The sequence below is a fragment of the Eublepharis macularius genome, chromosome 1, assembly GCF_028583425.1.
Source record: "Eublepharis macularius isolate TG4126 chromosome 1, MPM_Emac_v1.0, whole genome shotgun sequence".
NCBI classification, from domain to species: Eukaryota; Metazoa; Chordata; class Lepidosauria; order Squamata; family Eublepharidae; genus Eublepharis; species Eublepharis macularius.
This window is the reverse complement of record NC_072790.1, coordinates 62,047,810-62,191,988: the sequence shown is the minus strand read 5'-3', so window position 1 is coordinate 62,191,988 and position 144,179 is coordinate 62,047,810. Positions and strand designations below refer to the sequence as shown.

Here is a 144,179-nt window from a genome sequence, read left to right as displayed (position 1 = left end):
ATGTTGAAGCTGAGTCAGTGGAAATTGTCTTCAAATGGGACTTCCACTGAGCTCAGCTTCAGCGTGCCCAGTGGCTCTTCTGTTGCCAATGTGATGGGGCAGCACAGGAGTGCATGCAAACACTTCCTCCTTGGTCCCCCCCCCCCACTGGCCAAGTGAGTGGCCCCAGAAGAGTGCCAGGCGGGGCAGGGTTTCTTCACCTTAGAAAGAGGGATGGTAAACCAACATTAGATTTTTTTTTTTGTTTAGCAACGATTATTTGCTGTATTTCTGTATTTGAATTGTATGTTCCTTTCCAACTTGTGCCATGCAAACTTTATATTGTTTATTGATTGTCCCAGCAGTTGATTGCATAGATTTGCATTGTGTGATCTGCCTTAGGTCTCAGTGAGAAAGGTGGATTATAAATATCAATCAATGAAAATAAAAATAAACTAAAATTCCCTGTTCACCTGAGGACACCTGCCTTTGGCTGCTGACTGCTGGTGGATAGCTAGAAGGGGGCTTTGGCAAAGGAAAAGGCTTATACTCTCAGAATTTATATTGGGGGCCCATGTGAGGATTCCCCTTAGAAACATCTTTGCACCATGGAATCAGCTGCAATGGGAGATATAAATGTTTAGGACCTGTTTCAGTGCCAAAGTTCCTTCCACTTGGAATACAATGACTCTACTCTGAGAAGTAGACAGGTCACCAAGTAGCAGGCAATTTTGAAGCACTTACAAATAAATATTTAATAAAAACTATTGTAGTGTTTTATATGAGTTGTTACTTTTCTGTAGAATTCACAGCTGCAGTTGTGGAATAAAATGTCACAGTTGGATATTAAAAGCTTTTGGATTTATGCCTGAAATTTATATTTGCTGCTATGAGATAAACATATTCTGCAAACGAACATCTGTGTGAATATTTTTTTTCAAAAAAAAGGATCAGGTTAGCCAGATGCTATATGTTGAATATTTCCACCTAAATTTTTAATAAGGCATTAGGCACTTGATTACTAGAGATTGGGTTTGATAAAGTATAGATCTGATTAACCATGTAAGTTAATGTTTTATAGAATTAAAAAGTATTTTTCATTACAAAACAAAAATTAATGCACTGCCTAATCAATTCACTGCTCTTAACCAAGGATAATTAAATTATCATTTTTTTTGCTAGTTCTTAATGATATTCTTGAGTTCAACTCTTCTCTGCCTTCACTGTTGAAAAGATAATTACCTTTAAGAAAATTAGATGTATTCTGCTGAACCAGAACAAATGTCCATTTAATTAAATATCTTATAAAGGGTTGTAACTTATAACATCTAGAATTGGGAGGCTGGTATGGGGATGAGGGCAAAGGACATAGGGGAAGAAGCAGCGTTTGAGGAGAATCCGATTTTCTCATCTTATGTGTGTTTGTATCTATAACTATATTTCAGGACAATTATAAATCTCATTAGTTTAACTAATCATTGGCCTTTGAAAGCTTGTTCAAACATCTCAATAATTTATCAAACCCATTTTCATGAGGGGGACATAGATTAGGATTCATATTTACATCCAGAGTAGTGAAACATTGCACATATGTTGTAGGGAATAATTCAGTTTCCAACTTCCTGGTCATGGTCTGCCACATGGGAGTGAAATTTGAAGGGCTGTGTCCATGGTAACTGAAAATCTCATACTATAACACTTGTGTGGTATATGATAGTCATTTTTATCATTGTATGAGTTTTTACTTGGTTTTTTATTGGTAAAAATTGTGAACCATCTTGAGTTGAAAAGCAGGCAAGATACATATATGTTAAATTAATAAACCGTATACAATGTTTACAGTCTAATTTGATAATTGAGCACATATCAAACAGAATGATCCAGTATAGATAAACAGTGGATGGAGGGGGTAGCTGAAAGATTAGATAGGATCTCTTGACCATATTTGACCTTTAAAGGGAGTTAAAGTCTACATGGCAGGGCTTTGAAACAAATTCAGGATTTATCTCAGGTTAGCTCAGCTGTGTTAGCCAGTTGTGAAACAGCAAGATGCGAGTTCAACAGCCTCTTAAAGACCAACAAGATTTTCAGGGTATAATCTTTTGAAAGTCAGTGCTCTATCATATACAACTCATATCTGATAAAGGGTGCTTTGGCTCTTGATAGCTTTTACCCTGAAAATCTTGTTGGTCTTTAAGGTGCTATTGGCTTAGGGTTTACCTCCTTTCTCATTCCCCTCACTCTTTGTCCCACCTGAAACAAAAATTATCTACAGCAGCATTTCTCAAACTGAAGTCTGAAGACCCTATGAAGTCTTCCTGAGTCCTTCCTGTGGATATCAGTCAGTATTCTGGCTGATATGAAAATGGAATCCTCTCAAAATGGGATCACCTCCAGGAAAGGGTATAGAATTGGCTCCCCCTATTTCAAAGAGCAAGAGCTCACAGATCTGTTGCTGTCTGTAGTCACCCAGCTTCCACATACTCTAAAAATACTAGCCAGAAAATATGTTTATTGGTTTGCTAGAAGTCAGTAACTCAGCTTTTGGTTGAGTGGCACCAAGTCCTAATATAGCCATCATAGGTAGTTCTTGTATACAACTGAACTGGTTTTCACTCTATTTTCCAATGAAAAATATTTGGCTGAGAAACAAAGAGATATCACTCAGTCATAGACACTAATAGCCAATGATGGATTTTAGCTAAACTTCTTTTCAGGTTTTGTGTAGCTATGGCTTTTGAAAGTTTTTCCAGCCTCTTCCCACTCTTATTATCTGATCTCTATCTACCAGTAAGTAGTCAATTATTTCCTTGCTGTCCCTAGGGGAAAAAGCACTCCCAGTGTAGGGATGGCATTGCTTAGAACAAGGTTTTCAGTTGGGATCCTATAGAATCTGCTGTTGTCTGAGATCTGACCTTGTAGGTCAGCTACAGACTATACAAACAAATAATTTCCTTAAATTTTCTTTTAAAGTGCAACTTTCAGTATATTGTTTTGGGGATGGGCTTCTCCATAAGACGTACGTTTTCTGCCATGTACACTCTGAAATGGGCTGTTCAGCATGTGGCAGATGCTAGTGAGACAAGAAGGGCAGGCTTTGGGGAAGATCTGTGAAAGCAATTAAATCAATGACGTCATCAGATTTCCAAAGCTTGAGCACTGCTGCTCTAGAGAATCAGTGAAGCCGGAAGTCTTTTGATGGTTATGAAGCATGTTGAGGTTGCACAAATCGGTCAATTGTCCATTCTTTTTGAGAACATAAAACCATGACAGCAGCTATGTTCTGTCAATCCAATGATCCATTTGGACCAATATTCTGCTTCACATGTCCCTGGAATGTAGGACATAGATGCCAAAGTGTCTCCCTGTTGCTGTTCCTCAGTGTTGTTTATTTAGTGGGTTATTTATTTATATGTTTATGCCCCACTTTTTTCCCCAGTAGGGACCAAAGCAACATCCTCTTCCATTTTAACCTCACAACTATCCTGTGAAATCGGTTAGAATAATAGATAGTGACTGGGCCAAGATCATCCAGTAAGCTTCTCTGACAATGGGGATTTGAGAGTAGGTCCTTCAGATCTTAGTCCAACGTACTAAATACTACACAATGGCTCTGAACATGGAGGGTTGGGGAATCTTTAATTTTCAAGTAGTCCAAAACTTTCCCTCATCATTTCTTCCCCCCAAATCAGAGCACATCTGTTTCATTGAAATTAAGTTGCCTCATTGTTATGCCTTCTGATGTTTAAATGGCTTCAACCATTGCATAATGATTGTTTAAGTTTGTTGAAGGGAAATGCATGAGGAATCCCAAGTGGCATACTGTGCACTTTCCTCTTAAACCCAACATTTCCTGCAGCCTGGAGCTCTTACTTTCTAATTTTTTTTTAAGTGCAGAAGTGCAGAGTTAGGAAAAAAGCTACTTAATCCCTAAATCAGAAATAGTCACCAATAATGACATTTTTTTTCTCTTGAAGTTCGTCTGTAAAAATCGAACCTGTTCAGCAGCCACAATTCTGTCCTCAGATTGAGAGGATATACCTGAACTATTAAAGTTCAAGTTGGTGCTTTAAAGCTCAGGAATGAAGTTGTGGTATGTTCGCCTTACAGATGAACTTGAACAGAAAAACTAATTGAGTCCAGTAGCACCTTAGAAGAAGGGAGGTCTGACTCTTGAAAGCTTGCACTTGGAAAATCTTGTTGGTCTCTAAGATGCCGCTGGACTCAAATCCTGCTGTTCTACTGCAGACCAACATGGCTACCCAACTGGAAAAACTATTGAAGTTTAACTCACACCAACAAATGTCAAAAATTCTGTATTGCCATCCTCACTGCAGATACAAATAGTGCTGGTGCACAGAAGGAGCCTCATGTGAGCAAAATGAAGGATCAATAATACATTTGGTGTAGTTTCACAAATGTTTTAAAAAACTTTTTATTTTGCTGCTGTAGCACACTGGTTAAGTAGTTCGGCTGCAAATCAGCACTCTACTGGTTTGAATCCCACTACTGCCATGAGCGCCATAAGCGCAGTAGCTCTCAGTCCCAGCTCCCCAGCTGTATTGTGGGGATAATAATAACACTAACTTGTTCATCGCTCTAGGTGAGGCACTAATCTGTCTAGAAGAGCGGTATATAAGCACAGTTCTTATTTCGTACAATGGAGCCACTGGTGCAGCAATTGACACAGAAGACCAATGTGGGAGAAATGTTCTGGGGAAATGTGCTTCATTTTGCTACTGAACTTCACCAGCACAAGCTCATTAAACCCCTGTAGAGGAAGGCTTATGTGGATCCATTGGTAAGAAGCTTGTTGCTCTGCTCATCTCTCTTTTATTGCATATTCTTCCTCCTTTTGTTTATATACATTCCATCCAACTTGCAGCCTGATCTTGTACTTCTTTAGAGACCTTTTAGGACTTCATTATTAATCATGGTATATGACAGCATCGTGATACTATGTATCCAAAGGAAATCATGTCACTGAAAAAAGTTTTTGTATTATCCGCAGTGATACAGAAGGAAAGGAAACCTATCCCAACTCTCATTTTGTAGGAAGGCAGGCTAAAAATAATCTAAATAAATAAATACTGCAGGAGTTTTGTTACCTTCTAATACGGTGCAGTGTGGCAAAATAGGGAGAATCCCAACACAATCCTACGTAGGCAGAGTAAATCCAGTCACTAACATGAGACGAGAGTAACTTTGCATAGAATTGTATTGTCAGTCTGTAATAGGGGAATATCTTCACCATTTTGCCATGTTGAACCAGAAAAGCAATAGTGCAGGAAGCATTAGCCCATTTACCTTAGGAATGGGTAGTGGTCCTTTTGAATCAGTACATAGTTACCAGTGGGGCACTTTTTGAGGGATCTGAAAATATTTATGAAAGGTGGCATATATGTTTGGGTCACCTCTAGCAGTTGTTTTAACTGGAGATGCCAGGAATTTTTGCCTGGGACCTTCTGAGTAGATATGGGTATGAATTGAAATACAAAGCAAATTTCATCACAAAACAGGCCATTTTGTGTGTTGCGAAACAGCGTTTTGTGGGGCCATAGTTATCACGAAATTATCATGAAATTCATGACTTTTTGGCCTTTGTTAACTTCGTGAATGATTTGTAATTGCAGACAGGTTGGCGCTGATCCATTGATTCCCTAGGCAACAATGGACCCAGACCTTTCATTGCCATTGGAAACCCCAGTCATAGCCCACTTACCCTTGATTGGCAGCTCTCCTAGCCATCTGAAGAGCTTCCATTCTGCCATATACAGCCAGGAGCTGGGGGTCAATCCCCTAGGCATCCAAGGAAGTGGGCCTTCTGTAGCCATGGGCACACTAATCTCACCCCTCCAAACCCTGTTAGGCAGGTCTGTCAGCCAACCACAGACTTTCTGTTCTGATCTATGTCAGCGTTTTGCTGGGATTGAAGTGGGAGAGTGTATGGAAGGATTTTGGATTGTGCTTTTGGCTGCTGCTGCTTTAAAGAGAGTGAAAGAAGCCTCTTATTTCCAGCTCTTGGCCTTGCTGTGGGAAGGTCTTTGGGTGAGGGTGCCTTTTTTCCTCCACCCCACCCCTCACTCTGTCTTCCCGGCCCAGCTCCACCATGGCTGGTCCTTCGTCCTCCTCTGATCCAGCAACTCCCGGTCCCTGTTTCAGTCATGCACTCTGGCAGCACTTCCCTTCCCACCCTTCCCAATCAACGTATTGCAAACTGGGAGGGTGGGTGGAGGAGAGCCTGCTGAAGTCTCCCTGCAAGTTTGGCATCTCTGGATATGAAAGGGGCCGTTGAAATGCCGTTGAAATCAAGAAACGAATGAATCGTTTTGGCAAATATGTCAATTTCATGAAGTTTCGTGATTCGTGGATCATGACAAAACATGAAACTCTTGATTTGAGCTTTTTCTGTTTTGTGCCCATGTCTACTTCTGAGTACCAAGCAGATGCTCTACCACTGAACCATAGCCTCTCCTCAAGTAAAACTTGCTAAAAATAGATTACAAGAATTAGAAGGCAATGTAGTAAAAATAAAACAAAAATCATACGTACAATAACCAGTGCGATAAACAACAACCTTATTCCATGTATAAAAGCACCCTCCTGAACAATTCTGTTTTATTACAACGCTATTCCTATTTACCAGATAGTTTTGCAATTTTGTTTCAGCATGGAGAGACTTATGTATATGCCCAGGTAAGCTTCATATTTTTTGTGACTGGGTTTAGATGAATAGTTTTTAGTCTATTCTTTCATGGTTCCAATTTTGTGGACATACAAAAAACAAGTCCCACTGATATCACAGGACTAGACAACAGGTTGACTCTTTAAACTAGATAGAAACATAGGGAATTACAATGGATGGCAAAATCTGCTTTCAGAGGAAATATTTTACACTGGGCCTTTGTGAATAAGCATTTCACTTCTCTACTTTTATATGTTGTTAACTTTATGAAAAGCTAACATGCAAGATTGGAATGAGTTTGCTTCAGGAGAGACATACCCCTTCTAAAAAAGGTTATTTAATTGCGTCCAGGAGATTTATTTTAGGAATTAAAATATCCAGAGAGTTTGAACATTAATTTATTTTAGATTGTTATAATAAAAAGAGTATCTTTTCAAATGTATTGGCCAATTTATAAGGAACCATTTCAAGTAGTAGGAAACCGTAAATTCTCTCTATGGAGCTGTAGAGTTCTATCAAAAGTGCTATCCATACAATTTAGAGAGAGTCAAAAGTGATAGCAAGAAAGAATAAACAAGTTGTCATTGTATCTGCTTGCTATGAAAAATACATCTACAAGGAAAAACATTGCTTTAGTCATGAAGAAATCATACTAATTTATATCTCAAATTACTGCAGGTGCTATCGCTTTTGTAATACATTTCTTGTGAACATTTGTGAGAAGTGCTTAATAATTAATGGTCAGATTTTCAATGAAAAAACAAAATATATGACTCAGACTGGCTCAATCAATTCATGTTTTCCACATAAACAATTTTTCATAAATTTAGAACATTTTCAGAATAACAAACTTTGTACTTACAAGGGATTAGTGTCAGTGTTTACAGTCTAATACAAAGACATCTGTTTGAGACTATGGCATAATAATAGTTGGGTTTTTTCCCACTAATATATATTTACATCAGACATGCTATTCAAACGGCCATAAAGAAAACCCAAAAAGGTTAACTTCAGTTAATTTTTATACAATATCTAAAAATTATCTAATAAACGTCTAATAAAATGACCAATAAAGATTCCAAAATACTTGGCTGATAATCCAGGAAGTGCTTTAGCCAGTGGAATTTTTGACCACTTCCTTTTGAATGACATATAGGGTTCTCAGGTGCCTACCAGTGGTGGGCAAATTTACGGGGGTTTGCCCCAGTGGCCGCTGATTGCTGGTGATCAGTGGGAGATTGCAAGCCATTTAGCAATCACCTGCCATGAAGAGGCAACTCAGGCAAGTGCGCAGCAGGCTCATTCCCAGCGAGGTGTGTCAACATCACTTCTTGAAGTCATTGCATTTAAGGCCAATTTTAACCCCAGATGGGCCAATTCTAAAAGACTCTAAAAGAATCATAAGCTCAAAGATCATCTCACTACTGAGTACCAGGTCCCCCCCTGCCAGGAGGGTACAGTTACCTGGCAACCCAAATCACATATCTTCAGGCACATATAATCTGCTTTTGAAAGTCCTCTCAGTTTCATGAGGGATTCCCCTTTGTGCATGATGTGAAATGGGGCAAGGAAGTTCCACTTGGGATACAGAAGTTCAAAGTCCCCCCCGGTTAGCCGTTCTTTGGGTCTTAGATAAAAACTATAAAATTCCAAATTCTGTGATTATAGAAGTTAAATTTCTGATTTCAAGGAAACAATTGGATTTGGAGGTTCCTTTCCTCTAAGTAAAGAATTTTATACAAAAAAATTGCTGGTTTGAGTTGCTGAAATGATTTTCCAGAATGGTAACGTAGACCCAAGATTCTTGGGAATTACAAAAATCTCACCCTGAAAAATCTGGGTTTTTGTGTGTGTGTGTGTTCAGGTGCTTACCAGCAATGAAGTATGTGCTCATATTTTTGTTTGATCCAACCTATTTCCCAGGCAGTGTCTGTGAAAGGTGGCTCCCAGTCCTCACAAGCGAAGTGCAATGCCCAACGGAGCTGCTGTTCTAGCTTGTTCCTTCTCCTTTCCTCTCTCCACTGTGGTGTAGAGCCATTTTTTCCTCTGCAAATAGAATGAGTTGGGGGCACCTTGTTCAGGGGCCTGTAAAATTAGACTCCTTTTTCCAGTTTCCTTGAAAATGGGGAGGGGGCAGAGTAGTGAATAGGCAACACTAGCTCCCCTGAAATTTTGGTGTAATTCGGTTGAAAACCAGCCACTCTAGCCCCCTGGAAAATGTCCCCTATAGGGAATAATGAAAGAGCTACAGTTATTTGCAAGAAAGACAGCATGTTAACCAAAGGGGCAGGGTCTCCTTGTGAGCTGAGGGAATTAGCATACAATGAGAAGCAGCAAGAAGGGTTAACTAGCAGGATCTACACCAATGTATACCAGGATCATTTCCTTAGAGAATTCTCTAAATGAACTAGGCAAATGTTCAACAGGAATGGTTTTTATTAAAAGGGCAGCAAAAACAAATATGAGAAAACACACACAAGATATGCACAGAGCTAATTAGAAAACAGGGAGGAAGAGGGAGAGGAGTACAGAGCCAGGTGATATTTACCTATCTAGGAGATAGAGAATGTCCATAGAGAGTAGTGGCTCAGCAACCAGTGCTTCACAACAAGGGGAAGGCTCAGACACATGTCTGATGGTGTGCCCATCCCAGGAAACCCAGGAACCCAGGATGGTGTGCCCATCCTAGGAAACCCAGGAAACATAGAATCCCAGGAAACATACACAGATCAAATGGCAGAGTAGTTCAATTATATTGTGGAATGTATCCTGGGGTATGATTGCATCTTCTGCTCCAAAACAATAGCCTAATGACTGTCTCTGGAGGTGAGATAATAAAATGGAAAAGGCTTGATTAAACCTTCCTGGGTGTTACTAAAGGTGAGGAAATTGATTGATGACCTGCAACTGTTGGTTAGGAAGGAGCTATCAGATCCCTGAGAAGCCTTGATTAGGAAGGTGGGTGAGGGAAGATTGGAAGGGTGTGAAGGAGATTGACTCAGAAACTCCTGGAAGACCTCTTTTGTTCTTACATCTTTGTACATCTCCAGGTGCTAGCCAGTCCTGCCTTATGATTTTCTCTTCCAGCCAGATCGGGAACTGTTAAGTCTAGCCAGGCAACGTGCCATGTGCTTGAAGCCACAACCGTAAATTTCTCTATTAGCAAGGTGCCTCTATTAACAGGCAGGCACCTTGTTCAGGGGCCTGTAGAATTGAGCCTTTTGGTCCAGTTTGCTTGAAACCTGGGCTGAGGGCCTCTAATAGATAGGCAGCATTAGCTCCCCTACAATTTTTATGTCATTTGGTTGAAAAACAGCCACTCCATCACCTCTCCTCAAGTCTCCCATAGGGAATAATGGCAGACCTATGGGATGGGTAATGCAAAAAAAGCCTTCCATACCTTGTGAAAAGAAACAAACAACAGACTACAAGGAAGGATGGCAAATTCAGAATTTTCAACAGAAATGTTTTATTGTCCATCTCTGTAAGATTAGGAAAATTTAATGAATGACAACAATAATGGTGGCTGGTGCCATTTCCCCTGAAATAGTGGCAGGATGTGAGTCTGTGTAGAGGGGCATCTGATTTGAATATCAAATTATCAAACGCCTTTGTTGAATCTGCTTGAAACTTGAGGGTTCGTTAGTGGATAGTCAGCACTTGCTCAGCTGTAGTTTTGGCGACATTTTGCTGAAAAACAGCCACTTCAATCCCACCAAGTCCCTCCTTCCTCAATTTGTGAAAGGAAACAAATAAATTACAACAAGGAAGGATAGCCAAGGAAGGATAGCAAACAGCATTTTGAATAGTAAGGTAAAACAGAAAAATGACAGTCACTGTAAGAATAGAAAAATAAAATGAATGTAGACAGGTTTTTTTTTAAAAAAAATGCTGATGGCTAGCACCATTTCTCCTTGATAGGAATCAGTGGAGAGAAGTGTATCTGTGCAGAGAGGCACCTACCGCAGGGGGTCTGTAAAACAGAATTTGGGGAGTGTCTTTAGATTAGAGAGAGGTCTATGTTCTGTACAATTTTGGTGCTGTTATCTTTATTGTCTGGCAGAAAGGAGGGGGCCAGAGGATGAACTATCAAGCTCCAGACAAAGACTACTTTAGTGCTTATAGATGTTGATAGGTCCAGCCAATGTAGGACAACGGGTTTTACCATCTCACACCTTTTAGAATGCCATACATCAAGGGACAGAGATTAGGACAGCCATATGGCTAGATAGTTTTGTCTTCCTCCTGAGGAAGGAAAAGCAGAACAACCACAAGGGGAAACAGACTCCCACAAGCAATTATAAATTCCCATGACATGAGAAAAAAGCCCCCTTCCATCGTGCTCTTCCTGGATGGGCCCAAGCCAAGAATGACTAAGCGTTCACCTAGGGACTCTATCTTACCCACTTGGTGAGAGACAGTGGGGAGAAGTCCCAACTCTGGAAGTTAAAGTAATGAGGGACTTTTAAATGCTGCAACTGCAAGAATTACTAGCCTACCCTAGTTAAACATTGTTTAGGATAAGTACCAAATACGTGAGAGGAATGCATATTATCACTTTTTCTTTGTACTCTTACTCAGCCTGATGCTTGAACCAGACCATGTGTGTTCTTTTTATTTCTGTTTATTAAACTTTCTTATATTCTGAAACTGTAAATCTGATCTCTGTAACTATATGATGGCTATTTAATATTGCTATCTGAAGTGTGGTAAAGGGGAGGGCCATGGGTAAGTTCTCCATCTCTTTAAACAGCAATGCAGATTCAGGGTGCAAAATATGCAATTCTGTCTAGGAGGAGAAACTCTCAAAGTTGCTGATGGGAGTGGTTACTATACATTTTGTTTTTGATACTCCTTTGGGGTAAGTAGAAAGGAGTGGTGTTACCAAGCAGAGACTTGGGATGGCTGCCAGTTTTTCCAGTTTCCTGGGACCCTGAGGAAATGGGGCTTGCAAGTCCATTCCTTCACAGAGCATTATCTAAATGTCACGAGAGAGGCTCACTTAATCCTTGGGAGTGCTTTTTGGAAGTTCCTGAATTCCACAGCTATGTACCTAGAAAAATAAAGACCTATATGGTATATACAAGAAAAAGATTTGGAAGCACATTACCTCATTGTTCTCAATGAATTCTTTCAATCTATGTCGGTTCTGGGTTAATAGATACGTCATGGCATCTGCACTGTACTCTAACAAGTTGAAATGTTTGTTTCTGAAAGTTAAAGTTTTCTGTAGGGTTCTGTACTCTGATCATATATTTTAGAAAGGAAATAATGTACAACAAACTCAAAAACATTCATTTCACATGTTTTCACTTTTGGTTTCAACATTCAAGTGAATATATTCTCCACTCAGTTTCATTTACTGTTAACATTGACAAATGAAATCACAGGTTTTTTTTTCTTTATTTAGTATTCATTATCTCTTTATATATACAAAAGACACAAGACTGTTGTTAATATCCAGTTCAGACCTCCAATTCCTAATAAAGGCAGACAGAAAATATTACATGCAGAATACGCAGGTACATCTGCTGTCCCTTTTGAGACATTTAAATGACAAACATCTTACACTGAGAGGCTTGTAGCTGTTGAAACTCTGCATCCCCTGTGCATGTAATACAACAGGTGCAGCAGTTATCCTTTAAAAAATAACACACCAAACTTTCAATGTACATTCTTATGGGATAGCTGTAATCTAAGACCACTAAGCAGCACGCTTTGAATGTTGGCTTTTTGCAGATTCTAATATTTCATCTTGCAAAAAGTCTCCTGATTATATGCACCTGTTCCAAGAATATTGTACTTTTTTCGTGTGTGGAAATTGGAATGCAGAAGCTCAGGAGCCGTGGTAAGAAGTGATAAAACACAGATCAGATTTATTGCAGACAATGCATTTTATTTTAGAAAAAAAAATCAAAGATGAAACACTCAAACAATAAGTTCAATTAAAATTTATTTTAAAATTAACTGGTAAATTGTGCATCATATTTATCTAACAATCTGTAAACTTTACTAAGCATGAATTTCCAACTTTCCCTTCCTGCTACGGCCAACTGAATCCTGTCAAGTCTGTTCCTCAGGAACATTATGGGGTGACAACGCATGGGAGTCTGAAGGGGTGGACTGAATTTGTGGAAACTGAAGCTCCATCTTCTGCAAATGGAAATGCCTTTCCATCAGAGGATCTACATTGTTGGAGCTTCCAGCTCCTCTGAGGCAGCCAGTCACCTTTCCTTCACCAGAGAACACTGTATCTTTAAGTAGCAATGGAAGGAAGGCAAAATGGCTCCTACTCCAAGTAGGGCAGATACCAAGTATATCTCTGGAGCTGTCCTAAAACTGCATTTCAGATCATAGATGCCTGCTTCCTGATGAAAAATAGGCCCTAAGCCTATTTTAGATCATACCATACGTCTCCTAGTGGATTTTATATTGTTGTACTGAACATGATATGGCTATAAAGAAGAGTCTGGATATTAAGTTGTTTTTTTAATGTAAAAATATTACTAGGATTTGCATGGATATTAAAACCATTCTTTGGATATCCAAATTAATCTCAGGCCTGAATGAAAGGAAGAAAAAATATCTGTTGAAATAAAGGGATTTTTGTGTAACAGTCAGACAACAATTCATGCCCGAGTTTTGAATCATTACCTTGATTTTCCAGAATGTTAACACAAATCCAAGATGCTTGGGAAGTATGAAACTCTCTTCTCCCAAAAAATCTGTGGTGTTTATTTTTTTAAGTTCTGGTGCTTATCTGCTGTGCACATGAACACATTTTTTAAAAAATTCTATTTCTCCCTTCCAATTGGATCCTTGCAAGGGAAGAGCACAAAGCACTAGCAGCCAATCACAAGCTGCGGAGAGCTGCCTTCCTTTTATTCCCTCTTTGTAGAGATTTCCCTCTGAAAGCAGAAAACCTGGAGGAACTGGTGGCTGTAGAATTGGAACACTTGGCCCAATTCACTTGAAACATGAGTGGTCTTTAATGGACAGATGGTAGACACTGACATTTGTTTGAAAAACAGCCTCCCCAGGTCCCCCAAGTTCCCCATAGAGAATAATAGAAAAGCTGCCAATCTTTCCTTCCTTTGTTAAACAAACAGACCACAAAAGGAAGCATGGCAAACAAAGAGTTTTCAGTGGAAAGGTAATTTTTGTTCATATTCAGTTGGTCATCGTAAGAGTAGGAAAATGAAATGAATGCAGACAGCATTTTTTTTAAACGTTTTTTATTCTTTTTATTAACTACATTAACTAACAATACAAAGGAAAAGAAGGGAAACAAGGGAAGGAAAGAGAAAAAAAACCCCAAACAACAACATATAACATCTACACTACACAGAATGATTTCCCTTCATACTGCCATTATTAAAAACTAAAGCTTTATATAATATTGATGGAGTGGTCGACCTTACATAATGCAAATTACAATTCAAATTCAAATTAAGTTTTCCTCCCCCTCCTGGGTCCCGGACGCAGTTCTCTCTGAGCAACTGCAGCCGCAGTGCTCATTTCCTCCCCCCACCCCTCAGACTTCTCGTTTTCTTCTTGCTTGGTGTCTCGCTGGAATTCCGGATTTTTATCCTCAAAATCCCTTAGTTGATCTTCTGATAATATCTTGTAAGCTTGATCTTTGTAACTAAACCAGATGCCTTCAGGAAATAACCATTTTACTTTATTCCACGTTCCCTCAGAAGAGCTGCAAGCTTTTTATACTTAAAACGTCTTTTCCGAACTAAAAATGGGACATCTTTCAGTATCTTGACCTTGTTACCCAAAAAGTCCAGATCCGCATTGTATGAGTTGTATAGGATGATGTCTCGGATCCTTTTAGATGAGAAATCGATGATGATCTCACGAGGCAGCTGATGCTTCGTTGCATATTTTGAAGAAGCCCTACGGACCTCCAAAATGGCGCTTTTAACCTCTTCTTTAGTTGCCTTCGCGGGTGTCGCCAATAGTTCCGAGACCAAACCCCATAAATCCTCATTTTCCTCCTCTTTCACATTCTGGAGACGCAAAATTGTTTGTGTTCGTTCCACTTGTAGCCCGATCAGCTGGTTCTCCACCAGCTTTAACTCTTTATTCATAGCCTTCACGAGTGACGCACTTTCCTGAGCAGACTTCTCTGCCCCCCCCCCCCGCTGCATCCTTAATGGTTTTCACTTCGCTCTCAATTAAGCCCACCCTTTGATCTGTTTCGTTCAGCTTGTCAACAAAGGGTTTTATGGCTTCGGTAACCGACCTCCGCACCAGTTCTTCGAGCGACTCTCCCTTCCCCTGCAGGGTAGCCGAGATTGACTTGCCCAGGGCGGGACTCTGTTTTTTCGCTGCCATTTTAGGGGGGGGGACCGCCAGCCAAATTCTGAAACTCAGCGAGGGGGAAGAGCGAGCCTTCTTAGCTTCAGATCCCACCACTCCTTCGCGTGCGCTTGTAATAACAGAAGGGATTCGCTTACTTGCAGGCTTCCGCCTAGTTCTGCTCTTTGCCGTTTTCCATGGCCCGGCAGCACACGAGGCGCCGCGCACATCTGCCGGCCTCCATAGGGACAAACGGGCAATTTACCCCCCCGCATAGGTTTTTGGAGGGCTCTTCCCGCAGCGTCCCGGACCCTGCCTCCCTCACTGGGAGTCCTGGGGGCTAATCTTCGCAGATCGGCCGCCCGGTCAGAGTGCTCGGGCGCTTCCTCCCGGACCTGCGGAGAGGAGCGTCCGACATGGCCGAGAAAACGAAACCGAATCTCAGACAGCATTTTTTCTGATGCCAATGCCTGTCTACAGCTCTCCTGCTAGGGTTCTACTACCATTTGAGGAATCAGTAGATAGAGAAGTGCAGCTGCATATAAAGGGACCTACTTTGTGGGTTTGTAAAACTGACCCCCTTTGTTCAATCTGCTTGGAATGTAGGAGGGGGGGTTCTTTAGATTAAAAGGAGGGCTGCGTTTTGTTTGTTTGTTTGTTTGTTTGTTTGTTTGTTTGTTTATGTCCAGCTCTTCCTGCAGAGCAGGCTCAGAGCAGATTACATCACAAAATAAAACAGGTAGCATAATAAAACCAGGTTTAGTTTATAAAATTCAGTGGCGCTCACATTGTCCTTCCCTTGCGAAAACCTCACAAAAAACCTGTGGGGCAGGTGGCAAACTGACAGATGTTATACAGGATAGAAGCAATGTCCCCTCCCCCCGACAGGAAACTGGTCAAAGAAGGGGGATCCTCCCACCTCAACCACCATATGCCTGGCAGAACATCGCCATCTTACAGGCTCGGTGAAAAAGATAGTAAGTCTTGCTAGGTCCATGTTTCCACAGACAGAGAGTTCCACCAGATCAGTGCCCAGGCTGAGAAGGTCCTAGCCCTGGTCAAGGCAAGACAGACCTCCCTGGGGCCAGGAACCACCAACAGATGTTGATTTGCTGAACAAAGGGCCCTCTGGGGAACATATGGTGAGAGGCGGTCCCATAGGTATGTAAATTTGGTTCTATTATCTTTATAAAGAGCTACCCAGACCCTTGGATAGATTCCCCATTGAAAATAATGGTCCTGAAGAAAAACTACATGAATTTGACTCCTGAACCAGTAATATTCTATTCCCTGGAAATAAGGAACCACATTATCCACCACCACCCCACCAAAATCCAGACGTGAAATAACAAAAATTTTCTAAATTTTAATAGATTTTCTAGAATTTAATATATTTTCAAATGTAGTTTTACTGTAGAATTAATAGATTTTAAAATATAGCTTTACTGAAATTCATGAGGGGGTGTTTCAGCAATGGAGTCCAATGGAGTCCAGCAGATGTATACTGATGGACAGGGAAGTTAGTTATAATGAATTGCACATGATAAATGTGCAACCTAATGATGAAGAATATTCTGGAATATAATATACCTATACTAAATCTGCACAATGTTAGCTTAACAAGAAATTCTGTATACTTAATTAAAATACTACATCTTTGCACTAATACAAATGAAGCCAGTCAGCATGTAACTTGTAGACATAAACAAAAATGATTTACCTTAGCCTGAAAACATATTTGCCTTAATTACAAAGGGGGGAAAACTTACACCCTGTAAATTTGCTTCCTGTGAGAATGAGAAGGCTTGGTACAAAGAAAAGAAGGTTAGCACATTATTTATGAGATTCATTAAAAATTATAGTTCACATACAATGGTTGTATATGTCTTTTAATGCTTCTCTAGGAAGTTTATTAGTATTTTATTGTGCTTAAGCTTTAACTTTGTTCTAATTTCCTTGCACAGCTATTTTTAGTGAGACTCAAGGGACAAGAGAGATGGCCCTGTAATTTATACTAATGAAGCTGATTACAGAATGATCAGTTGCCCTGAAGCCGAACACAAGTCCAAATATAGATTTTCACAGTCGGTAAGCATGCAGGAAACGCACTGACGTGTTGCCAGGTAGACAGCAGATGCTCAATGCCCTGGGCAAAAATGTCATCTTTAGGTCAAGGTAATAATGAGTAGCTTGACACTAGCATATTATGGGTGGTTTCTTCCTTTTTTGCAGCCATATTTCCCAAGATGTTTTGCACAAGGAGATACTGTTCCTGAAAAGAAGATCAACCTTTATTACAAATATGACACATTTATCATTCTGAAAAAAACCCAGCACTCCCAATGATCCAATATCCTTATTCAGGACTTGGTCCATATAGTCAGTTTTTGGCGTCTAGATTCCTTTTATTCCCAGGCAGCTGCTCTCATAGCTTTAGTAATTGGTATGTGGCTTGCTTGATGTAATGCAAAAAATGTTGTCCTTTTCTCCCTTCCCCAACCCAAAATTCTCTTTTCTGGTGTTGTCTCCTCATGCATCTAACTTGGCCCTTGAGTTCATTGAATAGAACGGTTTCTTGACTCTTCCCCTGCCAGTCTAAACACTAACATCACAACCCGTCTGCGTATTCAGCCAACATACATCAAAGGGAAGTGGGTATAAGCACACTGGCTTTGTTCCTGCCTCTGGGGTTGCAGAATCTCTGCAGGAAAAAAGATCCAAAGGGGTTGGTGGAATGAAAAGAGAAGGGATAAGGAGGTGATGTCTAGCTGCACTTGTTGAAAAGGGAGAAATAATTTCAGTTCTTTATCCATTTCACTTCCCTTCTCCAACCCACTTTGTTGTCCCTCTTTGCAGTCCCTGTGACCATGGAAGTGATCCTTCTAGGGAATGGAAGGGGCTGCAGAAAATAGAGCCAAATGGGTATAAATGAGACATTCCAGGCATGGAGTGGGAGGATACTGCCCACTGGCCAATTGAGGCAGCTCTGTACACACTGTTGAATCAGACTGGGAAACTGGAAACAAAGCTCTGGCTGTTCTGTGATTGTTTCTCCAACTATGGAGATATGTGCAGACACTTATATATCTTGAAGTAAGCAAGCAAAGTCACGTGGAACAAATATTATTCTGTTGTCACATCTCATTTCTTCAAACATGGACTGATGCACTATTTTATGCAGACAATAAATGGTAATAAAATGGTAATTATTTTAAAAGATCATTAAAGAAAATTATGTAGATATACTACTCTCCTTAGCTTGATACCGTTACCATTATTTATGTCAAATCGTTAAAAAAAACCCTCACAACTCTTGCTGATTTCATTTCCATTTCATGCCATACGTTCTTCTTGTCTTATCCAATTTTGTTTATGAAGTGTCACTCATCAAGCCAATAACAAACCACGCACCAGAGAGAACTAAGCAAGAGAAAACACAAATTAAATATATTATCCTGCATAAGCACATTGTGCAAGGTACATTTCCCTTGCATCTGCTGTGAAGCAAGCCATTTTCTGATTTGTGCAGCTTGCCCAGTTCACAGTTTTAGGTGTTTATCAGTTGCAGCACTCACTCTAAGCCAATAGGCTGTCCCTTTGATCATTTGCTGGAAGTTTCAAAGTATAGCTGCAGACAGCCCACAGGGGTATTCTAGCTGGTTCATGTTGCCAGTTTCTAAACATCTCTGGCTCTTTTCTCATTGGTGGCCTTTGCTTCAGTAATAAGCAAGAAGTATGACAAATACTTGTGTTGGCAGACAGACAGCTAAGTAATCTGCTTGCCTCCATAAAGTTTCAAGGCTGCTATCTACCGTCTGTTACCTATAATTTTAGAGGTATCAGTGAGGCGCTCAGCATGGAAAATAACAGGAAGCAACAGAGAAGTCAACAGCTTTTGAAAAGTAATGGCATTGTTACCCGTCAATGTGATGTTCACACAGGAATCATATGATGACAATAAGTGTAATAATCTAGAGGACTAATAAAGGACTGATTTTGTCCATTGCCTCAACTGCATGAAGTTGATGCAAGGTCTAGTTTTGTCACAACATTTGGCTGCAGCAGGAGAGATGACAGGACTTTGTTGATTTGCCATTAATGCTTGTATTTAGGAAGCAATATGTAGTGCTATATCTCCTTCCCTATGCCAATAAAAATAGTTTTTAAAAACCTATAATCTGCCTTTCAAAACAGTTTTCATGGCAGCTATCCAGAAGTGGTTCTGTTAATATCCTTCTATCATCATCATCATCCCAATTATTTCCCATCAGCAAAAGTCCTGTAATAATTGGCAGGCAGGAAAGGGAATGAATGGATAGCCTTTCCCCAGTATTAACCACTATTCTTCAGCCTTCCATTCATTACTATAGTCATGAAGGGATGGGCAAGTCATGCTTTCCCAAATGATACTCCCTTCATCCAGAACCAAAAAATGGTCTTGAAGCCTGGAAGAAAAGAGGAGGAGTGTTTTGCACTTCCCAGACCAGCAGCTATGTTATTGTCCAGGGTCTGAGGCTCAGCCCCCAGACTTACCAGAAGAAGGGGATGGGAGGCAGTTGGGGGACAGCCACCCAGCCACCCCAATGGGCACCCAGGATCAGAGTAGACCAACAACAGATGGAGGGAAGGAGGCATCCCTGCCACTGGAGGGCAAAGAAGCACCCAAGCCTCAGAGAGTCAGGTGGAAACCAGCTATCCCCACCCTCTGGTGGGAAGGCAGGGGGCCAGGCAGGGAGAGTGAGAACCCCAGGAGGGGAGTAGACCCAGTGGAGGAGGCACAGGAAGCAAAGGCAGTCAGCCAGTAGCCTTACCAGACAGGGAGAAGAGGCAGCACAGAGCCATGCCCCAGCCTGCAGGCCAGCTAGACGGTGGAAGCCTGGTACAGGAGAAGCCAGAAGCAAAACAATCCCAGGTGAAGCTGCCTGAGGCAATTGGCAGGAAAAGATTGGTAGCTAGCCAAGGAGACACAGGTGTACCTGCCCCAATCAGCCAGCAGAGCAAGCCCAGGTGCAACTGCCTGAGTTGGCCAGGGCCATGGATAGCGTGCAGGAGGGGGGTGTGGCTGCCAGGTGGCACAGGGAAGAGATGAAGGGATAAAAGAAAAGTCCACCCACAGGGTGGGGTGGGTTGTGTAGGAGTGTGGTGGAGTTTGGAGAGTGTGTGAGAGAGAGAAGCTGGAAGAAATAGGAGTGAGAGAGATGAAGAACAGGAGGAAGAGCAAGCCCAGAGGAGGCGAGGATGGAAGAGGCTTTGAAAGGCAAGGAGAAAGGGGAGGCAGCCAGGAGAGGACTCTGTCAGGTTGAGCAGGCCTGCAAGTGAGTTGAGAGGGAGCGAGGGTGATGTATACCCTCCTTCCACAGAGCAAGAACCTGCACTGTCCCTGACAGCTTCCCAGAATCAAGGTCAGGCGTGCCGATGTCCAGCATAGTAGTGCTCATGACAGAAGCTGACAGTTATTATGCTAGGTATTGGTGCGAAACTTTGCTTTCCTTAGTGATTGCAGGGTGCAAGTTGTACCTCTTCTCACTTGTGCAGCTCATTTATTGTCTGTCTAGACTGTTTTTATCCCACTCACATTCAAAGGAGCTCAGGGAGGCAGACATGATTCACTCTTCTCAATTTTATTCTTACAGCCTTGTGCGGTATGCTAGGCTGAGGACGAGTGCCTAGTCCAAGGTCATTCAAAAAGTATTCTGACAGTGCAAGATTTGAATCCAGTGGCATCTTAGAGACCAAAAAGATTTTCAGGGCATAAACTTTTGACAGTCGTCAGAAATGGGCTCTGATGAACTGCTGGTTCGCGCCTGGTTCATGACGAACTTTGTTTCATATTTCAGTTCGTGCCCATATCTAGTTGCTTGTGGTGTATCAAAACAGCAAGATTTACTAAATCAGAAAAATTCTACATATGCGTAAAGAACTTTCTTCTCTTTGTTGTTATAAATGGACTATCATTTTTTAAGTAGGGTTGCCAGGTCTGCTCACCTTTGTGACAGGAGAAAGTGGGGAAAGGGATGATTGCATCTGAACCCAGATATGATGTCACTTCCAAGTGAGAGCCTAGAAATCCTCCAAATCTATGGTAAGGACCACAGAGATTTGGAGGACTACTAGAGTGTTGCCCATTACTTCTGGGTTTGGATACAATCACCCACCCTTATCTTCCCACCCTGCAATGATCAGCATTGGCAGGCAAGTAAGTGGATTAGTGAGCAAACACCTGCTAGGAATGGACAGATGGCAACTCTATTTTTAAATGTTAACTTCCTGATTGTTCTAATGAGTTCTGATGTAATCTGTGTAATGAGAAGAGTATGAGCTAAGTTCTGCCGGCCTGTTGTAGTGTGTATGTTCATCTTTTCCCCCCTTACTCTTAAGCTTTCTTTCTTTCTTAAGCATTTGTATCCCACTTTCCTTCTCAAAGGGACTCACAGCAGCTTGCAATGGAAGAAACCTTCTATATACATAAACCAATAAACAACAAACATCTTGGACCAATCCTGGAGTCATTTGCTTCCTCATCTAAAACCACACCCCAGCTTTATAGGTATCAGAATAGAGGGAGGTGGGAATCCTTAACAAGATAGTATAGTTGGTAAAGGTGTCCTTCCCATTCTTCCTTCCTTGCCCATATATCTCTCATTCCACATAAAGTTTTGTTAGAGTTCATGATGCCTTCAGAGACAAGTCTGAATGTAACTCTCTTGCATCATGACTGTTAAATGTCTAGTTCTTTCTCCCACTTTATATAGACCTCTATCAGTGAAACAGATGCAGAATTACACCTTTCTAAAGCCATTAACATCTGAGATGGTTATCTTAATAGGAATTTTGAGATCCAGGGAAAAGGCCCTGCCATAGTTTCCCTTCTCAGAGCTCAATTTTTCCTTCAGCCTAAGGAAATCCTCCTCAGACTAGCTTTGCCTGATTGATATTACACAGTTCTCACCAACAGTAAATGAGACGGTAAACTTATGTGACCTATTCACCTTTAAACTTCCAACACGCTCATATGCTAGAATAATTCTCTATACACACATTTTCTATACTTAAAAAAATTGAGTGTCAAGAGACATCCTAGCCTAGCCTTTTTCCTAACTTTCAAGGGTTTTTGTGTTGTTGTTATTGTTGTTTTTTGGATATGTAGGAAATAATCCCTAATGATTACTAACCCCTCAACTTGAATGGTTCATTGACCTTAAAGACACATGATTACATGGTATACACATAGATTTTGATGGGATTTAAGCTATCTAAGAACGGTATTGTTACTCAAGGAATTGACAGAGATACTCATTCTTCAAGTAATCTTGGATAGCCTGATTTTACAAAAGGTGAACATTGAATTGCCCCATATATGGGTATTTCATATACGGATTCTCCAAATCCCTACATAAAGGGGATACTCAGGCTCCATGGTACAGGAACATAGATCATAGCTCTCCCCTCTGCTTTTCTTCCTTTTGTCTGAGTGCCTGCAGTTTCTATCCTTTATTTTTTTTCATTTCTTACTTTTCTTTGGGCAGGTTCTTTGCTTTACAAACCTAGATGATCATCTGTAAAACACTGTACTGTGTGGGTTTGTTCATTCCGGTCCAGTGCCCTGGGAACTTACCTGTGGTGTTAATCAAGGTCTGGTGCTTTCTCCCATAATCTTCTGTATCTAATCATTATCCAGAATTTTGGAGTTCAGAATCATCAATATATAAACAATGTATATTTTAATGAAAATCTCCAGGTGCAGCTGTATGTCCCGAATCACTCCACAGTAGAATTTCTCCCACACAATGAAAGTTAACTATTTTTATCCCATTTTATAAATAATTATTCAGTGTTCAAAGCACAATGTGCTTACTGTGTAATAAATAATACAAAACCACAATAAATACAATAAATAGCTTAAATACAATACCCATAAATAACATACATACACTTCCTATTGCTCATATACAGCTTAATAGCATAATAACAGTCACTAGTACAATCCATATTGCTTGAAATGATTACTCCTTCCCGGTATCCTCTAATTTCCTTTTCTTATGTTGTTAATAGATTCACCGTCTGTGTTTCTCCCGAGGCTCCCACTTGATGTCCAAGTAACTATAGTATTCCAAATGTTCAATACAAAATTTAAATTCAGATCTCTTATGTTTTTCAGATGCCTGTTATCGTCCATGGGATGCCACTGGAGGAGACTCCACCCAACAAACTGCTAGCCCCATTTGTTTAACTCTCAGAGTATTTTCAAGGCCTATTGTCTACAAAATAAAGACAGACCTAATAACATCTATCTCCTAATACTCAATCTGTTATAATAAAGAAATATTTACAAAGCTTCAATTATTGCTCATACTTACACAATCATCACAATGGGCACCAGAGGTACCCATTACACACAAAGATGGGTGATGTTTCCATGGGACATGGAGGCAAATCCCATCATTATATTCCCTTTCCCCTTAGTGATCTCTTGCAACTCAAAGAATCACTGTCTGGAGGCCATGATCAAATGGATGAAGATGTGAATTGAAATTACATCCAAACAATATAACAACAACAACAACCTTCAATTTATATACTGCCCTTCAGGACAACTTAACACCCACTCAGAGTGGTTTACAAAGTGTGTTATTATTATCCTCATGACAATCACCCTGTGAGGTGAGTGAGGCTGAGAGAACTCCAAGATGCTGTGACAGACCCAAGGTCACCCAGTTGGCTTCAAGTGAAGGAGAGGGGAATCAAACCCGGTTCTCCAGATTAGAGTCCTACCACTCATAACCACTACACCAAACTGGCATTATTCTGTACTAAAAGAGATCTTGGAGCTGTTATATAAAACTCAATGAAAATGTTGGCCCAGTATGCAGCAGCCATGAAAAAGGCAAACTCCATACTATAAATTATTAGGGAAAGGATTAAAAGTAAAATGGCCAGTATTATAATGTCCATATATAAAACTATGGTGTGGTCTGATGTGGAATACTACATGCAGTTCTGGTGTCCCTACTTCAACAAAGACATTGTAGAAATGGAAAAAGTATGAAGGAGAGTAACCAAGATGATTATGGGGTTGGAGGGCCTTTCCTATGAGAAAAGGCTGGAGAGTGGGACTTTCAGTCTAAAACAAAGACAGCTAAGAGCAAATATGATAGAGGTTTATAAAATTTTGCATGTGATGGAGAAAGTAGATAGAGGGTACTTTTTATCCCTCTCTCATAATACTAGAACTTGGGGGCTCCAAATTGTTGAGATTGTTGGGAAACAGATTCAGAACAGAGAAAAGGAAATACCTCTTTACTCAATGAGCGATTAAACTTTGGAATTGATTGCTAGGGAGGTGGCGGCGGCCCCAAGCATAGATAGCTATAAAGGGGGAAGGGACAAGAATCCAGTAGCACCTATAAGACTAACGAAAGAAGAAGTGATCTGTGAATCTCATGCCCTACTACAAATTTTGTCAGTCTTATAGGTACTATTGGACTCTTGCTCTTTTCTACTGCTACCAACAGACTAACACAGCTACTGATCTTCTTGATCTATAAAGGGGGGTTAGACAGATTCATGGAGGAGAGGTCCATCGATGGCTACAAGCCGTGGTGCAACTGAAAGGAGCCTCCATATCACAGGCAGCAAACCTTTGAATACCGGTGCTGGGATGTAGCAGAAGGGCAGGACCTTAGCCTCTACACCCTATTAGGGCTGGGCTTCATTATTTTAGAGTTATATTGATTGTTCTGTGCCTGTTCACATGTTACTTTTCTATTTTCTTGTAAGTCCCTCAGAAGATGTGGGATTTAAAGTTTTCAATTAAACACACTGATTTTCCATTACAAAGGCTGGAAACATACTGATTTAAAATTTACTCTCGTCCATCATGAATTTGATCCATTCTTTATGAGTCTGCTTTAATGACTGCATAATAAAGCATACATTAAAATGTTCCTTGTTGAACATCTGTTAGGAACTATATAGAGAATCCGTGCACTATAATGTATGAAAACTATCAAGTGGTTCACAACAGAAAGGGAATAGAGTTCTTTTCAGTTAGAAATTTTCTGGGCCTTTAAGGTCTTTTTGCCTCCATCAATCTCGTACTGCACACATAAGCAGCCTTTTGAAACCTCCGCATTGTTGGCTGCAGACACAACTTTTATCTATTTTCATTTTTCCACAAGCCATTCCACAGAAGAGAACTCGTCTCATGTACTGCAGGAAGCTGACACTTCAAAGATCAATTTTTTTAAAAAAAAAATGCCATTCAGAATGCTAGCCAGACTTTGTTTAGACAAAGTTTTCCCACCACAGTGAATGTGAATGTTTCTTGGAAATAATTGTTTCTTTATGGATGACCACAGTGGTTATACTATTCCAGTAGGTAGATATGATTACTGTTACAGATTCCCTGGTCCCTTTTTCATGCAGCTTCACAAAAGAATCAAGTTCAGACAGTCTCAACTTTCTTTACATTGTATAAGTACTTAGGTTTCCTCAGCACAGAGCCAGTTCTGTGATGGGTGTATTCATTAAAAAGTGCCCTCTATCAAGGGCTGGCAATTCTGCAGCTTAACATAACAACATGGGGAGAAGCTTGGCCTTTCCATCAACTTATCCTGCTCAACTACTCCCAGCTCTCACTGGTGGGCAGCTAATCTGCCGGTAAGGAGAATATATATATTTGTTTAGAGACTCTTTTAAAAATAGGATGTGGGACATTCCGTTTCCCTCTTCCGTTGAAAAAAATCTGCTACAATAGTCCTGAACTAGCTGTGGCCCACTGATGAATGCAACCTACAAGCCTTGTATTTATGACCTGACTCATGAAAACCACCTCTTGCTAACCACCAGGCCTCGGTGGGTCACCATATACAGTAGTTGAGTTCAGATATATGGATCAGAAGTGGTGCGTATCTGGGTTGTATTACTGGATTGTACTCAGCCAACCTTTTTGCTCAATCTTATCCAGTTCTCCTTCTTAATACAGTCCCCATTCCACATGTCTTGTGTTTGTGAAGGACCAATGTCCTGAATATAGCCCATCCATCCAACCATCCATCCATCAATATCCTGCCTTTCACACTTCAAAAAAGTGTGAAACTTCACCCCACATAGATCATGCCATACTCTTAAGGTAAACTGTGCCATTGAATTGCAACTGACTCATGGCAACCTCATGAAGTTCCATTGCCTTCCTCTGCATAGCAGCCCCAGTCTTCTTTAGTGGTCTCCCATCCAAGTAATGACCCTGCTTCCAAACCCTGACAAGCTCAGTGGTATCTTCCAAGGCAAAGGCTACAAGTGAAAAAATTCAGCTGCCCTTGATCCAGTTGATTTCCCTGAACAAAGTCAGAATGTACCTCCAAAATCAGGGTGAGCCCTCAACCGAGGTGTCCACTGAGCTTGGCCCCAGGGTCTGGTAGCAGCTCTGGAACCAGAGGGAGGGGGTAGAGCCCTAGCTCAACTCTCCCAGAGACCTGACCAGATCAGGCACTAATAATCAGGGTGAGCCCTCAGCAGAAGTGCCCACTGAGTTTGGCCCCAGGGCCTAGCAGCAGCCCTGGAACCAGAGGGGATAGCTCCCTATCCCACCCACCACACACAGAAAAAAGCCCAGCTCCAATGCACTCTCCCTCTTTCTCTCCCAAAATGCTATTAACAGCTCTGTCCCACTCCACTGCTTGCTGAAAGTGAAACCAAAACTGGGAGCGCAGTGCCCTTTTATAAGCTGAGGACTCACTGAGAAATGCAGGAGGCCTGTGGTTAGCAATCAGAACTGCCTAACAAGGTTTGCAGGGATGAGATTGGAGTTCCCATGGCCACAGAACACCCCCTTCCTCCCTCCCTCCCCCCTGGTGTCTGCTCCCACATTACCAATTGTAACCGATTTTCAGCTCCATGCTTGGAAGGAAGACCTGCCTATCAAGCTAAGGTAGGCATTGATTGGGGTGTCTGGGGCAACAGAGGGAGTGCAGACAGAGTTCAGGCACTCCCCCCCTCCATTGCCAAGGCAATTGATTGAAGGCACCTGAATGTCTAGCTTCCCGAACGGCGGCTGAATGCAATAAATAAGGCTTGCGCCGACCGCCTGTTCGGCTGGAATGGTGCATCACAAACAGCCTGTCCGCGAGTAGCCGAGTGGCCTGTTTGGTGGTTTTTTTTCATTCATAATGCTGTTTGTGCCCATGTCTAAATCTGACCAGATGAGATTCTTTCTTTCCATTATATGGAATGCCCTACTCAGTCTATGCACTGTCATTTCATAAATACATTATGTAAAACTTGTCTTATTTCTGCAATATCCTGTTGGGGTTGTAGACCAATCACAACAGACATGCCCAGAGGACGTTTTACTCCATCTTTGTTTCATAACCTGCTATTTAGTCAACAAGCTTAGGCTCAAGCTCGGAGTCAGACAGAGAAGAATAGAGAGTATAACCTTATAATCTTTATAAGGCAAATCTTATAATCTTTTAATACCTTATAGTCTTTTAATACTAGGGTAATTATTCTGTCTAGATTTGTTGACTTGGTAAATGTGGAGGTTTTCTTGTGAATCTTTGTCATTCCAGAGATCATCCCAGGCAGAAATATGGATTCATCTTTAAACCGCATAGGTTTCTGTGCTCCGAGATACATATAACTCCCTGACTAGCAGAGCCTTTGAGTCTTTATTATAGTCAAATAGATCAGCCCATTTAGAACAGATGACTTGCAAATGCCTGCATCTCTGTTGGTAGTTTCTGATTCAGTCTAGTTCAGCTAAGGTTTATTTATTATTTCCTAAGTGTTTATCACTTCTACCAGTTTGCTGCACGAAGCTGCCCTATATTGAGTCAGACCATTAGTCTATCAAGGTCAGGATTGTCTACTCTGACTGACAGTAGACCCCCAAGGTCTCAGACTGAGGTCTTTTACATCACTTACTATCTTATATTTTTAAATGGAGATACTATGGGTTGAACTGGAACCTTCTGCCTACCAAGCAGATGCACTAGCAATAAGCCAAAGCCACACCTCAGTTGTGTTTTTTGCCAACCACTCCCCCAGCGGGATGCATAGGAATTGGATGTCTTCTGTCATGGGAAGCATTCTGATGGCCCTCAAGTAGCATGGCTATTGTTATCATGCCACCTCTATTGAAGCAAGTGTCATGATCACATACCAATATTAGCTAACAATAATAGACATCTGCTATAGACCTCCAAATGGTTATCCCAAACATAAAATGTCGAGTAAACCGGAAGATTGTTTTAGTTAGACCTGGCAATGCAGCAAGTAGTGCACTTTATAAATTGCACTTTATAGATTGATTCTTCCCAAGTAATGCCCCTTTCATTGAACACGTAGATGGTTAGATCTGGATAATAACTTAATAGATCCCAAAGACCTATTTTTGACCCCCCCCCTTCCCTTCAAGCTCTTCCTGGGCTCAAATGGTATGCCTGTCTATAGGAAAATATAAACACCACAGAGAGTTCGGCCCTCCCAGCCGGCAGCCTGTGGCTGCTTAGGATGGGGGCCGCGTTTGCAGCCCCGGAGGGAGAAAGAGGCTATCCCGCTCCTTCCTGTTCGCGGGCTTTTGAAGGGGTGGAGCCAAGCCTTGGTGAGGCGGCTCTTCCCCTCCAGCCCCGCAGTTGAGGCTTGTGCGCTCGGCCCACCCACCCTCCCTTTACCAGTGCAGGAGAGCCGGTCGCTGGTTGCCAGGGCCAGGTAGGAATTTTTTCTCCATTCCCCTTATTGGCTGATGGGGAGAGGAGTTTTTTTTTGCCTACCTTGCACTGCGTGCTGGGTTGGGGGTTAGTTTATAGGTGGAGCCGTAAATAGGTAATCATTTGGAAGGATAGAGTTGAAAAAAGGGAGCGGGCCGGCGAGCACCCTTGGCATATCCCCACTAGGGGGATTGCAGTCTGTCAGGATTGGCTGGTGGGCTTCTCGGCGACCAGCTGAGAGGGCAGACTGCTACTGGGACCCCCTAGGTTGAGTCCTTCACTCGGGCTGTATGGTGGAGTGGTTGGAACTGCAAAGGGGAACCATTTGCCTGGCCGGCCGGGTTGCAACCATGCGCTGTATGGCTTGCACCCGGGGCAACGGGGCTCGCCCAGACAGGTCAGGGCAGCAGTCCTGGCGCGGACACCGGGCCTGACCTGTACCGCAGTTAGATCCCTTGCCGTATTTGCAGTTTGTTAAATTGTTTAATAAAGTGGCCCTTTTAAATACCCAGATACTTTGTCTGCCTCTTTATTCCTGACTGGGGGGGCAATGCTGTTTACATACATAAATGGATCCAACGATTTCCATGGTAGAATAATTCACACCCAGTTATTGACTGGATTGTTTTCATTTGTTTTCTAGTAGTAGCATATGTACCATTCTGTGAAAAAAACTAAAAACAGCTTGCAAAATAGTCACTATCATGGCAAGAATTCATTTGATCTCTCCTTAAACCCCCCTTTCCCAGCTCTTCCTGCTAATGTGCTTTCTACATCTCAGGGTATGGCTGATGGTTCAAATCATATGTCACAGCTCGACTCCTTGAAAAGAGAGGAAATAAAATTATTGTAAGTAATGGAAGAGAGTGAATGTTTGTGTACGGGGTTCTGCACTGCTGTTTAGGAGCAAAGCTTTCTTTATTGATAACATTTTAAAGTAAATGTAGTGCTTGAAAAACCAGTAGATAGATTTCTTAAAGCCTTAGGAAGGGAAAGATCTTGCAACTGTGTAGAGGGTCTTTCCTTACCACACTAACAGTGCAATCCTAAGAAGAGTTACTCCAGTCTAAGCCCATTGAAATCCATGGGCTTAGACTGGAGTAATTCTTTTTAGGATTGCACTGTAAGAATTTCACTTCTGCTCTACTCCTGCAGTCCTTGACCCTTCCAATCTAATAGCCCCCCAAACTTTCCATTTATTATTGATGAGATTGTTTAATTCCTTCACCATAGGTTTGTTAGCAGGTTGGAGCACTGAACTGGCTTCAGAAGGCTACGAGGATAAGACATACAATGAAATAGCAGATGGCCTTGCAACAAAACTGATTCATTTGGAGAAGGACATATAAGACATATAACTAGTCTTATAAAATGTGACTCTTCTTGTGGTTGGCCTTGGGGTTGTTTCTCAGATTAGAGGAACTGGGACAGAACATCCTGGCCAAGCCCCACACCTGTATGTGATTACTAAATTATACTCCTAATTTATATTTACACCACCTTTAATCCTAGAAGTGATGATAGTTATTGTCTAATGGATTGCAGTGCAGACAGAGCAGATCTAGAGCATGTAGCTTCCTAGCTCCACAGTTTTAAAATTCTGAAGAATCAGCCCTGTAGCATTACTACTTGTTTGCCCCATATACATTTATATCTGGAACATGAACCACTTTATAGTTAAGATCCAATTTTGTTTTCTTTTGTCAGATGTGTGTTTGCAGGACAGAAATTGAAGTCCATAAAGTCAACATTTCACCCAATGGGAAATGTTGGTCTGTTCAAACTGCACTGCAGCCTGAACATAGAACTACAACTGGATAAGAAATATTATTCCTACAGCTGCCCTTCAGCAATAATATGGTCAGGGCTTCTGCATTATCAGTGATTTACCCTGCTTTAAGGACAGTGAGAGTTGATTTACATTCCACCTGTGATAATATTTCTTCTTTTTCAAGTGTCATTTTCTATATTCTCCATACGAAAGATTTTCAGGCAGTTCTGTCTGGATAGTTTCCATTTCCTCGTTCTGTGTCATATTTGGCAAATAGAAGAAATGCAGAAATTCCATTTGGCCTGGCACTGATTTTCATTTCCTAACAAACTGTTTTAAACATAGATGACATTTATGTATGTTGAGAGGTACTAGTGGAGTGTAAGGTGATGATTCTTCATTTAATTTTTCTTTTTGTTAGTTGAAAAGTTTTCATACGCAGTCAGTACCATCATAAGAGCTTGACCTACTTTGTTGTTGATTTTGTATTATGGAGAAACTACACGTTAAGGCCAGGCAACTTCCTAACTAAGGTTGCAATGCTATCCACCTGGAAGTAAGCTCCATTGCACGTAATGGGGCTTAATTCTAAGTAGACTAGCACAGAATTTCACAGAAAATGTTAATGCAGTGGGTCCTAGAGCTCCAAACTCCCAGAAGAATTGAGCTTCATGTTGCTTGTGTTACTGTGTGTATTAGGAACATATATGTATGAATGACTTGACTTTTTGATTTGAGAAACCCTGAGTATAAGAAATAAACCTCTTTCTCCTGCCTCTTACACTTAGTCTAAAGGAGCAGCAGGCTTTGATTTTACACCCAAGTTGAAGGGATGAAACACTTGACAAAGTACAAGGATGTTAAATAAGTCCAGAAGAGTCACTTAAACTTAGTAGCTTTATTAAGGGAACAGCTAATACACACAAGCAGTCATGATAATGTCAGGCATTCAAAAGCAACATGAAGTATTAGGATGCTTGCAGTGAAGTTCAGAGAAGGTCAGACAGAGGTAAAAGTGTTCAGCATGAGAGATTCAGAACTGCTTATAGATACCCATCTATGCAGTGTTCAGGCACAAAGGTCTGAGTCTCAGGCAGGAGCACCACATGTGTGGCCAGCCAATAATTCAAAATAGCACCTTTGCAACTATACTAACTGCAAGGGTTTGGAGCCAGCCAGAAGGGTGTTTGCAAGAGTGTATGGACTGAGCTATGCAAAATCACATGTAAAGATCCAGGGAACATAGAAGTTTAGCAGAGAGAGACTTTACATTTTCCAGGAACGGGAAGTTTCTTAGCAATATGTGAAAGAAATACCAACAAATACAACAGCCTTTTACACATGACCCCCTCCATGCAGTGACTGAATGCAAAGAGAGGGCGACAGACATAAACACACTGGCTCCATCCCCACCTCAGTATAATGCATTCACCTATGTGTGTAGGGAAGTTTTAGGTGGGTTGACATGTTGGCATGCAGCAGAACAGCAGGACTTGAGTCCAGTGGCACCTTAGAGACCAACAAGTTTTTCAGTGTAAGCTTTCAAGAATCAGAGCTCCCTTCTTTAGACATGCTGTACAAGTTTCTTCAGGAGGCTGATAGATTTCCACTCCATGCAGCTGAATGTGGTGCCTTTCACAAAAATAGTTTTAGGTGGGTAGCCATGTCGGTCTGCAGTAGAACAGCAGGATTTAAGTCCACTGGCACCTTAGAGACCAACAAGATTTTCAGAGTGAGCCAAGCTACAAGTGACTTTTTTCATGTGAAGAACACTTGATCGTTTTTGCAAGTTTTTCTGGGAACTGAAGTCCTAGTGTCCTTCCCCTCACTGTTAGAATCGCTGCCTAAAGAGCCAGAGAAAGCTGGCGGCAGCAGCAGCTTTTGCAAATCATTCCTCCAGTCACAAGCCTGCTCTCAATGATCTTTGGGGGTGGGCAGCTGCAACTTTCTCCCTGGGCATCTTGCTCCCGGGGAGCTGCTCTGGAGAAAGCCAAAATGTTGGTGAAGCCAAGCAGGATGCCCAGGGAGAAAGTTGCAGCTGCCCACCCCCAAAGATCATTGGGAGCAGGCTTGTTACTGGAGGAACGATTTGCAAAAGCTGCTGCCGCCGCTGGCTTTCTCTGGCTCTTCAGGCAGCGATTCTAACAGTGAGGGGAAGGACACTAGGACTTCAGTTCCCAGAAAAAGTTGCAAAAATGATCAAGTGTTCTTCACGTGAAAAAAGTCACTTGTAGCTTGGCGCAGAGTATAAGCTTTCAAGAGTCATAGCTCCTTTTGGGATGTGTGGAGGAAGTATCTGTTAGAATACTCCCTCCCCATGATAAGAAATGTTAGGAAAATAACATCCCCAATCACAAGGATGAAGTGTGTATGTAGACACTTCCTCCACACTTTTGCACCATGCAAACAAGCTGATAATTGCGCACAGGTGGCCAGCATGCACATGTCTGAGCACCCTCCCTGCACACCTGGTCAGCATTCAGAGAGGTTGTGAGTAGAGAGTTATACAGGACTTTCAATGTGAGGGAAGATTCTGGCTTCAGTTAAAGCTTGACAAGAACACTCGCAAGCCTTTTTTTCTGGGCTTGGTAAAAGGGAAGAGAATCCAGGGTAGCTTGAAGATATTCTTGTTGGCTCAGTGGGGGGTGAGATAGAGGGAGTCCTCCTCGTGTCCTGGAGGCATTTCCAAATAAGGATAAGAAGGGACATCTTGAGGTAGGGAGAAGATGTGTTGAAGACTGTTTTCAGTTCTTTATTGAGTTTAAAAATAGCACCCCACTGTTAAGAACATAAGAACATAAGAGAAGCCGTGTTGGATCAGGCCAATGGCCCATCCAGTCCAACACTCTGTGTCACACAGTGGCCAAAATACCAGGTGTCATCAGGAGGTCTGCCAGTGGGGAAGGGACAGTAGAGGTCCTCCCACTGATTGTCCCCCCCCCCCCAAACACCAAGAATACAGAGCATCACTGCCCTAGACACAGAGTTCCATCTATACCTTGTAGCTAATAGCCACTGATGGACCTCTGCTCCATATGTTTATGCAATCCCCTCTTGAAGCTGTCTATGCTTGAAGCTGCCATAAAGTGAAGACAGCTCTTTTGGTCAAAAATGCTAACATGTGGCTAGGGTCTTTGTAGACAAAACTTGATGCAATAAGGGCATTATATCAAAATTGTGTCAAAAAGCACTTTAATTAACTGAGGAGATGGCTGGATAAAACCAATGTCTTGTGAGTCTTTATCTATCTGAGGCTGTTATTGTAAGCACAGGTCAGGGTGATATCTGATCCTGCCACTTCTCTATGGGACTTCATTCTTTGTTGTGGAAATGTTCAGAAACACATTGTTTCTGGCCCTCATGTAACCAATGGAAAAATCTGATCTCACAGCTAAGATGAAGGGGGAAAGGCCAACAAAGATAGAGGCTGACAGCAACACTTTGCCACTTTGCATGAAAAGACTTTATTTCTATTTAATACTGATTCAGTTTTTGCAAATAAGATGTTTGGAAAATTAAATGTGATATTTACAATTACCTTTTTTTCTTGAGTTTTGAACATCCCACATGATTGCATTGATGATTTCTACATAAGCAGTACGAGCAGTATTTTTTAAAAGGAAAGATTTCACTTTAAAAGAAAAGATATAACAATAGAAAGTGCATAGAAACTTATACAAGCACTACCTTTGAATTTACATTAAGGTAATCAAAAGGTATATTTAGAATATATAACAGCACAACTAAATTATATAATAGCTCTCATCCCCTCTCCTTGGTTGCTTATATTCAAACTTTAATGTCAATAATTTTAAACAGTAATTTCTCCTGTGTTTTATCTTTATAACATAATTACCTTATTGTCGAAGGCTTTCACGGCCGGAGAACGATGGTTGTTGTGGGTTTTCCGGGCTGTATTGCCGTGGTCTTGGCATTGTAGTTCCTGACGTTTCACCAGCAACTGTGGCTGGCATCTTCAGAGGTGTAGCACCAAAAGACAGAGATCTCTCAGTGTCACAGTGTGGAAAAGATGTTGGCAGGTCATTTATATCTACTCAGGAGGGGTGGGGTTGAGCTGAGTCATCCTGTAAGAGTTTCCCAGGGTGTGGAATGCTAATGGCGGGAGGCTTCACTGTATCCTGAGGAGGTTCTTTTGCATATGGATTGGTGCTTGATGTGCTAATCTTCTCTGCAGGGCTATTGTCGAGTATAGAGTGTTTTGTTAGCCTGGTGTTTTTCAGAACTGGAAACCATGCTCTGTTCATTCTTAAGGTTTCTTCTTTCCTGTTGAAGTTTTGCTTATGCTTGTGAATTTCAATGGCTTCCCTGTGCAGTCTGACAAAGTAGTTGGAAGTGTTGTCCAGTATTTTGGTGTCCTGGAATAAGATACTGTGCCCTGTTTGCATTAGGCTATGTTCAGCCACTGCTGATTTTTCAGGTTGTTCAAGTCTGCAGTGTCTTTCATGTTCTTTTATTCTTGTCTGGATGCTACGCTTTGTGGTCCCGATGTAAACTTGTCCACAGCTGCAGGGTATACGGTATACTCCTGCAGAGGTGAGGGGGTCTCTATTGTCTTTTGCTGATCGTAGCATCTGTTGTATTTCTTGGGTGGGTCTGAATACTGCTTGAAGGTTATGCTTTTTCATAAGCTTTCCCATCTGATCAGTAATTCCTTTGATATATGGCAAAAACACTTTTCCTTTAGGAGACTGTTTTTCCTTGGTTGTTTGATTCATCCTGGGTGAATTTATCTTAGTTTTAACCTAAGTAATCAAAAAAATCTTTCCATTTTTTCCAGAACTTCACTATTGGTCTATTGTGAACATAAGAAGTTAATTTGGCCATTGATTCATATTCGTACATCCTGTCTTTCCACTCTGACATGTCAGGGCACAAATCTGTTTTCCATTTTGCTGCATATAGTACTCTTTCAGGTGTCATCATGTATCGGAAAAAATCTCCCTGTTCTTTTGCAAATGTATTTGGTAAAATGTTTAGTAGTATATTTTTCAGGTTTAGCTCAAACCTGAGCTTGAGAATCTTTGCATCTCCTCATGTATCTTTATCCAATATCTTTGTGCTTTCTTACATGTTCACCACATATGATAAAATGTTGCATCCGTGCATTGACATTTCCAGCATTCTCCACTATAGTCCTTACTAATTCTCATAATGTCTTTGGGGGCAGTATACCATCTAAAGAACATTTTATACCAGATCTCTCCTAACAACTGACAATCTATAAATTTAATATCTTTAGTCCATAGCTCTTCCCATTGATTCACGAGGATAGTTTCTCCGAAGTTTTTCATGCATCTTAACATACAGATTTTGACTTGCTCCATGTCTGTGTGGTATTGCAGAATTTTTTTTGGTAAATTTTCCCTAATAAATGCTTCAGGTCACCACTTATTAATTATTCGAATTCTGTTTTTTCTCTTAATCTGCCACCTTCTTTGAGAGTTTGTTCTTTAAATGTAGATACTGTTTGGGGATACATCAATCATGGAATATTTTCCCCTTGAGCTTGAATTTCTTACCAAGTTTTCACATTTCCTTGCTTGTCTATCATAGATTCATAGCTGAGCTGATCATTTGTGTTTCTGGTAGTGGCATCACAGTAAGTGTTTACTGGCAACATCAATGGTGAGATTGGTGGGCTCAATCTATTTCTGCATTGAAACCATATTTTAAATAGTCCATTGCTTTGTATATGGATCCCGTCCTGCCTTTGAATGGATTTTAGTGATTTCTTAAGCTATAAATAATTATGAATGCCCTCTTTAGTGTCCGTTGTCTCCAATCTGATGTGTCTTCTACTCAGATTTATAATCCAATCAGTTATCCAAACCAATGCTGCTGCCTGGCGATACAATTGAATATTTGGAACTGCCAATACTCCTCGTTTTTTGTCATTCTGTAATACTTTAAATCTTATCCTTGGTTTCTTCCCTTTCCATATGAAGTCATTTATTACTTTCTGCCACTTATTTAAAATCTTTTGATCTATATAAATTGGGACCATTTGAAACAGGAAATTCAATTTTGGTAGTATAATCATTTTAACAGCAGATATTCTTTCTAGCCATGAAATATTCAATTTTCCCCCTCTTTGCAAGTCTTCATTAGTGCTTGTCCACACTTTTTGATAATTATCCTTATATAGGTTCTCATTTTGTGCTGATACATTTATTCCATATAAGCAGTATTTTGAATGTATTTAAACCTGTATTGTTGGCCGCATTCTGCAAGGGAGCTGGCACAGGTAGCCACTTTTAGCACATGGATTCACAATTTCCTGGCTTTCTTAGATTATGAATGTCCAAGGGTCATCGTAGGAAAGATGTGCATAATTTTACATCAACTACATTTCAAATGAATGCGCTGCTTTTGGTGGTATTTATCAGTCATGCTCAGAACTTACTGGATGGGAATGCAAAGTTTTCTGTCCAATTTAGAATATACAATTAACACAAAAAAACTTCGGCAGTCAATGCAACATAATTGGCAAGGTTGGAATACTAAAAAGACCTCTTTGCAACTTACTCCTCCCCCATCATCCTGACAACAACAACAACAACAGCAACATTCAATTTATATACTGTCTTTCAGGACAACTTAATGCCGACTCAGAGCGGTTTACAAAGTATGTTATTATTATCTCTATAACAATCACCCTATGAAATAGGTGGGGCTGAGAGAGCTCCGGAGAGCTGTGACTGATCCAAGGTCACCCAGCTGGCTTCAAGTAGAAGAGTGGGGAATTAAACCCAGTTCTACAGATCAGAGTCTTAACTACTGCACCAAACAGGATGACATGATATGTTTTTGCTGATTCCATTTGGAGCTGCATGTGCACAAAATATTCCACATGCAGCTCCAAAGCTATGCAAGTGATTCCCACCCCCAGGCCTCTTTTGGCTCAGGAAAATGGCATAGGAGGAAGTCCCTCCTCTCTCCCATGCTGCAGTCCTGAGCCAAATTCAACACAAAGGCTTTAAAAACAATGTTCCTTGCAGCTGCTCCATGGCTGTAGTGAAAGCAAGTCAGGTTCAGGAAACTGTAGGGGGAAATGTTATTACCTCTATTGCCAATTTTGACATCTCCCTTCTCTCCTTATCTGAATAATAAATCAAGGCTTCAAACCTGATGATATTAGAAGCAGAGAAGATTTATTCTGAGAACTTCTCACATAATCCTGATGCACACTCTATAGTAGGGTGCACAACAATGTTGTCAGCATCTGCATTTATACCTTTCCAGCAATACAATACAATATTGTTTACAGTACAGAGGATCTCATATAGTTCTTTAAACAAACAGTAATGTCTTCAAATAATCAAACCAAAGTTACATGATTTCCTCAATGAGATGGATTGACAGGTCATGACTACCATTTAGGAAGGTCACTGTAATAAAAACATTCTGCATGGCACCATTATGTTTTATAACATAACATAGAAAGGAACATGCCCAAGGCCGAGACTAAAAATTGTGGATATAAACAATTATAGTTTTTGATGTGTAATGAAAATTACTTGCAGTGCTTGGTGTGCTTTTTTGAGGCCTTTTCATTGTTGTTGTTAATCGCAGGAACAAGAATATTAAACAAAAAGGGTGCAGAAAGAATTCATTCACAAGCATTAAGTAATCCAGATCAATGGATTTTAACTGGTATACAGGAGGCTCCCCCAAATTCCCTAACAAAAACCCAGAACCAACTGACTAACAAATGTAGCCAATTTCTCATGAGTTAATGTCTTTTTTTTCATATGAGTTTGGTGGACAGTGGACTGGGAAGTGGGACAGGTTAGCCAAGGGAAAACAAACAGTGTAGCCTCCAAAAATACAGTATGTGTCCTATGCAGGTGACACTATAGCACTATAGCACTTATATCAATGAAAATTCTAGACAATTCCAAAATGCCTTTGGAGTCTCTGTGTTGTGGGCCCAGCATGAATTCCTGTATCAGGTTGTGTAGAGCCTATAAACTATTCTGGGAAATCATTGTCTTCAATCCAGTGCAAAATTTCCATTTGTGCTAGGGCTGCTGCATGAGCAAAAACACACAAAAAGACCATGGTAGCTTGCTTGCACTCTTGTGCAGCTGATTTCTGGCACTATAAGAAATAGGAAAGCTGTTGTAGCTACACTTCTGTTCCTTTCATGTTATGTTCATTATCCATTTAAAATTTGGCAAGATTACTTTTAATTAACTGTGCCCCATTCTTTAATGAATAGGACTGGGCTCCTTCCAAGGGCATTACTAATCTTTCAATGCTTGCCTGCCATTGCTTTGTTGTGTTGTCAGAGAATCATTTTACATTTATTTCAGGCAAGTGTAAGAACTTGATTAAGACCAAACCTATTCAGGAATATAACTAAACAGGTACCCTTATTGGTTTGGTAAGTGCAACTGCTTTGTTGAATTGGGACAGGATTCAACATTTAATTTAATTTTTTAAAGCTGAGAATTATAGATTTGGAATTACTTAAGTTCACCTGGTGGTATGCTCCTACAAATAATGCCACATTCAAATTTAATTTCAAGAGGAAAAGACATTTTAACATTATAGGACACAGAATGAGAGCTTATTTATTTATGTAATTTATAGTCCACCTTTCTCATTGGATTACAATATTCGCTTGCCATGAGTTGCCATTCTTGGTGGTCCTAGGGTGGGGAAGTCTTTCCCACCTTATTATTGAAAAGGTTTTAAAAATTTTCTGAATGTGCTTTAAAACCATTAGTATAACTTCTCTGTTATAGCCTGACTACTCTATTTAGGGTTTAGTCAGTTCAAGTCCTGGGGATATCCCTGTTTTTCTGTGTTAGAGTCTTATTTCTATGTCTAGTCATGTTATGGCTATTTGAAGTTCGCATGCAAAGTTAATATTTATAGTTAACATCTTACATAGGAATATATGGCTTCAGTACTGGATTGAATTTCAAGTTAAGACTGTCCTGCCCTAGGACCACTTGTTACCCAAACTGACAAATGGAGGCCTTGTAAGAAGCAAAGGGATCCCCTTGTTGGCTCAGAACAAACTCATGTATTGCAGGGTATTTAAAACAATATTTTGGGGATCTATCACATGTGTATGCTAAGGTCCAGATTCAGCAAAAGCTCTCCGAATAAACAAGGGGAATAAGCACCCTTAAAATAAAAAGGCCAAATAGACCAAATTAAACAACTGTTACAAGGAGAGAGAGAGAGAGAGAGAGAGAGAGAGAGAGAGAGAGAGAGAGAGAGAGAGAGAGAGATTGCAAAGCAGCAAACCAAAAACCTTTCCCTATAGCTACTGTTTATAAGGAAATATAGAAAAAAAGGGGGGGGGGGAGAATATATGACCTCTCCTGTAGACAGTCGAAATTTTGTAGCGTCCTGATGTGGAAAGCAGAAGGGTGAAGCATAGAGAAAGAGACCAGCTCGTGTCTTCAAGGAACCTGTGCCACACAGGGGCAGTAACTGGAAAAACTGCTGCAAAGTATTGGGGATTTGGAGGCAATATTTATGGCCCAGATATTCCTGATCTGCAATGTGCTGGTCACAAGATGAGGCAATGATAAGTGAAAAAAAAGACTGGAAGTGACAGATGACTGTGTCTGGTAGGGATGTGTGCTTCGGGTTTCAGAAACCCGAAGCACACCTGATTCAACCCCGATTTGAGTTGATCTGTGATTCCCAAATTGGCCCCAGAAGAGCTGGGCCAATTCAGTAAATCTGAAGCAGAGCTTCCCAAAGTGCTTTGGGTTGCTTCGGGAAGCTCTGTGAAGCCTTTTCCCCTTGCCGTGGCAAGAGGGAAAAAGCTTCAAAGAGCTCTTCCCTGCCCATGGCTTTCGCATGATGGGAGGGGGAAGAGGGGAGTGAGAGAGGCAGGAGAGAGAGGGGGAGAGGGGGGTGATCAGGAAGGGAGATTTGCTGAGAGAAAGAGCCAGTCTCTGCAGCAGCAAGCAGCTCTTCCCTTCCCAAATGGGGGATTCTCTGGGAGGACAGTATTTTTTAAAAAAAATTGTTTCAAGGTGGGAATGTGATTTGAATGTGCTATTAATGCTGTTCCCAGAAATGAAATTTTTTAAAAATATATTTTTGGTGTGTGATTCTCTGGTGTGATGTTAGAATTTGTTTCAAGGGGGGAGTGTGATTTGTATGTGCTATTTTTGATTCTCTGGTGTGATGGTGGGGATTGATTTAATCTAGGAGTGAACTTTGTGATTCAACAGTGATGTGATGTTTTTATTGCTGTTACTAAGAAATAATTTTTAATTGATTTTTGTGTCTGTGTGAATCTCTGTTGCGATGGTTGGCCCCATAGGGATGCATGGCGAGTGGCTGGCCAGTCAGCTCTGGGGGTGCTGGGGAATTTTGGGGAGTTTGTCTTTGGTTTTTTGGGCTGTTGTGGGGTTTATTGAGGGGTTTCTGCCTGTGGCCATGGATTCCACATTCCATATGTTTCTATTGTGGGAGTCTTGATTTTCCCACAGTAGAAAGTGGCTGGGGTGGTGGTCAATCTTCTTTGGGGAACCATTACATGGTCCCTTGAAGTCCAGTCTCCATGATGCTTGGGTGATCTCCAGAGGGCAGGTAGGAGTAGGTCCCCTGCAAGTTTGGTGCATTATGCTTGCAAAATGCCACCCCCAGCCTCCTAGAACAGCCCACTAGTTTTCAACACATGGTTCAGTTTGGTTTGGGTTGAATTCAATGGAAGATCCTCTGGGGTGAAGTCTATCCCCTTTCATCAGTTTGGCTGCACTGAGAGAGGTTGTTCATTATTTCACTTCTAGTTGCTCACTCACTTGCTTCATATGGTTTTGTGTATTTTTAATCAAATTTGTCTTATTATGATTCTCTGGTGTGAAGTTAGTCCTCATAGGGAATAATGCGGCTGGGGCAACCTTCTTTGGGGGGGCCGTAATATGGCCCCAAAGTCCAATCTCCCTGAAACTTGGGTGGCCATAGGAGGAGGGTTGGGAGAGAGTCCCCTGCAGGTTTATTGCATTTTTCTAGCAAAATGCCACCCCCCAGCCTCCTAGGAACCTCCCCCCCTGATTTTCCCCATAGGAAACAATGGAGATTGGCGGTGGCTCGGGGGACCTTCTTTGGGGGGCCATAACATGGCCCCCCGAAGTCCAATCTCCCTGAAACTTGGGTGTCCATGAGAGGAGAGTTGGGAGAAGGTCTCCTGCAAAGTTGGTGTAATTAGGGAAGAAACCGCCCCCCAGGCCTCCGGATAGCCGGGAGCAGCGTTTCCTATTGGAAACAATGACCAAATCTTCCCTAATAATCCCGAATCGGCTTAAATACCCAAACCCCAAGTGGCTTGCCACTTTGGGTTTCAGGTTTACCCGATTCCCCCCACCCTGCTCTGGGTAAACCAGAAGCAGGAAACCCGGATCTTTTGGAGGTGCACACCTCTAGTCTCTGGGAGAATGATGGGTCTATGATAAAGCTGAGCACCTGCTAGATCCTGCCTACATTAATAAAAATAATAACAACATTCAATTTATATACCATCCTTCACAACAACTTAATGCCCACTCAGAGTGGTTTACAAAGTATGTCATTATTACCCCCACAACAAAACACCCTGTGAAGAGGGTGGGGCTGAGAGAGCTCCAGAGAGCCATGACTAGCCCAAGGTCAGCCAGCTGGCTTCAGGTGGAGGAGTGGGGAATCAAATCCAGATCTCCAGATTAGAGTCCCGTGCTCTTAACCACTACACCAAACTGGCTCTCAGAAGGCTCTCAGAAAACCTAATTCTAGAGAATCACCCGAGTTTAAAGTGGGGAGGAAGCTGATTTTGAAAAGGAGAATTTTCCTGCTTTTCATAAAAGTTAAAAATGCTTCCTGGAGGAGTTTTGGAGAAATACAGCCTTAAGGCTGGGTGAATAGCAACATTAAGGAGAGGGCAGAAATCTTCCTGTACAGTCACTTAGAGAAGGGGAGGTACTAGCTGGGGTCAGTCCATTGTTCATTGTCTTGGAGATCTGAGTCATTCATTAAGTCCAAATTATTCAGAGAGGAGGCTCCAAAGTCCTTGGGGAAGAATGGCCTTCCAATTTAATCAGACTGAGGTGGACTTAAGGGAGGAGCGGGTCTGCATTCCATTGCTGCATAACGACTCACTGTCCTCAGTAAGCTGTTAGCTTACTTTAACAGGATGCAGACTCTATTTTCTAGTCCTAAGCCTCTGTTACAACTGTAGCGGGAGACCCCCATAAGGCTATGGTTCTGGGGTCTACCCACTGAGAACAGAAATTCATGGTAAGTGAACAAATTTTCCCATATACACATTTGTACATATTTTCAAGCCTTTAATTCTTTCCAGTGAATAAATAAAAGCTATTAATTGTGTATTTTAACTCAAGCTTTCTGTGTAGCTGTAAGGTGGACAGTCCTGATTATTAACCAAAATGTGAGAAAGGAATAAGAGTTTTATTACACCTTCACACCACATGTTACATCATCAATGGTAGCATATTTGCCATAAAGTCCAACTCCCCTCCCTCCACAAAACCCTTTATTAAACATTTTGGTCCTGGTTTAAAGAACACCAGTTAAGGGGCAGGGTGGCAGCTGTGAATAAAACCCATAACATACCTCCTGAGATTCTATTAATTTTTATATAGATCTCAGGTAGTTCTTCCTTGATATGTGACTTCTGTGAAGTCCTTTCCAGGTTATTGATTAGGTCCCCAACTGTTTAGCTTCGGTAATGATACAGCATCTTGTGCTCCCAAACCACCCAACGGGATCATACGATGCATATAAGTAAAAACACTCTTAATTAGCAACTGACATGCCATAATTTACCACAATGGATACATTCCTAGTACAGTTAAGTAAAACCTAAAAAGTCTAATATAGTGCTAAGGACCAAATCTCCCTATAGAAGCCTGTGCACCAATTGCATTCATCAGGCCAACTTCTCTTCACCATCTCCCCCTATAGGAAAGTGAGGCCTGTGGAGGCCCATTTGAGGGCTTTTCCAATAATAACTCTGGAGTTTTCGAATGGATTGGCCGTGGAGGTCCAGGCCACACCCAGTCTCCTTGTTCTGCAAGGTTAGGTAAAATGGTTTTGCTTAAGAGAACCTTTAATCTAAATTAATCAGTCTGTTGAGGGGAGTTAAAGCTTGGTGGCTTGCTGGTTTTTGACTGTTGGCTTTTGTACTATTGCTTTTTAATCTCTGACTTGGGTTTGCTGTGAACTGATGCAGGATAGAAGTGTTTAAATAATTAAATAAAAATAAATAAAACACTAAAGCCCTGTCAGTTTGGCACTGAATAATTGAAGTAGAATAGAAGATTGTAGCAAGGGTAAAATTAGAGATTACTCATACAATATTCCATGCATCTTCAGCCTCAATCAAGCACGCCAGGATGCATTTCTGTATGACATAACATGGTAAATCGTTGAACTAGAAGAGGGAACACGGGAAAGTGGATTAGTCATAGGGCTTAATTGGAGAGACCCCTAGGCTTTTGCTTTGCTGTGTTTTTTGTGTGAACGAAAAAAAAGATACCCTGAAAAAGCAGCTACTTTTTCTTATAGAAATGGGTGTATTTATTCCATGTTGTTGTGCAGTTCATAACTATTTATGATTCAAACATGCAGTCTTCTACTTCCAGTCTGAAGTGTTACAGTCCAAGAGCAGTTTTATACATGATAAACTGCTTGCTTAGACCAGATTTCACTTCTTCATATTCATAATACACTACTACTCTACACTACTAGTAGGGTTGCCAGATCCCTCCTGGCAACCGGTGGGAGTTTTTTGGGGTATGGGGGGATACGAAGTGTGTAGGTACTTACCCCCTTCTCTCTTTGCACACCATGTGCCAGCATGCACGTGTGCTCCTGCATGATGATGTCTCTTCTAGTTACACCCAAACAGCATTTTCAGGGTGGAGGAGCTCCTGCATGGCCATTTTCTTGGACTTCCTGTCGATGGCACACAATCTTTGGGTGGCCCGTCTCCTCTCTCTGATCGCCAGTGATTGCTGGGCAAAACCAAAATTCACCAGAAGTTTGCCTGCAACTGATGGGTACTGTCAAGGTTACACTACGCTAATTTTTATACGGCAAAAAGAGAATAGCATTTTTCTTATATGAACTAGAAGCCCAACTTCACAACTGATCTAAATGAGCATATTGAATTGGTTCCTATCCTTAACCCCCATCCCCAGTTTTCACACAAATGATGCTACCTTTGGCTTGGGGAAATTAACAAAATATATTGCAGCTGGGTGCCTGAAAGGAAGGTGAAACAACATTCTCTGCTTTGTTAACTTTCCTCAGCTGAAATACTGATTTTGCCCACTTAAATCACCACTAGGTGCAATTATACATTATCTATATTTCAATCAGTTCAGGAGATCAGATTTTTTAAAATTATAGAGAACCTCTTCACTTTGAAGAGATAATGATCTCTTTCAAGAGAATTTCATTTTCCTCCCATATGATAACATTACCTCCAGATAAGATATCAAATTGTAATTCGGTTAGAATTCTTACGATTGAGATTACAAAGACAAATTAAGAAGCTGATATTTTCAACTGAAATAATATTTGAGAAATGTTGTGATTGGGAACCCTACCAACCAGGTGGTTTATAACATTTATAAAACACTATTACATTTTGAATTTGAAGGACAAGTCAAAAGATATATCGTCAAATGGCTTCAAGATTTAAAAGAACGAGTTGTCTTTGACAAATGAAAATATGTAAAAGCATATTTTTATAACAGATAGATTAGTTTTTAAATGTATTGATTGGCAGGGCTTTTTTTTCTGGGAAAAGAGGTAGTGGAACTCAGTGGGTTGCCCTCAGAGAAAATGGTCACCACTGAAAATGCTCCCCTACCGGAATCTGCCACCGATTGTCCCCTCCGCCCTGTCACCACTCGGGCACAAGCCCGCAACCAAGCTCAGGGAACCGCAGGAACACTAGACCTAGCACAACTGCAGCGATCTGACCCAGAAATAACTGACCTCCTAGCCGCAGGAAGGGATCAGACAGGGAGACTCATGATCAGAGAAGAGGAAGGCATAGTTTGGGCAGTAGATGCAGCCGGCGAACGCCATTGGGTAGTGCCATTAGAAGTTAGGGCTGACTTAATTCAGTTTGTCCACGAGCAGGGACACCGAGGCAAGGATCTGACTCTGGAAAGGGTAAAAGAGGTTGGTTGGTGGCCTGGCATGCGCACCGAAGTAGCGCAATGGGTAGACAACTGTCTGTCCTGCGCTATGGTCAATGCAGACCCCACCGGACCTAGAGCTCCCCTCCAGCATCAGAGAATCGATGGACCCTGGGCTCGCATACAGATTGACTTTATCGGCCCCCTTCCCCCCACTGCTCGCGGCAATCGCTACTGCCTCACTGTCATAGACCCCTTTAGCAAATGGGTCGAAGCATTTCCGTGCAAGCGCAACAATGCAGCCACCACAGCCAAACTACTGTTCAACAATGTCTTTTCAAGATGGGGCATTGTGCGAGTCATGGACTCCGATTTAGGCTCACACTTTATCGGAGAAGTTACACAGGAGCTTTGTAAAGCACTAGGCATCCAGCAACGGTTCCACATAGCCGGCCACCCTCAGGCTTCAGGCGCCATAGAAAGAACCAACCGGACCCTCAAGGAGGCTCTCCGCAAGATGGTTCGCTCCTCCGGGAGAGACTGGGATGAAAAACTCCCCATAATCCTAATGGCCATTAGAGGCACTACCGCAGTTCACGGGCTCACACCCCATATGGTAATGACAGGGCGAAGAATGCAGCTCCCGGAAGCCTTCTGGCTAGATACGCAGCTCCCTTCCGATATGCAGCCTGTAGTGATTAATGATGCTTGGGTCCAAGACCTGCTCTCATCCATACACGCCGTCCACATGCAAGTGGCCCAGAAGTTGGGCACAGCTCAGAAGGATATGGACCGCAAATTGGGATGGGTCAGGAACCCCAGGCAGTGGGAGGAAGGACAGCTCGTTCTGTACAGGAAGTTTTCGCAAAAGGCGCACTCACTAGCAGCCAAGTGGCAAGGCCCAGTCCCTATCACAAAAAAAGTCTCCCCAGCTGTCTATCAGGTAGCCATCCAGAGAAGGACAGGAGGAACGTGGCTAAAATACTTTCACGCCTCTCAATTAAAAGAATGGAAAGGGAAGCCGCTGCAAACCGCCCCTCCTGTGTATGACCCTGGGGGAACCTCCACCAGTCCAGCCCCCCTCTGCCCAGTGATTCGCCAGATATCCCTCCACCCTGGGCCAGAGATACCGTGTGTCCCCTTAGACCAGACCTTTGTAGCTTTAGAATAAAAGAAATAGTAGAATATGTAGATATCGGTGTAAATGTTAAAAGTTTTTCCAGTTCTATTCTTTGACCTCATTAGGCGGGCCCCACAGTTGGGACCCTTAGGAGAAGACACGGCAATCAAAGCCAAATAGGACCACCACCGAAAGTGATTCTTAATTGGATTGTAAGCCGCATGTTCGGAAAAAAATTGCACAGGCAAAAGAGATTTGCTGTGTGTGAAAGTGTTTGGAGAGGCTTTAGCCCAGAGGTGACTGTATTCTTTCGAACATGGTGGAATCACCAAATAAGGTGATCCCTGTATTCGAAAATATATCACCCGCCGTGCTGGTGAAGATCCCGCATCTACGTAGATTCGGGGTCTCACCTGCCAGACCCACGCTTTCGCATGATGGTCGGCTTTGGCTTTGAGGGCCGTGCCTCCCCTGGAAAAGGTCCCCCAGATAGCCCAACACCTCTCTTTTACTAATATTCATATTCGTCATGGTGAGTTGCTGTACGGCGCCACCAGTTAGTACGCTTTAGTGCAAAGGTAAAAGACCCGCCAGTATTTTGTAAATATGTTACCTCTGGAATATGTTATTGGGGTGCGTTCGCCACGCACAAGGGGCAGCGTACCTCATTTACATAGCCAGAATCCCCTGCGCCAAGATGACCCCCGAATATCCCAGACCCAGTGGCGCCGACAGATCTCGGCCGCCTCCGCCGCTTTTCGATAAACGCCGCCGAGCGCCTTCGGCTCCACTTCGGCCCTTTCCGCCAGCAGCCGCCCGCCCCACGTAATCTTTTCCCTTGCCCGTACCGTACAAGGGAAAAGAAGGGGGGGAGACATATTGAAGTTTTAATGAAGCCCTGCCAGGCCTTCCATGTGAGGGCAACCCAAAAGTACCCCACACCCGTATGCCTCTTGCTCCATGTGTTTTTCTTTTTGGCTCAGTGCATTTTTCTTTTGCTCAGTGTATTTTTCCTTTTTGCCCGGTGTATCGTTTTTCTCTTAACTAGAAGATGGGGCCTCCCGAGGGAGTCCCCCCCCAAAAATTGGTTGTCCTGCAAACATATGACGAAGGCCTATTTTTGAAAAATTAAAGCGAGGGCCCCCGTCTGCAGCAACCCTTATAGTTAATGGAAGCCGCTCTTTAGTTTTTTTCCATTTTAAAGCGGCAAGGCCAGGCCGAGCCGGACCGACAGCTCTCAGCCCGCAAAATAAAAATAGCCCGCCGCCAAGCAAGGGGCACCTGAAGGCCACATAGTCCAGGCACCCAGGGACCCCTGGGGCGAGTTTGCATAATCCCGCCTAACGCACAGCCGACCCTCGCTCGATGTAAAGACGTTTCCCCTCTGAAATATACACGCTTTAGAAAGAAACCTTCGCACAGGAGTTCCCCAGAGCAACAAGCTGGAAGGCTCGCTTAGTGCTCTGGGACTTCTCGTTCGAGCCCCAATCAGTAAGAGTGCTGGCAGAAAAACACCCTTCTTTTTCCCTGCTTTACTTCATTCATTTTGCTGCAAGAAACTCAGGGAACCTGTACTTATATCCGCAGGTCTCCCCAGGATATTTTCACCACAAAAGGAAAAAGAAGGCCAGGAGATGAGGCACCTGGCTACCCTGTGTTTGCTCATGCTGGCAGGCACCCTAATAGAGGGACGCCCGTCCAAATTAATGCCCTACCCCCACTGGAGATGTATCAATACCCTAGCAAGGAATGAAATGATGGTCTGCAAGGTTGTACAGCAGAGCAATATGACCACCCCTACGGATCGCACTAACTTCCGCAGTTGTGAAGAGCAGTGGATCCGGCCCCCAGAGCTTGTTATTTTATGTGTGGGAGTAAAAACTCTGTCCCAAGAGCTAGTGTGCTACTCGCCTACTGATACAGTCTCACCACTTGCTCCAATTCCATGTATGTTTCTTCCCCGTATCAGGCCAGCCCCCACCGCAGTCCCGGTGGTAGACAAATATACCACCCCTGCCAACTTCGAAACCTCGCCATTTGTCACTGAGGCTTTCGGACCATACTGTGAAGTTATTTTAGTGTCGGCCGCAGTATGGAAGGCGGGAGACCCCTTTAGAATGACCATCCTACTAGGCACCACTGCCACTGAGTCTGCATCTGTCACTATCACGCCCCCTTCAGGTGCAGTTCTCTCCTTCACTATAGAGCACTGGGAGAACCTGACCTGGATTGTAAAAGAGGAAGACCTAGCCAAACATGGCCCACCCGATTGGATACTGGTTCAACAGACGCCCGAATGCCAAACCAAGCCCCTAGTAGAGAAATTTCACCGGCTTGGGCTGCTCTTTGTAAATTTGACTCATGAACCAGGCAATTATTCCCTGCTGATCCGGACCCAGGAGACCCACACCATCCAAATTGACCCTTTGATTGTTAGCAATAAGCAATTAAGCCAAGGCGGCACGCATATAGTGGGCTCCCATGTTTTGAAAACTGACATTCGAGAGAGAGTTCTAGTCCGCCCGCAAATGTCTTTAAAAGAGATCCGCATAGACTTAGCTGAGCTAAATATAACCCAGAGGCTGCCGCAGTGCGCTCCCTATCTGGAGGCCGGTAGCAAGGGTTGGAATGCATGGCTACAACTGTGGATCAATCCCTCCCCCTCTCTCTCGCGTGCCAGACGAAGCATTGCCGACTGGACTGCTCCTGCAGCCGGAGGCTTAGCAATCATGGATTCGGTCAATATTGAGACTCTCGCTAATAAGTTTGCCCATGTCACGACTAGCATCTCTGACTTAGGTAAACCGGTGGTGCAGTCCCTAAATTCCATTTCGAATGGGCAACACGAGATCAGCTCCATTTTAGTTAACTGGGAGAGTCAAATTGAAAGAGATTTTTCTCTGCTGCTCAAAGGAACACAGTCTGTGGAACGCAACATGTCAATAGCCATGGCATGTATGCAAGCCCAACAATTAAATCAGGCTGTGGCCATGGGGCTAATTCGGCAAGCCACGGACGGGCACTTGCCCCTGGAAATTAAAAGATTGATTACGCCCAAATTGTCACCCCTTGAACTGGAGCTTGAATCCTGGTGGTCTCTTGTAAATTCCTCATTCTCACCGACCACCCAGGAGCTTAAATTATTTTTATTAACGGCCAGTGCGCACGAGTCATTCCATGTGTATCCAGTCGTGCCTCTGGGACTCCAAGTCAGCGATACCGAGGTCCTCTACGCCCGCCACCCCGACCATTGGGCCCGCTTCACCCCGACCGGATGGCAGCTCGTCAGCCTCCAAGGGTGCCAGCATCGAGACCAGACCGGCTTCATTTGCCAGGACCAAGCCTTTGCACCTCATCATCCCTGTGTAGCCCCGCAAGTCGACGCCCTCAATGAGTGCCCTTTCGAGGTCGTCCGGGAGAACAGCTCCGCTGTGGTCTACATTGGGAAAGGATGTGCCTGCGTGCGAACGGCCTGCGACTTCGTGGTCCTGAATTCGTTCCAGCTGAAGCCCGTGATCCCGGGAGTCAACCGCTGCTTCTGTAACCTGTCTTCGGTAGCAGCCTGCGACTTCACCTACACGGTACCGGTCTGGACCCAAGAAGAGATCCTGGTGGCACCCTCCATCTATCGACATGTGAAGCCCATCTCCCTCGGCATCGGTCTGGAGCTAATCCACGAGCTCCTGACCCACCCCCAGCTCCACCGCACCCTCCAGAGCATCCAGAGGGACGGGGATACCACTGCTTTGGTTGTGTCCCACAACGGCAAGGAAATTTTGGACCTTGCCCAGCGGATTAAGACCACCGGCGAGCACTCGTGGTGGGAAACCCTCTTTGGCTGGAGCCCCACTGCCACTGGAATTTACAATTTGGCTCTGCACCCGATCGTTGTTATTTTGGCCTTCCAAGTTTTGTTGTGTGCCTCACTGCTTTATTTGGGCTGTTGGAGCCGCCGACAGCTCCAGCAACTCCAGCTGTCTTACCGCTTGGATCACTATAACCCCGACCTTCTTCTGCCCTAATGGTTATTCTTGGCGCCCTCCTTTAGCCCTTGTTTATTTTGTTGCTTGTGTGATTGTGAACTATACTTGTGCCTCTATGTGTACGGATCCTGAACCGGCCCCATGGACGCTCTGCTGCCGGACACCGCTCCGAGGCCCTCTTGTGGACTAGGGGGGGACGTATTTTCCTGCCTCCCAGCCCACGGCCCGCCTACGAACGACTGCCAGCGGCACTACCTCCATGAGGACTAGAACTGTGTACCCGAAGCCCTTTTCGCCGCCCACCGACCCTGCTCTGCGGATTGACGCAGACAGCAAGGGGGGGTGGAAGTGTGTTTTGGAACACGTGGACTAAGTTTGCTTGTTCTTGTAAATATGCAACCCAGTCCAGCAGCTGTACTGCGGACTGAGCCGTCTGTGATCTTTGTAGCTCTATTGTTTTATGAATTTCTTTGCATTGCTTTCATGAATTTCACTCCCATGAATTTAGCCCCGAACTAGCCCCCCCTCTATCTATTGCAAGTGCGCCCATGAACTTTATCCCGATGAATTTGATTTTAACCTTTTGAATTGCCTTCTTAACCCAACTCCCTCCGCCGAGGCAGTTCTAGTCTATGAATTTGATTTTAATCCAGCCATATTGATTTGGTTTTTAATTGCAGAGTGTATTTTTCTGCCCCCATGAACCCTTCCGCCGCCTACCCCTCATGAATTGTTTCCACGCACTTGCTTTTATTCTTGCTGCTTTTTACTTCATGAACTATTGCTTTTAATCACATATATGTATTTATGATTTTAGCCATTTATGAATTACTCTACCCTCAATGAATTATGCCATGCTTGCACACTTCACTTTACCCTGTATGAATTGCTTTTAATTGTCCCTGCTTTTAATCCTATGTATCTATTTATGATTTTAACTATCCATGAATTAATCCATGTATATGAATTGCTCCTGGTTTTTAATGCTTTTAACCCACCATGAATTCCGTATGAATTACCTCCCGCCATGAATTGATCAATGTACCCAAATATGAATTGTTGTTGTTTATGTGCATGAATTGATCGTTGCTGCCTATTACTATGAATTGCTATCACTTATGAATTATTGCTATTTATTCTGACGATTGCACTTAGCACACCCCCTGGTGTGAACCCAGAGACCTGCAGCCCATTGGCTGATCTAAATTGCACTTATTCGGTTAGGTGGTTCTCCAAACTAAATTTTTGAGTGACGCCTCCTCCCCCTTCCCTTCCCACTCCTTCTTCGCTCGAAGCTCAACCACTGGACATTGCCAACCACCTCGCCTTTGGAGTCAAGTTCGGAGACCCGCGCGCCTGACGTCCCGGGGTCTCCGAGGGGGGGAATTGTTGCCAAGTAGGCCCCCTCCCCTGCTTTAAGGCCTGCCATGAACTGTGCTAAAGTTTCCTGCGTTACTGTTTCACTGCTACACCAAAGACTGCTTTGCACGTGTGTGTTCTGGTACACGTGCCAGTTTCCTGCCTGCGTGTCAATTACCCTGCTGCAATAGACTGTGTAGTTTACTGACTCCATGTTTGGTTAACTGCACAAAGGACTCTCTTTCTGGGCAGCCCTGCCCTGACCTATATCTGGAATTCCCAGTGTGTGTTTGGACTCTGTTACAAGTGTGCCCCGTGCCTGCATTGCCATCTGCCACGGACCGTGCCTGTTCCCTGCCTTGGACTGTGTTTTAGAGTGTTGTTCCCGCTGCCTCCATGGAAGCCTGCCTCATATGGGCCCAAGCCGCTGCTAGCAGCTGGGCGCCTGCCGGGGAAACCTCCAGCGAGCCTGGCTAGGCGCTCCCTGGTCAGTTCCCGCCTGGAGCCTCCCGCGGGTAGGTCGCCGAACTTGCCCTCGCTACCGGGCAGCCTGCTATCCAGCCCCAGCTATACCCAGCCGGCATCCATGTTCTTAGGCAGCCAGAAGACCCTGGGAAGAAGACTGCTTTGAGAAGCCATTTCGGCGAAGCGGGCACACCACGTCCGCAGCGAGAGCCCCTCGCCCCGCTCTGCATATCTTAGGAGCCGCCCCGGAGAAGGAACTAAGTGCCGACCATCCCAAGCACTCAAAGAATGCATCTCAAAGAAACCTCCACATTCCAAAGCTGATGACATCAGGACAAGCCCTGTCCGCTGGAACATCCATTCAGCCCACTCGGATTTCCCCCTCCCTCTTTTGTCCCCTCTTCCTGAGGTGTCACTTATCACAATCTGATTACCAAAGTGGCCCATCCAAGCCATTCAGTAGCCCATTAGACCCTTTGTTTTAATCTGTGAGAACCACCAAGTACAGCACCAGCCCCAGGGTACGTTTTGGGGTATTTAAGCTGGTCTCCCAGACCACTCGGTGCTCAGGCCATTCCTATCCAGACTTCCTTGCTGTCCGTCTGTGGTCCCAGTGCTGGCATTGGGCCACCTCGCTGTTGTGTCTCTGCTTCGCTTCAGGATAAGTGAGTATTCCCCCTATCATCGTTGGGAACCAGCTAATGCGAACGTCTCTGTATTTCATACTCTATGTTTCTTAGACCTTGTATGTTCTTTGTATGATTGTGCAAGCTAGGCTTACGCTACACTCAATACACGTGTTTGGACCTTACTCCTTGTCTGCCTCTTTTTCACTAGAGTGTCTGGGATCGGGACCTCCGTAAACATAGGTTATGATCCTCGCTTAATATTAATAGTTACAGACTGCTACAGCTAATTCCCCATTATAATAAAAGAGCAGTTCTGGTAACAGAATAAAGGATTTCAAAATAATAAATAATAGTAATAATGCTAAATATTAAACAAGTATTTATTTATGTATTCATTTATTTACTTTCCCTCCAGTGGGGAAACAAGGTGGCTAATATAATTCTCCTCTCCTCCATTTTATTCCCGCAACAACCCTAAGAGGTGTGTGACTGGCCCAAAGTCAACCAATGAGCTGTCATGGCAGAGTGAGGGATTTGGACCAGGGTCTCCCAGATCCTAGCCAGGCACTATAACCATTACACCATGCTGGTTTTTACTTACTTATTGAGTGCTTACAAAGTCCTCATTTATATATACCAATCAACAGGGCTGAAATGTGGTGGAATGGAGTTCTGGAACCTCTTGAAAATGGGCACATGGCTGGTGGCCCCTCCCCCTAATCTCCAGACAGAGGGGAGTTTAGATTGCCCTCCACACCGCTGGAGCGGCACGGAGGGCAATCTAAACTCCCCTCTGTCTGGAGATCAAGGGGCATGGCCACCAGCCATGTGCCCATTTTCAAGAGGTTCCAGAACTCCATTCCACCACATTTCAGCCCTGTTGATTGGTATATATAAATGAGGACTTTGTAAGCACTCAATAAGTAAGTAAAAACCAGCATGGTGTAATGGTTATAGTGCCTGGCTAGGATCTGGGAGACCCTGGTCCAAATCCCTCACTCTGCCATGACAGCTCATTGGTTGACTTTGGGCCAGTCACACACCTCTTAGGGTTGTTGCGGGAATAAAATGGAGGAGAGGAGAATTATATTAGCCACCTTGTTTCCCCACTGGAGGGAAAGTAAATAAATGAATACATAAATAAATACTTGTTTAATATTTAGCATTATTACTATTATTTATTATTTTGAAATCCTTTATTCTGTTACCAGAACTGCTCTTTTATTATAATGGGGAATTAGCTGTAGCAGTCTGTAACTATTAATATTAAGCGAGGATCATAACCTATGTTTACGGAGGTCCCGATCCCAGACACTCTAGTGAAAAAGAGGCAGACAAGGAGTAAGGTCCAAACACGTGTATTGAGTGTAGCGTAAGCCTAGCTTGCACAATCATACAAAGAACATACAAGGTCTAAGAAACATAGAGTATGAAATACAGAGACGTTCGCATTAGCTGGTTCCCAACGATGATAGGGGGAATACTCACTTATCCTGAAGCGAAGCAGAGACACAACAGCGAGGTGGCCCAATGCCAGCACTGGGACCACAGACGGACAGCAAGGAAGTCTGGATAGGAATGGCCTGAGCACCGAGTGGTCTGGGAGACCAGCTTAAATACCCCAAAACGTACCCTGGGGCTGGTGCTGTACTTGGTGGTTCTCACAGATTAAAACAAAGGGTCTAATGGGCTACTGAATGGCTTGGATGGGCCACTTTGGTAATCAGATTGTGATAAGTGACACCTCAGGAAGAGGGGACAAAAGAGGGAGGGGGAAATCCGAGTGGGCTGAATGGATGTTCCAGCGGACAGGGCTTGTCCTGATGTCATCAGCTTTGGAATGTGGAGGTTTCTTTGAGATGCATTCTTTGAGTGCTTGGGATGGTCGGCACTTAGTTCCTTCTCCGGGGCGGCTCCTAAGATATGCAGAGCGGGGCGAGGGGCTCTCGCTGCGGACGTGGTGTGCCCGCTTCGCCGAAATGGCTTCTCAAAGCAGTCTTCTTCCCAGGGTCTTCTGGCTGCCTAAGAACATGGATGCCGGCTGGGTATAGCTGGGGCTGGATAGCAGGCTGCCCGGTAGCGAGGGCAAGTTCGGCGACCTACCCGCGGGAGGCTCCAGGCGGGAACTGACCAGGGAGCGCCTAGCCAGGCTCGCTGGAGGTTTCCCCGGCAGGCGCCCAGCTGCTAGCAGCGGCTTGGGCCCATATGAGGCAGGCTTCCATGGAGGCAGCGGGAACAACACTCTAAAACACAGTCCAAGGCAGGGAACAGGCACGGTCCGTGGCAGATGGCAATGCAGGCACGGGGCACACTTGTAACAGAGTCCAAACACACACTGGGAATTCCAGATATAGGTCAGGGCAGGGCTGCCCAGAAAGAGAGTCCTTTGTGCAGTTAACCAAACATGGAGTCAGTAAACTACACAGTCTATTGCAGCAGGGTAATTGACACGCAGGCAGGAAACTGGCACGTGTACCAGAACACACACGTGCAAAGCAGTCTTTGGTGTAGCAGTGAAACAGTAACGCAGGAAACTTTAGCACAGTTCATGGCAGGCCTTAAAGCAGGGGAGGGGGCCTACTTGGCAACAATTCCCCCCCTCGGAGACCCCGGGACGTCAGGCGCGCGGGTCTCCGAACTTGACTCCAAAGGCGAGGTGGTTGGCAATGTCCAGTGGTTGAGCTTCGAGCGAAGAAGGAGTGGGAAGGGAAGGGGGAGGAGGCGTCACTCAAAAATTTAGTTTGGAGAACCACCTAACCGAATAAGTGCAATTTAGATCAGCCAATGGGCTGCAGGTCTCTGGGTTCACACCAGGGGGTGTGCTAAGTGCAATCGTCAGAATAAATAGCAATAATTCATAAGTGATAGCAATTCATAGTAATAGGCAGCAACGATCAATTCATGCACATAAACAACAACAATTCATATTTGGGTACATTGATCAATTCATGGCGGGAGGTAATTCATACGGAATTCATGGTGGGTTAAAAGCATTAAAAACCAGGAGCAATTCATATACATGGATTAATTCATGGATAGTTAAAATCATAAATAGATACATAGGATTAAAAGCAGGGACAATTAAAAGCAATTCATACAGGGTAAAGTGAAGTGTGCAAGCATGGCATAATTCATTGAGGGTAGAGTAATTCATAAATGGCTAAAATCATAAATACATATATGTGATTAAAAGCAATAGTTCATGAAGTAAAAAGCAGCAAGAATAAAAGCAAGTGCGTGGAAACAATTCATGAGGGGTAGGCGGCGGAAGGGTTCATGGGGGCAGAAAAATACACTCTGCAATTAAAAACCAAATCAATATGGCTGGATTAAAATCAAATTCATAGACTAGAACTGCCTCGGCGGAGGGAGTTGGGTTAAGAAGGCAATTCAAAAGGTTAAAATCAAATTCATCGGGATAAAGTTCATGGGCGCACTTGCAATAGATAGAGGGGGGGCTAGTTCGGGGCTAAATTCATGGGAGTGAAATTCATGAAAGCAATGCAAAGAAATTCATAAAACAATAGAGCTACAAAGATCACAGACGGCTCAGTCCGCAGTACAGCTGCTGGACTGGGTTGCATATTTACAAGAACAAGCAAACTTAGTCCACGTGTTCCAAAACACACTTCCACCCCCCCTTGCTGTCTGCGTCAATCCGCAGAGCAGGGTCGGTGGGCGGCGAAAAGGGCTTCGGGTACACAGTTCTAGTCCTCATGGAGGTAGTGCCGCTGGCAGTCGTTCGTAGGCGGGCCGTGGGCTGGGAGGCAGGAAAATACGTCCCCCCCTAGTCCACAAGAGGGCCTCGGAGCGGTGTCCGGCAGCAGAGCGTCCATGGGGCCGGTTCAGGATCCGTACACATAGAGGCACAAGTATAGTTCACAATCACACAAGCAACAAAATAAACAAGGGCTAAAGGAGGGCGCCAAGAATAACCATTAGGGCAGAAGAAGGTCGGGGTTATAGTGATCCAAGCGGTAAGACAGCTGGAGTTGCTGGAGCTGTCGGCGGCTCCAACAGCCCAAATAAAGCAGTGAGGCACACAACAAAACTTGGAAGGCCAAAATAACAACGATCGGGTGCAGAGCCAAATTGTAAATTCCAGTGGCAGTGGGGCTCCAGCCAAAGAGGGTTTCCCACCACGAGTGCTCGCCGGTGGTCTTAATCCGCTGGGCAAGGTCCAAAATTTCCTTGCCGTTGTGGGACACAACCAAAGCAGTGGTATCCCCGTCCCTCTGGATGCTCTGGAGGGTGCGGTGGAGCTGGGGGTGGGTCAGGAGCTCGTGGATTAGCTCCAGACCGATGCCGAGGGAGATGGGCTTCACATGTCGATAGATGGAGGGTGCCACCAGGATCTCTTCTTGGGTCCAGACCGGTACCGTGTAGGTGAAGTCGCAGGCTGCTACCGAAGACAGGTTACAGAAGCAGCGGTTGACTCCCGGGATCACGGGCTTCAGCTGGAACGAATTCAGGACCACGAAGTCGCAGGCCGTTCGCACGCAGGCACATCCTTTCCCAATGTAGACCACAGCGGAGCTGTTCTCCCGGACGACCTCGAAAGGGCACTCATTGAGGGCGTCGACTTGCGGGGCTACACAGGGATGATGAGGTGCAAAGGCTTGGTCCTGGCAAATGAAGCCGGTCTGGTCTCGATGCTGGCACCCTTGGAGGCTGACGAGCTGCCATCCGGTCGGGGTGAAGCGGGCCCAATGGTCGGGGTGGCGGGCGTAGAGGACCTCGGTATCGCTGACTTGGAGTCCCAGAGGCACGACTGGATACACATGGAATGACTCGTGCGCACTGGCCGTTAATAAAAATAATTTAAGCTCCTGGGTGGTCGGTGAGAATGAGGAATTTACAAGAGACCACCAGGATTCAAGCTCCAGTTCAAGGGGTGACAATTTGGGCGTAATCAATCTTTTAATTTCCAGGGGCAAGTGCCCGTCCGTGGCTTGCCGAATTAGCCCCATGGCCACAGCCTGATTTAATTGTTGGGCTTGCATACATGCCATGGCTATTGACATGTTGCGTTCCACAGACTGTGTTCCTTTGAGCAGCAGAGAAAAATCTCTTTCAATTTGACTCTCCCAGTTAACTAAAATGGAGCTGATCTCGTGTTGCCCATTCGAAATGGAATTTAGGGACTGCACCACCGGTTTACCTAAGTCAGAGATGCTAGTCGTGACATGGGCAAACTTATTAGCGAGAGTCTCAATATTGACCGAATCCATGATTGCTAAGCCTCCGGCTGCAGGAGCAGTCCAGTCGGCAATGCTTCGTCTGGCACGCGAGAGAGAGGGGGAGGGATTGATCCACAGTTGTAGCCATGCATTCCAACCCTTGCTACCGGCCTCCAGATAGGGAGCGCACTGCGGCAGCCTCTGGGTTATATTTAGCTCAGCTAAGTCTATGCGGATCTCTTTTAAAGACATTTGCGGGCGGACTAGAACTCTCTCTCGAATGTCAGTTTTCAAAACATGGGAGCCCACTATATGCGTGCCGCCTTGGCTTAATTGCTTATTGCTAACAATCAAAGGGTCAATTTGGATGGTGTGGGTCTCCTGGGTCCGGATCAGCAGGGAATAATTGCCTGGTTCATGAGTCAAATTTACAAAGAGCAGCCCAAGCCGGTGAAATTTCTCTACTAGGGGCTTGGTTTGGCATTCGGGCGTCTGTTGAACCAGTATCCAATCGGGTGGGCCATGTTTGGCTAGGTCTTCCTCTTTTACAATCCAGGTCAGGTTCTCCCAGTGCTCTATAGTGAAGGAGAGAACTGCACCTGAAGGGGGCGTGATAGTGACAGATGCAGACTCAGTGGCAGTGGTGCCTAGTAGGATGGTCATTCTAAAGGGGTCTCCCGCCTTCCATACTGCGGCCGACACTAAAATAACTTCACAGTATGGTCCGAAAGCCTCAGTGACAAATGGCGAGGTTTCGAAGTTGGCAGGGGTGGTATATTTGTCTACCACCGGGACTGCGGTGGGGGCTGGCCTGATACGGGGAAGAAACATACATGGAATTGGAGCAAGTGGTGAGACTGTATCAGTAGGCGAGTAGCACACTAGCTCTTGGGACAGAGTTTTTACTCCCACACATAAAATAACAAGCTCTGGGGGCCGGATCCACTGCTCTTCACAACTGCGGAAGTTAGTGCGATCCGTAGGGGTGGTCATATTGCTCTGCTGTACAACCTTGCAGACCATCATTTCATTCCTTGCTAGGGTATTGATACATCTCCAGTGGGGGTAGGGCATTAATTTGGACGGGCGTCCCTCTATTAGGGTGCCTGCCAGCATGAGCAAACACAGGGTAGCCAGGTGCCTCATCTCCTGGCCTTCTTTTTCCTTTTGTGGTGAAAATATCCTGGGGAGACCTGCGGATATAAGTACAGGTTCCCTGAGTTTCTTGCAGCAAAATGAATGAAGTAAAGCAGGGAAAAAGAAGGGTGTTTTTCTGCCAGCACTCTTACTGATTGGGGCTCGAACGAGAAGTCCCAGAGCACTAAGCGAGCCTTCCAGCTTGTTGCTCTGGGGAACTCCTGTGCGAAGGTTTCTTTCTAAAGCGTGTATATTTCAGAGGGGAAACGTCTTTACATCGAGCGAGGGTCGGCTGTGCGTTAGGCGGGATTATGCAAACTCGCCCCAGGGGTCCCTGGGTGCCTGGACTATGTGGCCTTCAGGTGCCCCTTGCTTGGCGGCGGGCTATTTTTATTTTGCGGGCTGAGAGCTGTCGGTCCGGCTCGGCCTGGCCTTGCCGCTTTAAAATGGAAAAAAACTAAAGAGCGGCTTCCATTAACTATAAGGGTTGCTGCAGACGGGGGCCCTCGCTTTAATTTTTCAAAAATAGGCCTTCGTCATATGTTTGCAGGACAACCAATTTTTGGGGGGGGACTCCCTCGGGAGGCCCCATCTTCTAGTTAAGAGAAAAACGATACACCGGGCAAAAAGGAAAAATACACTGAGCAAAAGAAAAATGCACTGAGCCAAAAAGAAAAACACATGGAGCAAGAGGCATACGGGTGTGGGGTACTTTTGGGTTGCCCTCACATGGAAGGCCTGGCAGGGCTTCATTAAAACTTCAATATGTCTCCCCCCCTTCTTTTCCCTTGTACGGTACGGGCAAGGGAAAAGATTACGTGGGGCGGGCGGCTGCTGGCGGAAAGGGCCGAAGTGGAGCCGAAGGCGCTCGGCGGCGTTTATCGAAAAGCGGCGGAGGCGGCCGAGATCTGTCGGCGCCACTGGGTCTGGGATATTCGGGGGTCATCTTGGCGCAGGGGATTCTGGCTATGTAAATGAGGTACGCTGCCCCTTGTGCGTGGCGAACGCACCCCAATAACATATTCCAGAGGTAACATATTTACAAAATACTGGCGGGTCTTTTACCTTTGCACTAAAGCGTACTAACTGGTGGCGCCGTACAGCAACTCACCATGACGAATATGAATATTAGTAAAAGAGAGGTGTTGGGCTATCTGGGGGACCTTTTCCAGGGGAGGCACGGCCCTCAAAGCCAAAGCCGACCATCATGCGAAAGCGTGGGTCTGGCAGGTGAGACCCCGAATCTACGTAGATGCGGGATCTTCACCAGCACGGCGGGTGATATATTTTCGAATACAGGGATCACCTTATTTGGTGATTCCACCATGTTCGAAAGAATACAGTCACCTCTGGGCTAAAGCCTCTCCAAACACTTTCACACACAGCAAATCTCTTTTGCCTGTGCAATTTTTTTCCGAACATGCGGCTTACAATCCAATTAAGAATCACTTTCGGTGGTGGTCCTATTTGGCTTTGATTGCCGTGTCTTCTCCTAAGGGTCCCAACTGTGGGGCCCGCCTAATGAGGTCAAAGAATAGAACTGGAAAAACTTTTAACATTTACACCGATATCTACATATTCTACTATTTCTTTTATTCTAAAGCTACAAAGGTCTGGTCTAAGGGGACACACGGTATCTCTGGCCCAGGGTGGAGGGATATCTGGCGAATCACTGGGCAGAGGGGGGCTGGACTGGTGGAGGTTCCCCCAGGGTCATACACAGGAGGGGCGGTTTGCAGCGGCTTCCCTTTCCATTCTTTTAATTGAGAGGCGTGAAAGTATTTTAGCCACGTTCCTCCTGTCCTTCTCTGGATGGCTACCTGATAGACAGCTGGGGAGACTTTTTTTGTGATAGGGACTGGGCCTTGCCACTTGGCTGCTAGTGAGTGCGCCTTTTGCGAAAACTTCCTGTACAGAACGAGCTGTCCTTCCTCCCACTGCCTGGGGTTCCTGACCCATCCCAATTTGCGGTCCATATCCTTCTGAGCTGTGCCCAACTTCTGGGCCACTTGCATGTGGACGGCGTGTATGGATGAGAGCAGGTCTTGGACCCAAGCATCATTAATCACTACAGGCTGCATATCGGAAGGGAGCTGCGTATCTAGCCAGAAGGCTTCCGGGAGCTGCATTCTTCGCCCTGTCATTACCATATGGGGTGTGAGCCCGTGAACTGCGGTAGTGCCTCTAATGGCCATTAGGATTATGGGGAGTTTTTCATCCCAGTCTCTCCCGGAGGAGCGAACCATCTTGCGGAGAGCCTCCTTGAGGGTCCGGTTGGTTCTTTCTATGGCGCCTGAAGCCTGAGGGTGGCCGGCTATGTGGAACCGTTGCTGGATGCCTAGTGCTTTACAAAGCTCCTGTGTAACTTCTCCGATAAAGTGTGAGCCTAAATCGGAGTCCATGACTCGCACAATGCCCCATCTTGAAAAGACATTGTTGAACAGTAGTTTGGCTGTGGTGGCTGCATTGTTGCGCTTGCACGGAAATGCTTCGACCCATTTGCTAAAGGGGTCTATGACAGTGAGGCAGTAGCGATTGCCGCGAGCAGTGGGGGGAAGGGGGCCGATAAAGTCAATCTGTATGCGAGCCCAGGGTCCATCGATTCTCTGATGCTGGAGGGGAGCTCTAGGTCCGGTGGGGTCTGCATTGACCATAGCGCAGGACAGACAGTTGTCTACCCATTGCGCTACTTCGGTGCGCATGCCAGGCCACCAACCAACCTCTTTTACCCTTTCCAGAGTCAGATCCTTGCCTCGGTGTCCCTGCTCGTGGACAAACTGAATTAAGTCAGCCCTAACTTCTAATGGCACTACCCAATGGCGTTCGCCGGCTGCATCTACTGCCCAAACTATGCCTTCCTCTTCTCTGATCATGAGTCTCCCTGTCTGATCCCTTCCTGCGGCTAGGAGGTCAGTTATTTCTGGGTCAGATCGCTGCAGTTGTGCTAGGTCTAGTGTTCCTGCGGTTCCCTGAGCTTGGTTGCGGGCTTGTGCCCGAGTGGTGACAGGGCGGAGGGGACAATCGGTGGCAGATTCCGGTAGGGGAGCATTTTCAGTGGCGGCTGCCTTGGCTGCAAGGTCTGCCTGGTCATTCCAGTAAGCGGTCTCTGAGTTCGTCTTCTGGTGTCCCTTGACATGGGTCACCTGCGTTGGGCCTGAGCGAGACTGGAGGAGTGCTGCTACTTGCTGCCATAGCTGTAGGTGGGCTACGGGCCTCCCATCGCTAGCTCTCCACCCCTGATTCTGCCACACCGGGAGCCAGACCGTGGCGGCTTTGGCCGTCCAATCCGAGTCTGTGTAAATGGCAAGTGGGCTTTCTGGGGGCTCAAACTCAAGCACTGCCAGAAGCGCTTGCACCTCAGCCGCTTGGCTGGAATGGGGGCGGGCTGGACCTTTGAGGGTATGGGCGTCGCTCACTCGCACGGCGCCGTAGCCGGTCCGAGGGGAGCCTCCAACGTGAAAGGAGGAGCCGTCACAGAACCAGCATGTGAAGCCGTTCTGTCGGGCTTCCTCTAGCGGGACTCCCCAAGTGACTGGCCAGACAACCTGTGGTGGCGGGTCCAGGGGGCACTCGTGCTCGGTCCCGGTCACCAATAGGCCATAGGGGGCTGGTGGCTCAGTGGTCTCCCTTTTGAATTCTACTCCGCGGTTGACCAGGGCCAGGGTCCACTGTGCTATGCGGGCGTTTGAGACTTGTCCGTCTTGTATTTTTCCCGACAGGATATATTTGAGGGGCGTGTGAGTGGTTTGAACTATTGTACGTGAACCTCCTATGATAAATTCCCAATGGGTCAGACTCCAAACCAGAGCAAGGCATGTCTTCTCGCATGGGCTAAACTTAGTTTCTACTGCGGTTAGGTTGCGAGAGGCATAGGCTACTACTCTAGCGGTTCCTGCTTGCTGCTGGGTGAGCGTAGCTCCTATGCTCTTGTCTGATACTGCCAACTGAATAAAGAATGGCTGGGTAACATCTGGATGGGCTAGGGCCGGGGCTGCGGCCAGACTGCGCTTTAGCTCGGCTAAGGCTGTCTGTTGCTCCGGTCCCCACTCCCAGGGAGTGTTCTTCTTGAGGAGAGCATAAAGGGGGCGAGCTTTGTCTGCAAAGGACTCGATGAAGTCTCGGGAAAAGTTAAAAGTTCCTAGAAGGGCTCTGAGGGAGGGGACATCGGTGGGTGCAGGCAGCTTGGAAATGACCTCCATTCGCTGGGCGTCCGGGGTGCGACCCTCGGGTCCCAGGGTCAGACCCAGGTACTTGACGCTGGTCTGAACCAATTGGGCCTTTTCCCTGCTTGCCTTGAACCCAGTCTCGCGGAGGAGTTCCAGGACTTCCCTGGTGATTTGGCGGGCTAACTCTTCCGTGGGGGCGTGGACTAAAATGTCATCCACGTAGCTCAGTACGTGGGGCCTCGAGGAGGGTTGGAGGCGTTCCCACATCTGAACTACATGGGCATGACAAATGCTGGGGCTGGAGTGGAATCCCTGGGGTGTCCGCTTGAATGCGTATTGCTGGCCGCGGAAAGTGAACGCGAACTTGTACCAGCAAGACTCATGCAACCGGATGGAGTGGAAAGCATTGGCCAGGTCTATGACCGAGTAGAACCGGGACCCAGCGGCAATGGCCGTTAGGATCTCATTATACTTGGCCACAACCGGGGCAACTGGAGGGGTGGTGGCATTCAGGGCACGGAAGTCGACCGTCATTCTCCAGGTCACTCCATCTGCTTTCAGAACTGGCCACAATGGGGCGTTGCAGATGGACTGCATCGGGAGTATGACGTCCCACTCAAGGAGTCCTTCTATGGTCTTGGCTATCCCTGCCTCAGCTTCTGCTGGGTACTTGTACTGTCTTTGGGGAGGGGGGTCCTTTCCTTCAATCAGGACGCAGGCGCCCTTCACTATCCCACACTCGGCCTTGTCTGTCACCCACACTTCGGGAAAGTCCTGAACCCAGGGGTCTCCTGTGATGGGGGCGAGAGGAAGGGGGGCCTTGAGGGCTGCGCATCGATGGACTGCATTAACAAAGTCTGGGCCTCCCGGGATGCGCCACAGGAGCCCGTTCGCTAAGTCAATGGTCAGTCCCTCGGCACGGAAAAATGGCATGCCCAAAAGTCCATCGTCTTCTCCCCGGTTTGCGCACGCCGAAATCCGGGTGGCCAGGTTCCCAACGGAGAGGGGGATATCCTGCCAGACCGGGGATTCCTGCGTGCCGCCTCCAAAACCGGCGAGCTGCATGGTTGTGGGGGTCTGGGTGCCCTTGGTGACTAAGGTGGGCCGGAGTATATTAAGTGAAGCTCCGGTATCTATGAGGAGGGTGGCAGGCTTCTTCTTTTCCCCGGGAGTCCCGATCCCTGCCTTCACTGTCGGTCTCCCCCATGTGTCCGGCTTTAGTTTGGCAACTATGCCCACGGAGGGAGACTGGGACTCGGGGCAACCCTATTCTGATCCTGCACCCTGATCGGTGGAAGCGGCGCTTCCTCTAAAGGGGTTGTTGGGGCTCGGGCGTTCTCGAACCGCAGCTATCGGGGGACTCGAGAAGGGAGGGTCTGGCGGCAAAGGGGGCGCCGACGGTGGTACTGGGGGCTGTTGCTGGTCTTCCCACTCCATGATCGCCTTCATTAGAACGGACGTGGGCTTTCCGTCGAAGAGCTCCATGTTCGCTCCAATGTTTTTGAGGCGCATCCAAAGTTCCCAACGGAGGGAGTCCCTGGACTGGGGCGTGCTGCCGCGGTCCCGGTAGCCCTCGTGGTCGCCCTGCGGTGCTCCCCAAGCGTTAGACTGATCTGGAGGCGGGTAGACCTGATGGTGGTACGGGTGTGATGCTCGCGAGTGGGAAGGGGCTATGGGTGCATCCTGTAGTCGGGGCTCGTGGGGTCCTTGCTGGGAGGAGGAGGAACTGTAACTCGGGGCGGGCGCAAAGGAGACTCCCGGGCGGTAGTCCCTCGGTCCCCTTCCCCGGTTAAAGCTACTGCTCCTTCCCCTCAGGATTCCTCCCCTTGCCTCCGGATACGGGCTGCGTCCCTGTGGTCGGTATTGAGAGTGGGGGCCATGATTGGCATAGGTGACTGCACTTATCGGCTCGCTCTCCTTCCTACGAGAGGCCGGGGGCTTCACATGGCGGATGGCGCCGGTTTCTCGCAACAGGCCAGCAATGCTTCTGATGCGAGCTTCCAGGTCTCCCCATGAGATGCTCCCGGGCTCCACTCCTGCTAGTGCTAGGCGGGTGGTACTATTGAGTCCATCTAAGACTGCTCTCCTGAATTCTAACTCGTCAAAGTCGGGTACATCGCTTGCATCTAGGTCCACTTCGTCTGCTAGCTCAGCGAGAAGCTGCTTCCTAGCTAAATATGCCTCTGGATCCTCTCCGGGTTTTTGAGACTCTGCAATGTACAGGGCTTTCAAGCTTTTGGTGGGCCACAGGAATGCACAGATCTCTTTAATTGCTCCATACTGGCTGCGTGTGGCTAGCCTTCGGTTAGAGATATAGGCATTGAGGGCCGAGACTATTTCAGGGGCAGCGCATTGGCGGGCCAGCTGGGCCACATCGGAACCACTAGCAGAGGGCTGGGAGGTGGTCACATGGGTGAACCACTGGATGGCCGTGTCTCGGTTTAGGGGTCCCATGCGATCTGCTATGGCTTGGAGCTCATCAGGCCTCCAATTGCGGGTTTCTTTAACGACCCGGTCTGTCTTCCTGCCATCCTCGTCCATGGATACAATTTCCTTAGTAGCTATTGGGTGGAGGGGCTGTGGGGCTTCCTCGGGTTGGGGCGATTGAGATGCCCAGCTATCCTTACTATCTTCTGGGAGGGCCAAGAGGGCTGAGGGGTGCACGGCGGAAATTACGGCCTGTTGCATCCCCAAGTGTCGCTTTAGGGCCTCTAGCTCCCTCTTACAAGCTGAATGGTCCGCGGCTGCGGTTTTAGACTGGTTGTGGTCCGCCATGAACCGGGCGGCATGGGTGAGCTTGGTAATCTCTTCTTGTCCCTCCGTTAATGCGTGCTCAGCCATATCAGCACGAGCGGTGGCCGCTTCAGCCTTGTGCTGAGCGTCCTGGAGGGCGGTAGTTAGTCCTTGCTTCTCTAATATGAAATTGACGCGTTCGGCGCGCCACTCAACTGCTTTCTCCTCATGTTCTCTCTCCTGGTCGGTTAGCTTGGTCCTGAGAGTCTGGATTTCTAGGCGCAAGGCGTCCTGCTCTCGTTTTGACCTCTCCTCTAACTCCTCCTGTGCTGTTTGCAACTTGCTAATTAGGGACACACTGTCCTGCAGGGCGGTGAAAAGTGCCCAGGCTCCATATCTGTCCTTTTTGCTAGACCTAGGTTTCTCCTTGTCACAGAAGTCCTGGAAGGCGCTTCTAACTATCTGGAGTGGGTCGGGTCCCTTGAAGGAACCGGCTTCCCAAGGGCAATCGCCCTTCTTAACTAGCCACTTCTCCAGGCGGGGCACGGTGGGGTTTGCCCGGTACATTTTACTTTTTAGTTTAAGGCTGATCTCGGGGGAGGTTAAAGAGTAGATCAGCGACACCAGGGGTGGGGCGATTAAAGCTGCTCAAGGGTTTTAACAACTTCTTCCTCTCTATGTTCCTTTTGGGAGGTTTATCCTTCCCTCAGGTCCTCAAGGGTTTTTACCAGGGGGTTTTAAGGTTCTACTTTTAGGTTTACAAGGGTATTTTTAAGGGTTCTACACTCGGCTCTTCTCCACCGGGGGAGAAGGAAAATTCCTATTCCCGTTTCAAGCTTGCCTACAAGCCACGGGACCAGGAAAAGTTTACTGGCTCAGAAGGTGCTCTCAAGCTCTCTATAAGCCCAAGAACCAAAAACGCTCAGTGCTTCCAAGCCTCTGCTCAGAAGCCAAAGCTCAGGGGTCTCCCAAGCCTATACTCGGAAAACCAAAGCTCAGGGGTCTCCCAAGCCTATGCGCTCAGAAAACCAGAAAGTGTTCCCAAGCCTCTGCTCGGAAACTGAAGTGCTCCCAAGCCTCTGCTCAGAAGCTGCAATTAAGGGGCCTCCCAAGCCTCAGCTTAGGCAACCAGAAATGCTCCCAAGCCTCTGCTCAGAAGCCAAAATGCTCTCAAGCTCTCTACTCAAGAACTAAACTCCAAAAAGTCCCCAGGCCTCGTGCTCAGAGACAAACGGTTAAACTGTCTCCAAGCCTCGACCAAAAGACTGAAAGCGCTCAAGGACTGCCTCTGCAAGTCCCCAAGCAAAAGTGCTCAGGAGTAAAGCTTACTGTACTCCCAAGCGGAAAAAGCGCTCGAGAGTTCTAACAACTCCCAAGCAAAAGTGTGCCCAAGAGTCCCACTGACTCCCAAGCGAGGTGCGCCCACGAGTCTGACTTAAAACTCGCAAGCGGAAAGGCGCCCAAGAGTCTACCTTAAAACTCTCAAGCACGGTGCGGCCGGCTGCCGCGGGGCTTCAGGAACCTGGCTTTAGATTCCCAAAGCTAACTAACCAAACGGACTATCGATCCCTTCACGTTTCCTTCGGAGCGGGGATTGAAGCCTAAGTGCTGGCAGGAACGGGGTTTGGACGGGCTTAGGAGAGACGGGGGAGGGCGGAAAAGAATTTTATATGTGCTGCTTCAGGAAGTATATATGCGTATATATCTAGAGCCTACTTCTGGGATCCCACCCACATAGACGCGTTTAGGCAGCCCGGAAAGTGGCCAGGAACTTCACCAGTTCAGAGGTCCTCACCCACAGTACACCGGTTATAACGGCTGGAGGGCCTCGCGGTGCACCACAAAAGGCAAGTAGTCCAAAGCTGGCTGAAGGAGGAAATGGGGGAAAAGCCAACCCACAAGATAGAAATGCTCACTAGAGCCACACACATTCACACTTTTAATTCCCTGAACTAAATTGCGCTCTTTACACTGAGGTCTGGAAAATTTTCCTCTAAGTCAGTTCGCTGAAGACACGCGTGTCGACTCACGTGCGTTCACACGAACTGGGTTATGCCCGCATTCTCCACCAGTAAACTGTTACCAGAACTGCTCTTTTATTATAATGGGGAATTAGCTGTAGCAGTCTGTAACTATTAATATTAAGCGAGGATCATAACCTATGTTTACGGAGGTCCCGATCCCAGACACTCTAGTGAAAAAGAGGCAGACAAGGAGTAAGGTCCAAACACGTGTATTGAGTGTAGCGTAAGCCTAGCTTGCACAATCATACAAAGAACATACAAGGTCTAAGAAACATAGAGTATGAAATACAGAGACGTTCGCATTAGCTGGTTCCCAACGATGATAGGGGGAATACTCACTTATCCTGAAGCGAAGCAGAGACACAACAGCGAGGTGGCCCAATGCCAGCACTGGGACCACAGACGGACAGCAAGGAAGTCTGGATAGGAATGGCCTGAGCACCGAGTGGTCTGGGAGACCAGCTTAAATACCCCAAAACGTACCCTGGAGCTGGTGCTGTACTTGGTGGTTCTCACAGATTAAAACAAAGGGTCTAATGGGCTACTGAATGGCTTGGATGGGCCACTTTGGTAATCAGATTGTGATAAGTGACACCTCAGGAAGAGGGGACAAAAGAGGGAGGGGGAAATCCGAGTGGGCTGAATGGATGTTCCAGCGGACAGGGCTTGTCCTGATGTCATCAGCTTTGGAATGTGGAGGTTTCTTTGAGATGCATTCTTTGAGTGCTTGGGATGGTCGGCACTTAGTTCCTTCTCCGGGGCGGCTCCTAAGATATGCAGAGCGGGGCGAGGGGCTCTCGCTGCGGACGTGGTGTGCCCGCTTCGCCGAAATGGCTTCTCAAAGCAGTCTTCTTCCCAGGGTCTTCTGGCTGCCTAAGAACATGGATGCCGGCTGGGTATAGCTGGGGCTGGATAGCAGGCTGCCCGGTAGCGAGGGCAAGTTCGGCGACCTACCCGCGGGAGGCTCCAGGCGGGAACTGACCAGGGAGCGCCTAGCCAGGCTCGCTGGAGGTTTCCCCGGCAGGCGCCCGGCTGCTAGCAGCGGCTTGGGCCCATATGAGGCAGGCTTCCATGGAGGCAGCGGGAACAACACTCTAAAACACAGTCCAAGGCAGGGAACAGGCACGGTCCGTGGCAGATGGCAATGCAGGCACGGGGCACACTTGTAACAGAGTCCAAACACACACTGGGAATTCCAGATATAGGTCAGGGCAGGGCTGCCCAGAAAGAGAGTCCTTTGTGCAGTTAACCAAACATGGAGTCAGTAAACTACACAGTCTATTGCAGCAGGGTAATTGACACGCAGGCAGGAAACTGACACGTGTACCAGAACACACACGTGCAAAGCAGTCTTTGGTGTAGCAGTGAAACAGTAACGCAGGAAACTTTAGCACAGTTCATGGCAGGCCTTAAAGCAGGGGAGGGGGCCTACTTGGCAACAATTAGCTGTTATATATAGATACTAGCAACAGAGCCCATTGTAAAATTGAATACAATGGACTCTAGCAGTGGGGTCTTGGGAGGGTTGCGCCAGCATATGTATCATGGCTGGTTGTTTGAACATTTCATAGTTTATAACCTCTGCCATAAGGATTTCTAGTTTCCTTCAGGTATAAAAAAAACGTTTTAGTTGAAACATTTATAATATGCTTAAAAGAAGTAGATTTCCCTTGAATTTCAGAAAATGAAACACAATCATTCCCTTTATTGAGAACTGAAACCAACTAGAGTGTCATAACTATTGCTTGTTCCCACATAAATACATACAAAGAGTGTATGTCTTCACATATATAGACAGGGCCGGTGCCAGAGGTTCTGGCGTCCGAGGCGGCGCGCGCACTCTGCGTGCACGCACACGCCACAGACTGCGTGATGACATCATCACAGATGTCATCACGCACCGCAGGGGGGCTGGGCAGTTCGCGGAACCCCAAGCAGAGAAGCTTCAAGCTGCTGCTGGGGCAGCGTGCTGAGGCTGCTCCGTGCGCCGCCCCAGCAACAGCTCACGGCTTCTGCGCCCGGCTGGGGCAGAGGAGCGCGTAGCGGAGCTGGCGTGGCTGGCTGCAGCAGCAGCTGCAGCCAGCCAGCCAGCCCCGTGCCGCCGCTGCCACATGCCCCAGCCAAGCGCAGAAGCTGCGAGCCACTGCTGGGGCGGCGCACGGAGGCTGCTTCATGCGCCACCCCAGCAACAGCTCATGGCTTCTGCGACCGGCTGGGGTGGAGGAGCACGCAGCGGAGCTGGCGTGGCTGGCTGCAGCTACTGGCTGCCATCTCCGTGCCGCCACCGCCACGCACCCCAGCTGGGCGCACAAGCCGCGAGCTGCTGCTGGGGCGGCGCCTGGAGGCTGCGGCCAGCTGGGGTGTGTGGTGGCGGCGGCAGCGGCAGCAGCATAGAGCTGGCTGGCTGGCTGCAGCAGTAGCTGCATCCCAGTCATGCCAGCTTCGCTGCGTGCGCCTCCACCCCCAACACCCCCTCCGGCGCCCCTACAAAGCCCGTGTGCCCGAGGCCACCACCTACCTGGCCTCCATGGGTGCGCCAGCCCTGTCTATAGAGGTGCTAATGTCAGAACTGAACTGTGGAAACTAGGGCTCAGACCCCCACCATGTCCTAAAGCACACTAAATGACTTTAGACCAGTTGCTCTCTTTTGACCTTAACTAACCTTAGAGGTTTGTTACAAGAGTACAGTACATCAAACTGAATTCCTTGAATGAAGGGTAGGATAAAATATAATAGACAGATGTCCCTTCTAATTAATTACCCTCCACATTTATTCTGTAGGATTTTTGAAAATTCAGTTTTCATATCCTTTATTTAATTACTAATGTTCTACAAATCTTTTAATGGAATGGAATGGCCTGCCTAATGTGGATAGAAGGACTCCTGCTCTCCTGACATTCTGCAAACTATGCAAAACTGAATTATTGATTAGAGGTTTTTTTAAATACAGGCAATAGGGCTGTAGTGTAATGAAATAGTTCGGAAAGATGCTTTGATAAAGGGACAAGGACTGTGGATTATACTACTGTGTATAGTACATACTGTCTATTGCTGTAAGTATGACCCTACTGTGTTATTTCTGTATTGATTAACATGTCATGCCATGGCTTATGGTTTATTTCAGCTCTGTTTCCAGATTTTCCAGATTTTGCTTGGTTCAGATTCCTGAAATCCAAATCCTATTTCATTCTTTAATGGATATTCCAACCTGTTGATTGTATTGACTTACATTGTGTAATCTGCCTTGAGTCTCTGCAAATCAAGTGAGCTATAACAAACGTGAATAAATATATAAATAAAACACTTATTTCTGCAAGAGTCTATATGGGACCAGGGGGTACATTGACCCATTTACAGCATCAATTATGGCCACAATTTGTTGTTTTTTTTAATTCCAGTAAAAGAATGAAAACTTAGGGGGTTTCTTCAAAAAGCAGCTATGTTCCATCTCCACTCATGTGATCCACCAAGCTCTGCCCACCATAAGTTCTGGATCTGGTTCAAAGTGTTAACTTTGGTGTTTAAAGCCCTCCACGGACTGGGACTGGCCTACCTATGGGACTGCCTCTCCCATTACATCCCTTGCAGGACACTCCGGCCCGCAGATAAACAGCTCCTGGTATACATTTTAAAATCTGTTTTTAAAGTTGACTATTAATTTATTGTGTTTTAATGATGATGTGAGCTGCCCTGAGCCCATTTGTGGAGAGGGCGGGATATAAGTCTAAATAAATAAATAAATAAATAAATAAATAAATAAGCTCCCAGGTTAATGTGGAATTTCCACACTCACCATCACCCCTATAATGCACAATTCACCCTGAAAGAATCCTCTTTAGCAAGGGTAATACAAATACATTATTTGTTGAAAAAGTAGGTTAAAATCTCTGAACATAAAATAACTATTTGTATTCAACATATAGTTTTCTGATTAATGAGAGCCAGTTTGGTGTAGTGGTTAAGAGCGCAGGACTCTAATCTGGAGATCTGGGTTTGATTAGAACTCCTCCATTAGAAGCCAGCTGGGTGACCTTGGGTCAGTCACAGCTTCTAGGAGCTCTCTCAGCTCCACTTACCTCACAGGGTGATTGTTGTGGGGATAATAACTAGACATGGGCACTAATTGAAATACGAATCATATTTCATGATGAATTGGGTTGATTCATGTATCACGAAAATGCATTTCATGGGGCTGCATTTTTCACAAAATCCACGACTTTGGGAGCTGATTTGTTTGATTCGTGAATGCTTTGTGATGCCAGACAGGCTGGCACCGATCCATCGATTCCCTAGGCAAAATAGGTCCGGAAGGTCTGCAGACCTTTTGTAGCTGTGGAAACCCCATTGTTAGCCCACATAACCTTGATAAGCAGCTCTCTCTGCCAACCTGAGAGCTGAGCAATGAGGGTCTGTGCAAGTTTACCTGGGAACTGTAGTTGGAGACTCCTTCCCCTCTGTTTCCCTTCTCCATTTTTAAGAATGGGATGGTGGAGTAGTGGCAGTGGCAGAAGCCTCTGCAGCTCTTTCTGCCACTGCTTGCTGCTTGCCAGTTTCAGGAACCCTTCCCTGACTCTACGTCCCATCTTCCTGCTGCTCTGACATGCCTTCCCACCTCCCACCCCTACCCAGAAGCTCCCCGGAGTGGATCCTGAGCAGAACCGCTCTACTTGGCTTTTCCTTTGAGAACTTGGAGGCAGGGGGAGGGCATGTTAGGGTAGCAGGAGGATGGGAGGACAGGAAGGAAAAGTCAGCAAAGAGAACTTGAAGAGAGGAAAACCCAAGCAGATCTGCTCCACTTGACAAGATTATAAATATTTCTGTTGGCTGCGAGTTAATCACAGATTTTCAGTCTGAAAAGCTGGTTTGGTATAGTGGTTAAGAGCAGCAGGACTCTAAGGAGAACTGGGTTTAATTCCTCACTCCTCTGCTTGAAGCGAGCGGGTGACCCTGGGTCAGTAACAGCTCTTCCATGCTCTCTCAGCCCCACCCACCTCACAGGGTGCTTGTCATGAGGATAATAATAACACACTTCATAAACAACTCTGAGTGGGCATCAAGTTGTCCTGAAGGGTGGTATATAAATTTAATGTTGTTGCTGCTGCTGTTGTTGTTAAATGTAATAGCTCCTCCTAGTGAGGAAGATTGGCTCTAACTTTGGTTTCTGCACTGTACAGTGCAGCCTTTCAACTATAGGCAAGTATTAATTTAAAATTAGCATTACATCTTGTGATGGTGTGGCTGCCTCAGGCAGTCCTGCGGGTCCCGTGGAACACCTTCGTACCTCCAACAGCCCAGCCAGAAGTAAACATGGCAAAGCTGGAAGGGGTGATGGGATGCTGCCGAGAGGGTAGTGCTCACCCTGGCAGGCTAGGCTGTCAAAAGGCAACTGTCTGAAGACCGTGGGGAAGGTGGAGGGTAAGGCTGGGAAAGAAACTCCATGGCTGACACATGGCAGAAGGAGTGAGGGGGAAGGCACTTGGCTAGACATGCACCCAAGGCACCCAGGGAAGAGGTCAAGCAGTGGCTGCTGCTGGCCAAGGGACAGCCAGGCCCACAGGACTCCTCGGTGGGGCAGCAATGGGGTGACATAGACACAGTCATGGCTACTGTCAGTGAAGGGGAGGCAACAGTGCCCCCTAAAGAGAGTCAGCTGCCAGACAGCAGCACCGCCGATGAGCAGCTCCTCAGGTGCCCCAAAGGCAGCTCAGTATCCAAGCTCTGCATGCAGGAGAGGCGCAGGGGAGTGAGGAAGGGAGACGTGGCAGCTGACATAAGTTGAGCATTCAGCAAGAGGCCAAGGAAGATACCCAGGGGCCAGCCTACAGTTTGGAGGTATGGCAGCTGGCTAAGGTTGGGGCGATGGCCACAAATCTCTTGTGGGCAACTTTATCAAAACTCTTTTCTATTATGGTAGATGAAAACTTTGTTTTCCAAGTAACTGGATCTTCCACTCAGGGCATAGTTTAGGACAAGCAATTGATACAAAACTGCTCAGACTCTTTATGTCCTTGGTACCTACCTAACGGGGAAAATGAGAGGGCACATAAGCAACAAATGTCCTATTTACAGTTCTGTATGACAGAAATTTGATTATTATTATTATTATTATTATTATTATTATTATTATTATTTTATTGTATTTATATTCTGCCCTCCCCACAGGCAGGCTCAGGGCAGATAACAACATTAAAACATTTAAAACATTTCATTAAACATTAACAGGCTCAGGGCGGATAACAACATTAAAACATTTAAAACATTTCATTAAACATTAAACATTAAACATTTGAAAAACAGATAAACATTCTGAACCTTAGCTTCAAGTGAGCATTGTCAATTAGCGTGAGCCAGCTGTGACACTGAGCCCCCCCCCACCAAATCACAAATATGAACAGTGAGTCCTATTTCCCCTGCTACCCCAAAGAATTTGGTGACATATTGCCCATACAGAATACTACTGGGGAAAAAGGGGTACTGGGTTAAAATATGTCACAAGCTTGATAAGCCAACCTGGATATGACTTCACAGCTTTATCTGCTGTGAGCATTGGGAAATGGGAATAAGTAGATGGAAGCTCAGGTAAGAATAAAGGCAAACATCACTCTCCCTCTTTGTGACACCTTCCACATGTTAATTCACTTCTCCTGAAAGATATTCTTTCAAGTCAAGCATTAAAAAAAAGACCTAAGCTCCCCTAATCATTAATATTTCTGTGGCATCTTAAAAGCAGAGAAGGAAGATGGTCCTGCATGTAGAGTACCGTTATTTTTATTCAATAACTGAAGAATCTTTCTCCAGGATGTCCAGTATGACCTTGGACAAAAAACTTAGAAAGGTGAGGTTCAGTTCCCAATCCTCTGAAGTCACAAACCATATTCAATGGAAAGGTACTGAAGAGCAGAGAACTTTTCTCAGCGCCCATACACCATGCTGCAATCTGTGTTGCAGAAATTGTCAACACTTTCCTAAATCACACATTTCATACTTCTCACAAAAGGAAGATAATTATGTGCTGTTGTTGTTTAGCAAAACTCAGAGACAGAATAAACTAACAATGTGGGCTGCATTATTATTCTACATAGCATGTGCAAAATCTCATTGAGTTCTTAATTCACTTAGGGCTGATAAGATCCTTTAGGTGCAGCTGCATGGCCCTGGGAAAGGCCCCAGAAAGGAGATTATTACATTGCGGATAACCGCGTTGGTGTTCAGCATCATTTTCACTGAGGGGAATTCTGCTGTCTCAGTATTTTCAAAATATGTTGTGCTCCTGTTTTGCATCGAGACACAGCACATTCTGTCAAAACCCCGACAATTTACTTCTCTGTGACAATTTACTTCTCAGAGGAATGTCTGCAGAATATTGTTCCTATCCTTTTCTCTTGAGATAGGACAGGTTGTGGAGAAGTGGACTATTGCTTTCTCACTTTCTCTTCTGTCGGCTCTCATAAGAAAGAGGAATGTTGTCATCATTGATTGCAGCTATGATTTGCAACCTTTACTGTTTGATCGTCTATGAACTTATCAGTATTTTAAATTGTTTCTGTTAAAAATAAGCCAAAGCAGTTTTGCTCTTTAAAGCATCAACCGATAACTTCTCAGCACTGATAGTGTGTTTCCCACATTTATGCAAATAGATCAGATCATGAATGCTCAATGGGCAACATTGTTCAGCTAGAGAGGCAGGCTTGATTAGGGTGGCAGCTTGTAAAATCTGTCCCTGCTTCTATGCTATGCAGCCCATGATGGAGAAATTAAGTAAAAGAGGTTTTTCCTAGAATGGAGAAAATGTGATGGGAAAAGCTTTAGCTACTTGATTTCTGGGGATCAGCATAACAGACAGTAAAGAACACAAGTGGCACCCCTCAGTTAAATTAACAGAAAGACAGATCGCCTTTATGATCTAATATTCCTAGTTCTAAAAGATATTTCTGCTTAATCAAATCTACCTACCTACCTACCTACCTACAAGATTTTTACCTTGCCTTTCTTCCTCACAGGGCCACCAAGGCAGCTTACAAAGTTAAAACATACAACTTAAAATATCATCTTAAAAGCCATTAAAACCAGCACATGAATGCCTCATTAAAACAATTTAAAACCAGAATTTAAAATGAGAACAAATGCTAATGAGAAATGTATTGTCGAAGGCTTTCACGGCCGGAGAACGATGGTTGTTGTGGGTTTTCCGGGCTGTATTGCCGTGGTCTTGGCATTGTAGTTCCTGACGTTTCGCCAGCAGCTGTGGCTGGCATCTTCAGAGGTGTAGCACCAAAAGACAGAGATCTCTCAGTGTCACAGTGTGGAAAAGATGTAGGTCATTTGTATCTACTCAGGAGGGGTGGGGTTGAGCTGAGTCATCCTGTAAGAGTTTCCCAGGGTGTGGAATGCTAATGGCGGAAGGCTTCACTGTATCCTGAGGAGGTTCTTTTGCATATGGATTGGTACTTGATGTGCTAATCTTCTCTGCGGGGCTATTGTCGGGGATAGAATGTTTTGTTAGCCTGGTGTTTTTCAGAACTGGAAACCATGCTCTGTTCATTCTTAAGGTTTCTTCTTTCCTGTTGAAGTTTTTCTTATGCTTGTGAATTTCAATGGCTTCCCTGTGCAGTCTGACAAAGTAGTTGGAAGTGTTGTCCAGTATTTTGGTGTCCTGGAATAAGATACTGTGCCCTGTTTGAGTTAGGCTATGTTCAGCCACTGCTGATTTTTCAGGTTGTCCAAGTCTGCAGTGTCTTTCATGTTCTTTTATTCTTGTCTGGATGCTACGCTTTGTGGTCCCGATGTAAACTTGTCCACAGCTGCAGGGTATACGGTATACTCCTGCAGAGGTGAGGGGGTCTCTACTGTCTTTTGCTGATCGTAGCATCTGTTGTATTTTTCGGGTGGGTCTGAATACTGCTTGAAGGTTATGCTTTTTCATAAGCTTTCCCATCTGATCAGTAATTCCTTTGATATATGGCAAAAACACTTTTCCTGTAGGAGACTGTTTTTCCTTGGTTGTTTGGTTCATCCTGGGTTTGATTGCTCTTCGGATTTCATTTCTGGAGTAGCCATTTGCCTGAAGTGCGTGGTTTAGATGATTAATTTCCTCATTGAGAAAATGCGGCTCACATATCCGTCTTGCACGATCCACTAATGTTTTCATTATGCCTCTTTTCTGTCGGGGGTGGTGATTGGAGTTTTTGTGTAAGTACCGATCAGTGTGAGTTGGTTTCCTGTAGACCTTGTGACCTAACTGAAAGTTTGCTTTGCGGATGACCAAGGTATCCAGGAATGGGAGTTTTCCCTTGATTTCTTTCTCCATTGTGAATTGTATGTTCAGGTGGATGTTGTTGAGATGATTCAAAAACCCCATCAATTCTTCCTCCCCATGGCTCCAAATGATAAATGTATCATCCACAAACCGGAACCATACACTCGGCTAATGAGAAAAATGAGAAATGAGAAAAATGAGAAAACAACAACTAAAGATATTGGGGAGGGCAGAGGGATTACCGGGGGAATGCCAACTGAAACAGAGAAGAAGGTAACAGAAGGAAACAGGTGAATCTCCCTGAGGAGAGAGTTCCAAAGTTTTGGTGCCACTATGGAGAAGGCCCTCTCCTGAGTGGCCACCCATCTAATCTCAGAAGGTGGAGACATCTGAAGCAGGGCCTCTGAAGATGACCACGGTGGTTGGGTAAGTTCATAAGGGAGTTGATGGTCCTTCAGGTATGTTGGTCCCAAACTATATAGGGCTTTAAATATCAGCCCCAGCACCTTGAATTGTACCCGGAAACAGATTGGGAGCCAGTGTAGAGGAGCCATGACTGAAGTGATATCCATTCCAGTAAACATATAGATATTATATTACATATTTTCTCCTCAGAAAGTAAACATTTGAAAGTAAACTGGATTCCCAGTTTCCCAGTTTTGCTTCTAGCCCTTTTTATTCTGAAGAGAAAAGGGGAAATGTGCAAATAGTTTTTGGATTGTCTGGAATGGACTGTGGGAGAAAAAGCTACAAGACAAGTGGAACTAACATTTCCTGACAAAATTCATTCTCATCTGCTATGTCCCATAACATTTTCTCTTTGGGCTTGCTGCTTCTTTCATGTTTCTTTAACGTCTGAAGTTACAAAAAAAAGAAGAAGTTTGGGACATGAGGGGGGACCCATCTCATAAGGTTGTGTGAAAACATACATGTGCAAAATAATATCAATAACACAGATTTAATGAACAGCAAATGGTGAGATTTTAAAACTGCATTATTTATTTACAAGTAACAAAGCCCATTGTGGAAAAAAATACAGCGGGCTCTAGAAAAGGGAGGGCAGGCAGGTGGGCATTGCCTCCTCCTCTGTGACAGAGCCTGGCTGGGTGAAGGCGGGGGGTAGACATTGCCAACTGTTCTGCTCCTGATCCCCACCGGGTGAATGGGGGGGCACACATTGCCACCTACTCTGCTACTGATCCCAGCTGGATGAAGGGGGCAGGCATTGCTTCCTGCTCCATGCCTGATCCTGGCCAGGTGAAGGGGGGTGGGTGGCCATTGCCACTTCCTCTCCTCCAGATCCTGGGTGAGTGAAGGGTGGGTGGGCATTGTTGCCTGCTCCATGTCTTATCCTGGCCGAGTGAAGGGGCAGGCATTGCAACCTGCTCTGAGCTTGATTCCCGTAGGGTGAAGGTGGGGGTGGGCATCACCACCTACTCCACTACTGATCCCAGCTGGGTGGAGCTGGGGGCGGACATTGCCACCTGATCTGTTCCTGATCCCAGCAGGTTGAAGGCAGGAGCAGGCATTGCCACCTGCTCCACAACTGATCCCAGCTGGGGGAAGGTGGGCGGGAAGGCATTGCCACCTGTTCTGCTCCTGATCCCAGCTGGGTGAAGGCGGGGGTGGGTGGGCATTGCTGCCTGCTCTGTGCCTGATCCCATCCTGGGCTTCCCTCATGGCGCACTGTCAGCAGGACAAGCTGCCGCTTCTGGGCTTCTGTCCAAGGCAGCGCCCTCTGGAGGCACACCAGGGTAGGAAGTGAGTTGTCTGGAACACGGTTAGCCTTTTATATAGTATGATAATAATTATTGGCTGATTTATTGATTTGCTCACTGTTTATATGATTTATTGCTGAGAGGCATACAATGGCAACAGATTTGTGGGTGTGTGGAGGTGGGGGAGAAAGTAGCAATCCCATTGAGTTGTTTAAAAGTTTGCATATGTGAATCACTGCCAATTGCAGTGTACTGTTTGAATACATGAGAAGTAACCTGACAAATAATCTTGAAGTATTTGCAAACTTCTGGCTCCCTAACTGGCTCTCAGCAATAGACCATGGGCCAAACTGGTGGGTGTTTGAGCATCCCTAATTGAAAATGTGTTTCCCCCTCTTTCCCCAGAGTGAGATTATTAAAGATATTCTAGACATCGTAAGAACTGGGACTAGGTTTTAGGTATATGGGACACTGATGGTGATATTTCATGGACTGAACTCGCACATGAAGATACCCTACACTGAAATAGATTATTGGTCCAGCCTATTGTCAGTGGGTCTCCAGGGTCTTTCATATCATCTACTGCCTGGTCCTTTTAACTGGAGATATTGGGGATTGAATCTGAGACCTTCTGTAGAAGCTGTTCCACTGAGCCACATCCACTCCCATAATAATATTTTAAAGAGGTTTTGGACTCTTAACCGGATACAACATAGCTAGCCTGCTAGGGAGTATAAGAATCTGTTGCCAAAAAACACTCCGCATGCCCTCAAAGTCTGAGCAACCAGTGCAAATATGTTCATCGAATTTTTCATGGCTGCTTATAATGCTACTATGTTGCAATTAAAATTACTTTAATGTAAGTGGGTTGGACAATGGGCTGTAAGTCACTGTAGACGCTAATAAGGTGTAATAAACTGGCCACTTTATTCTTTTTCTTATATTCAGTTCTGATTTCATTTGGAAAGTGTTCCTTTTTCATTGCTGTTGCTTGTATTAACAGATTTAAGAGAAGATTAATAGAACAGCTCTGCTAATAAACAGCCTTTTTGCAGGATTCTTGAAAGAAACTTGCTTCCTTTTTATCTTTCATTATTGTTCCCTCTTTTTCTTATTAAACTAAAAAAGATTTTCCTTTTTCCTTTTGGAATAGCCTATACCTAGAAACCAGTGCCTTCTTTTCCATGAGACATCTCATTATGGATGGTGAACTTGCAAGATTTTGGAGGGAATTTAAGCCCCCTCATCTTTCTAATTTTTCCCCACTGCAAATCTGAGGTTTCCACCATGTTTATATGGGGAAAATCCATTTGTGTACAGGACCCCATTAGGTAGATGTTTTGATCTGCATTCTTGGGCCATGTTTAAAGTTAGTTGTGCTGATGTTTCTCCCAACTATTAAAATGTGGTCAAACTGAGAGTCCAGAAGCACCTATAAGACTAAAAAAAATTATGGTAGAGTATGAGCTTTCATGAGTCACAGCTCACTTCTTCAGATACTATCCGATACCATCTGAAGTGAGCTCATGAAAGCTCATACCCTACCACAAATGTTGTTAGTCTTATAGGAGCTACTGGACTCTTGCTCTTTTCTACTGTTACAGACAGACAAATACAACTATCCAAACTGAAAGATTGTCAGGTCAGCATGTCCCTTGCTTAAAAGAATGCTTTGGTCTGTAAGGAAACTTCTCTAGTGGTTATGCCAGATTGATTAAGAAATGTTTGGTCAATAACTATAATGACCAAACTAAAGTAATTAGAAAAGAGTTAAATAAAATCATGACTTGACAATTTTATAGGAAGGTGGATTTTATTTATCAATTACTGGAATCAATTATTGACATTTTGAGATAACATCACTGTACACATTCTTAGATTTGTTCTAATGATTGTTAATTGTAATTGCTTGCTAATTTGGATTAGACATTTTTACCTTGTCTTGTTTGCCTTTTAAAGTGATATGCTTGACATACATAAAATGAAAAGACATACAAGATAAGTCACTTCCTGTGGTACCTCACTCTTTGAGATTGCCCTCCTTTCTTTTCCTTGTATAACTGTATCTATAATTACAGAAGATGAACAACTTTTCTTCTTGCTTTTTTCTCAGACATAACAAAACAGTGATTTGCTTCTAAAAATATAAAGCTAGTTTTATAATTCAGAGCTTGCAAGTGTAGAGTGAACTGGCACAATTACACAAGGGATACACGCCCATTTAGTTTTGCAGTGATATGAACTAATATTTAAGCTTCAGGCAAGATCTCTGGTGTAGTTACAAGACAAGTAGATTCCCTGAAGACCTACAAACAACCTACAGATTTCATAGAATGCCATCTCTTAGAGCCCCTGCCACCATAACCTGTTAGATGCTGAATGCAGTAAAGATCAGGATATTAAAACACTAAGTTTTAGCAAGGTTGAGATAGTTTCAGAGGGGTGGTGCAGAAGTGTGTTCAGGAGAGGGAAACTTGGTATCCCTCTGAAGCTCATGCCACAAGTTTTTCATCAAACCTGCCTGGCAGATGAACATACCTTGTTGGATATTCATGATCACCCCATCAGCTGATCAGGGATATGTTGGATTGCAATGCGCTATTCAAACAGTTGCTGAAAGCTGTTTACAGCTGCCTGTTGGTCAGAAGCTAGCTATACAATGAAGTTGCAAAAACGCAGCCCTTTCCCAGCAGCCGCTCTGTGGCTTAAGCTGGGGGGCGAATTTTGCCTCCTCAAAAGGAGGAGGAGATGGAGGGGTTTTCCCGGCCATCTGGGCTTTTGGCTGTGGGCGGAGACAAGTGCCCTAGAAGGTGTCTTCTCCCAGTAGCAACAGTTTCTCCGTGTGATTGGCTGGAGCAGAGGTGCTTTTTCAGCTCCTGCTCCTCATGCCACAGAGAAGCACCCAGGGCAGTTGTAAGCTGAGCGGGGCCTTGAGGCTTGCACAGCTTGCACACTGCTCTTCAGGCGGTGGCAACAGCAGCACACAAGGGAGGCGTGGAGCTGGCGCAGTCCTCACCTGTGGGACAGCCCTGCTGCTCCTGAGCGGTGTGGCTCGGAGGTGGCCGTCCAGTGTGCAGCAGCGGGGAGCTGCTTCAGCCCTCCGCCGTAGGGCCAGCATCGGCGTGGATTGGAGGTGGCGCAGCTCAGAGGTGCTGAGCAGCGAGCGGTTTTTTGCCGCTCAATGTGGCGTTGCAGGCAGCTCCCTGTAGTGCCATTTTGCGGCTGCGGGCTGTTGCGGGGGGGCTGGAGTGGTAATTGGCTGAGGGGCCCTTCTGGGTAGTACCCTCCCCAGCCCAGGTGCAGGGAGGAGGAGTTGCCCCCTCTGCCTTTTGGCCCCGGGGCATGTTTTCAGATTTGGAGGACTTGGGCACCACTTTGCCGGGTGACCTTTCTCAGGCTAGCATGCGGCTAGGGTGCTAAGGTGTTGGCGGGCACCATTTTGCGTGTGCCTCCTTTTTAGTGACTTGGGTGCCATGTTGTGAGGGCCACCATTTTGCCTCACTGGGGAAAGTGGGGTTGTACAGTGGGTGTAAGCTCTCTGGTAGTCACTCACCTTTTGCTTAAAAATAATTTTGAAGACCTTTATTGCGGGCACCTCCCCCTGTTATTGGATCATATTTGGCTGGGAGAATTTATATTGGGATGGCATCAAGGAAAGGTAACAGCCCATCTAAGGGCAAACAGCCAGCGAAGAGGCAACCTCCTAAGAGGGCCCCACCTACAATTTCATCTTCTGAGGATGAAAGGGGTGAAAGTTTTAATTTGGAAATTTTGCAGAGGATTGAGGCATTAGAAAAGGCAAAGGGGGGCTCTGCTCTAGATGTGGATGTGGAGAAGCGGGCTAAGCCCATTAGGGCAGTGTCCAAAGCAGAATTTCAAAAGAAGATACTGAAGCATATTTCTGCTCTTGAGTCTGCAGCAGATGCTGTAGAAGCCGGTACCAGCCAGGAGGCGCTTGAACCGAAGGAGGTGGACACTATGCCGAAAGTGGAGCCAGAGGGTCAAGGAGATGGGGGCCAGGTAGCTGTGGCTGTGCAACCTGTGGTGGCAGAGGGTAAGTCAGCCCTGCCTGTGTAGGCATACACCTAGCTGTGGGGACCCTGGGGTCAGGCCGCTGCCTCCGGGTCCCCAGGTCTCACACCACCTTTATACCCATTTAACACACCACCTTTGCAGATGTCTGGGCTATTAGGGTGGCCAGGTCAGTCAGCTAATGTGGCCAGTTCTCAGTCAACTGTGAGTAGTTCTCAACCAGCGTGAGGGGCTGGCAACAGCCAGCACCTTGGATCCCATTCAGCAGGCTGGCAATTTGGAGCTTGCCCTCCTTGGGGTTTTCTGCCTTTTGGCATGTCAGCATATGGGATGGTGTCCTACTGGGCTCTCTCTTTCAGCGACACTGCACTTCCTCTGGGGGATCATCTTACCCAGTCAACCAGGGATAAGATAATTAAAGGGGAGAACGTAGATGTCTTTAGCCTTCTTTCCATCAGCTGGAGAAGAAGGATAAGGACGAGTTGGACGACCGTGACAAGGAGGAGGAAAGTAGACCGCAAATGGTACAATTGGCTCCCAGGGTTTTTGATTTATGCAGGAGTGCTGGGTAGGGCCCAGCCGTTGCGGGTAGTTTCTCTTTTTCAGTACCTCAACATAATTTATAGGGTATACACTGACTTCGTCAGTTCTGCATGGTTGCAGTACGAAGAAGAATTCAGGACGCGCGCAGCTCTTAATCCGCAGCTTCCATGGGACCAGATTCATCAGCAGCTTTGGCTTCAGGTGATGGCCTCAATGAAACTGAACCCTGGTGACAGGTCTGACAGCAGTCACCTGATACATCGCCCTCAGGCGGCATCATCGAACCGCTCTCAGGCAGGGCAGCAGGTTCAACCCCGGTTGCTCTGCTGGGACTTCACATTCAAGGGAATTTGCAATTGTAGGTTGTATAAGTATAAGCATGAATCCCCTTCATGCTTCGGACCCCATCCCTATGCGTCCTGCCCCAGATCCAAATTGGGGGGGGCAGGAAGTCTGGCAGAGGAGGGGCACAGCAGTCTGCTGGTAAAGGGATCCAGCCCAGTAAGGCTGAGAGTTCTTGAGAAACTGGTAAAAGTTTATCCTAGGCGACAGGATGCGTTGTGTTTGTTGAAGGGTTTTAAATTTGGTTTCAGGGGGTTAGGGCCTCTTTTACTTCTAACAACTTGCATTCTGTTGTTGGTATGGAAGGGATAGTTTGTGATAAAATAGGGAAGGGATGTGCAGAAGACAGGGTGCTGGGGCCGTCTGCCACACCACCCATCCCGAACCTCAGGGTTTCTCCCCTCGGCATTGTACCTAAGAAGGCAGCAGGTGAATATCGCTTGATTCACCATCTATCTTTCCCTAAGGGGGCCCCAGTGAATGATTTTATACCAGATTTCCTTTGTTCTGTACCCTATACGTCTTTTGACCAGGCGGTCAAAGTTGTGCGCAGGTGTAGGATTTGAGCTGAGCTGGCTAAATGCGACATTAAGCCTGCATTTCGCCTTCTTCCTGTTCACCCAGAGGACTTGAACTCTTGGGTTTTGCCTTCGAGGGCATTTAGTATATGGACAGGGCCCTTCCCGTGGGGTGTTCTATTTCATGCGCTGCTTTTGAGCGCTTTAGTTCATTATTGGAGTGGGAATTGCGTTCTTGGCTTAATTGCCGGGATAGATGGCCGGTTTCGTGGCCCTTGCTGCGGAACTTGGCGTTCCTTTGTCACATGAAAAAACTGAAGGTCCTGCCCAGGTTTTGACCTTTTGGGGCATTGAGCTTGATACTGTGCATCAGACCTTTAGCCTCCCAGTGGATAAGGTTGACAGCCTTAGGGAACATTTGGCTGAGTTTAGGGGCAAAAAGAAGGCCTCCCTGTTGGAACTGCAGCAGCTTGTTGGCCACTTGAACTTTGTGTGCAAGGCAGTGGCTCCCAACAGGCCTTTCTTGCACAGACTGTGTGATGCTATGTCATAACTTCAGGCTCCCCACCATCGGTTGCACATTGATAAGGGTATGGAAGCAGATATTGGGATCTGACATGAGTTCCTGAGATCCTTCAATGGTGTGACCTTTTGGAGGGAGCATTTGCTGATGGGAGCTGGGTTGCAGGTATCTTCTGATGCCGCAGGGTCCACAGGCTTTGGTGTTTACTTTAGGGGGCACTGGTGTGCTGACCAGTGGCCCAAAGAGTGGGTGGTTAGTGGATTAGTGAGGGATCTCACATTCTTGGAGTTTTCCCCCATCCTCATAGCAGTTTCGATCTGGGGAGGGGGAATTGTCCAACCATGTGGTGCACTTTTGGTGTGACAACATGGCAGTTGTTCAAGTGGTTAATTCCCTCACTTCCAAATCAGCCAGGGTAATGCGGCTAGTAAGGGCATTTACATTGAAATGCCTCCAGTTGAACATCCTGTTTAGGGTAGACATGTTCCAGGTGTTGACAATGGATTGGCGGATGCTTTGTGTCACCAACAGATGGAACATTTCTGGCAGCTAGCCCCTGGGGCCAACAGCCTTCCTTCCAGAATGCCCCCATTGCTGTGGCAGCTTGGGAATCTGAGGTGAACAGAGCTATCCAGCTGGCCATTGCCCCCAGCACTTGGAGGGCTTATGAGCATGCAGTAGGACAGTTCTGGGCTTTTTGGGTGGATGCTAGCTTGCATCAGCCATGGCCTATCCCAGCTGAGCACTTGTAGCACTTCTGTGTGGCTCAACAGGCCTGGGGATCGGTCTGCAGTTCTGATTTTGAGATGAAACTCTTCCATGCTGCTGCATTAACAGCATTTTTTGGTGCCCTGCGGGTAAGTGAGCTGGTAGTCCAGTGTGGGGATGTATCGGCCCAAGCCCAGGATGTTAAGTTCATGGGGGGAAGGTGTCGATTATGATCAGGCAGTTCAAGATGGACCAGACGCAGAGGGAGATGGAGCTTTATTTTGGGCCCCTGTGAAGAGAAGGGTTTGTGCCCGGTTAAGGCCCTCTGCCATTATATTATGGTGAAGGGTGATGATCCAGGGGTGTTCTTTCGTCATGGAGATCTGTCTCCTCTGACTCGTTACCAATTCTGGGCGGTGACAAGTAGGGCTTTGCAGTGTTTGGGATTGGTGGGTGTCAGATTCAGCACCCATTCTTTTGGGATTGTGGCGGCTTCCACGGCTGCGGCTATGGGTTATACAGGTGATGACATTTGGCGGGTGGGCAGATGGCATTCATCTGCCTATCAGTCTTACTTTCAGCTGTTGCCTTCTTTGGAATCTTGCACTGATTTAATTCTTTTCCTAGGTGTGGTGGGTCGCCTTGAGATGAAGCGGATCCTCATTGTTGGACACAATATGGTGTTCTGGGTGGCTGTCCAAGCCAGGAAGTCGCCGGTTGGATCTCAGCTTGGGCTGAGTGACAGTGCCACAGATGAATCATGTGGCTAGCAGGGTCTTCAGAGGTCAGGGTTACTACCTCTTCTGTTTGGGGGAAGGATGGGTCCTCCCCTGCATATTGTGGTCATCCACTTGGGTGGTAATGACCTGGGCTTAATGAAAGGCAGGGCCCTGTATTTGCAAGTGATCATGGATTTTAAAGCGATCAAGGCCCGTTGGTCTGTCCGTGTTTGGAGGGAGATTCTGGAACCTAGGGGTATGGCTCGGGCTCAGCATAGGGCCAATAGGGCCATTCAAAAGGCATTTGTGGGGGGGCTAGGAATATACTTGCCTCACCCTAGGATTAAGGCCGCTTTTGCCACCCTGTACAGGGTTGACGGGGTCCACCTGTCTTTGGCTGGTAATGACATCTTCTTAAATGACCTGTGGCAAGGGCTCAGGTTGGTTCTAGGCCATCTGTGGGGTGCGGGGGCCTAAACAGAGGCTTGGCCCTTTGCATTAGCAGGAGAAAGCTGGAGATTAGGGAGTGAGCCAGTGAGCACCCCTTTGGCAATTCCCCATCGGTGGGGAAAGGGGTCTGTCAGGAAGGAGGGTATGCTTCATGGCTGCCACCAACTGTTCAGACCACCTCCAGGGAACCCCAGGTGCAAGTCTTTCCCTCATGCTGTATGGCTGAGGCTTTAGCAGCTTGATGGGGGGAACCCTTTGCCTGGTCGACCGGATCCAGGCCATTCTATGAATGGCTCAAGCCCGGGGCAGTGGGGCTCACCCAGGCAGGTCAAGGCAGAGGTCCTGGAGTGTGTCAGAACTGTGGCTAGATAATGTCCTTACTCCAGACTACCTTCTGCAATCAGACAAAAGCCCGTTGTTTCCAAAAGTTTACTGAAGAAAGAATTCATTATAGCCCACGAGCCTGAATATAATATTCAGGATGGTACATGTGAATTGTTACCAATGACAGACAAAGCATGCGGTACAAAGTAACAGATCCCAGCAGGCCCAACCTCCCCCCATAGTTCTCAAAACAATCCCTTTGAAGCCAGAAAAGCGAAAGTCCTTCAAGGTTGGTTTCTGGTGGAACGGTGGTAGCCAAAACAATCCCTCTCTGTGAGATAGCTGCTTGGGAACATCTTGGCACCTGTGAAGAAAGCACTTATAACACTGAAAGGATTAAAAATGGAGTCGGTTAAGTAAGAGCATACATGAAGGCATTCTGGACCTGACATTCTGCCCCCTCTAAGATGCTTCCCCCCCCCAGGTTTATGTGGGTAGCGAGTATGGAATGCCTTGATTAATCTAGGAGCATGAACATGTACAGAATTCACCCACTCATCAAACCCAGAGTCAAAGTCCTTCCATCTGATAAGGTAAAACAGCTGATTCCTTTTTAGTTTAGAGTCCAAAATTTGTTGTACTTCATAATGGGTTTGATCATCAATTAAAGTCGGAATTGGAGGGGCACGGGTGTGCCACTGGTCTGCGGGAGGAGCTTTTTTCAACAGGCTGATATGGAAGGTATCGTGTACGTGGCGTAAATTCTTTGGTAAATCCAGGGCAACAGTCACTTTGTTAATCACTTTACGAACAGGAAAAGGTCCCAGGAATTTCAATGCTAGTTTGCGGCTGGTTTGCGTTACTCTCAGATTCTTTGTAGAAAGATAGACAAGATCACCAGGTTGTAAATCCCATTCAGCCGCACAGTGGCGGTCGGTGTATCATTTATAATCCTGTTTGGCTTCGTCGAGGTGTTTTTTAATTTGAGTCCATTGTTGAGCAGCTTCCCCCCACCATTCGGTGATGTCTCTGGAAGCTGAAGTAGGAGGGGGGAGCGCTTCAAACGGGAAGGGTTTGAAGTGGAAGCCATAAACGACTTTGAAGGGAGTTTCTCCTGTGGAGGCGTGCACGCTGTTATTGTATGAGAATTCTGCCAGGGGGAGCAAATCGACCCAATTATCTTGTTGGAAATTAATATAACAGCGAAGAAATTGTTCTAATATTTGATTAGTTTTTTCTGACTGTCCGTCGGTTTGAGGATGATGACTTGAACTTAAACCTTGTTCAATATCTAGCATTTGCAAAAGCTTCCGCCAGAAGTTGGCAACGAACTGTCCGCCGCGATCCGAAATCACCTTAGACGGAAAAGAATGTAATTTTACAATGTGTTTCAGAAAAATATCCGCTAGCTTTCGAGCTGAAGGTATAGTGGTGCAAGGTATAAAATGGGCTTGCTTGGAGAATAAATCTACTACGACCAAAATACAGTTGTGACCTTTGGAGGGGGGTAAATCGGTGATAAAGTCCATGGATATTACTTCCCACGGTCTGCTTGGTGTTTCTAAAGGTTGTAATAATCCGGGAGGCTTGCCTTTGCGGGATTTGGCACTGAGGCAAATGGGGCAGGATGCTACATATTGGGAAACGTCTTTGCGCATGCCTGGCTACCAAAATTGACGTTGTACTAAATGAAGCGTTTTTAAGTACCCATAGTGTCCTGCTGTAGGGGCATCGTGACAGCGCTGCAAGACTTCTTTTCTTAAACTGTCGGGTACATAAATGCGGTCCCTCCAAAGCCATTCCCCTTGTTTCGATTGTTGCAGTTTGTCTTTGGGCACTTTCCCCCCCTCCTTTTCCACTTCGGCCTTCAGCTTCAGCCTCCACCCCTGATCGGGTTGAGGGGGCTGGGTAGTGCGACTGCGCGTTGTCACCACACCCCCTAATTGCGTAGGTGAAAAGACCGTGTCTATTGTCTCCTCCCTTTTGCTTTTGTGTTGGGGCATGCGTGATAGGGCATCAGCAAGAAAGTTAGTTTTGCCCGGCAAGAAGTTTAGGGTGAAATTGAATTTAGAAAAGTATTCTGCCCAGCGCAGCTGTTTAGCATTTAGTCTCCAAGGGCTGCGTAGGGCTTCTAAATTCTTATGGTCCGTCCAGACCTCGAATGGATGACGGGCTCCCTCTAACCAATGCCTCCAGGTAGTGAGAGCTGCTTTTACAGCAAACGCCTCCTTTTCCCACACGTTCCAATTTCTCTCTGCTTCAGAAAATTTTTGGGATAGGAAGGCACAGGGCTTGAGTTTCCCATCCTCCCCCTTTTGCAAAAGTACGCCCCCAATTGCGGTGTCGCTGGCGTCGACTTGTACTACAAAGGGGCGATTCTCATCGGGGTGTTGGAGGGCGGGTTCGGAAACAAATTGCGTTTTGAGGTGATCGAATGCCGCTTGGCATTCCTGAGTCCAAGGCAATTTGGCACTCGGCTTTTTGGCATTGTCTCCCTTGTCTTTAGTTTTTAACAGTTCAGTTAGGGGGAGTGTAAGTTGAGCAAAGTTTGCAATGAACTCTCTATAGAAGTTGGCAAAGCCTAAAAAGGATTGTAGTTCCTTGCGGGTAGCAGGAGTTTGCCAATTTTGGATTGCTTGTACTTTGCTCGGATCCATTTTTAAGCCATCTTTGGAGATGCAGTAGCCCAAATAAGTGAGTTCTGCTTTGTGGAACTCATATTTAGATAGTTTGATGGGCAGTTTGTTACACATTAGTGTGGTCAGAACTCTTTTTACAAGGTCCACGTGTTCCTCCTCAGATTCTGAATAGATTAAGACATCATCTAAGTACACCACAACTCCTTTGTACAAAAATTCATGTAATACTTCATTGATCATGGACATGAAAACCGAAGGGGCCCCTGCCAGACCAAATGGCATAACTAAATATTCATATTGGCTGAGGGGCGTGTTAAAAGCGGTTTTCCATTCATCCCCTGCTCTGATACGAACGTGGAAGTAGGCATCTTTTAAATCTAATTTTGTAAAGATCTTACCTTGAGCCACGACGTTGAGAAGGTCTCTGATGAGCGGGATGGGATATGCGTTGCTGGATGACACAGCGTTAAGTCCCCGAAAATCCGTGCACAGTCTTAAGCCCCCATCCTTCTTTTTGACGAAGAGCACTGGTGCAGCGTGCGGGCTGTTAGCAGGTCGTATAAATCCTCTTTGAAAATTAGTGTCAATGAATTTGCGGAGTTCTTCCCTTTCGTTGGGGCTCATGGGATATAGGCGTCCCTTAGGCAGCGAGGCGCCCGGTAAAATTTCCACAGCACAGTCCGTCCTCCTATGGGGAAGTAAAGTATTGGCCTCTTCTTCTGTGAAAGCTTGGATGTAAGCTCTATATTGCTTGGGTATTTGATTAATTTCTTCCTGGGTGAGAAGAGCTGATTCATTGTGGGTAGGATTGTTACCCCAATTTTTATCCCAACGATGACTTTTGCAGGCTTCATGGCTATAATGAATTCTTGGAAGAGAGTGAGCCAAGTTCCGGATATTTTTCTGAAACACATTGTAAAATTACATTCTTTTCCGTCTAAGGTGATTTCGGATCGCGGTGGACAGTTCATTGCCGTAACAGCCTAATGAAACTGGAGATTCGGACCCTGACACCGGGGAAGGACCCTGTCCAGAAGACCCCTGTCCGGAAGACTCTTGCCCACAAGACCCCTGTCCTGAAGATCCGGTCGTGCCAGATGACAACGGAGCTGGCGGAGGAGGTGGGGAACTGGAACGTCCTACGGGGCCCGCTTCCCCTATAGTACCACCACCCATGACCCAAGAGAGTGAGCCACCAGTTGTACCGAGAGGGAGCACACCGCAAATTATCCCGGGGATGAGTGCGACGGGAAGAGGCACCCCCCCGGCCACACCAAACGCCGGGGCCAAGAGGGCCAATCCCTGGAGGAACTCCAGTACCTCTTCAGCCCATTTCTCCTCATCCATCTCCGTTGGACCTGACAGAGTGACCCCCGTGGCTTGACCTGTACCACCAGTTTGCCTTTGCCGCAGTTTAGTATTGATGTTGTGTTTAATAAAGCAGCCCATAGTTCCAATGACTGTGTTGGACTCATTCTTCCGACTGGGGGGTGGGGCAAAGAGCTGTTCCCTCTCCTCCAGGCTTGATGGAGCAAGAGCAGGCCCTGATGCTTTTGATGTCTGCATTGGAAAAGGGAAAGTAGAAAGAGCTAATTTCTCTAACCCCTCCAAGCTGACCAGGGACAGATGCATTTAAAAAAAATCTCTGCATTATGAAAGGAAAAGAGAAAGAGCTAATGTTTCTCCTTTACACTACGGTTTAAGCCAACACTTTGGAGTGCAGAGAACAGAAAAGAAATCAGCTGAGCTTCTGATACACCCACTAACATACTATTTGCTGCATCTGGGTTGCAAAATTTCTGGAAAGGGAGATCAGAAGAACTCAGATTCCAGATGATTGGATGGAAGTTAGCTCTTGATTCTGTCAATACCCACCCTGAATTCTTTTCTATGTATAGAACAAAATTTTCCCAGTAGCTCAGAAACCAATTCCCAGAAGATCCTTCATCAGCTGGGAGTTGGCTTCTAATGTCTGCATGCAGCCTTTTCCCTCAAATAAATACCAACATGTTATGAACAGCTGATCAGTTGAGCAGTTGCCTGATTACCACTGGCAAAAGAGAAGTGAGCTGACATGCCAGGGGTTCAAGCATTCTTCTTATCAGACGGCCTCATGAAAAGAACAGAATAGCAGACAAGCTTCTCTGCAAGGCAACTGTTCATGTATAAGAAAAAACTGCAGTCTCCCCCCCCCCCACCACAAGAAATTGTGTTAATTCATTTTTATCCTTAATCTCTTTTTCTTGTAGAATGTTTAGAATACATGTTTTCAAGGATTTTCTGGATCCTACAGAATCTGAAGGTCGAGTAACAGAATCCCTCTAAGACTGAAGGCTGAATGTGGAATATAGGCCACTGAATAAGCTTGCTGTTTGAAGCTACAAAATAAGAAATATTGTGAGGCCAAAAGAAAATGATGTCTTAAGTGTATCAGAGCATCACCAGTACTTTCTTACAATATCCAGAGGAATTAGCCATGTTAGTCTGTAGCTGCAAAATAGTAAAAAGTCCAGTAGCGCCTTTAAGACTAACCAACTTTTTTGAGGCATAAGCTTTCAAGCTTGAAAGCTTATGCCTCAATAAAATTGGTTAGTCTTAAAGGTGCTACTGGACTTTTTACTATTTATCTTACAATATGACATCCTTGCCATGTATTAAATTAAACTGCTTTTGTAGTCATGGCATATCTTTTCATCATTATTTTGGAAATATGATTATTTTGGAAATACATAAGGGAGAGCTCTTTGAAATAAGGAACAGGGTAGTAAGCCTTCCCTCGTGTCACCAGGAACATGTGTTCAAACCTCAGATGATGAGAAAATTAAAATGTGGGTTAATCCTGAAGACGCTTATCCTCATACTGGAAGAAATTACTCAGATGGTTGTTTTTCCCCTTGAAATTCTCTGGAGTTTCATTGTACATCAGTGTCCTGCACATTTTAACTTTGATATGGTTTCCAACCTTTTACACAAATAGTCTCTAATTTCAGTACTTATTGGCACATTTAATGTAGCTGAACAAATGACTGAAAAATACCACTCCAACGATTCTGCTTGGCGTCCTTTATACTGTGGCTGCTGCTTCACAGTCAGGGCGTTTTCTTTTTCCTTTTTATCCTCACTTGACCCACATTCATCAAGCGTTTATGTCATATATAGTATAGAGATATTTTTAAAAAATCATATAGGTTACCACAGCTAATTGCATTTTGTAATGGTGAAGGCCAGTGAAGCAAAGCCAGTTTCAGGTGGGTAGACATGGTGGTCTGCAGTCGAACAGAGAGACCAGTACCATTTTAAAGACCAAGATGATTTTCAGAGTATAAGCTTTCAAGAGTCAAAGCTCCCTTTGTCAGAGACAAGTAAGAACGGAGTGCCCTGAACCTTTGTCCCCCTAGTCGGAATGAAGAGACAGGCACAAGCTTGGATCTAAAGGCCACTTTATTAAATTAACCTCAACCTTAAACAACAATAATAACTGTGGCAAGGGCTGACTAGCAGTACAGGTCAAGCCATGAGGTCTCACGTGGACATCCGCCTTAACCTGTCGCGCACAGGGCTGGGCACAGCAGGCAGGAGGCTCACTGGTACTGCAGGGCTGAACACAGCAGGCAGGAGTTCAGTATTGCAAGACAGCAAACCAGGGTCCAGGAGTCAGACCAGGTGCCAGGGTCAGACTATCAGTCAGGGAGTGAGAGAGCGGCAGGCAGAAGAGTAGTCAATAGGCAGGTCAAGGTCAAGTCCAAACAAGCAGTAGAGCAAGGTACACGAACGTCCAGGTAGCAGGGAGTGGCGAGCTGAGTTGCTTCCACGCTTGGTCTTCTCAGCGTCTTCCTTTATTGCTGTTCTAATGAGGGCCAGCTGTTGCCTCTCCCTCGAACAGCTCTGCCCGGCGTTGTGCTATTAGCCGGCTACTCCTCCGCCTTTCCAGAAACGCTGCCTTATCTCTAAGTTTCCTCCTTTCAGCTGGCCCCAGAGGCTCGGATTTCAGCTGGCCCCAGAGGCTCGCATTTCGCTCTTTGTCTCTTACAGCCTCTGTGGAGGTTTCTGGCTGTTCCTCATCCCTGACAGTCTCTGCAGAAGCTCCAGGCTGTTCCTGCTGAATTCCCTCTGGAGCAGCAGCAGTAGTTTCTGACTGCTCCTCCTCTCCCATAGCTTCTGCAGGGGCTTCCGACTCCAGAGGAGATTCTGCTGGCCCTTCCTGCTCATCCTCTGAGGAGGACTCTGAGGCAGTAGGTAAGGTGGCCAGTCGGGGCTGGGGCTGACTCATGACATAACCTGTCTGGGTGAGCCCCAAAGCCCTGGGTGCGAGCCCTCCATTTGGACGGCTAAAACCCAGTTGGCCAGCAATTGGGTTCCCCCCTCTCAAGCTCCTCTGCCTCAGCCATACAGCAGTGAGGGAAGGAGTTGCATGCAGGGTTCCCCCCAGGCAGTCTGCCCCCACACTGGCAGCCATCACAAGCAGCACCAGCCACTCCTGGCAGACCCCTCTTCCCCATCAATGGGGAAGCGCCACAAGGCTCATTGGCCCACTCCCTTTCCCTAAACTCTATCCTTCCCATGACAAAACTAACAGGCACCACCTAGCACCAATTACCCCAACCACTGTAAGGTGCAAGGCAGGTAATCCCCCCCCCCCACTTCCCAGAGCCAATTAGGAAAACTGAGGGGGGGAAATTCCTACCTGACTCTGGTAACAGCAGTCAGCTTATCCGGCACCAATACAGGGTGAGGAGGGTGGGCTGAGCACTTGGAGGCGACTGTGTCTGAGGCAGGTGGAGCCACCTTCCCAGGCTGTTGGCTCCACCTCCCCAGCAAAACCCCGGATGCCCGGGAAAGCTCCATCTCTCCCTCCTTCCAGGGAGGGCAAAGCGTGGCCCCCAGCTTTGACAGCTTTGCTGCCTGCCGGGAGGTCCGTTTTATATCCCAGTCAGAACGTGGGAAGGGTGTTACAAAGATGGGTGTTGTGGTGCAAATGTACTATGCAGATTGATCTGAGGAAAGGAGAAATGCTTAGGGGGTAGGAAATGTAGAAAATTATCGTCTATAGTGAGATAAGAATCCTTTGTCCCTATTCAGCGTGTGTGTGTGTGCATGGTCCTTTATTCTGAATTTGTGAATGAACTCAAGTTCAGCAATCACACATTGTAATCTCCCCTTGAAGCAAAGACTGCCTCTTTTGGGTCAGCAATTGAGTAGCCTGGAAGATTTAAATATTCTCCCACTGGTTTTTGAGAGTTGTGGTTTTTAATGTTAGATTTATGTTCATTTATTCTTCTGCCTAGGAACTGAAGTGTTTGTCCAATGGAGAGAGTGGAAGAGCGTTGCTGATGCGTTATATATGCTACCAACCTACAGAAATCATTGCTTGATGTGTTAAATCCATAACAGAGAGAAGAAACTTTCAGAAGTTGTTTTATAGTCCATTGAAGTCATTGGACTTTGAAGGACATAACTCTGTTTAGGATTTCACTTATATAGTACAAACTGAAATTGTACTTACACTGTTACCGAACTAGCATTCTTCAGGATTTGATCATATGAATTGCATCCAAGCTCCATCACATAATTAATAAGTGCAGCCCAATACTATGTGAGGTTATTCAGAAGTCAGTGCTACTGTGCGTGAAACAGTTTGCAGCTGGGCAAGGGTGTCAGGGGAAAGGCAAGTGTCCCCATTGCTGAAGCAATGAGTTTGGTGTAGCTGTACTCTGGGATGTATATTCAAATGTGCACCACATTAAAAACAATTCAGATGGGATGTAGATCAGATTGCCATGTGAATATAAATATCATTACATTTAATGGGAATTATTGTTAGGATGTATGAAGGAATGCCTTATTCCCTCCAGCCCAGGCAAGAGCAGATCACATAAACAATGGCTGTGAACAGCATGAAAAATGTTCAAAAGAATGAAACTGTGAGTTCGCAAATATTAACTCCAGCAATGTTGGCAGATAGCATCGTGAAAGTGCTGTTTTGCAGCTGACGAAGAGAACTCTGGTTCTCAAAAACTTATGCTATAATAAAGTTGGTTAGTTTTAAAGGTGCTACTGAACTCTTTACTATTTTGCAACTACAGACTAACACGACTAACTCCTCTGGATACTGAAAACTGAAACTCATGAATATTGAGCGCAACACTGGGAAGAACAGAAGGAAGGAAAGATAAACTATGCAGCCCACAACACAATATAGATCTTGCGGTGCCGTTAGGAGGAGAATGAAGAGGCGTGTGCTAGTGAACTGAACAATCTGATTCTCTCTCATGACTTTCTAATGCTATGGTTTGCATTTTTGCTCTTTTGCAGAAAGACAAAAATCCTGCTATTGATCTACTTGGTGAATTTTGTACTTCCAAACAGTGCATTGAATATGCCATTAGCCCCTGAGAACTATTAAGAAGAAGTGGTAGGCAATAGCAGTAAAATAAACCAAATATTTACAATGTTGAACATTAACAAAAGAGAGAAAGAGGTATTTTGCTGTTGCAATAATGTTGTCAGGCTTTTTGCTGCAATGACATTTTCAAGTGGAGAGATTCAGAACAATAACCTGCTGTGAACATCTCATCAACGTGCTTCACAACGGCACTTACGGCTTTGACATTTCTTTTTAGGGTCTGTCTTGAGTACAGTAGAATCTTTAAAATGCTCACTTAAAGTAATGTTTGGAACTCTGTCAGTGTGTTTTTTTCAAAGTTCAGACATCAGAAAAAAATACTTGAGACTCCAATGTCAGAGTTTAACAAAACATTTCTTTAATAATGGTTTATTCTTGAGGGAGGAGATGCAAAATGGAAAAAAAATGTCTCTGCTGATGGGTCCCATGGTGGATGTCAGTGAATTTGCACTGGTGTGGGACATGCTTGAACTGTCCATCAAGCAGTTAGGAAAAGGTTAGATTTTCTCTGGTAATCTGGTAGATGGAGTGACTTGCCAACTGAACTCTTCACATGAAAGGGGTGTAAAACTGAAAATCAAGTCTGCTCAAGAGCAACTCTGTGGGAAAAACTAGTTTGAGCCATGAACGGATTACTAAAACCATTATTAGAAGAAACAATTTTGCTATTTGTTAAAATATATGTCATAAGACCTTAGTTTATTGTGACTGAAAGCTGTGGAAGTCAACTCTGCCATTAGCTGTTATCCCTGTAGTGGTTCTTTTGTAAAGATTTTTGTCCTCTGAACCGGCTTTTAGCTGCTTGTTGCAACAGAAGTTTATTATTTTTTCTTTGTTATTAATAGTCCATTTTTCTCACAGAGACTCAAGGCAGTTTACACAGGATAAGTCCATAGAATTAATGGGATAGGGCACCCAATAAGCCATGTAATAGGGTCAGGATTGCAGAAGTCTGAAACCAAGCAGAAATCTGAGACAAAGCTGAAACAAAGCATACTTTTTATCTAAGTGTCAAAAGCCAGTGTGCAGAGGCTTTAGATCAGAACGATCAGTATGACAGGTAGACACATCAGGTGACAAAGAGTCAGATGGTTAAGTCAAGAGTAAGGAGACCATGAAGTGAATGACTCAGCTAAACTCATGCATGCATCTGATTGGGTGTCTACATGTATAAATAGCTACTATGTACAGTATGGTTGGTGCTTCTTGCAAGTCCAGGTGTAGGCGAAGCACTTTGTCTCTCTGGACTGTAACCTGTATACGTATTGCTCTTTATCCACCTGTAAATAAATTGTATTATACACCTTTACCAAACAAACAAGGTGTGGACTCTTTGTGGATCCTCCTAAAGCTGGTGCAGTCACGCTGAATACACACTATTCAACAGGGTTATGGGCCCAGATAGACTGCGCCAAGCTGAGGAGGCTCTACTGAAGTAGAGACACAGCAGAGTCGGTGGTGGATGTTGGCACCTGACGGCCGAAGTCCCTCAGAGGAGGAATTATTGGCGGTGGAAAGTGTCAGAGACCAGGAGGAGGAGGAGGCAAACGAGCTCCCTCAGACCGGTGCAGAAGCAAGTATGGCACAGAGTACGGTCGTGTTGGTGGAGAAGCTGACCTCCATGAATTACTCCACTTGGTCGTTACGTATGGAGCATTTTCTAAAGAGAGAGGGGCTGTGGAAAAGTGTCAGCAATCCCCCAGCGGACCCCAATGATGCGGAAAAGATTGTAGATGAGCGTGCTTTAGCTCATATCGTGCTGGCTGTGGGGGATGACCAATTGCTTCACATCAGGGACTCAGCTACCAGTTCAAAGGCCTGGGAAGATTTGAAGCTGATCCATGCCAGAACATCTGCAGGGTCATTAATTATGCTGACACGTCGCCTCTACAGACTTGCTCTCAAGCCGGGGGAGAGCATGCAGAAGCATATAAACAGCCTGACGGAATGTTTCCAGCAACTGGCTGCTCGTGGAAAGCCCACGGAGGACTCTGATAAGGCATACATTCTGTTATCAAGTGTGCCTGATGTATATTTTCCTCTTATTGCAAGCCTTGAGAGCCTGGAGCCAGATAAACTCACTTATTCCTATGTTGCGTCTTGTTTTCTTGAGGAAGAAGCTTGTGTTTCAAGATACGGGAGCTGGCATTCAAGGACGGAGCAGCGATTGGACGGAGGGGCCCATCGAGGGGTTTCTGCCACTGACGGCGGAGGAGTTGCCAGCAAACAGCGAGAGATCACCCAACTGTCAGCAGCAGCCGTGAGAAGATGTTACAGTTGCGGCTCCACTTCTCACCTTCGTCGCTTTTGCCCAGACAGGAGAAGAAAACAACAGAAGCAGAAGCAAGGACGTGTACAGGAGCCTCAGATTCCGGATGAACATGCGAGGCTGGTCACTGCATCTACTGCAGATACGTGTTCCCAATGACTTTTGGATAGTGGCGCCACCGAATCTTTCTCCCGATCGGAGGAGGTGCTGTATAATTTACAACAAAGCAACCTGCAGTCCGTGTTGTTGGCAGATGGGAGAGAATCTTCAGTGAGTGCTATGGAAACTTTGCGGTTTACATCCCTGGAGGAGGACTTTGCACCTGTGTATTGTGTTCCCTCTTTGGACCATAATCTGTTATCAGTAAGTAGGTTGACCCAAAAGGGATTTGAGGTCCAGTTTATGGGGGACAAATGTTCTATAAGCAGGGCTGGCAAGGTTCTAGCAAATGGGGAGCTGAAAAACAATGTTTATATTGTAGAAAATCGACAGGCAAAGGCTGACACGGTTACTAACAAATGTAGCCATGACAATTGTGTGCATTTATTGCACAGGCGTTTAGGGGACGCTAGCTTTGGGGTTATAAACAAAACTCTAACACTCCTGAAGGGAGAAAAGGTGTCAAGCTGCTCAGAGTTCCTAGACTGCACTGTTTGTAAAGCAGTCAAAACAAAGGCATTCCCTGTAGCTAAGAAAAGTGGCCGGGTGTCTACAAAGCCACTTGAATTAATTCACATGGATCTGATTGGTCCATTCCCCAAAAGCCATTCTCAGAATTGTTATGCCCTGGTCCTAACGGATGATTTTAGCCGGTACTCATGGATTTATGTCATGAAACACAAGTCTCAAACTTTTGATTTGTTTAAGGTTTGGGCAAAAAGGGTACAAAAGCAGTTGGAGCTGGAGATTAAGGCCATCCAGTCTGACCAAGGGGGGGAATTCATGTCTGTAAAGTTCTCTCACTGGTGTGATCTAAATGGTGTCTTGCACAGGGTAGCAAATACAAGTGTGCCGCAAGAAAATGGTCTGGCAGAAAGGCATGGTGTCATTATACAAGAAAAAATGGCTGCTATGTTAGCTGATGCTGGTTTGCCAAAAACTTACTGGGCTGAGGCAATCATATGTGCCTGTTATGTGGTAAATCGTCTGTGGTCCCGTGCTGTGAATGAAATACCTTTTAGGTTACTTTTCAACAGGGATCCTAATCTAAAGTTACTAAGGGTGTTTGGCATGACTTCTTGGGTGCATATCCCTTTAAGGCAGCGCAGAAAAGGGGGCCCAAAAGCTTCTAAGCTGATATTTGTTGGATACCAGAGTGGCATGAAGGCCTACAGGTTTACCAATGAAAACAAAAAGATATCATATAGCTGCTCAGCCAGTGTATGTGAACATGCAAGTTGGAAAAGGCTTCACGGGTATGAGAGTGAAAGCCAGATTGTATTGCCAGTTACCGATGAATTGCCTGAAACAAGTCCAGAGGGGGACATGAGTGTGAAGCAGGAGATTAGTTCTCCAGCCAGGCAGGTAACACAGGACACACAGAGGTCTAGTCCTCCTATACGTGTGTCCAGTCCAATGTTCTTTAAGAGGAATAACTTGCCAAATGAATACTTTGTACAAAAAGGGCCTGGAACCCTCAAAATCGACTAGCCTTCCCAACCAGTTTTACCCTGTCTTGTCAGAATTTAGTTTCAATTTGTTCACTATTGGCCATTTAATTACAACAGACAGGCAGTCATTTAGGACCTTTTCCACATCATCAGGAGATTTGGATAAGAAGATATAGAGCTGTTTGTCATCAGTAGGAGTATACTTAACAAAATTTCTGAGCCAAAGATAGCCCTGGAAATCACAGTTTTGAATCATTACCTTGATTTTCTAGAATGTTAACACAAATCAAAGATACATGGAAATTATGATACCTTCTCCCCCAAAAATCTGTGGGCTTTTTTCATGTTCCATACAGCATGAACACCTATTTTCCTTTGATTCTACTGATTTCCTGGACAATGGCATTTCTCCCTTCCAATCAGATCATTGCAAGAGAGGAACAAAGAGCACTCCCAGCCAATCCTGGCCAATCACAAGCTGTAGAAAGCTGCCTTCACCTTTCCACCTCCTTTGTATAGATTTCCCTCTGAAAGAATAAAGCCTGGAGGAACCAGTGGCTGTAGAACCTGAATGTTTGGTCTAATTTACTTAAAACCTGGGTGGTCTTTATTTAATTTCAAAGGCTGCAGATAAAACCAGTAGAAGCAACAAAGAGGCATGTCCTTCGCCTACATTCAGACAGAGGTCAACCACTAAAGCTATCATGGCCACCTCTGTCCTATAACCAGCTCTTAAACCAGATTGAAAAGGGTGCAAAGCAAATGAATTTTCCAAAAAGACTTGGAGCTGGTCTGCTACTGCTCTCTCACTCTATGCAAAGCCAAGGACTAAATTCCTAGCAGAGTTTTTAATGGGTCCAAACTCATCTTCAGATTCTGAGAAGTTGCTTTTTCTCCTCTCAGATACTGTTCCATTTGTTTCTCTCTTTTTGCTTTAGCAGCCAAGAAGATTTGTGCTAGAGCTGTCTACAGTGATAGCAATGCTTTTATTTGATTGGTATTTCCTGCTTGAATCATTAAATATGTTGATATCTGTACATATGTTTAATTGCTGATTTGTATATATTTGTTAGACTGTTTTATGTGTCTTGATGGTAATGGTTTTTGACAATAATAAACTCTACCTACCTACCTACCGACCTACCTACTGACCTACCTACTGCTCTCTCAGTTACTTTGCCTGGAAAGATTAAAACCTGGGCAATAATTAGCCACATCATACTTGTCTAATGATGGTGTTTTAAGTAGTGGAGGGATAACTGCCTCTTTGAGTGGTTGGGAGAGGTGCCCTGAGTTAATGACTGGTTTAAGTCCAGGGACTTGTTGATGTGGTCCTTATAGGATTTTAGGAGCCAGAATGGGCAAGGTTCCAGGTCAGAAACAGTGGCTTTCACAGATCCCAGGATCCTGTCATCATCCATCACAGAAACTGGGTCAAAATGGTCCATAAGCTAGCTGCCTGTTGTGTGCCACCAGCTGTTTCATTTGCAAAATGAGGCTAATGAATTGTTTAAGACATATAGTTTGGATTTGTGGGTTCAGTTTCTGAACTTCACATGGAAGGTATACTTAGAAGCAAAGTTGGGTTATATGCTTATCATTCTCCATTCCAAAGGGACCATTAACTTCCACATGGTGCTTTTTTTTTTAAAAAAAGCGTATTTTGTTCATGCAAAACGACCATGTTCCTGTGGCACATTGTTAAAGGAATCTGTTTCATGTTTGAGTTAGTTGAATACGTGAAGTACGTTGCTCAAGAGCTATTCATACTGTACACAATAATTAGTAGTATTATTGGGCAGAAAATTGCTGCAATGAAGAATTTGCTAATCTAGTATGATGAACTCCCTTGGAGAGTTACTGTACTTCTTCAGAATCACAATAGCTGTGTTATGAGCTGCCAAAGTGTGGTTTTGGCAATGTACTCTCAGTGAATAGGCTCCAAAGTGCCCTTTGGTGGACAGTAAAAAATGGAAATAGCAATTCACTCATTGAGTAATGATTGCTCTGGAAAAACCCTATAGCACAGAGTACTGTAAACAGCAGCCTATCTGCTTTATTTATAGACCTCTATTCACCCCTGCTCATCAGCTATTCAAATGGGTTACGGGATGTTTGACATTTCCACTCTTTTTAATTGAATGCTACTGCTGGAAAAGAATGATTTTTTAATCGGAGATCTGAAATTTTTTAAAGCCCACTGTTCTCCATGGGAAAATGTGCTTCTTTTCCAAAGGATGCTAAAATCTTGCAGGAGCCTATGTGGCGTTTGAGCAATAATCTGTACTTGCTTTTGCAATATTTTTTGAATGCTTTGACATGTAAATATATCGATCAAACGGACTTTGAAAATCTAGCTTTTCTTCAGCTCCCTCAGTCAACCAATCAAAACAGCTGTTTGTGAAGTCTTGTTGGTGAGGGATTTGGGGAAGGGGAGAGGAGATGCCTGTTGTCCTTTCAAAGTTGACCGAATGAGTGATTTAGTTTGCAAGCTCATTTTAAGCGATAGTAAAATTAGTTTACATACATTTAAATCAATGAAAGTATTACTTAACCGGTTTTCTCTTCCCCACTGTGCAACTGTCATATCTATTTGGTGACAACATCAAATAACATCTATTTAAAAGCAAAGTTCTATGAGTATCTGATGTTTATCTTTTGGCCGTTACTGAACTGTGGGCCATTTTTCACTGCATATCACAAATCTCTTATAAAATATTCTATCTACAGATCAATTACATTTTTATTTTACCATTTCTCCAAGGAGCTCAGGAGCAACATATGTGGTTCTTCCCTCTATTTTTTCCTCACAACAGCTCAGTAAAATAGGCAGGCTGAGAGAGAATTTGGTCTTTGAATGGTTTCTGTATTTCACTGAAAGAACAAAGAATGGAGATTAACAGAAGAAAACTTCCCAGATAATACATTGTAACCCTACACTGCAGCAATAAAGTTAAGTTTATAGCCTGCTAGCATCTCACTGAGGGCCAAAATACATATCATGTTTGACACCATTTGGATCATGGGTATCCAACCCAACTCTCAGAGCCAAACTAGACATTACAGCAGTCATGAGTAAACTTGTAGCTGCCGATGCCATTTTAGAGAAAAAAATGGTCATTTAAAAATGCCACAAGGCCGCTTGCACTGTGGGACCAGGCAATCTTCTTCCTCCCCATACCCCACCACCCATGGCTGTTTTGGCCAAATCATACAGGTACTAACTTTAAAAACCCTCTCTGTTGCTCCATGTGTCTCCAAATGCAGTGAAGGGGAATGAGGGGCTTCAGGCTTTCCTTCAGTGCTATTTTTACCAGTGGAAATGGCTGGGGCGGGGACTCCTTGATCCTTGTTCCAAAAGACCTGTGATGGACATGTGGAGCCTGATGAAAAGGAAAGCAGCCCCCCTCCCAGTCATTTCCACTGGTGAAACCAGTACAGCAGGGAATGCCTCTCTTTTGCCCTCACAGCATTTAGAGCCATGCCCAGCAATTCAGAGATTTTTAAATGTTAGCACCCACATGAACATTGACTGAGAGCTGGGTTGGGTTTCTATGACCTGACTTATGTCACACATTATAATAATAATAACATTCGATTTATATACCGCCCTTCAGGATGACTTAAAACCCACTCAAAGTGGTTTACAAAGTTTATTATTACCCCCATAACAATCACCCTGTGAGATGAGTGGGGCTGAGAGAGCTCTGGGAGAGCTGTGACTGACCCAAGGTCACCCAGCTGGCTTCAAGTAGAGGAGTGGGGAATCAAACCCAATTCTCCAGATTAGAGTTCCACTGCTCTTAATCACTACACCAAACTGGCTCACCAGAACATGAACTTTGGCCAAGAGAAAGCCAGCAATGAATGACTTGCTATTACCATTTTTTTTCTGTCTACCAAAGGGCACGTCGTAGAAAAGCGAGCAGTAATAGCAGGCTCTTCAGGGGAAGACCCCTAGGTTTTACTTCGATTGTAAATTTTAAAGTATGTTCTTTACAGAAGTTGTGCATTTTTTATTTGCAGAAGGTACTGCATTCCAGGAACAGAATCTTTTCTCAGATGAGGAAGAAGAAATCCAGACTCTTTCTCTAAGACACCCTTTTGTATGGAATATGATAGAAAATACTTCTCTCCTCCTGCAGAGGCTGGAATTGAAATATCTCCTCACGATTACTGAACGGCAGGTGAGATACCAGTCTTTCACTCTGTTGAGTCAGAGAGACCAGCATGGTACTGGCTCATGGTAACAGAGCAGAGATTTCCTTCCTGCAAATTAAAATCCAGATCATCTAAGAAGAATAAAAAAGTATGACTTAAGAAAAAATGTACCAGACACCTGTAAGAATCCATTTGTATCTACTCTTTAAAATGGTAAATGCTTATTGGCAGAGACAAATAAGATATTGATCTGAGTCATTCATGATTTTCTTTGGCTGTTTATATGCATTTAGATTCAGTACCTGGTCTTTAGCTGATAGGATGTTACCAATAAATGGGTTGAATCCAATTTAAGTTGGGTCACATTGGTAAGTTATTTTTCCAAGGTGGTGCAGGAGAGGAGAGAGAAGAGGGAACAGAGCTGAAAGACACATATAGCACAAACTGAAAGATAAATGTGAACCCCATGTCAGAAGCTGAGGCTAATGGAGTCTACAAGGGTTGAAGATTGTTTAACGAGACATAATTATCAAATTACTGCTAATGTACACTGCAGAACAACTTAATATCTTACTGCGCTATTTATAGTACATTTCGAAGCAGAATTATACTCTTCTAAGTCCATTGAAGTCAACTGCACTTTAAGAGTGGCTGGTTTGTATAATTTGGTTGGAAATATTCACAACATGTTCTAATTCACCTTAACAATGTTATTTTGGCTTTGTGTTGTTTACTCTGGATGCACATAGAGTGGACTAAGATTGTACCTGCTGGTGGCAATCCCAGATGTCTCTCTTCTCAGTGAAACTTCTGCAGTGAACTGTATGCACGTAGACTTTGTACATGCAATTGGAATACAAAGCCTATGCATACACACTTGCACAGGGCTTGTTGCAGACATTTGATGTTATTGATGGATATATCTGAGGTGAAGCCAATGAATATGATTTTTATTCATGCCACACATTCAGTACATGCACCTTCGAATGGCAGAACAGGGCAATGTTGCGATATTAGCAAAATATGTTCTCTATTTTATTATCAGAAGACCTGATCCAGAAGCTAAGTTCAGGTTCTAATAGTGAATCATACTTATGCTACCTGATGTCCTATATGGTACATTTCTTGTTCAAGTCTGGGATAAACTCCCACAGAATTACCTTATACATAATCTATATTTGAACCTGTGAGCCCTTTGGAATTTTGAGAACCAGTAGTAGGTGTCACAGCAAAATGGTTGCCATGGGTATGTGCATGTCACCAATCACATAATGGCTAACATGAGGCTCAGTGCAATCACAGAACATTCGGCGGTGCCACAAACATGTTTACTTTGATGCAAATGTTATGGAAATGATGTGGACTTACTTCTTGGTTTGGTTCACAGCCTTAGTTACTCAGAAGCTACTAGCTCCATTTTCTCTACAAATTTTATTTTTACTTATTCTTTTCTGGATAAATTTGAATTCTTAAAACTTTCCATATTTTAATAGAGTCAAGCAGTCCCCTTTCCTGCTGACAGCCACTCTGGATCTTTAGCATCAGCACATTATTTGAGAATCGCTGGAGAAAGCTGCACCAGTTGAATTTCCTTCTGTTAGCAGCTGAGAAAGCCCAGAGCCTCAGGGAAAAAGGAGTCCTTTTTTGGGAAAGTAACTTTATGAATAATTCAGCTTATATATACTTCCATAACTTTCATATAATATGTAGAGATGTGTGGCATTAGCCAACATTTTTCAACTGAAAAAACAGAGGGTTTATTTATTTAAAATATTTTTATGTAGCCTTTCCGCCCAACTGAAAGTCTCTAAGGCAGTGAAAGTTCGAAACATTTTAAAAGTTTTGAAATACATTCATATAAACAATTATAAAAAACAAACAAACAAAACATAAACACATTAAGAGAAAGGCAGTTTGGTAAGCATCAGTGAGGGAATAGAACATCAAACAAAATTAACCCACAAACCACAGAAACAGTAATTAAAACGTACACAAGAAAGAGGGGTCATTATTTTGTTTGCCATTCCCTTCAAAAATTCTTCACTCATTGTCAAAAGATAGTGGCAGAAAGGGACAAAAGAATATCTCTGAGTAGAGAGTTTCATAGTTTTGGAACCACAAACAAGAAGGTCTGCTCTCAGGTTGTTGTCACCCACCTAATTTTAGGAGGTGGAGGCATAGAAAGCAGGGCCTCAAAACATGACTGTAGCAGTCAGGTAGATTTGTATGGGAGTAGGCAGGCTATCATTCAAGTATTCTGGCCCCAAGCTTTGTAGGGCTTTAAAGGTCAGCATCAGCTCTTGGAATTGGGCTCAGAAACAAACTGTGAGCCAGAGTAGATGGACCAAGACTGGAGTGATATGTTCGCTATGACCCACTCCAGTCAACATCCTGGCCGTAGCATTCAGTACCAATTGAAGTTTCTGAACACTTTTCAAGGGCAGCCCCATAAAGAGCACATTACAATAATCTAATCTAGATGTAACTAGGGCATACATCACAATAGCCAGATCTCTTCTGCCCGGGATAGGCTGTGGTGGCTAACCAGTTGAAGCTGGTAAAAGGTACCCCAGGTCACAGCTGCCATGTGCTTATCCAGCAGAAAGCCTGGTCCAAGAATACTCCCAAGTAGAGGTGGGCACGGACTGGGAAAAACCCACGGGTCGTGGGTCCACGGTCCATGGCGTTTCACGGCCTACAAACTTTTCACAGTCCAGCACTGGCTCATGAACCAACTAGTTCGTTGGTCCAGTGCTGGGAGCGCTTTAACGCCCCTTGCTCCAGGTGACTGGTGGGCCCACCAGTCAGCTGGAGCAAGAAGGGATTTAAATGTTAAAGTGCTCCTGGTGCCACTTGCCAGCAGGGTGGGGACACTTTAACGGACCACAGACCAACAGTTTTCTGGTCGGTGCCCATCTCTGCTCCCAAGCTACAGACTTATTCCTTCAAAGGAGAGTGCAACCCCTTCCAGTAAGGTTATCAGGTCTTCTTAGCCTCCTGGCAGGTGGTGCAGAACCTGGCACTTACCTTTTTGCTGGGCCCATGATCCTCCTAGTGTGTGCGTTTTGTGTGCATGCTGCTGTTCCAGGAAGTGATGTCATCGTACAAGTGTTTGGGGCCTGAATCGGCCCACTGCACGGTGCAGGAGCACTCTCAAAGCGGCGCGATGAGGTCCCTCCTGGGAGTGATGTTGTCATGCCACCCTGGGAGCATGCCCAGGAGGCCTGTTCCTGTAGCTTCCTCCCACACTGGTCAGGTAAATGGAGGCAAGAGGCGGAGAGTAAAAGTAGGGGATCCCCCATCCCCACCAGGGGAATGGGATCTCTACCATCTAGAATGGATCACACCTTAAACCCTGACTCAGACCTTTCAGTAGTTCTTTCATCTTGTTGGGATTAAGCTTCAGTTTATTAGTTTACATCCTTCCCAAAACTACCTCCAGGCACCAGTTCAGGGAAGCACAAGATAGAGCTGAGAGTCATCCATATATTAGTAACAACCTAAATCTCTAGATGTTGAAAATGTTCAAATTGCTCAAACACCTGCGCGGAGCTTTATGAATGTACAAGAACCATTGCTCCAGTGGAAGATGTGTTCCACCAATGGAAAGCTCCATTGCATCAGAGAAAGGCTCCATTAGTGTAATAAAAACTCTGGATCCAACTAAATATTCTTATGAACAATCTCTATCATAATTCTCCCCAACAAGTGAAGGAATGACTCACTAAAGATGATAGGGCTACTCTGAATACGAATTTGAAGATAGAAGTCATTAACACCTACCAGCCTCAATCAACATTTGGAAAAAATGTAATCTGTTCCTCATGCATTATGATAGCAGAAATCGTTTAGCTCCCTGTTTGTATGCCAGATTTGCAGCTGACTCTGGCACTAGCTTGGATAGTGTGTAAAATGTGAGATAATTTCTATATAAATACTTGATTGAATTACTTCCAAATTGTTACTTTGCAGTGAAAATGATACCAGAGATTGGCAGGTGGTCACCATTCTGATCGGCTAGAAGGTTATATCTGAATTTGTCACTTGATTGCTCGTTTATTTCCAAGTGTAGACAGCTATGTATTTCAAAATATGGTAAATCATAGTAATAAAAGTTTAAGGATAAACTCTTGCTGCTACAAGAAATCACATTTACCAGTTACTTATTGCAAATAACTGGGTGGATGAAATGATAATGTATTCATTTGCTTCATACAGCTTCTATGGTTTTATTGCTTCATGTAGCTACAGTTTCTAATAGCTTTCCTTACCTTTAATGAGAATTTTTATTCCTTTATCCTTGTGGGATTTGAGGAGTTGAGCAGACCTTTTTGCCCAAGCATATTACGATTCCTCTTTAATGAGGTACTTTCTGTTTCAGGGCTGTCTTCCTCACAACTGTTACATCTGAAAGCAACCTTACAAATATCTTTGTGTGCAAGTGTAAGCTATATATGTATACATTAGGTAACAAGGGTGGTTTACTCACAGAGGACTTGGCACATTTTCCTGTTTCCACTGAGGGCAGAGGTAGCATTAGGTAAGAGTACAAGTGAGGCAGCCCTCAATTTAAATTTCATGGTAGCCACAAATTTGTTAGACTCAGACTCCTTCTTAAATGTGTCCTTCTGACATCTAGGTTGTATCAGAGCCTCTCCCTCGTCTATTTAGGGTACAGGTAGAAATATGGTAGCCTTATCTCTTGCAAACTATGGAGTTTGGAATACACTTTTGGAAGACAGTACGAGGCATCACCTTACTATTGGGAAAGATATGGAGTTCATCTGGGTACAAGTGAACATGAATACCCCGTCTCTGAAACGTATGATGGGGTTGATCATGAATTTTGTGAATACTCTTGGCCTGTGATGGACAGGCCAAAACAGGATGGCTCAGAACTGCCAACAACCTAGAGAAAAAAGCCCTGCCTCTTTAATACAGGCTTAATAGGATGTTATTTGCAAAGTGATGTTAACCTTATGCCATAAAACACTTCAACTGCACATTTCCCCACATTAAACCTCTATTGAAGGGGAAGGGCATTTTTTTTCTCCAGGATGTTGGTAACTGTAATAATATGGATACAATCTACATACCTAAACAACAATCATTATTTTTGAACAGCCATTTTGACATGAGCAGTCCAGAATGACAATGGCTTTCCATTGAGGAAGTACTGGAATCCAGCCTCTTAACAAAAGCAATTCCATTTTAGTTTGGCTCTTTTTTAGCATTCAGTTCTTTCAAGGTTTCTTCCTGATGTACCTGCTGGTTAAGAACCTGCTGTGTAGCCTCATATTCCTTCCTAACCATTAACATCCAGGTCCCACACTCCAAGATGACTTCCTACCAACAGGGGTGGCGCCAGGGTTTCTGGCACCTGTGGCTGTGCATTCACCCCCAGACTGCGTGATGATGTCACCGCGTGATGATGTCATCATGCAGCAAGCCAGGCCCATTGGCCAGCAGGAGGCTGGGGCGGTGCATGGAGGCTGCCCGTGCTCTGCATGCCACTCTGGATGCCTACCGTGCCTGGCCCGCGGCTGCTGCGCCCAACTGGGGGCATGTGGCAGCGGTGGCGGTGTGGGGCTTGCTGGCTGCAGCAGCTGCAGGCCAGGTACACCAGCTCCATGGCATGTGCCTCCGCCCCTGGCACCCCCTCCTGGCGCCCCCTCCGGCACCCTAGTGCCCACAGCGCCCACCTCACTGCCTCAATGGTGGCACCTGCCCTGCCTACCAAGGCCACAGATGCTGCTTGTCAACACTTTTCTTCTGCTTCCTGATGGAAGGTCCAGATTGGCCTGCAGCTTTCCAGTAGCTGACCTATGACTTGTGCTCTTGTTGAATATGATTACTGACATAAGGTTGTCCTTCGCTTTGGTGAGACCAGTAGTTCCAGAGGTTCTTGGCATGACATTAATAGAAAATTGATAAAAATATAAGTGTGCTTTGTATTTTGGTATCTGTATCCAAGTACAAAAAGTACTGTAAAAAGTATTTCTCAGAATCAAGACGAAGACCTCTCAAGACTGAATGGTGTAAAAGAAACAAAGGAATCTGGATCACCAGTAATAAAAAATGGCCAAAGTAGAAAAGGTCGCACAATTCCTAAAAGCAGCAAGATATGTGGTATGTATGTACATCATTATCAAGAATGGATCATTCAGAATAAATCCTTATCAAGAAAAACTCTACAAAATCTCTTCACTATTTTGATTGTGGAATGTGGGTTGGACTTAGGTTGTAAAATTGATGCTTTCTGCATATGAGTATTTAGGGTTTATTAGGGTTGCCCCAAAGAAAAGATCAGTAATGGTGGGAAAACTTCCTTGAAAGACACTTCATTATCACCTTTCCCTGCAGTGCAAGGCATAGGACAATGCTGTATGTATGGGCTTCAGGCTAGGGTAAGGATGCACGAGCACCTGCAAGTTCAAATTGCAAATAGAGACTTAATTTTTCAGTGCTCAGTTTGATTGTTCATTGGTGTGTTTCTGGGTTAGGTTGTTTCACTGTTTCACTTCCTAACTGTGCAATACAGTGCAATTGGCTTTTCATGCATGCATGAATTTCATGCATGCGTTTCCTCTCACAGCCTGATTGAGTTCTACTCCTCCCTCATCCTCACTACATAACTGCTACATTCAATCATTTAAATAGACAAATTGGGCATATAAATCAGTTATAAAAGATTCAATGTTTTAATAAAATTCTGCCCTTCAGTGTTTAGGTAAGGAAGGAGTCCTCAGTGATGCTAATGGCTGCTGATCAGTTCGAATCGGCAGTGTCTTTGTGCATGTGCAATTTTGGGAAAACTTGACACAAACAGGTTTGGCAAGCATTCATGGCAGCTCGGCACAAACTGAACAGACTGAGTGATTGGCTCACATCTGACCATCACCTTCAAACACAGTAAATCCGACCCCTGATAATGTCTGCAGCAAAATTTGCAACATCCCTAGGCTAGAGCATATCCTTAGTTCACATCGGCTGATGGTGAGATGTAACAGGTCTAGCTAGAATTCTGCATGAATTCATCTTGTGCATTTGGATGCTGTGCAACAGCCAGGGTTTCTATGGAATAGATACAGGCTCCTTTGAGAGACGAATCTGTGTAGGAAGTGCTCCCCGTGTATGGAAACATTTAAAAGAATGAAGATCAAAGGCTAACTCAGCACCGGAAGCTTTTTGTGTTCAACCTTTCATCCTCAGCAATGGAGAGATGGCAAGCAGAACCTTTCCACAGATGCAATGGTCTCCCCCTCCCATTCACATCAGCATTTCACCCAAGCATATTACAAAACCTGTAACAATTGGCAATCCTCTCAGCCTGTGGCATGAACACTCAGGCAATCGGGGCAGCTGCACTGTGCACAGTAAGATCTATTCCATGCCTGACATTTTTCCTATTTTGAGATTTGCTCTGCTATTTGCACCCAAAATGCTTAGATCAAGCATTGCTCATGTGGGGAAAGTAATATTTCCCACATACCAATTTGTTCTCAGATGCAGCCCTTTTGTCACTTCGGTATGAAATAGTGATGCACTTTCAGTAACATGCTGCTCCAGTGTAATGTTCTCACTCAGTAGGGTAACTTTCTATTGATTATTTATTCTTGGAAGGACCTTGTCACAGCCCTGCAGGCCACTGTCTCTTGAAGAATGGGTGTATAAAGACTATGACACCTATGCAATGCTTCACAAAAGAACACAGTCCCTGCGGATAAATTGCCATTTGAATTGTGGAGCAGATAATGGCTTTACAATCTGTGACGGTAGATGTTTTCATAGAATGTACGATATACTTTTATTAACATTGCTTTTCACCGAAAGCCACAGGTCAACTTCTCAACCTCACACTAAGGGAATGCGATTGTAAAGCAGGTGAATTTATCGCTTTGGGGATTTTCAGGTATTGTATTACCAGAATAGTGATTCAAGCAACGTAGGCCAACTTGCTGTCAGCCAATGATATAAGAGACATGACCAGAAAGAAAAAAAAAATTAAAGCGAGAGGGAGAATAATAATGGGAGCAAATTCCCTGCATACGTTTAGAGCATGTTGACGCTTTGGCTTCAAATGAAGGCTTTGATATGTCCTCCCTCAAAAGAATGATCGTTTAAAAAACTTGCATATGGAACTTTTAGATCTTGATCCTGCACATTTTAGACCAGCTTTTCTGTCTGCATTGAGGACTTACTGTCCCTATCTTATTGGCATACCATCAGGCCCTTGGTGCATTAAAATGTAGTATGAGCACTTAATTGCCTCTGCTTCAAGCGTGAAGCTGGAAGGTACGGAATGCTGGGTTGCTTCTTTTGTTCAAATCAAGTCTTGGGGGGGGGGAGGTCTCTGTCCTTTGTTCAAGTAGACCTCTCCCTCCCAGCATGCAAATATGTCAGTATTTTTGGAGTATTTTCAAAGAGAATACCCAGGCTTGGATCCAACCAGCTGTTTTGCTCAATCTCACTCAGTTCTCTTCCTTACTGCAGCCTGTGACCAAAAAGAGGTTCTCCATACAAGTCTCCCCCATCACAGCCTTTTTGGGTGGTCAAAAGGGACAGTCTCCTCCCTTTTTCACCAGGAGAAAACTTGACTGGATCCAACCATCTATACAAGGGATCATTGGCATCTGAAAAGGTACAGAACTGTTCACTTGTAATTAAACTAGTGGACATCTAATCTGTCAGGACTGACTGTGTTTCTTATGTGATCTAACCAAAGAGACTCCATTTTAATCCTGTCAGTGTTTTAAGTGCTTCTTTTGCAGGTGACAAGCAGCCCAGTAACAGTTATTTCAAAGAAGAGGAATGTTATGACTACAACCTTTCCAGTCTTGGGAAAGTTTCACTCTCTCAGCTTCAAGCCGTTTGTTTTGAGAACTATGGGGGGGAGGATGGGACTTGCTGGGCTTTGCTATTCTGTACCTTAACTTTTGCCTGTCATTCGTAACAATACCCGTGTACCAGCCAAGATATTGCATATTGGTTAGTGGACTATAATGGTTGTTTATATTCAGTAAAATCTTTTGAAACCAATGGACTCATGTCTAATTGCAAGAGATAGGCTGGATTGCAACTTTTAGTAAGCCACTGTCTGACATAATCCAACCTTGCTTATACCTTTGTTCAGTGTACCTTTCTTTACATTTCAGATCATGTCCATATTAGAAAAGAGCAAAAGTGTGAAAAGAAGCTTCTAAAAAAAATAAAAGGCACTTTATCAGATCCACTCATGACTGGCTGAACACTGTTGGAAATTCCCACAGGTTATACAGCACTGAACTGTATGTGGGAATTGCTACATCTCAAGGAGAATAATGCAAGTGAATACAGCTGTGAAACTCTTGAAAATCCATCTGTTTTCAAACATGCAGCTTCTGAAAATGATGCAGCACAATATATTAACAGGACATCAAAGAATGCATGTCAGAGATCATATCTTAGCATCCTCTTTACTATACAGCTGTTACATACAAACATAGACAGTTTGGGTAGAAATTCTCTCAGCACAGGGGACTATTGTTCCATCAGAGAGGTTGGTCAGGGATTTTTAGAGAAAGCTTCAGCACCCAATTTACAAATCTTCTGTCTACATAGGGGACCCACAGGCTACATAAGGAAAGCCAAGACAGTTAAAACTGCTTAAACTGGAATACAAATAATAATTACAAATAAGTTTGACTGCAACTTGAAATGTGCTCAGTTCGGAACTGATCAAGACAGGGAATAGTTTCCTGTGTATTAGATCATAATCATTAGGAATGCTGCAAACCTCACTGTGAACATAGAATGTTCAACTGCCACAGTCATTCATAAGGTGAGCCTCCAGTTAGTTTACCTGCTTGCCATCTGCCTTGAGCAACTGCCAAGATGTAGTATTGGGAGATGTAGTATTTCAGTTTTTGCATTATGAGCAGTTTTTGCAACTGTACAGTGGGTATAAGTGATAGTCCCACAACGTCACGGATGGTAGGATAATTAAATGGTGTCAGGATGCTACTGGTTGTGGTATTATGATTCTCATAAATAAGGATGTGTGAAAATGAACATGCATGAAATGACCCAATCTAACTGCTTATTGTAGGTATAATCTTGCTCTTTCTGCACTACTAATGGAATTCCATTATTTTTTACATTGTTTATGACCTATCATGTCATTCATTTTTGCATTGTTTCTCATTTTTGTGACCTTAGTCATTTTCTTGGATGTATCTTGCTGTCTGATGGCATTGTTTTACACTATGCAACCCATCTTGAGTTTCAGTGAGAAAGGAAAAAATATAAATAAAGTAAATAAATGCATAAATAAAACAGTAAGACTTTCAAAAGCATTTATATTCACTGGGGGGAGGAGTTATCTGTGGTTCTATTTTGTTGGTTTAAATTCTGCCTTGTAAGCCACCTTGAGCTACAAGGAAAGCCAAGACAGTAATATTTTAATTAATAAAAAAAATGACTAATTGATTTGCTCCCTCTTTATATGATTGGATACCATATAGTGGCAGTTTCTGAAATAATGGCATTGGATATGAATGGCCCGGGTCTTTACAGCCAGGGCTTTTTTTCTGGGAAAAGAGGTGGTGGAACTCAGTGGGTTGCCCTCGGAGAAAATGGTCACATGGCTGGTGGCCCCGCCCCCTGATCTCCAGACAGAGGGGAGTTTAGATTGCCCTCCATGCCGCCGAGCGGCGCGGAGGGCAATCTAAACTCCCCTCTGTCTGGAGATCAGGGGGCGGGGCCACCAGCCATATGACCATTTTCAAGAGGTTCCGGAACTCCATTCCCCCGCGTTCCCCCTGAAAAAAAGCCCTGTTTACAGCCATGTTTCTTTCCAATATATACATTTCAATTTACACACAGAGACAGAAAACTTCAAAAAACCAGCTTGCTTCTAGTAGCTGCTTGTAAACATGGAAATATAAATAATAGTTAAGTTACAAAACATTTGCTATAATTATTGCATAAGAAAGTCAAGTAAAGCAACAGGTCTGCACCCAAGGTTCTAAAACAACTGAATAGTGCAGTTCAGCCAATTTTAGCCTGTGCTTCAACATATAGGAAGTAATCTCCTTTTTTCATTACTGACAATTTTATTTCTAACATTCTGACTGTGAGAGCAGCAAGTCTGAAATGGGTGTCTTGCTGAGCATATTAAACTGAAGTAGAAGGGGGAAGGGAAAGAGATACAGGCATGAGTGGGGTGTGGATGTGGGGAGGAAGCTTTTTTCTCTTAATTGAAAAGGTTTCTATTCAAAGATGAATTAAATTTTCCAAGACGGAATTTTCAGTACTTTGCTTTTGGTCCTCCATCGTCCAAATGGGTCCAAAACAGCCAGAATAGGTGATGTCAGGGGGTGTGGCATATGCAAATCAGTTATACTAAGAGGTGTGGCATATGCTAATGAGGTGTGGCATATACTAAGAGGTGTGGCATATGCTAATGAGTTATGCCAATGAGTTCCTCCAGCTCTTTTTCTAAGAAATGACCCCTGGTTATTATACACTCTGTGAGGTGGGTGGGGCTGAGACAACTCCTAGAAGCTGTGACTGACCCAAGGTCACCCAGCTGGCTTCAAGCGGAGGAGTAGGGAATCAAACTTGGCTCTCCAGATTAGAGTCCTGCACTCTTAACCACACACCAAACTGGTTCTCCACTCCTGTGTTGACAGTAGTGTGCTGTTGTGGAGATTGAGAGTCTTGAAGTTGGAAAGCATCTTGCTGAAGAGAAGCAATGTGATCCTGCATTCAGAGACAGTAAACCTCTGAATACTATTGCCAGCAGGCAACTTCTCAGGAAGGCTTTGGCCTCCATGTTCTGTTTTTGGCTCCCCAGAGTAACTGGATGGCCACTGTGTGAGACAAGATGCTGGACCACTGCTAGATGGACCACTAGATGGACCACTTTTCTTCTGCACGCCCCCCCCCACCCAGAGGAATCCACAGGAATCAACTGCAACCCCATTGGGAATGCCACGCCGAGAGACTCCATACCTGATGTGACCCTTCTTCTTGTGTCATGGAACCAACCTATGCAGTAGGCAGATAAGCAGCCACCTGCCCAGGACCACTTCCACAGATCTACCTCCCAACTGTTTGAGGCAGGCCGCTTGGGAAGGAGGCACCTGATGAAGATACCAGCTGGCAGCACCAGTAGTCAGAAACGGCTGAAGCTTTCAAGATGGCCAGTGGGAGAGGCAGGACTGGGACAAGTGCATATTTAATGACACAGAGGGATAGTGGCTGAGGGGGAGGAGCTGTCCTCTGGGCTTGCTGGTTAACTAAAGCTTCTGTCTAATCAAGTGCTAGGTAACAAAGTTTTTACTATCCTAATAATTTATTATTCTGATGTTTCTGATATAAAATAATGACCAGTGTCTAATCATGTTAACTTTCTTAACTAATGACAAGCAATTGAACATCTACAGCAATCATTTATTAAATCTATACTGAGTATACGTCAGGTATTTTCCTCAGTGGCAAACAGCTATTGGTGCAGAGTTCCTCCAACTAGTGCAAGGGGAATTCCAGTCATTTTAGCACTTGTGAGGGAAAAGTATAGAGAAACCAGGTAGTTCTGTTCTTTATAGTTTATCGGGCATAATAATCTATGGGAACAGTAGACAAGAGTTAATTACACAAATCAAGACAGAGTTAGAACAGATGGTAAACAGCATGAAGGTTCACCAACACTCTCATACAAAATTGATCCAAATGGTCCTTTCCTTGTGAGCAAGTAAAAATGACAGACCATCAATTTGACTCAAAGCTTTATGAAGATTTGTTCTTGGATAGAACTAGCATAACCACAGGAAAAAGAATTTTCTGCTTTGTGCCAACCTCACCTATAGATTAAGTCAATACCCCTAACCTGGAGTACATGCACGTGAAATTTCACAATTCAGAAGAACTTACATTTTCTAGAGGAGATATTTCCCTACCCTCCCTTTTGTAATTCGTCTATTGCATTCCTATATTTTCTAAGTTTCTGCATTTTCCCTGTCTAACACTAGCTGGGCAATCACCTATCATGTCAAGCACACATTTTTTCTTCTAATTAATTGTCTTAGACTAGATTTTTTAAAAAAAAATTAAACCTTTTTTGCCAATTGAGAATATAGGCTGGCTACTATAAACTACAATTGCAAGGTGCTTATGGGGGGAGGGGTTTTTTTTGAAGTTGCCTAGCTTCTTTTTCCTTTTCCAGCCCATTATGACCTTCAATATGGTAATGTCAAAGGTCAAAGATCCTCATGGACAAAATGTTCTATGTCAGAAAAATCTGTTCCATAGACTTCCAGTCCCCCATTCTTTCACAGACTTCTCATGCATGGTGCATGTTTTCAGACTCTAAACCTGATACATTTTCAAAAGGAATCTTACTGTTAACAATTTATTTATTTGATTTATACCCCACATTTCCCATGAATGGGCTCAGGGCAGCTCACAACAGCCATAAAATACAATAAACTAATCATAAAACTATAAAATCAGTAACAATCCTAAAACAGTTGTTAAATAATCCAGGTGCCTTATCCGTAGGCTATCTAAATAAACAGTCAGGACTCAGGACTCTGCATATAAGCCATACATATGGCATAACACATGGGCCAAGGGCAGTCCTAGAAAAAGTGGTGGTGTTAGGTGGAAGAGAGGGGCACTCGCTGGTCCTCAGCCAAAGGCCCAGCAGAACATCTCCATTTTACAGGCCCTGCAGAACTGTAACAAGTCCAGCAGGGCCCGGCTCTCCAGTGGGAAAGCATTCCACCAGGCTGGGGCCAGGGCAGAAAAAGCCCTGGCCCTGGTTGAGGCTAGATGGATGTCCTTCAGGCCGGGGACCACCAGGAGTTGCTTGTCTGCAGAACACAATATTGAGTTTTAGTTAAGGCATGTTAACTAAACAAACTGCATGCAGAAAGCTCTCATCCAAGTTAGAGAACCAATAACTGTTTATTTAACTAAAGAAATACATTCACTTAAGATTAGTGGAGAAAGAGAATGAGTAACTGATCTAACTAGCTAAGGATGGCTTTAGATTGAAAGTAGGCCATCTCTCTCAGGAGGCAACACCATGCTGCCTCTCCTGGTGCATACGGGGAAGAAGAGAGAGAGGAGGGGGAAAGAAGGGAAGGAAAGAAGTTCCCCTGGCAGGAAGGAGACTGATAGCAGCCTATCTATCTAACTGACTTCCTTCTTCTCTGCTGGCAGCCCTAAAGGCCTGAGCAAGAGACATCTCCAGTCCCTTCTTCTAACACACAATGCCCTGCAGGGGACGTAATGGGAGAGGCGGTCCTGCAGGTATGCAGGTCCAAGTCTGTGAAATGCTTTAAACACCAAGGTTAACACCTTGAACCAGATCTGGAACTCTATTGGGAGCTAGTGCAGCTGGCACAGCACAGGATGAATGTGTGCTCGAACTGGCGCTCCAGTAACAATGCATGCCACTGCGTTCTGGACCAGCTGTAACTTCCGGGTCAGGCCCGAGGGCAGTCCAGCATACAGTGAGTTGCATTAGTCAGGGATTTAGAAGAGGGAAATAAGCAGAGTGATTTACATTTGGAATAATAACAATAATTAATAATATCACTGAAGTAATAAAAAATGAGATGTAGGTTTTGACAATTATCTCAATTGGTGGTAGTGGCAAGGCCGGTTCCAGGTTTTAGGGGCCCAAAGAGCTCTGGGCAGAAAGTAGCTGGGCTCTCCTCCCATGTACCCACACACATGCTCCTCCATATTGCCCACCTTTGCATCCTCTTCCACCCATGCTCCCATCTGCACATATGCCCTTCCCCAGTGGCCTGGTGAAGCATGAGTAGGCAAAAGTGCAGGTGGCAGAAAAGCTTGCGAGCAAGAAGGTGGATGGAGCAAAAGCACACTAGCAGGCGGCTTAGATGGGAGGTTGATACAGTGAGTCTTGCCTGTCTCCCTGGACCCCAGCAGCTGTCCCATAGAAGATACTTACAGTGCAATCCTAATAACCCACTGAATAGGATTCTGAGTAGACCTGCTTGAGATAGCATAGTTAAGTAAAAATGGGAAAGTGGGATCACTTCTCTAGACTGCTCTACTTCTGATCAACTGGCACAATCTTTTTTGACCAGAGCCAACAGTGGAACGAAAGGATTGTATGTGTGCATTAATCCATACCCCGTCAAACCAGTTTTAATGTCCTTAAAACTATTGTCTATCTCAAGCGGCATGCTGGAGTCAAACGCTTTCACAAAGGGCACATTAAGGAATGATTATCATTATTCCTCACTGATTCTCATTCTGTAATTGCTGACTAGACATTACATTAGGGAAGTAGTCTCATTTACTTATTAGGTGAGAGCTCAAAAGTACATTTAAATTGTGCCCCAGTTTAACAGCTATAATTCAGCAATGATTGCCACTTTCAAAAACAGTGCTTTACATATCCCATGAATACTCATTACTAGAGATGGGTACGAACAGAAAAAAAACCTGAACATGATGTTCATTGTTTGTTGCCATCCATGAACAGGGACTCACGAACATCCATGAACATGGCCCTGTTCATGAACATGTTAGTGGTTGGCTGTTTGTGGGGGCCAGCAGGCTCTCCTCCAGCCATCATCCAAGTTTGTTCAAGATCCCTACTGCACCACTCGCAGAAACCTGACCTGAGCAGGCACCAGGAAAGGTACCAATAATAAATAATAGCTTGGCCCAGAGCCTGGCAGCAGCCCTGGAACTTGAAGGAGTAGATCCCTATCCCAACACACACAAAGAAAATTCAAGCTCCAATGCACTCTCTCTCTCAAAATGCCAACAGCAACTGTCTCTCCACTGTCTGCAAAGTCAGAGCTAGGAGCCCCCCTCCCCCCTGGTCTTTGCTTCCTTGTTGTAACAAATTTGGAGCTCCACACTTGAAAGGACGACCTGCCTATCAAGCTAAATTGGGCTTAGATTGAAGCTTCCAGGGCAACAGCAGGAGTTCAGACAGAGTTCAGGCAGTCCCTGCCTAAGTTGCCAAGGGAATTGATTGCAGGTGCCAGACTGTCTGGCTTGACGAACAGCAATGAATGATACTTGCAATGACCACCTGTTCGTTTAGAATGGGGCCTCACAAACAGCTTGTTCGCGAACAGCAGATTGGGCTGTTCCTGGCTTTTTTTGTTCGTATTGCTGTTAATGCCCATCTCTGCTCATTACTCACATCACTTCTGTTTCAGTACGATAAACTCATACTATTTTGTTGTCATCCAAGCTGATTATTAAACAAGTGCCACTATCTCCAGCATTTGTTTATCGAGAAGGGAACAGGATAACAGTGTTTAGTTTGCTGTTCCACTCTGTTTCCGTATATCATACCCTGTGAGCTGCTTCTGGAAGAAACAAAACTTTTGAGAACAATGGAACGTGGAATTAGCAAGCATTCTGACACTTTGCATCAGACACTATGTGAAGATTTCATATAATTGCTTGTTCTACTTCTCACCTTACTATTAGAGCAACATCGTTTCTTCTGAGTTTGTCATTTCTACAGAAAAAAACTTCGTAATTTTCTAACTGAAAATTTCATACTCCAGTTCACATTCATTCACTTACACACAGAATTATAATGTTCCCACCCAACTTCCCCTTTTTATTCTGTCCCTAACTTTTTCCTGTTACTCTTTGCCCCCCCTCCCACCCAACCTTTCTGTTACCCCTTTTCTCCCACTCAACTTTTTCCTGTTCCCTTTGACGCCTACCCTGTTGTTCCCTGTCCTCCTCGCCAAACATTTCCCTGTTACCCTTGTGTCACCCTTCCACACAACCTGCCTCTGTTACCCTTTCCTATCCTCAACTTTTCCCTTGTACTCGGTCTCTCCAACCCACCCATTTTCTGTTACGCTTTCTTTCCCCTCCCCCTCCCTTGCCTTTAACTAAATGTTGGTGGTTCCCCACAGGCCTGGCAGGGTCTCAGCACCTTCCTCTCCTTGCTTTATCTCCCCCCAACCCCTTGGAGCTAGCAGACCGCTGTTGCTCCCCGTGATGTTGATTCACACAGCCACACCATTTTTCATGAGCTTTCAGCAGCTAAAAGCTTGGCACAAGGCCCTGATCCAGTGCCGTGCCACATGCCAGATTTGGATCAGGGCCCTGTGGCACTTTTTAAACATGTAAAAACTTCTGTAAAAAGGCATGTGGTGGGAGGCCCCTGGGAATTGTAGGGTGGGTTGTAGGGAGTCAGGCCAGGCTCTCTGTCCCCCTCAGCAGCACTGTTGCCACCTTCAGAAGCCAGGATCCTCCTTCCTCACTCTGTCAGTGACTCTCCCAGGTGGCTGCATAGTCTCAGTCTGAAGGAAGAGGGCTTCTAGCACCTGTTGCCACACATGCCACAGCTCTCGAATGTGGCAACTCCCCAGGCAGCTGAATGCCCTACCACAGCTTCATCTCTTCAGTGGCGGAGACAGTGGCAACTCCCTGCCAGGCCCCTGCTTCAACCCCTTGGCAGCAGCAGCTTCGCCTACTCAACTGTGGAAGCTGGAGGTAGGTGTTGTTCGGTGCTTGTGCTCAGACAACACTATTATTTTTGAGGGGTTTAACTCCCCTCTCCAATGAATATCAGGTGGTTTAAAGATTTTTCTGCAAACCTTGGGGTTTCTCTGAGGTTGCAGAAACACCTGTTTTTTAGCCAGGTGGTCCCAATCCAGTGGTTTAAGTATCTACAGATTGAGACCACTTGGCTATTACTATAGAAGATAAAATAAAACCATATTTTAAATTATAGGCTGTTCATATGGGGAATTTGATTTGTTATATTAATTATGAAAATATGACACACCTAATTTTAATAATTATTGTAATTAATAACAAAAGAAACACATAACTCTCGTTTATAACTCTAGCCATTCCAACCACCTGCATCTCAAATACAGCCTACCAGTCTACTGCAGACTCCTAGTACTCTAGATTTTTGCATCAACTCACCCAACTCACTCAATGCGGAAAGCCTTCCTAAAGGAACCTGTCACATCTGAGATGCTTGGGAAATTCCTGGAGATTTGGTTACAGTGACTTGGGACCAGGGTAGTGTTTGGGAAGGGAAGGAGTTCAGCAGGGACATAATGCCATGCAGTTTGCCCTCCAAACCTGGCATTAGCTCCAAGGGAACAAATCTGTCACTCGGAGATCAGTCGTAATTCTAGGAGGTTGGTAATAGATGACTGACTTTTTCAGTTGCTGCTTTCAGGTAGGGTTGCCAGCTCCATAATGGAAAATTCCCGGAGATTTGGAGCTGGAGCCTGGGGAAGGCTGGATTTGGGGAAGGGAGATCTCTGAGTGGGATATAATGTCATACAGTCCACCTTCCAAAGAAAACATGTTCCTCCATGTCTGTCAACTAGAGATCAGCTGTAATTCCGGGATCTCCAGACCCTACCTGGATGTTGGCAATATACTCTCAGGCTGCAAAATGTCCTCCCTTGAAATGTGAGGCTTGCCCAATCTTTACAGACCTTCTGGAGAAAACTGAAGCCATTCCTGTTCCGTAGGGTTGCCAACTCCAGCCTGAGAATTTCCTGGAGATTTGGGGCAATGCCTGTGGAAAGGAGAATTTTGGGAAAGATTTCACCTAGACTGTACGGTATACCATAGGTTGTGCTCTCTGAAGCTGTCATTTTTCTCCAGGGAACTGAACAGTTATAATTCTGGAAGAACTCCAGGTCCTATCTGGCAGTTGGTGGTAACCACATACGGGAGACTTTTGAGCTGACTAATTTTTTCATGGCCCCATGTTGTTTCTATGCTATGTATGGTTTTAGAATGAGCTTTTAATATTTTAAATGGCTTTGCAAACTGTATTTGGGGGTCCCACGTAGCAGTTGACTGAATAAACAGCAAAACAGGAAATTTAGAGATCACCTATTAGGCCTCACGCAATAGCCGTTTCCACATGGCTTACCTTATTCTGCAAAATAGCGAAATCTCACACGAAATCTCGCGATAACAGTGTCTTCTTGCGTGATAACAGCATCTTCTCGCGAGATTTTGCTATTTTGCAGAATAAGGTAAGCCGTGTGGAAATGGGCAATATGTGGCTTATAGGTTGTATTTGCTTTGTGGGTCACAGATTGTACACGACTGACATACACTATGGAGAATAAGTTTTGCAAACATATTTTATAGCTTTCCCACACTGTACGAAGGCAAAAAAAAAAACATCCTGCTAGTGTGAAGCAGAGTGTTTCCTTATGCCTTAGTTCTCTGAGGGCTTAGTTTTTGACATTTTTATTCCTCAGTCCTCTTTGCATCTTTCTCCCCTTCTCCTACTTGTACAATTTATCAATTTTGGATTGCATGTGTTCTCTTTTTCCCTCCAGTGCCTAGTACACTGTATTTTAAATTCTGATTAGAGCCTTCAAACATCCCCCTCAGTATAAATAATAATTATGGTGAAGAGGAAGATTGTGTGCTGAATTACATGCTGTTCCAAACTACATCCAAAATAACTAAACCAATATGATAATTGTCTTTAATGAATGAAGCACATTTTGTCATTCTTCCTTTTTAATGTTTTATACTTTGTTATTCCCATTTTCCTGTTCTATAATAAGGCACTCATTTCATTTTCTTCTAGATCACTAGAACCTGTTGATACATTACATATCCTCAGCTCCCACTCCCCGTTAATGACAGTAAACATTCTAGCCTTCTACCAAGGCCTGCTGAAGATTGAAATAACTGGCTAATCTGAAAGCACTGATATGACTCTAAGTGTTAAATGTCCGGATTATACTGAGCAAGCAGAAATGGGAAATTGTGTTCCAAGATACTGAGGCACAAGGAACACTGATTAATGAACAGAACATTTAAGGCTAAAACAGGGGAAAGAGCATAATTTTAAATAGATGCAGTATCTTGGAAGTTATGATTTATCACCCAGTTGTAGAATGATGCAATTCATTTCCCTTAGGTGTGCTGAGAACTTTGTGGCACCCCTGCTCACTAGCTAAACATATTTTATTTGAACATCCTGTATGGTACCCCTGCTCACTAGCTAAACATATTTTATTTGAACATCCTGTATGTAGGAGCTCATGAGGTGAGCTCTTAATCAGATCACCTTGATGTGCTCTGGTGAAGTTTATCCCAAGCATAGCACTGTGTTGGCTACCAGCCATGGTTACTAAAGGTAACTTCCATCTCTAGAAGTCATAAATCTTGGAATGCCGGTGATAGCAGGTGAGGCAACATCAAGCCTGTGCACCATGGTTCTTGGTTCTCCAGGGCAACTGGTTGGTCACTATGTGAAACAGGATGCTGAACTAGATGGGCCCCTCGCCTGATCCAGCATGGCACCTCTTAGGTTCTTATGATTGCTGTTGTTACATCTTTGCTCCCGGGCAGATGCATCCCTCCAGCATCATATATATTGCATTGCCTGCTTTTTCTGCCTGTGCTGTCAGCAGCATCTGTTTGAGAAATGATCACAAAATCAGATTGCAAGATTAGCTGGGTTTGTGAGCAAAGGCCCCTAAGTTTCAACTACAAAATCGCAAACTGAATGTGTCAGGCAGGGTCACAAGGGAACCAGAAGCCCTGTATAAAATCCTGGACTCTGGAAGCCAAGCAGTTCTTTTAACACTGGGGAGATACGTTGCTACTGATGCTAGTGATAAGTGCCCATTAGCAATCCTGTCGCAATGTTCTTTACCAATTAAAACTTCCTAGCAGCCTTCAAAGGTTTCCCTGCAAAGAGTACGCTGCAATAATCTGCTAATCCAGGAACGGTCTTAGTTTGTGTACCAAATGAAGTCAGGCACTTCACCGCTATAGACCTCCTCTGTTTTCTGTTGTGGTGAGCAGGGTTTGATGCATGCCAACACAGAAGTTAAGGTTGGGGGAAAAAATCTGGGGCAACATCAGGCAAGAGGACCAGCTTTCCAGGAGAAATTAGGCTTTTAGTGCCCAAGTAGGAACTGTATATATCCTTTTGTCTTCATAAACAGCTAGCTTACCTTCACTGTTTATTGAACATGACAACTTGCAGGTGGCAATCACATTTGCTGTATACAGGAGATACCTGTTCTTAGATCTTTTTTCTATTTAGTGAGTGACAGCTGTGTTGAATATCTACAATCAGGAGCCGAGCAGCCAACATGTCACTTGCCCCCTTGATTAACGATGCGATACATCACAAAAAATGTCATATGGTTTCCCTTCAAGCTCAGCTGCAATTCCCTTGTCCCCTGGAATCAGCTCTCATCGAAGCATTGCTTGTTAATGAAAGTATAATTTTCCAGCAACTGGTCATCCATAGACAGAACCAAAAATCAAGAGTAGTTGTGGCAGAAATACTGGCACCAGCCTTCTTCCTTTAAGCCACTTCTGGGGAGTCACTTTTGTCTACATCCAATTTCCCAGAATTAATGAGCAATTCATCAGTAGCCAAGAGCGCTTAGCAATGTTGTACAGCAAGCTGCCTTTTTGCTCTCCTAAATACTTCATCTAGCAGTAGGCATCATCAAGCATTCAGCATTATAAGAAGGTAAAGCAGAAAGCTCTGCACCAACAAGGGGTTACCTCCCCTGTGATATTAAAGGATGATGTAACAAATATTCCGTACTCATTACCAGGCCCCTGCCCCAGTCCTGGTTCAAAATACTGGTATGGAGGTTCTAGGCATGGTATAAGCTGTCTCCAGGGTATCTGAAGGATGCCACTCACTGAGGAGCCTCTGATTCGTGTGCTGTTTTTCCAGATGAGAGCTGTTCAGGCAGGGCTTTTCTACAGTGGTAGCCTATCTCTGGAATTCTGAGCCTCAGAAAGCCCACCAGGCTAACCACCTCCCTCCAGACTTTTACAATGTCAGTGGATGGGGAGGGGGAGTTGCAGAGGTCTATCGTGATTCCATCCATCTATCAAAGTGCTTCCTTCAACAGTCTATTGGGTTTGAGTGTGTGCTGCTATAAGTGGGTGACCAGGGGAGACTAGATATTCTGCTGGTGTATTGTCCACCCCACTTCCCAGTTGTTTCTCTTCCTGAGCTGGTCTTGGCTGTATTGTTGGAGACACCCAGACTTGTGGTCCTGGGTGACTTCACATGGTGAGATCAAGCTGGCAGGAGTAGCTCAGGATTTCATGGCTTCTATGACAACCATGGGACCCTCCCATGTAATTACTGGCCTGCCCACTTAGCAGGACACACAGTTGATTTGGTCTGTTATACTGATGGGGAGGATGACATAGCCAAGTAGTATTCCTAGTTCATGGAGGAACTGATGGTGATGAAAATGGAAGGGTAATGGCCAGAGCGCCAGTGACAGTAAACTCAGAGTGAGACTGATCAAACTGAGCATAAAGCCCATTTTAGAGCTTTTTCTTTGTTTATGATAGCAACGAAAAGGCAATATTTGTCCAGTTGAGTTGTTTTGTGTGGTTAGAGGATTTCTACATCATGGCCCTATGGAACTGGACTCTGACCACATGATGACCCACTGTGATAAATTTGCTACTTATTTTGCAGACAAAATTACCAATATCCGCTCTAAGTTAGAAGCTGGTGTGGAGGTATGGTCAGGCAATATACCTCTGGCCTCTGCTTGTCCAATTTAGATGGATACCTTTCAACTTGAGAAGTCCAAGGGTGTGGGACAAGATCCTTGCAGAGTTGAAACAAACAACCTATGTTCCTGACCCTTTGCAATGCAACAAAACCTTCATTCCTTCAAAGGGTTATTGAGACTATCAATGGCACAGCTTTCTTAGATGAAATAGATGTGGACTAGGCATTCTTGTTCCCTTGTTATCTCCTTCAACATCATACATTGTGGAGAACAGTCTTAATTGATGTATGAGTTGGGAGAAAGAAAGGCGTAATAATGTGAGACTTCCGGAAAGTTTCCAGAACCAGAAGATCCTATTGGTCACCATTGGTCATCTGGCAGAGCAGGCCAAATCCTATAATTGACCTTGGATAAGTCTATTCTTTTCCCCTAGTCCTAACTTACAAGCTCTCTACCAAGCCCTTCAGTCATTACCTCTTACCATGTCAGTTCGTGTTCCTATGCTACAACTCAAGTATATGCTGTATGCTCAGAAGTGAATAACCATCTAAGTTCCAGGTATTGAATGAATTATCTAGTCACCTAACTTTGTTATTTTAATGCTGTATGATCTGCTGAGACTCTAGTGGTATTATAACAACTTTATTCTTTCTGTTATTAAATAAAGTTTTCTCTGTTTTTATAGCAGTGGTGTTTATTTGTAAGTGAGATCACCTTGGAACCCAGGAAAGGTTTTCTAGTGGCTTTGCCAGGTTTTCAGAAAGGCGTTTTGGAGTTCCAGATATTGGAACTGGGACAACCTTGCTTCTAGGGAGTTTAGGCTCATGGGGGCAATCATTATACCCAGGGCTTTTTTTCTGGGAAAAGAGGTGGTGGAACTCAGTGGTGGAACTCAGGACCACACAATGACGTCACTTTGGGTGAGCTGGAGCAAGGGGGGAGTTTTTTAAAGTTTAAATCGCCCTCGGCAAAAATGGTCACATGGCGGTGGCCCTGCCCCCTGATCTCCAGACAGAGGGGAGTTTAGATTGCCCTCTGAGCCATGGCATGGAGGGTAATCTAAACTCCCCTCTGTCTGGAGATCAGGGGGTGGGGCCATCGGCCATGTGACCATTTTTAAGAGGTGCTGGCACTCAGTTCCACTGCATTCCCACTGAAAAAAAGCCCTGATCATACCTCTGTCCTCCTGGATGATAAAGGCTGCAAGATGGGGACTGGCTGAGTGGGTAAGGGAAGTAATAAATACTTTTTTGAGAATATGAAAATTGTACCAACCATGCCAAAGGATGCAGTAATTACAACTGTTTTGTAAAAAAACCTCCCTGAGCCCTACTATGTTGGAGGACTTCTGGCCTATCTCCAATTCTCGATTCTTGAGCACGGTGTTAGAACAGGTGGTTGCTTCTCAGCTCCAGGAGTTTTTGGAAAAGAGACTGATCTTCTGGATCCATTTCAATCTGGGCTCAGGCCAGGATTTGGAACAGATACTGCCTTGGTTGCCTTGGTTGATGATGGTCAGCAATATGTTGATATTACCTTGCTCTACTTTTTTTATACCTAAATCCAAAGTTCCTATTGATGTTTTGAATTGAGGTCACTAATAGGCTGCATGAGGGCGAACAAGGTGAAGCTTAATCCTTGATCCTACTGGGTAGTAGAAAGGCTGATCAGCAATGTGAGATCTTTCCTGTCTTGGATGGGGTTACACTCCCCTTGAAAACTCAGATTTGCAATTTAGGAGTACTGCTTGCACAGCAGTCACCTTAGAAAGTCAGGTGGCTACGGTGGCTTGGAGTGCATTTGCCCAGCTTTGATCAGTGTGTCAGCTGCTCCCGTTCCTGGCTCAGTCAGATCTGGCCACAGTAACCCATACCTTAGTTACATCTAAATTGGACTATTGCAATGTGCTCTACTTGGGGCTACCCTTGAAGAGGATACAGAAGCTGTAACGAGTGCAGAATGGTGCTGCTAGACTGCTGGTTAGGGCCAGCTGTCAGAAATATGTGATCCTGTACAAGAAGGAGGGCTGCCCTGGTCAGGGCCCCCAAAGAAGACAACCCTGGCTCTCAGTGGTGACAAGAGTGAAACACAAAAGTGGGAAGAGGGTCTCCACTTACACGGTAGCAGATGCCACCAGCCCCTCTGACTACCCCACAGCTAGATAGTGTACTAAACAAATGGAAGTCAGCCTTTCAGAGTAGGCATCTGGCAGGCTGAGTCCAGAGACACATTAACCAGGTATCTTATGGCAAAATGGCCAAGGTACAGGATTCATATTGAAGTACTAACACAAAGGACTCCACACAAGAGATAACTAATAGAATTTATTTTAAAAGTGCAAAAAGCCAATTATCAAAGAGTTTAGAAGAGTGCAGCAGGAGAAGCAAATTAACAGTTTTTTCGCTAGGCTGGTATACACTAGAGATCCCTAATCTTATTCCCAATGTTACCTTCAAACAAATAGCCAACTTCAGCAAGGCTTCCAGATGACAAATCCAAAAGTCCGAAAGGAAAAACCAAAGGGAGACCAGCTATAGATTCCCACTTACAGCATGTTTTTCAAGTCAATCCTTCTAGTGAAGATCTACAAACAACAAGACAAGAAGGTACCCCAAAGGGAACTGAGGAGGAACTCAGAGAGGAACAAAAAAGAGACTAAGAAAAAAATCTTTTTAAAGAACAAGTTAGCCAATCAGAGGGCCAGGTCTGTGAAGATAGTACTGCAGTTACTAAGCCTCACAGGTGCAGGGAAATAACTCATCACTTCGAGGAGGCTTTGTGCTAATTAGCTGGAATGCCAGTGTTGGACTCCCCAACTCTTTGTCCTTAAGAACTTCACGCCTCTAGAGACAGGCTCTTGTTTTATCAGTCAGAGCGCTAGTGGTATCATCTGGCCTCAGTCTTCAAAAGGAAAAATTGTCTCTAATATCAAAGAGGGAAGGCCATAAAAAGAAAATGCCATAAACATAAAAGTACATACCAACCAAGCCAAAAGGGCTGAGTTCAAAATGATAGATCTGGACAAGAAATAAATAAAATGAGTTTCTTGACAGACCTTAATATTGCAGCAGCTGCACTGGCTACCAATGAGCTCCCAAGTCTAATTCAATGTGCTGGTTTTATATTTTAAAACCCGCCAGAACTTGGGACCAGGATATTTGAAGGACTGCCTTCTTCCATACTTCCTTGCCTGGCTGTTAAGATCATAGGAGAGGTCCTTCTGACTGTTGCATCAACTGAAGAAGCCCTGTTGGTGGGTACATGGAAGAGAGCCTTTCTGGTGGCAGCCCCATGAGTATGGGGCCCAGGGTGGTGCTCTTGGCCCCCTCACTTGCTATCTTCCGGAGGCAGCTGAAGATGTTTTTATTTAGAATGGCTTTTGCTTAATCACTTTTAAATGTGTTTTAACTGTTTTGTTTTAAATTGTGTTTTTAACTGTTGTTTTTTTAATATTTATGTTTATATTTTATATTGTAAATTGGCTTGAGCTCCTTGAGAGGGGGGGGATTGGCTAATAAATGTTTTCAATAAAATAAAATTTTTAAGGTTGCCCAGGAATATCTTCTTTCATTTTAGCTTCAGTTTATTTTGATAATTAGCTATAACAACATCTAAATTCAGTTCTGCTGTTAAAATGAATATACTACCAAAATTGAACTTCTTGTTTCAAATGGTACTAATTCACATAGATGAAAAGATTTTAAATAAGTGGCAGAAAGTAATAAATGATTTTATATGGAAAAGGGAGAAAGCAAGAATAAGCTTTAAAGTATTACAGGAAAGAAAAAAAAAGGAGGATTGGCAGTACCTAATATTAAATTGTACCGTCAAGCAGCAGCATTGGTTTGGATAACTGATTAGATCATTAACCCGAGTAGAAGACATAACGAATTGGAGACAACTGATGCTAAAGAGCATATTCATAACTATTTATGGCTTAAAAATTATTAAAATCCATTCAAAAGCAAGATGGTGTCCATATACTAAGAGATGGACTACTTTAAATATAAATATATGATTTCAATGCAGAAATAGATTGAGCCCACCAATCTCGCCACTGACATTGCCAATAAATGCTTATTGTGATGCCACCACTAGAAATAGAATTGGTCAGTTCAGCTATGAACTTATGACAGATAAGCAAGGTAATGTGTAAACTTGGCAAGAAATTCAAGTTCAAGGGAAAAACATTCCATGGTTGATGTTCCATCAAATAGTACCTAAATTCAAAGAATAAACTCTCAAAGAAGGTGGCAGATTAACAGTGCAGTCCTAAGCAGCAGGGTGGAACCGCATAGGGAGAGAACTAAGCCTTGCATGGGCATAAATGGCACTTACGCTGACGTAAACCCCTCTCCGCTGGTGCCCACGTGGGAGGGGGTGGGGCAGGGGCAAGGTGTGAGTTAGTGTGCTTCCAAAGCCACTCCAGCCCTGGGAATGCCTTCCTCCAGCAGCAGAAAGTTACTCCATGAAAAAAGGAGGTGCAGCCCATAGTCGCCCATTGAACAGGAAAGCACAAGCCCCTCTTGCTGATCAGCCCTGCCCCCACAGCCCAAAGGAGCAAAGGATGGGAACTACTATGGGGGCCAATCTGCATCTGCTTCTGGGGTGGGCGAGCTCCCCTCCCCGCACCCAGTCACCTGCTCACGCACCCTACAAAACGTCCGGCTGTGCTGCTCATGACCTCAGGTAAGTGAGACAGCCAAAAGCTCTGTCTGTCAGCCTTCTGCCGTGGGTACTTTGAGAACGATGCGGGAGAGAGGGTACTCATGGTGGTGAGCACTGAGTGCACTGGGGGGACTTAGTGAGAAAACTGGGAGAACTTTGCACTCGCTCAAGGGAAGAAGGGCAAAGTCCAGAATGTCTGGCTAACTAACAATAACCACTCAAGTTTCCTTGCAGGTTATCTGACTCTGAAGTTCCATCTCAGTAAGGAGTTAGGTAGCACTTACAGGTAAGAAGGAGATGGGGCAGTGCGGCTCGCTGATTTGTGCTGTCTGCCCCATCACCTGAACTTGCCTGACCGTTAGCCTTTTCAGGTGAGACTTGTCGGGGGAGAGGATGGTGGCAGCAACCCCTGCCTGACCAGGTGTTTGTAACTACCTGTTAACTTCCTCCCTTAAAGGTAAAATCACCCCAAGGCAGAGCGCTTCCTTGCCAGAGGGTCTTGCATCAGCTGGTTGCTAGATGCACCTGTGGGGCTGCCGCTGCTGCTCTCTACAATGTGCATCTTCTCAGATGTTGGAGTGTGGGCTTTGCCTTGGCCATGAACCAGGCTGGGTTACTTGCAGCACATGTGTGTCTTTCTCTTGCAGGCACATCATGACTCATCTGGGAGATGACCAATCATGTCTGCTTCTAGCCCGCACCCCCCGGTAATCCTCTGCAAGTGTCATTCAGATCCAGCCCAGGAAGCAATATCTCAAGTTAGTCCACATCTCAGCCTCGCCCCTGGGAGCGCACAACGAGGCCTGTGCAAAATGCCTTGGGTTCCTTTCCGGACATTGGCACTTTTTCCAGTTTAATAAAATAAGTTGAAAAACAACAAACTTCTGTGTTTGCATGCCTGACTGACATTGCCTGCAGTCGCCTTCTCAACTCCCTGTCACACATGTCCTCTTACACATCCCCGCAAATGTATCAAGTGGCACACCGTCCAGCCTCCCTGCCCCCTTCCTCCCCTCAATGTAACTCCAGGCAGTTGGGTGGGAATTGAACTGTGGTCCATGAATGTCTGGGGGGGGGCACTGAGGACTTTCATTCTCTGATAGTCTGAGCTGCTGGCATCTGATAAGCCAGGAAGATGGTCGCTGCACGTGGGAAGTTGCTGCCAGGGGGTGGGGGTTGTGTTTGCGGAAGCAGGGATGGACTTGGGCAATCTGGCATGGTGAGGGCCTGTCAGTCCATGCTAGGGAAGGGCATCTCCCCAGTACTGGGGCATGGCTGTCGAGGTCCAACCCACGTTCTTGCATTGTAGAGATGCGGTGATGTGTTCAAGCAGCGCCGCAGCAAGTTTGTGGGCACTTTTCATTCCCTTTGCTTCCAAATGGCCTCCTGGCCTCCCACGTGGTTCCCAATGCGTGTGCCTGTCACTCATTGAAGCCCTTGCCTCCCCCGCACCTGCTTCTCTGGAACCTGGGGACTACTTAGGTTTGCCAGTCTCCAGGTGGTAGCTGGAGATCTCCCAGAATTACAACTAATCTCCAGGCAACAGAGATCCTTTCCCTACTATCTGGCCCTACATTTCAGGAAGGGGGAACCTGTTTCTTGTGGTAGTGGCAGTGGTGGCGTGGATTTGCAGGCACACCAAGCTGCAGCCACTGGCCTGGCCCTCATCGGAAATGATGGCTGGATGGGCAAGAGAGTGGCTGTTCGTTCTGGCCCTTCACTATCACCTCTGACCCCCTCCATGGCAGGGATGCCTACTCTTTGAAGGGGGGGGCCTATTGGCGGCACCGGGGTTCGCAGCCTCCCCATTGGCTGTGCCGCTGCTTGGCCCTTGCCTGGATGTCAGGGGAGGGGTGTGGCCATTGGCTTGTGTGAGCGGGGTTGTCAGGGGAATGGTGGGCGGGCACTCCTGGAAGTGGCCGCACCCTGACTTGTCACACTCGGGCACTGGTGGGACTCTCCTGCAAAAGTCCATAGGGAGCTGTGGAACAGCACCCCATTTATGTCGGTGCATGAGTGACGATGCTGCCTTGGGGCATAGGCTTGAGCTGCCCAAGAAAAAACAGAATTTGAATTACTAATAAGCGGTGACTTGAAGCATTTACTAGGAAAAACATAAAGTTCTGCTGCAACACCATAGAGAAACGGAACAAGTTAAAAACCTGATGTTAAAATGGATGAAAAACTTAGGAGAAACCATCTACGTGAATCAATAGGAAGACTTATGGATAAAATATATCAAATTTACAGTTAATTGTTAAGAGAGAACTTATCAATTGTTAAGAGAGAACTGGTACAAAATGTCTGTCAGATGGTATATCACCCCCAAAGATATTGCAAGAATTAGTAAGGACTATAGTGGACAGTGCTGGAAATGTCAGTGTACGGATGCAACATTTTATTACATGTGGTGGACATGTAAGGAGGCACGAAGATATTGGATAAAGATACATGAAGAGATGCAGAAGATTCTCAAGCTCAGGTTTGAGCGGAACCCCCAAAATATGCTATTAAATATTTTACCGAATAATGTTCCAAAAGAACAGGGAGATCTTTTCTGGTATATGAAGACAGCCACGGGCGTACTATATGCAGCAAAATGGAAAACAGATTCATGTCCTGAGATGCCTGAGTGGACAGATCAGATGTATGAATATGCATCAATGGCTAAATTAACTTCCTATATGCACAATTGACTGATATTGGAATTCTGGAAAAAATAGAAACACTTCTTTGATTACCTAGGTTAAAACTAAGATAAATTAAGATAATTATATTATAAAGATATAATACAGACGAGATGACTGATTAGAAATCATTTATATTAAAGTCTGGGTATAAGCAACTAAATAAAAAGAGGGGAATAGAGCTATTATATAATTTAGCTGTACAGTTATATACTTTGAATATATTTTTCTGTTAGTTTAAATCTAATTCAAATGTAGTGCTTGTATAAGTTTCTATGCACTTTCTATTGTTGTTTATAACTTCTTTTAAGTAAAATCTTTACTTATTAAAAAAAAAAAGAATATCTATTGTAAGTGTCCTATATTTCATACGTTTGACCAGGGTGTCTAATTTGTTAACATTTTAAAAATATGTACTGAGACAATGGCTGATTCCGCACACGTTGGATAATGCACTTTCAATGCACTTTATCAATCGTTTGAGGTGGATTTGTTGTTCCGCACACAAAAAAATCTGTTCCAAATGATCTATAAAGAGGATTGGAAGTGCATTATCCAACGTGTGCGGAATCACTCAATGGCTGCTTCCACACATGTTGGATAATCCACTTTCAATCCTCTTTAGTGAACATTTGAAACTGATTTTCCATGTGTGGAACAAAAAATCCACTTCCAAAGGATTGCTAAAATGCATTGAAAGTGCATCATTCAACGTGTGTGGAAATGGCCAATGAGAAAAGCACACTCAGACAAATAGTGTAACTAATTCTGTATTTGTTTATCCAAATACAGCATCACATGCTTGGTGGAGCATGTCATTATCTAACCTGCAGTTTAGTAGTCACCAACTGAAATCTGAGCATAACCTAATTTAAGAAAACTTTCATGTGTGGGAGTGGGCTAAGGCTTGGCTGCTGTGTTGTAAATGTATTGATCTTTCTTGTTTGTTTTTATTGTTTTAATTTAATATTCAAGCTTTTGTTGTGATTTTACTAGTTAAAAACAGCATTTAACTAACCTGCCACACTACACAGACATTCCATTTATAGAACACTGGTAGTCTGACAGAAAAAAAATGTCTAGTTTTCTTCATCTAATTTACAACTATTCTCTAGGTCTGGTCACCTGAGATGATTCTTATTGGCCACAGTTGACTTCATGAGTCACTACACAGAAGCCTGAGACTAATTCAAATCCAGGAGTAGTTACACAGTTGTTTGCAACGGCCTATGAGAAGCCTGAAATATAAAAACTGTCAAAGGGAATGACTATTTTATGTAATGCTTTTGCCTCTCTGACTCCGTGCAGTCTTATTTAACATAATTTGGACAGGGCCACGGGAGAATTACAGTCAGTGCAGCTATATAAAAAAGCAGAACAGCAGCTTCAAAATGTTCTGCAGCCTTTGTGTTCTGAGCAGAAACTCTTGTCCAAACCGTCACTGCTGATCTTCCCAGTATGTCCACCAAAATGTAAGGCTGATTAGATACTGTTGTTCTTTACAAGCTATGTTTCCCAGATGTCTGAAGGCCAAATTACACCTTAGTGCTTAGAAGATCCATTATCAAGGGTTTTCCAACAGGGAGGTTACTTATCTGTCAAGGCTCTGAAATAGGTGGAAGAGTTTCCCCCATTTTCCTTATTTTAGTTAGGCTTTTCCCTATCAAAGCATTATTTGGCCCACTGGGATAAACTTACTAGTACCTACCAATATGGATATCATATAACAGCTTTAGTGTGTATTATAGCTTATGCTATAATAAAATTGGTTACTCTTAAAGGTGCTACTGGACTCTTTTTGATTTTGCTACTACAGACTAACACGGCTAACTCCTCTGGATCTATGCTTAGTTTCTGAGATTGATGACACCGGGCTATGCCATGCCACCTTCCCTCCCACAAGAGACGTATCCCACTGTAATATACCAGATTTATTTTTAAATGCCTAATTTGGTCACCCTTGATTTTTAATTAAACTGTTAGCTCATTCTCACACCTTTCATAGTGCATAGAAGCCACAATTTCAAGTAAATCCAAGCTGACTATTGCTACACATTGTTTGCATATGAGTGCAATATGAACAGCAAAGTTTAGCTTTTTTTAAGTGGAAAATAAGTATGAATGGGCTTAAAATTGGGGATTCGGCCAAATTTTCCTCTATCTGCAACCCAAGACACACTCATGTAAGGTTGTAGAATTCAGTTGCTGTTTTTATATACCCAAGCCTCCCATTTCATTGGAAAGCACCATTTGTAGACCGTGGGGTGCAGGCCCTGGGGCAAGGCGGCTGCCATGCTGTCTCAGCTTGGGTAACTCCCAGTGGCCTCCACACTTGGCATGGGGAGCTAGAGGGCTTGATCCACCCAATCAGAGATGGCCTGGCCAGGCAATGGGGGGGGGTCTGGCCAGAGGACCTGGCATAGGTAGAGCTTTTTTCAGGTCCATGGGAGGAGCTTAAATAGTGAGCTGGCCAGGCCTGCAGGTGCAAATGGGCATCAGAGGCAGCAGCATCCTCAGTGGCAGCATTCTCTTGGTGGTGGTGGCAGCTGCTTCCCAGCAGAAGTGGCTGCTTCCCAGTGGTGGCTGTCCCCATGGTGGGCCTCCTTTTTTTGCCATTCTAAGGGGCTCCTGGCCCTGCAGGTGTCGTGGGCTGGGCTCACCCAAGCTGATAGTCCAAAGTCCAAGCACCAACATGAAGCCAAGGGGGAGTTCAAGATTCAAAAGCCTGTCAGGTCCAATGTGCATATGAGCTGTACTGACTCCATTTTCTAATGTTTCTAGTGTTTAGTGCTTTCTCCCCAGGTGCACCCGTTCCCAAGCAGACATCTCACGGAAAGGGAATGTTATGTCTATCAACGTTCCACCCAAGATTGGCCTTGGACATGTCCAGCTTCCCAAGTCTGAAAGCTGTTGTTTTGAGAACTATGGGGGGAGGCTGGTTCAGCTGGGAACTGTTACTTTGTACCTCATGCTTTTCTCTTCATTGGTAACAATGCTTTTGTACCATCCTGAATCTTCTATTCAGGCCAGTGGACTATAATGAACTATTTCTGCAGTAAAGTTTCCTTATTCAAACAATGGACTCTTGTTTGCTTGTAAAGGAGAATCTGTAGGAAGGACATTATCTAGCCACAGTCTGACATTTTGTTACCAATCATGTCTAAGTCGGGCTCATCGGAATCCAAAGCAGTCCCGGACAGGGATCCTTTGTTTGATCCGTATGCTTCTCCCGGCGATCAACAGTTACCACCTCAAGGCCCTGCACTGGAGGGAGCCGGAGCTTCGACTACCACTCCTCCTCTCATCGATCTCGGCAGTGAGGGTGAAAAGCCGAAGGCCATCACCATCCCACTGTTCTCGGCACCTACGCCCTCGGAGTGGGGACCCAGGCCTCGGGAAACAAGAGAACGCAGGGCCAGCGGGATGTTCCATCCGTTAACTTTGGATGGGCGTCGAAGCCTAGAGACAGTCCCTGAGCAGGACAGCAGCCAACCATGGCTTTTTTGGAACAGGACGACCGAACAGATGGAATGGGAAACGTCCCGCCGCGGCATCCTAAGCTGGGACTATTCGGAAGTCACCCCGTGGTCGGGACAACCAGAGATTTCCGAACAACGTTGGGTACAAATGCAAAGCCGTACCCTGGCTGTAGATTCCGGCATTTCTGCAGTTACGGGATTGGCCAAAGGAATTCTAGCAGCGAGGTCGCAAGACAATCAAGGAGACCCTCCACCATGGAGACCGAGTACCCCGGTGACCACCACCGCAGGAGACTCAATGACACTGAGTGAAAGACCGACGGACCAACTGGGTCCCAGTAGAGTTCAGTTACTAGAAGCTAGATTAGCCGATATGGAAGAAAGCCTAGCTCATGTCATACATTTACTTTCAGTAATGGTAGCGGGGAATGGAGAGAGGCCATCACCCGAAGAAATGGCTCTACAAATAGCTACCCTCCAAAGCGTTATCTCCAACCCGCGGGAGCCTGCCCCATCTCGGCCGGCCACCATGGATGAACAAGGGACAGGAGGAGGGGATTCCTGCTCCGATAACCTGTGCCCAGATGACCCTGAGGAGTCTACATCTGACTCGGAGGAAGAGGAAGATTCCTGCCCTGGAGATACTCCGACAGAAGTCCCTGGAGATACTCCGACAGAGGTCCCGGGAGCGGGTGGAGATGAACCAGTCCGCCCGACGGAATCAACTACTCCGGTAATACCCCCCCCGGCTTCTCCGGTAATTCCCCAACCGGATCAGCAAGAAGAACTGCCAGCTCCTCCGAGGGGGGGGACACCACACCAAACGCCAATAACAACCCCCTTGCAACATCCTCCGGGGGGGGGATCAACCTCTGCAGACCATACCCCGAGGACCAATTCCAGCTCCAAGACTGACGACGCCGGGAGGGGCAAGCCCGCGCGGTCCGGCACCTATCAGGCCCTCACCGCAGCGGCCCCTTCCGCTCCGACCTCAACAAATACCACCACCGCAGCCTATACGGCCACCTCCAGCTCAACCGCTGTTACCACCTCCCGATCAACCGGTAAGGCCTCCCCCACTTCAACCGCTCCGACCCGCACCCCAGCGACCACCGCCGGTCCAACCTGTTCGGCCACCTCCACCCCAACCGGTACGGCCACCGCCAGTTCAGCCAGTGAGACCGCCACCAATTCCATCGATCCCGCATCTACAGCCGCAGCCGGGGAGGCCCGGGCAACCATTACCGCAGCCACAACCCTGGCCCCAACCACCTCCCCAGCAACCTCCGATCACACCACAGACGCAGCTATCTGTCCCGCTGGACTACTACCCCACCACCACCCCAGTCCCACGGCAAGATCTCCCGATGGGCTGGGTGAAACTGGAAGCCACTTTTGACGGGGATCCCTCCAAATTGGGATTTTTTCTGGTACAAGTGGTGCAGTTCTTCAATCGGTGGGGACATCTATTCGGGAGCGAGGCCAGCCAGATCGAACATCTCGGATCCCGACTTCAAAGCAAAGCAGCGGACTGGTATGTAGGACTGTATAATGTTGGGGCCCCCGAACTTAATACCTTACAAGGGTTGGTGGATGCTATAAGAGCGCAATACGAAGACCCGTTAGAAGAAACTAGAGCCCGAATGGAACTGCAAGCTCTTAAGCAAGGCAGCATGTCGGCCAGAGACTATGTTACAAAATTCCGACAACTAGCTGCCAAATGCCCCAGATGTGAAGAATCCACTAAAATAATATTGTTTAAACAAGGGCTAAACCCGAGACTTTTGGACAGAGCACTTATGCAAGACAATCCTCCTACGCTGTTGGGATGGATTCAACTAACTTGTGAGGTCGAAAATCGTATATTAGAAGTCCGATTAGTTGAACAGCAGCAACAATCAGCACAAAGACGACCTCTAACTTTGCAAAAAGGAGGACGGGGCACTGGATATGCTACTCGAGGAGCGAGAGATGCTAGATGGCAACAAGGTTTGTGCTTACAATGCGGGCAAAGTGGTCACTTTGCAGCGCAATGTCCATACCGGCCTGTGCAAAGACCTCCGCTCCAATTACGGCGTCCAACCCCTGCTCCGTTTCCCCCAGCTCAACGCCCAACACCCGCTCCCAGATTGGGTAGGGGTCGCGGCACTTCCCAACGAAATGTCCCCGACAGAGGGTTAGAGGTAGAGGAACTCATGGAATACGACCCTACTGCCTTGAACGGAGAGGAGAATCCGGAGAGTCCCCAGTCGGGAAACGAAATGGATCTGTCGTAAAGGGATCCAAACGGCAGATCCGCTCTCGGTCCGCCCCAACAAGGGACCGGCCACGAGGGTCCATAATGTTTATACCAGTGACTTTGTTAAACCCTGAGAGAAAGATGCATATCCGTGTACAAGCCCTCATTGACTCAGACTGCTCTAGAGACATCATTGCCCCTGCCCTGGTGAATGGACTGGTATTACCAGTGCGGGAATTGAAAAACCCAGTCATCTTCGAACAAATGGATGGCACCAACATGAACCCTGTCACCACTGAAACAATCCCGGTGGTGACGGGCATGGGCCAACACTGGGAAAAAAGATCTTTTGTTATTAGTACCACTGCCAAATATCCGTTGATCCTGGGCAGTAAGTGGCTGTGCGATCACAACCCCTACATAAATTGGGCTGAGGGAAGCATCACCTTCAGTCACGCCAATTGCGAAAACCATCGATGGGATCAAAATTGGGGTACCAATCCGACCCACACCGAACAGGCCCTCCTTACACAGGAGGAAATAAACCAAATACCTGAACATTATTGGACTTACTTGCCGGCCTTCTCCGACGAAGAAGCCGATACCCTACCCCCGCACAGACGAACCGATTGTGCGGTAGAGATCTTACCCGGAGCCTCGCTGCCAAAAGGCCGACTCTACCCTATGAGTCTCCAGGAAAGAGAGGAACTCAGGAAGTTCATTGACACCAATCTTCAAAGAGGGTTCATCCGTCCAGCCAATAGTCCCCATGCGGCACCGGTCCTTTTCGTAAAGAAGAAAGACGGAGGACTCCGACTATGCACAGACTTTAGAGGACTTAACGCTGTCTCAACCAACAACGCCTACCCCATCCCGCTCGTCCGGGATCTTCTCAACGTCGTGGCCCAAGGTAAGATCTTTACAAAATTAGATTTGAAAGATGCTTACTTCCATGTTCGTATCAAAGCCGGGGATGAGTGGAAAACCGCTTTTAATACTTCTCTTGGACAGTATGAATACTTAGTTATGCCTTTTGGATTAACGGGAGCACCATCGGTATTCATGTCCATGATAAATGAAGTGCTACATGAATTTCTGTATAAAGGAGTGGTGGTGTATCTAGATGATGTGTTAATTTATTCAGAATCGGAGGAAGACCATATACAATTGGTCAAGAAAGTCCTGGCAACCCTAATGGAGAATAAACTGCCTATTAAATTGTCTAAATGCGAATTCCATAAAGCTGAACTCACTTACCTTGGTTACTGTATATCCCAAGATGGCTTGAAAATGGATCCAGCCAAAATACAGGCGATCCAAGAATGGCAAACTCCCACTACCCGTAAAGAACTGCAATCTTTCTTGGGATTTGCCAATTTTTACCGGGAATTCATTGCAAATTTTGTGCAGATAGCACTTCCCCTGACGGAACTATTAAAAACCAAAGACAAAGGGGATCAGGCGAAAAGGCCCAGCTCCAAATTACTGTGGTCACCCGACTGCCAGATAGCCTTTGAACACCTGAAGATGCAGTTCATAACAGAACCCATTCTCCGTCACCCTAATGATCTCCGTCACCCTAATGAAAACTACCCCTTCATAGTACAGGTCGACGCCAGCGATACTGCAATTGGAGGCGTATTATTGCAGAAGGGGGAGGACGGGAAGCTTCGACCTTGCGCATTCCTCTCAAGAAAGTTTTCTGAAGCTGAACGAAATTGGAATGTGTGGGAGAAGGAAGCCTTTGCAGTAAAGGCAGCCCTCACAAATTGGCGGCATTGGCTAGAGGGGGCACGCCACCCGTTCGAAGTTTGGACAGACCATAAAAATTTGGAAGCCCTCCGAAGTCCCCGCCGACTAAATGCCAAACAATTACGGTGGGCCGAATTTTTCTCTAAATTCAATTTCACTTTAAACTACCTGCCGGGCAAAACCAATTTTCTTGCAGACGCCCTATCGTGCATGCCCCAACACAAAAGCAAACGGGAGGAGACTATAGATACAGTCTTCTCGCCTACGCAATTAGGAGGCGTGGTAACTACACGCAGCCGTACACTTCAGCACCTCCCGCACAGCTCCCAAGAATGGAAATCGAAACTTAAGGCTGAGGTGGAGAAGGAGGGGGAGAAGGCACCCAAATCCAAACTGCATCAATCCCCGCAGGGGGAGTGGTTATCGGGAAATCGCTTTTATGTACCCGACTGTATGCGGAAAGAGGTTTTACAGCGGTGTCATGATGCCCCCACCGCAGGACACTATGGTTACCTAAAAATGCTACATTTAATACAACGGCAGTTCTGGTGGCCGGGCATGCGCAAAGACATTTCCCAATACGTAGTCTCCTGCCCCATTTGCCTCAGCGCCAAAACCAGAAAAGGAAAGCCGCCGGGTCTGTTACAACCCCTGGAAACGCCCAGTAGACCATGGGAAACAATATCCATGGATTTTATCACTGATTTACCAGTGTCCAAGGGACACAACTGCATTTTAGTGGTAGTGGATCTATTTTCCAAGCAAGCTCATTTCATCCCATGTACCACTATACCCACCGCTCAAAAACTGGCAGACCTATTTCTAAAACACATTGTAAAATTACATTCTTTTCCGTCCAAGGTGATTTCGGATCGCGGTGGACAGTTCGTTGCCAACTTCTGGCGGGAGCTTTTGCAGATGTTGAATATTGAACAGGGAATCAGTTCAAGCCACCACCCACAAACCGACGGACAGTCGGAAAAAACTAATCAAATTCTAGAACAATTCCTTCGTTGTTACATCAATTTCCAGCAAGACAACTGGGTAGACCTTCTCCCTCTAGCAGAGTTTTCATACAACAACAGTGTGCATGCATCCACAGGAGAAGCCCCATTTAAAGTTGTATATGGGGCCCATTTCAATCCTTTTCCACTAGACGCCCCCCCTTCCTCCACACCGACTTCGCCAGATGTGTCTTCATGGTGGCAAGGGGCCGCCCAGCAATGGACTCTCATTAAAAAACACCTAGAAAAAGCCAAACAGGATTACAAGAAATACGCAGATCGCCATCGTGCGGCCGAATGGGATTTACAACCAGGAGATCATGTTTATATATCCACCAAAAATTTAAAACTAGCCCAACTCAGCCGCAAACTAGCATTGAAATTCCTCGGACCTTTTCCAGTGCGCAAAGTAATTAACAAAGTGACTGTTGCTGTAAATTTACCCAAAAATCTTCGCCATGTCCATGACACCTTCCATGTCAGCTTGCTGAAGAAAGCTCCAACAGATGATAAATGGCACGTCAAAGCTCCACCTATCCCTACCTTGATAGATGACCAAATACACTACGAGGTACAACAGATTTTGGACTCTAAACTCAAATGCAATCAGCTGTTTTACCTCATCAGATGGAAGGACTTTGACTCTGGGTTTGATGAATGGGTGAATTCTGTACATGTTCATGCCCCTAGATTAACTAAAGCTTTTCATGCTCGCTACCCATATAAACCTGGGGGGGATTTATTTTAAGGGGGGCAGAATGTCAGGTCCAATGTGCATATGAGCTGTACTGACTCCATTTTCTAATGTTTCTAGTGTTTAGTGCTTTCTCCCCAGGTGCACCCGTTCCCAAGCAGACATCTCACGGAAAGGGAATGTTATGTCTATCAACGTTCCACCCAAGATTGGCCTTGGACATGTCCAGCTTCCCAAGTCTGAAAGCTGTTGTTTTGAGAACTATGGGGGGAGGCTGGTTCAGCTGGGAACTGTTACTTTGTACCTCATGCTTTTCTCTTCATTGGTAACAATGCTTTTGTACCATCCTGAATCTTCTATTCAGGCCAGTGGACTATAATGAACTATTTCTGCAGTAAAGTTTCCTTATTCAAACAATGGACTCTTGTTTGCTTGTAAAGGAGAATCTGTAGGAAGGACATTATCTAGCCACAGTCTGACAAAGCCAAGTCCAATCCACAGTCAGAGCACAAGGTCAAACACCAGAGGTGTATA

The 144,179-nt window shown here is 44.9% G+C and overlaps 1 long non-coding RNA gene across 1 annotated transcript; it reads left to right on the top strand.

Annotated features, from left to right (window-relative positions):
• The first annotated feature begins 42,642 nt into the window (after positions 1-42,642).
• Positions 42,643-91,619, top strand: LOC129345085 (uncharacterized). Its single transcript, XR_008598433.1, has 2 exons — positions 42,643-42,718; positions 91,105-91,619. It is a non-coding gene; the product is annotated as an uncharacterized LOC129345085 (long non-coding RNA).
• The last annotated feature ends 52,560 nt before the right edge of the window (positions 91,620-144,179 follow it).